This window comes from Dioscorea cayenensis, chromosome 17 (assembly GCF_009730915.1).
Source record: "Dioscorea cayenensis subsp. rotundata cultivar TDr96_F1 chromosome 17, TDr96_F1_v2_PseudoChromosome.rev07_lg8_w22 25.fasta, whole genome shotgun sequence".
NCBI lineage: Eukaryota > Viridiplantae > Streptophyta > Magnoliopsida > Dioscoreales > Dioscoreaceae > Dioscorea > Dioscorea cayenensis.
The window spans coordinates 20,118,553-20,261,260 of record NC_052487.1 but is presented as its reverse complement, the minus strand read 5'-3'; the positions used below and the strand labels follow the sequence as shown (position 1 = coordinate 20,261,260).

At 32.0% G+C, this 142,708-nt stretch overlaps 16 protein-coding genes and 1 long non-coding RNA gene across 21 annotated transcripts; 8 read left to right on the top strand and 9 right to left on the bottom strand.

Annotated features, from left to right (window-relative positions):
• Positions 1–10,403: 10,403 nt before the first annotated feature.
• Positions 10,404–12,152, bottom strand: LOC120279990. 2 transcript variants are annotated; one of them, XM_039286677.1, is made up of 2 exons: positions 11,594–12,152; positions 10,404–10,631 (listed from the first exon to the last, which is right to left on the bottom strand). In XM_039286677.1, the coding sequence occupies exons 1-2, from the start codon at positions 12,053–12,055 to the stop codon at positions 10,524–10,526; spliced, it is 570 nt and encodes a 189-aa protein (XP_039142611.1). In that variant the 5' UTR covers positions 12,056–12,152; the 3' UTR covers positions 10,404–10,523. The 2 variants fall into 2 exon arrangements, with proteins under 2 accessions (XP_039142611.1, XP_039142613.1); XM_039286679.1 differs by having other exon boundaries at positions 10,532–10,668; positions 11,594–12,147.
• A 24,873-nt stretch (positions 12,153–37,025) lies between these two features.
• On the bottom strand, positions 37,026–38,165 carry LOC120279977. Its single transcript, XR_005542221.1, has 4 exons — positions 37,586–38,165; positions 37,440–37,511; positions 37,259–37,347; positions 37,026–37,147 (listed from the first exon to the last, which is right to left on the bottom strand). It is a non-coding gene; the product is annotated as an uncharacterized LOC120279977 (long non-coding RNA).
• A 5,946-nt stretch (positions 38,166–44,111) lies between these two features.
• LOC120280623 (serine/threonine-protein phosphatase PP2A-3 catalytic subunit) lies at positions 44,112–48,377 on the top strand. The gene is made up of 6 exons (XM_039287502.1): positions 44,112–44,480; positions 46,022–46,136; positions 46,500–46,608; positions 46,690–46,767; positions 47,529–47,720; positions 47,958–48,377. Exons 1-6 carry the CDS (start codon positions 44,225–44,227, stop codon positions 48,129–48,131), a joined length of 924 nt encoding a protein of 307 aa, XP_039143436.1. The 5' UTR covers positions 44,112–44,224; the 3' UTR covers positions 48,132–48,377.
• A 727-nt stretch (positions 48,378–49,104) lies between these two features.
• On the top strand, positions 49,105–50,791 carry LOC120280757 (protein Jade-1). Its single transcript, XM_039287702.1, has 2 exons — positions 49,105–49,920; positions 50,598–50,791. Exons 1-2 carry the CDS (start codon positions 49,138–49,140, stop codon positions 50,640–50,642), a joined length of 828 nt encoding a protein of 275 aa, XP_039143636.1. The 5' UTR covers positions 49,105–49,137; the 3' UTR covers positions 50,643–50,791.
• A 1,760-nt stretch (positions 50,792–52,551) lies between these two features.
• On the bottom strand, positions 52,552–54,406 carry LOC120281236 (NAC domain-containing protein 41-like). The gene is made up of 3 exons (XM_039288110.1): positions 54,225–54,406; positions 53,206–53,480; positions 52,552–53,058 (listed from the first exon to the last, which is right to left on the bottom strand). Exons 1-3 carry the CDS (start codon positions 54,394–54,396, stop codon positions 52,552–52,554), a joined length of 954 nt encoding a protein of 317 aa, XP_039144044.1. The 5' UTR covers positions 54,397–54,406.
• Positions 54,407–59,853: 5,447 nt separating this feature from the next.
• LOC120279965 (60S ribosomal protein L18a-like protein) lies at positions 59,854–63,860 on the top strand. The gene is made up of 5 exons (XM_039286651.1): positions 59,854–59,977; positions 61,910–61,983; positions 62,816–62,936; positions 63,010–63,127; positions 63,508–63,860. Exons 2-5 carry the CDS (start codon positions 61,974–61,976, stop codon positions 63,559–63,561), a joined length of 303 nt encoding a protein of 100 aa, XP_039142585.1. The 5' UTR covers positions 59,854–59,977; positions 61,910–61,973; the 3' UTR covers positions 63,562–63,860.
• Positions 63,861–64,798: 938 nt separating this feature from the next.
• Positions 64,799–73,584, top strand: LOC120280198 (transcriptional elongation regulator MINIYO). Its single transcript, XM_039286967.1, is given in 11 exon segments — positions 64,799–65,152; positions 65,231–66,038; positions 66,133–66,248; positions 66,700–66,887; positions 67,553–67,658; positions 67,744–68,007; positions 69,435–69,623; positions 70,193–70,684; positions 70,686–72,530; positions 72,938–73,150; positions 73,242–73,584. Coding segments are annotated over 11 exon segments (4,590 nt in total). The 5' UTR covers positions 64,799–64,939; the 3' UTR covers positions 73,398–73,584.
• Positions 73,585–75,053: 1,469 nt separating this feature from the next.
• Positions 75,054–82,998, bottom strand: LOC120281235 (serine/threonine-protein kinase 38-like). The gene is made up of 14 exons (XM_039288109.1): positions 82,969–82,998; positions 82,717–82,892; positions 81,283–81,457; positions 80,666–80,749; positions 79,882–80,123; positions 79,537–79,777; positions 79,294–79,373; positions 78,681–78,765; positions 78,326–78,457; positions 78,126–78,239; positions 76,344–76,391; positions 75,940–76,006; positions 75,762–75,812; positions 75,054–75,655 (listed from the first exon to the last, which is right to left on the bottom strand). Exons 1-14 carry the CDS (start codon positions 82,996–82,998, stop codon positions 75,573–75,575), a joined length of 1,608 nt encoding a protein of 535 aa, XP_039144043.1. The 3' UTR covers positions 75,054–75,572.
• A 386-nt stretch (positions 82,999–83,384) lies between these two features.
• On the bottom strand, positions 83,385–95,208 carry LOC120281234 (U-box domain-containing protein 35-like). The gene is made up of 11 exons (XM_039288108.1): positions 95,179–95,208; positions 94,969–95,000; positions 86,217–86,345; positions 85,999–86,080; positions 85,790–85,917; positions 85,522–85,722; positions 85,119–85,425; positions 84,936–85,043; positions 84,434–84,862; positions 83,551–84,339; positions 83,385–83,459 (listed from the first exon to the last, which is right to left on the bottom strand). Exons 1-11 carry the CDS (start codon positions 95,206–95,208, stop codon positions 83,385–83,387), a joined length of 2,310 nt encoding a protein of 769 aa, XP_039144042.1.
• LOC120280874 ((S)-coclaurine N-methyltransferase-like) lies at positions 88,194–93,623 on the bottom strand. 3 transcript variants are annotated; one of them, XM_039287837.1, is made up of 8 exons: positions 93,290–93,623; positions 93,003–93,242; positions 92,805–92,904; positions 92,608–92,718; positions 91,821–91,904; positions 90,708–90,766; positions 89,092–89,316; positions 88,194–88,869 (listed from the first exon to the last, which is right to left on the bottom strand). In XM_039287837.1, the coding sequence occupies exons 1-7, from the start codon at positions 93,583–93,585 to the stop codon at positions 89,115–89,117; spliced, it is 1,092 nt and encodes a 363-aa protein (XP_039143771.1). In that variant the 5' UTR covers positions 93,586–93,623; the 3' UTR covers positions 88,194–88,869; positions 89,092–89,114. The 3 variants fall into 3 exon arrangements, with proteins under 3 accessions (XP_039143771.1, XP_039143770.1, XP_039143772.1); XM_039287836.1 differs by lacking the exon at positions 88,194–88,869 and having other exon boundaries at positions 88,915–89,316; XM_039287838.1 differs by lacking the exon at positions 88,194–88,869 and having other exon boundaries at positions 88,915–89,316; positions 93,003–93,227.
• Positions 95,209–97,685: 2,477 nt separating the features above from the next.
• Positions 97,686–98,887, top strand: LOC120280946 (1-aminocyclopropane-1-carboxylate oxidase 1). Its single transcript, XM_039287914.1, is given in 4 exon segments — positions 97,686–97,828; positions 97,911–97,937; positions 97,939–98,138; positions 98,212–98,887. Coding segments are annotated over 4 exon segments (894 nt in total). The 5' UTR covers positions 97,686–97,726; the 3' UTR covers positions 98,777–98,887.
• A 624-nt stretch (positions 98,888–99,511) lies between these two features.
• On the bottom strand, positions 99,512–101,354 carry LOC120280771. Its single transcript, XM_039287715.1, has one exon. It carries the CDS (start codon positions 101,341–101,343, stop codon positions 99,910–99,912), a length of 1,434 nt encoding a protein of 477 aa, XP_039143649.1. The 5' UTR covers positions 101,344–101,354; the 3' UTR covers positions 99,512–99,909.
• A 649-nt stretch (positions 101,355–102,003) lies between these two features.
• On the bottom strand, positions 102,004–108,167 carry LOC120280554 (V-type proton ATPase subunit C). Its single transcript, XM_039287421.1, has 11 exons — positions 107,955–108,167; positions 107,794–107,862; positions 107,579–107,706; positions 107,395–107,494; positions 105,817–105,884; positions 105,531–105,672; positions 104,287–104,403; positions 103,977–104,102; positions 102,749–102,832; positions 102,584–102,663; positions 102,004–102,450 (listed from the first exon to the last, which is right to left on the bottom strand). The coding sequence occupies exons 1-11, from the start codon at positions 108,069–108,071 to the stop codon at positions 102,354–102,356; spliced, it is 1,128 nt and encodes a 375-aa protein (XP_039143355.1). The 5' UTR covers positions 108,072–108,167; the 3' UTR covers positions 102,004–102,353.
• Positions 108,168–112,799: 4,632 nt separating this feature from the next.
• Positions 112,800–113,531, top strand: LOC120279944 (putative uncharacterized protein DDB_G0288537). The gene is made up of 2 exons (XM_039286624.1): positions 112,800–112,856; positions 113,004–113,531. The coding sequence occupies exons 1-2, from the start codon at positions 112,812–112,814 to the stop codon at positions 113,517–113,519; spliced, it is 561 nt and encodes a 186-aa protein (XP_039142558.1). The 5' UTR covers positions 112,800–112,811; the 3' UTR covers positions 113,520–113,531.
• A 2,108-nt stretch (positions 113,532–115,639) lies between these two features.
• On the bottom strand, positions 115,640–120,406 carry LOC120280437 (beta-galactosidase-like). Of its 2 annotated transcripts, none has more exons than XM_039287282.1 (19): positions 119,997–120,406; positions 119,810–119,905; positions 119,610–119,722; positions 119,447–119,513; positions 119,255–119,347; positions 119,033–119,176; positions 118,856–118,944; positions 118,590–118,695; positions 118,408–118,495; positions 118,178–118,296; positions 117,937–118,098; positions 117,670–117,839; positions 117,479–117,573; positions 117,256–117,365; positions 117,055–117,165; positions 116,865–116,966; positions 116,591–116,796; positions 116,194–116,512; positions 115,640–116,103 (listed from the first exon to the last, which is right to left on the bottom strand). In XM_039287282.1, exons 1-19 carry the CDS (start codon positions 120,150–120,152, stop codon positions 115,993–115,995), a joined length of 2,457 nt encoding a protein of 818 aa, XP_039143216.1. In that variant the 5' UTR covers positions 120,153–120,406; the 3' UTR covers positions 115,640–115,992. The 2 variants fall into 2 exon arrangements, with proteins under 2 accessions (XP_039143216.1, XP_039143214.1); XM_039287280.1 differs by having other exon boundaries at positions 115,640–116,118; positions 119,997–120,405.
• A 13,762-nt stretch (positions 120,407–134,168) lies between these two features.
• Positions 134,169–135,977, top strand: LOC120280098 (tetraspanin-2). Its single transcript, XM_039286829.1, has 2 exons — positions 134,169–134,723; positions 135,391–135,977. The coding sequence occupies exons 1-2, from the start codon at positions 134,223–134,225 to the stop codon at positions 135,700–135,702; spliced, it is 813 nt and encodes a 270-aa protein (XP_039142763.1). The 5' UTR covers positions 134,169–134,222; the 3' UTR covers positions 135,703–135,977.
• A 1,565-nt stretch (positions 135,978–137,542) lies between these two features.
• Positions 137,543–139,538, top strand: LOC120280203. The gene is made up of 2 exons (XM_039286972.1): positions 137,543–137,945; positions 139,253–139,538. Exons 1-2 carry the CDS (start codon positions 137,618–137,620, stop codon positions 139,294–139,296), a joined length of 372 nt encoding a protein of 123 aa, XP_039142906.1. The 5' UTR covers positions 137,543–137,617; the 3' UTR covers positions 139,297–139,538.
• The last annotated feature ends 3,170 nt before the right edge of the window (positions 139,539–142,708 follow it).

Sequence of the window (142,708 nt, the reverse complement as noted above, 5' to 3'; positions counted from 1 at the left end):
TTGATAGCATGTTTGTTGATATATTCATAGCTCTTTGGTTTAATACTCTCTCATCTGCTGTTTCCCTTCAGATTTTTATAGCATGTTTGTTAATTGTTGTTGTCGTTTTAATGATGATGTTTGTTGTTCCCATTCATGTTTTTTTGCAATGTTTCTCCTTGAGCTTTTTTTGCTATTTTTATTTCAACTCTCTTGATATGTTAATGTGTCTGTCATTATGGTTTTACATGATCTTTGTTTCTTTCATTAATGTTTTTTTGTTCATATATATTTTTTTGTATTTCTTGTTGTTTAACTATCTGGTTAATAGCATGTTTATTATTATTCTTATTTTCTTTTGGGTGATGATTTGCATGCATCAGATTGTTTGTTAGATTTTCTATTTTTTCTTCCTTTGTTTCTCTTTGTCCGACCTTGCTATTTTTATGCCAATTCTTTTGACCTGGTTTTGCTTGTTATTCTTAGTTTCCTTTGTTATGTTTACCATATTTTAATGCCAATTCATACTTTTGCATTGTTTCTCCTTCTGTTGTTAATTGTTATGCTATTTTTTTTTTTTTTATTTCAACTCTCTTTCATTTCAACTCGGTTTGTGGTTTTATATGATGTTTGTTGTAGTCCCTTTCATTTTGCTTATTTTATTTTTTCTTCTAGTATTGATCAAGTTCAAAACTCAGTTGTTTTTATTCACATTTGTTTCTTTTGATTAACTCTTTTAAACTGATGTGTTCCTTTTGATTTTGGCATTAGATTTGCTATACTTGCATTATTTTTCCTTGGCCCACTTTGCTATGTTTATGCCACTTCTTTTTCATTGAGGCTTTATTGAATCTGTTGTAGTTGTTGCTTATGTTTTTGGAACTTGTTATTTAGCTTAAATAGTGGAATGCATGCTCCTCTTTCTGTTTTTTACTTTTTTTTCTTCTTTCCCTTTTAATGATGTGATTGATCTGTTATTATTATTATTATTATTATTTTATTAATAGCATGTATATTGTTATACATGGTTTTTCTTGCTTAATACTCTCCTAATTTGTCGTTTCCTTTATATTTTCATAACATGTTTGTTGGTCTGGATTTATTTATTTTTAAATAGATAAACCACATTGAAAAATTAACGGTAACAAAACATCCACTAATTATTAACAGCCATGTTTTTATACTGTTGGTCTGGTTTTATACTAGTAATAAATGTTTGCTTTTTTTGATGGCAGACGAGTGGGCGCTTGCAACAAACAAGCATTTTTTTTATTTTGAGTATCTCTTTTATTTTGGATTTTGTTCTGTTGACGATGAGCATGTTTAACTTGGGTTTGTAGCTATAGGTTGGTCTCGTGTGTTTTTGTTGGATTTGGTATTTAAGTTTTTTCTTCATTGTTTCTTTAAAACTGGTCTACTTTATTTTTAAGTGTGTATCTTCTTCATGGCCTGTTTATAGGCAGCCATAACTTCTTCTGTTTAAATTTTGGCTTGCTATATTATTTTTTTACTATCTATTTAATTGTGTTTTTTTACATTTATAAGTTGTGTTTGTTGGTTGCAATTTATTTTATTTTATTTTATTTTGTAATTTGTATATGATATAAAGATACATTGAAAGTTGTGTAATTTTGTAACTGTCTTCTCTTTTCAATAAAATAAATTTGTGATTAATCCATTTTATTTTATTATGTTTTTGTCTTTGTCGTGCAATTTTTTTATTGCTTACAAAATTTAATCATTTTTATTATAGTTATTAGTTTGCATTCAACATGTTGCGTATTAATAAATATAAATATTAACTACAAAGAAAGAGAGCATAGATTAGTCGAATTTGGTGGAGTGCCTAAAAGAGACGGCTGTAAGGGTCGGTGCCCTTACATGCGGTCTTCATCCAAGATGATGCTTATATCATGAAGGATGGCACTCGCCTTGAGTCGTGGGAGGCGGCCAGGCGGCCGGTATGGCGATCAGGTGGTGCCGAGTCGGTGGATGCTGTGGCCTGAGCCCGCGCCCTGGGCAGGCGGGCGGCGCGTAGGGCGCGTGGCCGGTGTTATGACTAGGGTGGGCGCGATGGCCCGCCGAACCTTATTCGACGAGACCATTAATGCATGCGCAGCAGTGGCCTTGAGCCTTGACGAGAGAAGGCGGCGTGGGTGCTGGCGTCAGTGGCGGATCGCGAGTCTCAGGGAGTGGATGCTTTCGGCCGTTCACGAGAAGCCTTGCTAGGGCATTCTGCGAGTGGATGTCGGTATGGCCAGATGTCTGTCATCTTGGCCTTCTAGAGGGTGGATGGGCGATGCCAGGTGGGGTTGATAGGAGAGGGTGGCTAGATGTGCGATGCCATCGGGTTGTGATGCTGTAAAGCGATCGGGTGCATACAAGTGAAGCAGTGTTGTGTTTCTTGCGCTTTCATGTAGCTATGTCTTTGTCTTGATGTGACGATGTGACTTATTCTAAGCCTCTCATTGCGATCCGGTTGATCTCAACCTCTTGTTGGTTTTCCCTATAAATATGGCTCTCATTCCCTTAGAAAGGGAGAGGTTGATGAACTCTTGGTTAGGTCTTGGCCCTGGTTGTATTCCTTCTCATTCAATAGAGTTTTCGGATTTCTCTCTTATACTTAGCTTCTCATGATGTCTTTGTGTGTGCTTGCATGTTTACTAGCCTTGTTTGCTTGATAGGGCATGGTTGCTTGCTAGTTCTTGGACTGCTTTTGGTTCCAGGTCTTGGAGGCTGGCTCGGTGCCTTGGTGGTGTGACGAGCGCCGCTCGGTGATCGTTGGGGCGATCAGGAAGGCCGTGACAACGACAACATTGAGAGCTTGGTTAAGTGGAAGAGTTTGGGAGGGAGATGAAGAGAAGGAACATAAGCCATTGGTGAAAGAGATGCATGAGGGGTTATGGTTAGGGTTTTTAAGGGTTGGGAGGGAAAGATGCTTGAGCTTTGATGGCCTTGTTATTCTTTTCTTGGAGGAATTGGAGCTTTGTAATTAGTGTTTGGTTTGGAGATGTATATATTATTATTAGAATTAATTGGCTATTGTTTATTTGTTTTTATGGAGTTGATTTCTTTGTTTAGTTACCATTTTGGTTGTTTGAATGAATTTATTGTATAAATAAATGTATTAATTTAATTCTTAATTGTTAATTTAATATTAAGATTAGTAAGGGGGTTAAAAATGTTAAACTGATTAACATTTTTTTAAATTTTTTTATTAATATTTTAATCAAAGTAAAACCACGTAGGTGCCATACGAAGGCAAATTGAGAAAAGTAGTAGGACTATCCAGGGCATTTAACAAAAAGAAAATTAACATGTTAAATAATCATAAATCCTACTAATAAATGCAAAACGGTACCCTTATATGATCCTGAAATGGTGAGTAGAACTTCACTTCTATGCTATCAAATTAGATTTGTCCAAAGACCGGGATCCTCCTTAAAAAATGGGATGATTTAGACAAAAAATATTAAGCCCATTGTTTGGTCTTTGGACAATGGAAAAAGCCCGTTTAAAAAATAGGCCGGGCTTCCATTATGTTGTTCTGGACTGAACCCATCTCATCCCGAATTATGCAAAAATAAATATGCTCTTTATAATAACATCAAACAATTTATTTGTATTCCTTAATTTAAACTTGTAAAATATTATTACAATTTAATTTTTCTATTAAAACTCATTTAAATTTAATTCCTTATTAATTTTTTAAGTGTAAACTTTATTTTTTTAATAAATTTTAATTTAATTTTAATTTAATTTAATTTTATTTGATAATTTAAATATGACGGGCATATGCTCGCTTTTGCATGTATTTAAAAAGTATTAATCAATCTCGGAAAAAATATATAGGTCGAATAACCAGATGAAATCTTTCTTAGGCAAGCATGATCACTTTTATTGTTGAACCTAGGCCTGGCTCAAACTAGACTCGAGCCGACCAGGTCCATAGACACATCCATGTCAAACACTAAAACTATTGAAATTACTTGTTTTTTCAAATTTCCACTTTTACCATCCAAACAAACAAATTGATTACAAATTGATTGAAAATTTATCCGTTTTTGGCTTCAACCAAACATATATGTCTGTATTTTTTCAAAGTCCAAGTATTATCTTTTTTTTTTAATATTAATTAATAGTTATGGTTATCTGAGTTAAAAATTAAATCTTTTTTTTTTTTAATCAATTTTAGTTTCCAGAATAAACACTACTAAGAATTAATTTATATTTTGTTAATTTAAATCACCACTAATCAAGGTTTAAAATTTTATATTATAACATCTTATTAATTAATATTAGTTGAGTTATTTTATAAAAAAAAAAATATATTTGTTGAGTTAATGTTTTTATCAATTCATTGCAAAAGCATTTTTTTAAAAAGATTTTAAAATTTAACTTAACAATTCAATTTATTAACTTTCAACTCAATTATTCAAATTATCCCCACCTTTGTTTGATTGGTGTTAAAGGTTAAATCATATCTTAGCAAAACAACCATATCGAACACTCAGTTTCGAGTAAAAAATGGAGTGAAAATTTCAACTCCGTTCTTGTAGATGTTGGTGAATTCAATTATTTAATATATATAAATTTTCTCCCTGTCATAGTAAAAAGATCTGAGCTTGTTATTTGTTTCTGACCTTTTTGTTACAACACGAATATTATTTTAATTTTTCAAAAACAAATATATAGACCTCGTATACATCTTGGCAAAAACTAATAATAACAATTGCGTATATTTCAAGGAAAATTTGTCATGAGAGCATTTTCAAATTGTGACTCGTTTGTAGTCACATTTCATTGTCAATGAATTTATTAGAGCTTATATTAACACAAAACTAAATATAGTTTAAACAACCCGTTTAGTGCTAGTGTGGTGGACATTTATTTGAATGGTAAGTAAGCCGACCTAATATTAAATTTTTGAGTCAGCACTAGAATTTTTATGGGAGGATGTCATTTCTCTCCCATCCAGAATTGCATAGAATGAAAAATTTATTAGCTCAATTTGATTTTTAAAAATTTTATGGATGTGCATATAGTATAACTCTAATTACATTATATGATATATGGTGAATTAATAGATCCTTAGAATGTCAATAAACCATAATAATTAATAGACCATTGTAACTATTTGTCTCTTAATAACCCTTTGTGAGCATCGCTTATCGCTTTTGTCATAAAAAAAATATAATTAAAAAAATAAGTTTTAATTTTTTTTAATATGTTCATGAAATTAATTTATAATAAAATAAAAATATTAGGACTAATAAAATGATATATATATATATATATATATATATATATATATATATATATATATATATATATATATATATATATATATATATGCATTAGGGCATTGGATAGGCCGCAACAAGCGGAGATCATTCCAGTGCTATTTCTAGTCAAGACATCTCTATCCAAGGTAAACCAAATTGGCCCGGGTCGCACTCATTTGGAAGTTGTTGGTGGCACCACGTGTGAAGACTTTTCCATAAGGAAATGCTGGGTGCTAGCTGCTGAATTTACGGGAATAAAACTTAATGAAATAACGTTGTGTTTGGATGACAGTTGTGTTTGGATGACAGTTGTGTTTGGATGAGAATGAGAATGAAAACTTTAGAGAGGGGGATAGAAATGAAAATTTTGTTTGGTTAGAAGAGAAATTTATTATGATTGGGAAAAGTAATGAAAAGAATATGTGATAAGATTACTTTTATACCCTTTAATTTATTTATTTATAAAATATTTTAAATATCAACCTTAATTTTAATGAGTACAATTAATTGATTATTTTAATTAAGTATATCATTAACAGTAAACATGTTATTTCACTCTAATTATCATGGTTAAACATCTAAATTAATTTATAATAACAATTAATTAATGTAATTATTATAATTTAATATTCCTAATTTGATTTAAAATAAAACTTTATTTAATATATAATTGTTTTTACAATTATTATACTTAAATATTAATATCTTTATTTGTAATACTAATATGTTAATATATATATATATATATAATTATATGGGGTAATAAGCTAACCCCATGGAGGGTATTGATTGCTCCCACATGCACACCCAAACATGGGTGTGCATTGGGATTAGCAATGATCCACCTCTAGAGAGGGATGATTGCTTCTATCCAAACAGAAGCTAAAAGTTTTTGCGGACGGTAATTGGTTCACAAAAAGATAGAACACTAGAGTGGGGAATTAGATGCTTAAAGGGTTTTGATACTTGATAGCTACTTGTGCACGGAGGATTTAGAAGAGCAGGTGTGACAAGTTATTAAAAAAAACTATCAACAACTAAGTGATTTATTGACTGTTGATTCTTCATTAAAATTTTTTATAACTAATGAGAGTTAGAATCATTATATAGTGATTATAGCGCTTATGTGTACCTAACTCGTCTCTACTTTCCTCCACAGAGATTTTATGCATTCATGTTTTTCTTAGCGGCTTAACAGCTTTATCATGAAAAAAAAAAAAATCAAAAGCCAAAAACCTACTGTTGAGAGTGAAATCTTCTAGTAGGCTATGGTGAATGCTAAGGATTATAATTGGAGATCAGGAAACAATTTTAGGGAGCTTCTCATAACTTCTTATAATAGTTATTCTATTTTCTGCTTTGTGTGATGAATCTTGGATTGATAACTGTTCTTCATGTAGCTTAGATTTTGCATGCTGACCAACCATACTTAGATCATTATGATTAAAGCTTTGTAGGCAACAAAGGAGTCAAGTTTGGAGGCCATTATCACTCATAATGCAGAGAGAAGGTCATACATGTTCTAAAATATAGGACCGAATATAGCATTACTATAGTAAAATAAATGAAAATAATGTTGAAAAACAAAGAACACAAATATGTTATATGGAAAACCACTAAATAATTAGGGTAAAAATTACGGGCAAAAATAGAAGAATTTATTAAGTGGGAAAATTCCAGTAGTTACAATTTCTCTAATAACAAGGAGAAAACCTGTACTCTCTTACACCAGGAGAATAAACTAACTCTCAAAATATTTTTTCCATACTTCCTCACTCTTCTTCTTTCTTTTTCTCTCTTATTTTTCTTACTCTCACTCTCACTTTGGTTCTTTACTCAAGTTGTGTGTGGAATGAGAATAAACTTCACATATTTGTAGGCCAACTAAAACCACCATTTTCCTTTAACATATGGGCACTAATCCATGGGTTAAGATCATGGTTTAGGTAGCTAATGGTTTAAGAAAGCCATTAGTTTCTTTTGATGTGCCATTGGTTTTGGGTTGATGGTTTAAGAGGAGTTAGTTTTGGGCCATTAGTTTGGGCTAATGGATTATGATCCATTGGTTTGTGCCAACAATACAACTGTGTAGAATCCTATGTGATTGCCCTGAAGTTAGACCAAATTTAGTTTTTTTTAAGATTGGAGTTGGATTGGATTGTCATAATACACATGACTCATTAAAATAAATTTGAATTTTGCATAAATATATATTTTTATGAAGTTGACAAACGACAAAATGAAAAATAAACAAGCACGGCTATGCACTAGTCATAAATATATACTCTAATGATCTCACCAAATATTTTTCTCTTGTCTTATAAAGTAGAGTTAGATTGTCATTATCTTACATAAAATATAATTTGTTAGGGGCAAATATGGATTGACATAAGTATTCTCTAGTTGTCGGTTGTCCCATTGAGATTTTTGATATGCTGATTTTGACTCAATGACTAACTTCAAGTATTAATAGTTGTTCCAAATCATTTGAGACTTAAGTGATAAAACCACAATTTAGTAAATCTTAGACAGTGGCAGTTATATTCTGCCGCTCATTGGTCCATATTCCTTAGTCAAGATTTGGGTCTTTTATTATTTTTCAGCCCAAATTTATACTTTCCCCTGGTTTATATAGAAAAATATTCAAGGAAGCTTTATTCATATTTAATATAAATATTATTTATTTACTTCAAACTAAAAGAATAATGCGGTGCGCAGCAACTAGGCGTTTCTAAAAAGTTATGCTGGATGATGTACTGGATGAAGTAGATGCCACCTCATTTTTTTCTCTCTCCTAATCAAACTTTAATAAAAATTATGGCCCTTTCATTTTCTCTCTTAAATGGGCTAAAGGAAAAGATCCACCGCTCACCGGTGGCAGTATTGTTGGATAGATGAGTGCCATGCAATAAAGGTGGTGAAATTGCGATGTCAGTCTGGTTGAATTTTGGAAACCCTAATTGGTTTATATAGCATTACTCATACTAAAATTTAGGATTTTTAATATATTCGTTTCATTCAAAATTTGAGATTAAATCTTAAAACTCGTGTAAAGTGAGAGTATAAATATTTGTTAAGCTTACTATATATCAGTGCACGGTCTTAACTTCTTTTAAAATGGAAAATTTTGTCATCTATTTGCTAAAAAAAAATTAGCATTCATATTGACATAAACATAAATTACCGAAAAATACCAATATAGGTCTTTTGATAAGTTCAAAAGGACCTTTAAACTGAAAAAAATATATATATATTAAAATTTGAGTTTTATCTCAAGATAGCGAAAAAATATCTATGTAGGTCTTTAATGAGTTTCAAAAAGAAATTTGGGTATTTTTCTACCAATTTTTAAAAACTGTTTCCATCATCTTTCTCACTTATGGGTAATGGTCAACTCACACCAAACTTGACAACAGACAAGCTCCTGCAAAGTCAGACAAACTTACGGAAAATATGACTCTAGGCAAAGCACATTAGGGGCAATTAGAACCAAAAGCGAGTCTGCTCTAGTCCTAACTAGACTTGTTAAAGAGTTGGTCTACCCGCCCAAATTGAAAGCCCATCCAAAAACATAGGAGGACTTGGACAAAAACTCATTTTTAAAAACAAGCCGAGTTTAGTTCTATAGTAAAAAAGCTCAGGCTGACCCAATCCCGACTAGAATTAAAAAATATTTATTAATTAGTTTTGTTGACACTTATATATATATATATATATGGTTTGAATTGCCATTAATTATTTATTAACTAGATTTTGTATATACTTATAATTTATATTTATTGTTGATTCCATTGATTATATTGGTTTGTATTTAAGTTTTTGTGATTGAATAAAGTTGTGTATTTGGTATTTTAATTTTAATGTGTTTTGTAAAATAATATTTTGTCATGTTCGCATATTAATATTATTATTAATTTTTTATAATTTATTTATTATTTGATAAAAAAAATCTAATTATGCAAGTTTTGGTTAAAGGTCATGTGGATTCTGGATAAAATTTAAAGCCTTTATTATTGGGTCAGGGCAGGGCCGGGCCGGATTTGAGCAAATTAAAATTTTAATAATTATAGACTCGGTCATACCAAACTTGGCCCGGACCGGCCCGGCTTAGCCTCTAAACATGCCTAGTCTTAACAAGCTTCCTCTAGGACCAACAAACTTGCACGGGCCAAGGTAAGCCCGTTTATATTGCCAGATCACCAATCTTGATTGTGCTCACATGTGGCCTCCTGAGATGAGCAAAGATTTTTGGTGGAACGGCACTGATCTCAATATGCAAAACTCAGTATTGAGATGCCAATTTTCCTCATTCAAAACCCAATAAAAATAATGGTGTCACGGTCAATTAATTGAGTGGTTGGCCAATTGCCACCTAAAGTTTGAATGTTTGAACTTTCTGGACGGAGCTTGTGATGACAATTTATCTTAAATGTCACGAGACGAATTTATCCTTTTGATTTTTATATTGATCTCGGTTTTTGGTCAATTTTGTGATAGATTTTTTTTTTTCTTGTGCGGCGGACTTGCACATATATTAAAGGCAAGCATATATACTAAAAATTAATTATTTAACTCATACACCAAATTATTTTTTAATTTTTTGACATTAGATCTTTTGTAAAAGATATTTATTTTTTAGTTGAATATTTGAGTTTAAATCTCAACTCACACAAAATAAGAACACATGTATATGAATTATTAACTCCATGTCTATGGACGCTCTCTCACATTACTTATCTACTTTATTATTACCCTCAAGGCTCAAGAATTTGAAACCGTCAGCCACAATTATTATATATAAAAAAAATTTGTTTGAAAAGGATTAAACAATTAAATATATCTTTTCTTCAATTAATAATCATCATATTAGCATACATATCATTTGCTCGGTTTCATTCTTTGGGTTAAATGCACTCAGGGGTAGACCCACATGGTTAAAAGCCCGGGCTGACCAGCTGAAAAACATTGGAAGAACTCCATCCGGTAAAATTTAAATCTGTGCTAAAAAAAAAATCCCCAGGTGGAGCCATGATTGGACTGAAGAGAGGTCATGGTTGGGCTGAGAAGCCGAGGCTAGACCAAATTCCTGGGTCCGACTGCCTATACTTATGATATTAATTAATGACAAGTTAATATGGCTTGTTATATTGCTTGCATTCCCTTACCTCATCACCTTCATGATCCAAGTGGACAGCCAACCAAGACCCTTTTTTTTGTTTTCTCGTATGACAATTTTCTTCTCTCTAACCCCTAATCTCCTCATGTGACAATTTTCTTCTCTTTAAACCCTAATCTCTGTTGTGCAATAAACTTCAATAACCTTAAAACCTTATTCTCTTGGATCTCATTTTGTACTTCAATCATGGCCTGAACAATAAAAGAAAGAACAGTCTCAACAGAGGTTCTGCAAAGGAAAAGAAATAAGGATTATAATAAAAAAATACTTATATACAAGAAATAATGAAGAAAAATTAGTATAAAAAAATGAAAACGAAAAATAGTAAAAAAAATTTAAAAGTAAAAAACTAAATAAATATATGAAAACCTAAATCCTTTACAACTTGTGGCCCAAGTCTTTTTTTTTTTTAATGCATTTAATTGTGCTTGCCGTCTTGTAAAAATGTAAAATAAAAGAACTTGTAAAAATGTAAAATAAAAGAAAGGTAAAAATTTCAAAACTCCTGCTTCAGGTAATATATTTATGTTATTATTGTTATTATTACTAATAATAAAAAAATATATAGATAAAATATGGATTCAAACTATCAAAAATTGAATTAGAGGCGAGGGAAATAATATACCGAACTTTAGTATTCAAAATATAGTTATAGAGTTATAGTTGTGTATAACATATTAAGTGATTATTTTACAACGTCCAAACCCATAATATTAGAAAATAAAGGGCACATCTAACAATATATAGCACAAGCTTTAAAATAAGTGAAAAAAAAAGCACCACATACAAAAAGAAAAAACAAAGAAGAAAATCATGAAAAAAAAAGAAAAAGAAAAATTAACTAAAAATAAATTGAAAATCACAAAATTTAAAATGAGATCTACATTTAATTTTTCTTATTTACTAAACAGAAAAAGTTAAACAAAAAAAGAAAATAAATAATTTTATTAACTAAACTTTAATAAAAGTACAAATATTACAAGCCACATATTTATTACATATAAATATTTTTTCTAACAAAACAGATAAATTACTGTTTTCATCATTCACCATCAGTAAGTCGGCTACAATTATATATATTTTATATAAAATATACGCAACATATATTAATAATTAATTTAAATTAATTATTAAATAGCTCAACAACGATGACCTTAGGTTCACCACTGAGCCCATTATCATCAGCTTTTGTCCGGTAGGGTAGATCCGGTTCTTCGCGGTAAACGACGAGCGCATAAAAGCCACCAAAAACAGTAACGGAAGCCATGAGCCATACGATCACCGCAAGAGCAAAAGGCATCATTTGAGCAACTCTATAAGAAAACATAACGGTAAGCGTAGAAGCGAGTGACCAGACCGTGGCCTTGATGCCATCTCGTTTGCCCTCCGGCGTTCTCTCCATGATACGGACAGAAGAGAGAAGAAGAACGACATTAACGTAAACTGAAACGATGAAGAGAACCGTCCATGGTTCGTTGATGGAACGATAAACGGCTGTGATTGAATTGAAAGTTAAGAAAACCATGCCTAGTGTTGGAAACCATGCTTGATGTTTATAGAGGAAGTTGTTGATGCTCATGCTATTGTTGTTGTTGTTGTTGTTGGGTGTTGCCATGGATTGCACGTCAACCAGAGAACGTCACCTGTTCCTCCTCCATGATAATTAGATATGAGTCTTATGGATGCCCTCTTATAGGAAGCACCCCTTCTCCTTTCCTCCGGTTTGCTATTTGTCAACGTGTCAACCAATATTAATTAGTATATATATATATATATATATATACTAATTTATAGAAAATCAAGCTGTCGAATAAGGTATTTTTACAAATGTTTACAAATTTTTTATTATTGTATAACCATTTAAATAAATATCACTAAAAAATAAAATTTTAAAAATATATTTTTTAAAAATTTAATATTTTTAGACTATATATATTAATTTGTAGAAAAACCAACTAGTCAAATAATTAACTTTTATTAAATATATATATTAGTTTATAAAATATTAAAAAACCAGACAATAAATTTTCACAAATATTTTTTTTAAAATATTATTTTTTTATATTAATCGTTATATTTAATGTACTTTTAAAATTTTCAATAAATTATATTCAATTATATATTTTTAAAATATATTTTAAATAAAAGTAATTTTAGAAAATTAATAGAATTTTTATCAATTTTAAACTACCGACTAATTCTAAATTATTTTTATAATTTATGTAATTTAGTTAAAATAAATAAATAAACCAAAGCGTGTATTTTTTTTTAATAAAAAATCCATAAAACTTCGTCTCTGGGTGTATATAAAGTTAAAACGAAACATAACTGGGAGGAAACAAAACATAACTCTTGAAAAAAAATAATAAAAAATAAAAAATAAAGCAAACAACAAGTCTGCATTGATTTATTTTGCATGACAAACTGGGAGGAAAAAAAAAAAATCTTAACAAAAACATTCTGACCATTTAGACTTTGTTTGGATTGATTTAGAAAATAATAAATTTTTTTTTTTTTAGTTTAGTAGAAAGGCTTTTAATAAAAATGCTATTTAGAATAAATGAAGTGTTTTTTTTTTTTGTATTTTATGTTTGTATAATTTAATAAAGAAATATTTTGATATGTGTGAAAGTTATTTGAATGTGTATTGTTAAAAGAATTTTTTATGAGCGTTCATTAAAATATTATAATATTTCAATTATTATGTATTCAAAATATAGTTATTGCTATTGATAATGATAATAACAATAATAGTAATAATAATAATTATTACTATTATTATTATTTTATTTTATAAGACTAATTTGGTAATTTCATAACCCTCAAAACAGCTTTTGTAAAAGTGTTTTTTTTCCCAAAAACGCCATATGACTAGTTTTTTTTAAAAAAAAAAGTATGTCAGCATTTTATCAGTTTCTGCTTTTACAGAAAACTCCATAAAAATAATTTTTTTTTGAACCCAGAAATACTTAGTTTATAAAAAACACTTCTGGGCCTTTCAGAAACTAATCTAAACAACCCCTTATAAGGGTTTTTCTCATGCTTCCACCAGGTGGGTCTCTCTCTGTTTTCACCCCCCCAATTAATATTTTAATAAAAATTATAAATTATTTTTTGTGAGGTTATATAAACAAGGGAAAATCACTTCTTACTCGTTAGAAATTTTTGTTTATTCTAATAACTCTTTCTGACAAAAAATTATCCTCTGCAATCTCTCTTTTTTATAACCACTTTCATTTCATCCTTTCCGTCACCTTTGAAAGTTCAAATTAAATTCGATAATATACAAATGTGAATAGATTCGCCAAATAATAAGCGGATACATCAAAAATCAAAGAGTAAAACTAAAACTTAAGATGATATAAGAATAGTAAATTTGAAGTACAAAAACCAAAAAGCAAAACTAAAAATTGAATGTGACGTAAGAATAGCAAATCTTAGGTTATATATCTGTTGGAATTAAAAATAATTATGAGAAAAAATGAGGGATTTTCAATAGATTTGAAAAAATAAAAAAAATTTTGATCTAATGGTAAAGTTATTTGGACCTATTGAGCAATTCCTCTATAAACAAATATTATTTATGATGATACATTAATAATTATTTATTTTAAATGGGTAGAACTATCATTGCATTATATTAACATCTCCATTAAAAAAGAAAAACACAGAAATTGGGTGTTAATTATGGATTTATAGGAGACTTTCATCAGAGTAAAATATAAATTTATAAAAAAAATTAATAAACCATAGTCATTTTTTATACAAAAGTAAATAGAGTAATTTATAGACGACAAACCCATTAAATTAGTAATAAGGATTAGCGTATAGAAATTTTGGTTGCTTAAATTGACGGTTATTATTATTATTATTATTATTTTGAAAAATAGCTGATTTCGAATTTTTATTTATTTTAAAAAATATTCCAATTTTATTATTTTATGTATATAATTAAAATATATTTTGGTGAACGTTGAAAGAAACGGGGAACATCGCTTTTATTAATGAAGCTTCCGGGAAACTTCCTAAAGTTTTCGTTGCATCATAATGGGACCCACTCTATTATTAAATAAAACGAGTACGTCTGTTCCTTCACGGAAATTGCATTGCAAATGGATTGCGTCAAGGAACCCACTAGTCTTTGCCATTGACTTGTGACATAAATAAATATTGAGAATATAAAATAAAAAAAATAAATAATAGACAGGCGTGGAAAAAAATCAAGAAAAAAAAAATTAAAAGCAGGATACAGGTTTTTTTCAAGGAAGGTTGGAGAAGACGACACATTAAATATTGAACAAAAATAAATAAATTCGTTCATTCAAATTTCAAACTTTTGATTTTTGAAAATCCGGGGAAGTTCCAAGCTCACATTAAATATTTTTGCGAGAATATTACTTTTTATCTATCACAAATATATGTTTTTTTATCGGTCATCTTCTAATATAAAGAAATATTTATTACCTGTTTTTTAAAATTATTTTAATATTAATATTTAACTCGAGTAATTTTAAAAAAATAACTAATTTTTTATAAAATTTTATGAAATAACCAAGTTTATTTGTATGTGAGATTCAGTTAATTATGACAGATAAAAAATAATAAACTGAGTAATTATGTACAAGTGATTTTTGTTTTTAACGACTAAGTGATTCATCTTAAAATATATATATATATATATTTAAAAAAAATATTTTTTAAAAGTACATAAAACAGTCCGAAGTACTAATTCGCCTGAATGGATTAATAGCATAGAAGTTTTTTTTTAAAATAATCATATCTTAAAAATTATATACAGCTTTAATTAAAAGAATCCGGTGAAGTCCGTTCTCAGCTTGAAGCTCGCCGTGTACCATATTATCTTCTGCAAGACAGTGATGATCTTCTCACATAAACCAAGTCAATCAAAGTTTTCAGTAAAACAAAGAAGAAGAAGAAAGAGAGAGAGAGAGAGTGTGTGTGTGTGTGTGTGTGTGTGTGTGAGGAAGAAGAGAAAAGTTAATTGCATTCAATTGTAAAGAACTTGTTCCAAAGTTAGAGCAATATAAATACTACTTCAATTAATCGGTAAAGATAATACTACTACTTATTTTTTTTTAGAAGAACAATCGCCGCCCATGTCTTTTGACTAATCAAGAGAAATTTATTTCTTTTGCAATAATAATAAATAAGAAGTTGGCTAAACTCAATGGCCATAAAATAGAGAGGCGTATGCTTAGAATATTGAACTAGTTGAAATAATTGGTGCCTGATTTTTATTTATATTTTTATTTTTTGTTGTTGAGGAGAAAGAGCTATAAAGTAGCTAAAAGACACCAAACAAACAACATTATGATACTAAAATTTAAAACCCAAAAAGTGAACAACTCCTATTAACCAGCTCGGCAATTGGTCCATGGTTGTACCCATCAAAGTGGAAAAAGATGAACTTAAAAAGAGGGGGAAGAGGCTTTTGGGACGGAACATGGATATATATGGGGGGAGTGAATTGGTATGTTAAATAGGAGAGTAATAGGGTGCCATGATGGTGTACATATATGTGACAACATGCAAATTATCATTCATGAGTTGCACATACAAAAACTTTTTCATAAGAGAAGGTTGCCTTTTGCAACGCTAGATGTTGATGTATATCACCTTTATTGATCTTAAACGTATTTTCAATGTTTCATACGGTATAATACCAGCACTGAATCCTATAAGTCACTTGGTGCAATATTTATATTATTTTTTAGAAGAAAGTCTTGATTCTCAATTTTTCAATTTCATAAATAGTTTTAACGTTTTTCATATTCCTAAATCATTGGTAGTTTTCAAATTTTTTATTTTTAATCGCAAATAAGATAAAATTAGAAATTTACTTCTAAAGCTTGCTCATAAATAATGGCAACTATAGCTGTGTGGGAGGTAATGATCAAGACTGCTAACCAAACTAATGGCGGACCTGGTGGTGTATTGCAAGTATATAGACCATCAAATAATATAAAAGTGAGTAGGGTTGTCGTATCCTACCAAAACTAGAAGTACTAGTATGACTATTCTCTTGTTATCTAGCTTGAAAGTAATGAGATTGTGTAAATCCTATCAGCTTGGGGAAAGAAGTAAGAAAATGAGGAGAAAGTATGCAAATTAAGGGTTACTTGGGACTATCACTTCGAATGAGTAGGTGCCCATATATCGTTTCACCTAAGGTTTTGACAAACATAATTGAAAATTAACACTAATTAAATGTTTGTAATGTTGGCAAAGGGAACTCAAAAATAAATTGAACGCTTTCTCGAGACAAATCCAATGCCTAATTCATACTTCGGTAGGTTGAAGTTGTAGTGCTTTGACTTTTGGATGTGTAGACTAAATGTCACACCCCGAACCCAGTTCTATGGACCTGGGATGCTGACAAACGGCTGTACACCTACAAGGCCAAAACCATGTATGCATACAAGGCCTCAAAACCTGATCCAAAACAGAACAAATAAATCAAATTCAGTGGATTGCAAAAAACAATATAAACTTATACAAATAAAACATAGTCACACAAAAAAGGGACTTAATACATGCTAATACTCGACGATTGCCTAACGATCCCCGTTAAGCTATCTGCCACCCAACTCTACTCTTGATCTGAAAAGATATTAAACAATAAATTATGAGCTTGACAGCCCAGTAAGCACCCACTAAAAAATTATAGGGATTATTTGCAAAAATAAAAAATTATCAAAATCAAAATCAGAAATCAAATTTATTTCAAATAAACATAGATGTCAAAACCAAGCATATAGGTCCCCCAAACAACTATTGCCAAAACAAAATAACAGAACTCATATATTTATCATCGGTGACCCGAGCCAGAATATCATAACTCATAAGTTTACCCTCGGTGACCCGAGCCAGATTTATCAGAGGCCGTTATTATTCACCGACGGAAAGCGGTGGGAAACTATAGTTTCTATATTAGAGTACATGTCGACACGGTCAATGTTTAACCCCCAGTGACAGGGTTATTGCAAAGTTAGTTTGGGGAGTACGAGTACTTTGTCAAAATATTTCATTTTCACAAAACAATAAACTATCAAAATTCATACTGAGCAAAATGCAAGTAATTTGCAGTCACATGATCCCATTTTTATCATATCAAAATAATCCAGTTAATTGAATCCAAACATGAACAGATAATAAAGAAAAACACAATAGTAATTAATCAGAAAGTAAATAAATATCTGGATTTCAAAAAGTAAGTAATTCAAATGTAAATAAATTATTTAAACCTTTCAGATAATTCTAATCCAAAATAATATATCATTAACTCCAACTTTAAAATAATTTAAAATAATTCCAAAAATAATAATACATAAATAATTTAAAATATAAATAAATAAATAATATCATTATTTTTCTCAAAATTTTCAGATGTTCAGAAAACTAAACTATATACATATAATATGATTTATATGTGGGATACTTACCTGATTAACAGCCAAATTTTTGAATTCTTACACCAATTGAGTATTTCTCAAGAAGTCCTAATTTGGGAATAACCCATCAGAAATACAAGTAAACAAATTTTAAAATTCACACGAATGCAAAAACAAATCAAACACTAACAAAATTACAAAGGTCCAAACCAATAACCAATTCACCTACAAACCTTAAGATTAAAATCAACGTAGCTTTGCAAATTCTAACCCAAATAAAAAATTTCAAACTTATAAGAAAACCAGGTATCTTCATCTAAAACAAATCCAAACCTTACAATGATTTGAGACCTATAGAATTTAAGCCACTAGTATTAAAAATCATACTTATGTAGACAAATAGTTTCAGACATGCCTATTGCAATAAAAAAATATCTCACAACATATAACTTCAAAAATAATACAATCTTACTGACAATAAGATAACTCAGAAATGAACAAATTTCCTATTTTTTACCTTATCCAATTCAATCTTCATGATCATAAAAAATGGTCATAATTCTTCAGCCTATGCACGGAAATATCATCCGAGACACTTATATCAATAGGGTCATGTCTCACAAACTACAGATGCATAAAATCTGAAATTTTGCAGGTATTTAGGTAACATCAAACTATATAACTTGGTTATATTACTCTTCTAAAAATTTCATATACAAGACCATCAAATTGTCTAATCAATCGTTATCTTCTCTGCAGAAATAGTATTGAGCACACCTATAAAAATCTGATCATATCTCACAATTTATATGGCTAAAAGTTCTGAAATTTTGTAGAGGCAAATATAAAATCGTCCTATATAACTTTCTTATATAAATATAAATCTAAAACAGAACTTAAAATTATGAAAATTATCAAAAACTGTTCAAGGGCTGAACAGAAATCCTGTCCGCGTCACCTGCGTCTAAAAATTTATAATTTGCAAGATACTACTCCGAAAATTCTGAAATTTGCTAGCATACTAAACAAGATCTTGATCTACAATTTTTCTATTTTGATCTCTTCCAAATTCCATCTCTAGATCTTTGAAATAAATTAGAGATCTCTATTGTGCTAACAGGGACTTTCTGAATTTTATCCTCAAATTAAAATCAAATAAATTCTCACCAAACCCTAACCCTAACTAGTAACATGTCACAAACAAGCATAAGAAAGAGTAATAACAAAATAACTCGGAACCTTACGTCAACAATAACAGTGAAACGAAATCCGTGACGATGAGACCCTTCAATTGTCCTCGTCGCCGACACCTCCCGCAAAAAGAAAGAGAAAGAGATGAGGCAAGTCTCTCTCTATGTCTCTCTCTCTCTCTCTCTCCCCCCCTATGATCTAAAACCGAAGAAGCTGAAGATACGGCTAGGGTTTTGAAACTATGCAAAAACAAAATCAATGGCTAAGATTAAAAGTAAAACCAACGGCTAGGATTAAAAGATAAAAGCAATGTCTAGGATTTGATTAAGGGTGGGGCTCACACTCAAACTATGGTTCGAGTCTGTTTGTTTTTGCCTTGGCAGGTTAGACAGAGTTGTTAGGTGTGTTCGAGTCATTATGAGTTTGAGTGGTTAAGCGTGCAGGTTCGCACTCGCTTTCCTAGATTGAGTCGTAGGTCGAGCCGTGTGCTCGTGGCCATTGGTGGCGATGGGGTCGTCTGCGCCAGCGAGTCAGGCACAGGGTGCACCAGGCAATCTAGGAGTGGCCCTGTGGTGTGTGGGTGGGAGCACCCAGGCGCAACCCTAGGGGTTGCGTGTGCCAGCAGGCACGTCCTGCCTTGTGGCGTGTGCCAGTGGGCACGCCCTGCCTTGCTTTTAATCCCTTTTTGGGGCGTTTTTTGGTTGTTTGGAATCGCTCTTTCCTTCTCCCTCTCTTTTTCTTTCTTCCTCCTCTCCCTTGTACTTCCTATCAAGCAAGAAGGAAGGTTGCTAACCCTTGTTTTTGAAAACTTATAGCTTTGGATTGATTCTTCTCCTTGAATTCTTGAGGTAAGCTTCGTTGTTCTTATTGTTGTTGTACTTGTTGTTGTTGTTTTTTTTAGATGGAGAACTAATGATCTAGGGTTGGTTTCATGGTTTAATCCATGTTCTACTTGTTGACTATTGCCTTGAGAAGTTGAGAGTTTGATATAGATGGTTATTGCTTCCTTGAATTGTTGTATCCATAATCCATTGCTTGGTAGGCTTCTTGGAATATTGTAGCTCGACACTGTATCACCGGTTAAATTTAGTTGTTTCTTGAAATTCTTTGGTTTTAAGTGAAGCTCAAACCCATTGGAATTCATTGGGTATCTTGAAACTAGTCTTGAGTCACCCCTAGGATCGTCGTAGGGTAGCATGTCTTTGAGACCTACTGTTTCATTCTTGAGTTGCTTTGTTTAATTCTTTTTGTGGTTTTTGTGAATATATGTGTGTTGGTTGGTTATCTACTGAGAGTTCGGCTCAAGGCTTAATTTGAGCCGACAGAGGAGTAGCATGGGCGAGGTTTTTCTTGCCTAAGTTGTGAGTGGCATTCGTGATTTGCACAATTCTTATAGAATATGACCTGATTATCTATATTGCTTAACTAAAAATGATTTTTGAGTTTTATCGTATTGTATCGATCTTTCATCCTTTTAAAAAAAGAATTTCTATGTTATTAAACTGTCTATGAAACTCTTGATTTTAGAGTGATTGTGTTTACATTTTGATTATATTTTGAGTTAGAAATTATTTACAAGTCTTTAGTCATGATTGAAAAGTAATACTTGAGTTTCCCATATTAACTAATGATTTAATCGGTTTAGAAAGAGTTTCTATGGTTTTTGTTTTATAAATGAGACTCTTGAGTTTGATGAAAAGGCTTATGGTTACATTGGTATATTGGGTTTCAAATCGCATGTGAAACTTACATACATATTATATTTGTGAAATTGATTTTATACAGAAATGATGCTCATTACCGGATGTGATTTTTGTCTTGTACAAGGACCATGTGTTATGGGTTATGTAGATGGTATTGATTGTTTTGATGGTGACGTGGTTGTAACCTGATAGTTGCAGCAGTAGGTTGATAGGGACGCAAGTGTACGTGCCAATCTTGTAATAATAGTGGTAGAAAGTAGAATATCGGTCCACAGAAAAAAATGAGATTACAAATAGTAACCCCAGTTCCAAAAATTAGCCTGATCAACTGAGTGATGTGTGTGAACAAAAGAATGTGAAACAAAGGAATACAGACTAAAAGAGTAGAGAAATCAGAGGAATAAATGATGTCCGGGATATACTTATATTTATTAATTAGTTTTGTATACACTTATATATATATATATATGATGGTTTGAATTTTAGTTTTTGTGATTGAATAAAGTTATGCATTTGGTGTTTTAATTTTAATGTCATTAGTAAAATAATATTTGGTCATGTTCACATATTAATATTATTATTATTATTATAACTTATTTATTATTTGACGAAAAACCTAATTGGGCGGGCTTGGGTTGGTTTTGGTTAAAGATTATCAAATACGGGCGGGTTCTAATAAAACTTAAGACCCGTATTATTTGGAAGGGGTAGGCCAAGCTTGAGCAAGCTAGAATTTTAGTAATTATAGATCACTCCAGCTCGAACCCTGCCTGGTCTGGCCTGACCCATGGACATGTCTAGTCTTAACAAGCTTCCTCTAGGCCCAACAAGCTTACTTGACTCCTGACAAGTGGGTGTGCTCACATGTGGCCTCCTGAGATGAGCAAAGATTTTTGGTGCAAGGTCAATTAATTGAGTAGTTGGCCATCGCCACCTAAAGTTTGAATATTTGTACTTCCAGACGGAGCTTATGATGACAATTTATCTTAAATGTCACGATACAAATTTATCCTTTTGAATTTTTTTTTATTTCGGTTTTTTGGTAAATTTTGTGATAGATTTTATTTTTTGGTGGGTGGCAAGTGGCAACCAGCGTAAAAACTGAAAATTAAACATCCAACTTGCATACCAAATTATTTTTTAATTTGTTGGCATTAAGTTTTTTTTAAAGGGTATTTTTGTCAATTTGAGAATTTAGGTTTGAATCTTAATTCACACTAAGGGCTTGTTTGGATTAAGGCCTTGTTTGGGTTGGCTTATCAAAAAAGCACTTTTTTAAGTTTAATAGAAGTGCTTCTGGAAAAATTGCTTTTCCAGAGTAAGTTAAGCACTTTTTTATAATTTGTGTTTCTATTAGCTTTTCTATAAAAGCAAAAGCTGTAAAAATAAGCTAAAAAACAGCTTTTTTTCAGAAGCTGCTCATGACTAGCTTATGAAAAAAGTTGTTTTTCAGCTTTTTTTACAGTTTCTGCTTTTGCAGAAAAGCCAATACAAACAACTTTTTTTGAACCCAGAAGTGCTTAACTTATAAAAAAGCACTTCTGGGTTTTCCAAAAGCTCATCCAAACAAGTCCTAACTTTTGAAAACCAAGAAATGTTTTTTTATAAGTTAAGCACTTCTGCATTAAAAAAAAAACTTGTTTATATTGAATTTTCTACAAAAGCAGAAGCTTAAAAAAATTAAAAACAGCTTGTATGACTAGCTTATGAAAAAAGCTGTTTTTTAGGTTATTTTTACAGCTTCTGCTTTTACAGAAAAGCTAATCCAAACACAAAATACAAAAAATACTTAACTTACTCTAAAGAAGCAGTTTTTTTTTTTCAAAAGCATTTCTACTAAACTAAAAAAAACACTTTTTCGATAATCCAATCCAAACAAGGCCAAAATAAGAATAATGTATATAAATTATTAACTCCATATTTATGCACGTTTTCTCACGTAACTTATCTACTTTCTCATAAAAAAAAACTTAAAAATCAAGAGTTTGAAACCCTCACATAGTCTATCCACAATTGGTATAAAAAATAAATTGTTTGAAAAACTCTAAATAGTTAAAAAAAAATTGTTTGAATACATATCATAATGCTACTTAGATATTATAGAAAAATTTAACTTAAAATATAATAATTAAGTTAATTAATTTGGTGAATGGGATGGTGGAATTTGTTTTTATTGCTTCTCTCATCAATTTGAGTAATAACATGAAAAAAGAATAATATAAGAAAAAATAAAATAAAGTAGATGAAGTACTTCACTACAATAAAGATAAATAAAAATAACTAAAAAAAAAAAAACATATAAGTATATGAAGTAAATAATAAGGATAAATAACATAAATACTCAATTGACTATTTGTGAGTTTCTATTCTGGTCACACCCATAAAGATCGATTATTAAGTTTAAATTTTTGATTCTTTGGGTTACCTGCACTTATGATATTAATGACAAGTTAATACGGTTTGTCATATTGCATGCATTCCCTCACATCATCACTTTCCATGATCCAAGTGGACAACCAAACAAACTCTTTTTTTCTTCTCTCGTGTGATCATTTTCTTCTCTCTAAACCCTAATCTTTGTTGCCCAGCAAACCTCAATAATATTAAAATCTTGTCCTCTAAGGTAGTATTTATTTCAAGGGATTTGGAGTTAGGTTTTTAAAATCCGATGTTTGTTTTGGAGTATTTCATTTTTCATGTGTTTTCAAAATCCCATCATTGAGGGATTTTTGTCTACGGTCAAAATGACCGTAAAACAAAATCCCGGGACTTCAAAACCAATATATATGCATATGTATACATACATACATATGCATAAATCTATACATATACACATATACATAGGCATATATACATATATACACATATACATATACTTATGCAAATATATATACATACATATATTTATATAAAGATACATAGGTATTTTTACATATATATATATATATGTATGTATATACATTTCTAGATATACCAATACATAATATTTTTACATATATAAATACACATATACAAGTATATATATAAATATATATGCATATATACACAAATACACACATATACATATACTTATATAGATATATATACTCATATACAGATATGTATATATATGCACACATATACATATATTTATACAGATATATATATATAGTCATATACATATATGTATAAATATGCATATATGCATATACACAGACATATACATATATTTATACACATGTTTTCCAATTATAGATTTACAAATCCTCCAAATAAACATAAAATCTTATAATACAGTAATTCCAGTTACATCTAACCAAACATAAGATTTGGCTGCACTGTATTTTGAAAGCCAAGTATTTTCAGTTAAATTGTAACTAGAAATCCACTGAATTTAGAATTACATCCAATCAAACACTACCTAAGATCTTATTGTGCTTTAACCATGGCCTGAACAAGAGGTTTTTTAAAGAAAAAACAAAAACAAAAGTTATGTGAGCATTATATAGAAGACTGATGGAGCGGCCACTGCTTATATATATATATATATTAATGCAAAGGGAGAAGTTCTCTTTGCACTGCCTTAGGGGCTATTTTCTCATGGTCATGGAGGAATAGGTCATGTTCCCCCGTTGCCACGTCATCATAGCCAAGGGTGGAGCCATAATGTTTTTTTCAAGGTTGTCAGACCCGGACCGACCAGGCCGGTTCAACCGGAAAAACCGGGAACTGGCCATGTGGCCGGCCCGGGTATACCCCATTGACCCGGGTATTAAAAAACCCGGTGTTAACCTGGTAACCCGGGCGGTTCAGCCGGGAACCGGTTGACCTGGCCGGGTCAACCGGGTCACAATGTTTAATTTTTTTTTACAATATTTAATAATTTATTATTTTTTTCTCATTAGAAACCACAAAATCGTGTATATTTATTAATATTAATTTATAATTTATAATCAATAAATAGAATTACAATATATATATATATATATATATCATAAAAATACCAACAAAAATTAACATTTAAAAATAAAATATATTAATGTGTTATGTAAATACTTTCTAAAAATTTAATTTATTAAGAAAATAAAAAAATAAATGAGTGTAATTTTATTATAAAAATATAAAATTAAAGTATTCTAATTAAATAAAAAATATAAGAAAATTTAAAACAAAATAAAAATTCAATTGAGATATAAGAATTAGTGAATTAATTTTTTATTTATTTTAACAAAATCAACCAATAAACAAATAAATAAATAAATAACACCGAGAGAAGTTCGATAGTTATACATTAATATATTAAATTTGTAAATATTTAAAAAATGTAAAAATAAATGATATAATTAGAAAACTCTACTGTATATAATGTCATTTATCAATTTAAATATCAAATTTGAGTAGATTTTATAATATAATTATGGGTTTAATATTATATTTGCTCATTATTAATTATTATAATATTTTTTATATTTAATTATTGACCCCGGTTCAACCCCGGTTCGACCCGATCGAACCCATTGACCCCTGACCCCTGGACTTAGCCGGGTCATTGACCGGGCCGGGTCTGACAACCTTGGACCATGTTTTGAAAACCGGACCGGACCGGCTGGTCGGACCGGGAAAAAAAGCGAGAGCAAGCCCCATAGCTGAGTCGGTTTTAGAATTAATGTTGACCGAATTTTTGAGCCGGTCGAAACCCGCTAAACCCGGTGAACCGGACGGTCGGACCAAAACCGGATGGAACCCGGTTTTCAATATTTTTTTTATTATTTATTTATTTTATTTTTTTGTTTTTGTTTTTGTTTTTTTGTTTTTTTGTTTTTGTTTTTGTTTTTAAGAAAAAGACTTAGGGGCATGAATTGACTCTTTTTTTCTTGATTTCATGATACTCTTTGAGTCTTGATTTGTCGAAAATATTATTTGGATTTTTTTGGAACTTTGGAGTTTAGAGGTATGAGAAAAAGAAACTTGTAAATTGTTTAAGAGGTATAGATCATTTAGGACTTATTTTATTTTATACTTTTATTTTAATAGTAATGATGATCAAATATGAGAATTAAATTAATCATACTTAGTTGTAGTTTTGTTTTGAATTTTTTTTGTTCATGCCTTTTCTCATCCTCACATAATTAGTAGTTTAATTAGTTGTTTAATTTATGTAGTTATCATTATCTATTTATGATTAATAGATTAAGAAATAAAAGTTTAGGGAATTGTATTTGTTGCTTTATCTAGATTAATTATTTGAATTTTCAACCATTTTGATAAAATCATAATTATATTAAAATAAATATTTAAGATAATTATGAATAAAAATATAATAAAGTTTGTTATTATATGTATATATATATTATATATATATATATATAATATTAGAATAATATTTAAGATAATTATTTATTTATAACGTCATCCGGTTCGACCAAAACAGGTCATCCTGTCGAACCGACTGACCCGTGACCCAAATATGAGATCGGTTCGCTATCCGGTCCGGTTTTAAAAACATTGGTCGTTTACAGCGAAGAACCGGATCTACCCTTCCGGACAATAGTTGATGACAATGGGCTCAGTGGTGAACCTAAGGTCATCGTTGTTGAGCTATTTAATAACTAATTTAAATTAATATATAATATTTATTAAATATATTATATATAAAATATATATAATTGACAATACATCTTCTATGGACGTACATAAATAATAAATCTATGGATGTCCAATTATCAGCCGTTAGATCATGATCGACGATATTGATAAACAGTCATTATTGTATATATTACTGTAGTGACTACTATTCAACAATGTTTGTCATTGAATCGAAATCCAATGTTTTATAATGAACGAACATATATAGATTTTTTATCTATGAACGTCGATGGAGGAATGGTCCTCTATATAATTTATCTGTTTTGTCGTAAAAAAATGTTTAGATGTAATAAATATGTGGCTGGTAATATTTGTACTTTTATTAATGTTTAGTTGATAAAATTATTTATTTATTTTTTGTTTAAATTTTTCTGTTAAGTAAATAAGAAAAATTAACTGTAGATCAAGTTTTTAAATTTTTATGATATTGAATTTACTTTAGTCTTAATTTTTCATGTTTTTTTCTTCTTTGTTTTTTTGTTTTTTTGGTGTTTTTGTTTTTTTGTTTTTTTCTTATTTTAAAGCTTGTGTTATATAATGTTGGATGTGCCATTTGTTTTCTATATATTATTACGGGTTTGGGCATTGTAAAATAATATCACTTAATATGTTATACACTTAACACAACTATAACAAAGAATACTTAAGTTTGGTATATTATTTTACTGGCCTCTAACTCAATTTTTGATAGTTTGAATTCATAGTTTATTTATATAAGTTTTCATTATTAGTAATAACAATAAAAATAACATAAATATATAACGTGAAGCAGGAGTTTTGAAATTTTTATTTTTCATTTCTACAAAGTCGACAAACACAATTAAATTCATTCAAAAAAACTTGGCCCACAAGTCGTAAAGGATAAATAAGGGCATTAGGTTTTCATAAATTAATTTAGTTTTTCCTTTTTATTTTTTTTACAATTTTTTCTTTTTAATTTTCTTATAATAATCTTCTTTATTTCTTGTATATACTTTTTTTTATTATAATTTTTACAGAACCTCTGCCCACCATTATTTTTTAACTTTTTCAGGCCATGGTTAAAGCACAACGAGATCCAAGAGGATAGGGTTTTAAAGTTATTGAAATTTACTGGGTAACAGAGGTTAGGGTTTTAAGAAAATGATCACACAAAAGAAGAAAAATTTTTTTTGGTTGGCTGCCCACTTGGATCATGAAGGTGATGATGTGAGGGAATGCATGCAATATAGCAAACCGTACGTATTAACTTGTCGTTAATATCATAAGTGCAGGTAACCCAAAGAATCAAAAATTTAAACTTAATGATCGATCTTTATATGTGTGTGACAAAAATAGAAACGATCACAAATAGCTACAATAAAAATAAGATAAAATAACTAAAAATAAAAAATACTCAGTTAACTATTTGTGAGTTTCTGTTTTGGTCACACACTATAAAGATCGATCATTAAATTTAAAATTTTGATTCTTTGGGTTACCTGCACTTATGATATTAACAACAAGTTAATACTGTTTGCTTTATTGCATGCACTCCCTCACGTTATCACTTTCATGATCTAAGTGGGCAGCCAACCAAAACTTTTTTTTCTTCTCTCATGGATCATTTTCTTCTCTATAAACCCTAATTTCTGCTTCCCAGTAAACCTCAAAAATTTTAAAAGTCTATTATCTTGGATCTCGTTGTTCTTTAACCATGGCCTGAACAAGTAAAGAAATAACGGTCTCGGCAGAGGTTCTGCAAAGGAAAAAAAACAAATATTATAATTAAAAAAAAAGTTGTATACAAGAATAAAGAGGAATTATTATAAAAAAATTAAAAAGAAAAAAATTGTAAAAAAAATAAAAAGGAATAAACTAAATAAATATATGAAAACCTAAAGCCCTTATTTATCCTTTAGAATTTGTTGCCCAAGTCTTTTTTTTTAATGCATTTAATTGTGTTTGTCGACTTTGTAAAAATAAAAAATAAATAATAGATATATGAAAAAATTTAAAACAAAATCCAACATAGTTAAACAAAAAAAAAGTAGAATTATCATTGAGTCTTATATAGACGCCAATGAAAATCAACAAACTTGTTATTTTGTATAAATTAATTTGTTATGTATAACTTTTATATGATTATATAATTTAAGATAAATAAATATATATCAAGTTATAATTTTGAATTTATGGACATTGGTTTAAACATTGTATTATTATTATTATTATTATTATTTAAATTTATATTTATATTTAAATTTAATTTGATAATTTGAATAATGAGTAAACTGGTATTCTGTGGGTATACCCGTTGTCTGCAGGTAAGGGTAAGGGTAAAGATCTAATTTTTTATACCCTGAAAGATATGACTATAAAATAGGGGTTACGGGTACAAGTAAAAATTTTAACATACCCTATTCATGTCCTATATGTTACCAACCCTACGGAGGAGATTAGTCTACGGAGGCACTATTAATGGATAGGTGAATTTTTACTTATTTAAAAATATATATAAATTATTATTATATAGATAATTAAAATATATTTTGCTGACTACCAAGGACGGGAACGTTGATTGAAAAGGAGGACCATTCCTTTCAATGAACCTTCCGCGAAACTTCCTTAAAGTCTGGTCACATTATTAATGGGACCCACTTTATTAAATAAAACAAGGGCATATTGTTCGTTCCTAGAAATTGTATTACAAATCTTGAATAAAGAAACCTCTAGTCTTTTCCATTGACGTTGTTCGAAAGTGAAGAGGAGACTAATTAAAAAAGAAATATATAAATATTGATTTAATATTATAAAACGATCATTATTTTAGAATAGAATTTTTTTTTAACAAATTTTATGTTTTCTTATTTAATTTTTTCAAAAAGTGTGTCGTTTGTGTACCATTCGTGGTAGAAGAATCACTAGCTAATTCTTTTTAAAAAAATTTTAAAAAAACCACAGTAAAAATTTAAAAAAAATGAGAAAAATTAAGTATATTTTACTTTATAATATTGAATTATTTATATAAAGTGTTTGTTTTCAAGAATATTCTTGATGAGAATCTCAAAATTTATATAAAGTTAACGTATTTGATAACCTTACTCCATTTTTATAAACATTTCTGATTTTTTAAAAATAAAATATTTATCACTTATTTATAATAAATAAATAAACAAAGTGAGAATATAAAAGGCAAAAAAGAGAGTAGAAAAGAGATGCGTGTTGGGAAAAAAATAAAAAAAAATTCAAAGAAGAATAGAGTTTTTTTCTAGGAAAGATCAGAAGAGTAGTAAAAAAACAATATTAATTAAAATATCAAATTTTTGAATTTTGTTTTTGAGAAAAACAAAAGCTGCCGGAGAAGGTGCGAGATATCCAACTTTTAGCCTTGAACTCTCGGAAGTTCATTTTTAATATTTTAAAAAAAAATTATTGTGATCGAAAAAAAAGAGATTAAAATAGAAAAAAAATATTTTTAAAAATATTATTTAAAAATACATAAAATAGTCCGAAGCACTAATATGTCTTAATTAAAGGAGCTTATCTATTTTTTTCAAAAACTAATTAGTCGGAATGGATTCATAGCATAGAAGCTTTGTTATAAATTATATACAGTTTTAATAAAAAAAAAATAAATCAATTAAATTTATAAAAAAAACATCCGGTGAGGTCCCTTCTCAGCTGAAGCTCACCGTGCAATTATATTCGGCAAGACCGTGATGATCTTCCCACAAAAACAAAGCTAGAAGGAGAAGGAGAAGAAGAAGAAGAAGAAGAAAAAAGAGAAAGAGAGTGGTGGGAAATTGATTGAACTCATTTGCCAAAACCACCAATTTTAAAGAGTCAGGGGTGTTAGTTTCGGTAGAATAGGTGTGCATAGAGTAAGCCTTTAATTTTATAAGAAATTAAAACGCATAAATATAATCATGCAAAAGAAAGAACACACATAAGTTGGTTACCCAATTTGGTACAATTTTACTTATATCTGGGAGGCTAAATCCGGAGAAATAATCCACTAAAAATGGTGATAGAATAAGGTATACAATTCTCTCTTACTCACTTAATACAAAGAATGTTCTCTTGAGATTGCCTGATGCTTACTCTCCTCAACCCTCACTAAAGGGTCTCTTACTCATGGCTCAGCCTAAATCTTCAAAAAGATATCTTATATAAACGCACATACGTCCAATAAATCTTTCTCTTTTAAACTTTTCCGCGGCTTCCTAATTTGGACACCTTCCAAAGTTAGATGTTGCAACATCCAATTGCAACATTTCCCACCTTACTGAACATGATTTAGTTCTAGCCAGTTGCAACCAAACTTGTGACACCTTCTACCCTCCCGGTTCCTTCAGTTCATATCGTAGCAGTTGATTCATCTCGAACACCTCCTGCCTACAGCCACTTCCTTCCTCATGTCATTTCAGCAAGCCCCTCTCCCAAGGGTCGCTCCTATCAAGGGCACACGCAACCATCTCATCAAATATGGTCACCGAAGATCTCCCGATTTTCTTTCCAAACTTGGTCGTCTTCCCATATGATCTTAGTTTGAATCATGGATAAATTATTACTAAACTTAATCACCTCTAATCCAAGTTTAGTTTTCAATATCTTCAAGCATGATCTCCAATCATCCATGCTTGGATCTTTAAATTTTCAATCAAATCTCAATTAATGTTCAACCACTCTCCCATATATAATTAGTCTTCTAGAATAGTTTTTCACATAAGTAGCCTTCTGATGATATTTTCTCAACAAAGAATAATTCCTTTTTTAAAATAGATCTTCCACAAAAGGAGTCTACCAAAGATATGATTTATTATCCCGGATCTTACTAAAGATAGATAAAATCTACCCAATATAAAACTTACCTTTTTTTATGAGATCCTTTAACCGTGATCTTTCTTCCAAAAATAATTCTTTTCAAATGAACTTATGAGAGATAATTCTCCAATTATAATCTCCATTATGATCCTCTATCCCACTTTTTTCTTAAGTGCTTTATCATTATCCTAGTCACTTCGTCTTTTGCCAAGTCATCATTGATTTGTCATATAATGACAATTCAAATCTTCAGACCTAACAAGCGGCATTATTAAATACTTCTCCATTTTTTTTAATTAATATTTTTTTTTTAAGAAAAAGAAATTTGAGTTAGGTTTTTATTTCACAAATTTTTAGTTTTGAAATATTTTGCAATTTTTTTGTTTTTTTTCTTTTAGGTGGTATTTTTAACTAAACATATTTTTAAAATTTTAAAAATAAAAACCTTGGGTTCGACAATAAAATTTTTAAAATCAGCATATTTTTAACTAAACATATTTTTAAAATTTTTAAAATTTTAAATTTTATTTTAATTTAAAATCAGCACCCCTTTATTTAAGGTTTGAGTTGTCTATTGCATTTGTCGCATTTATCGATAATAAATAAATAATAAAATATAAAAACCAAAAAGAATAAACTCAGCACATGTGGTCGCGTGAAACTTATAGTCTTTTCTTTTGAGAAGGACTTTTGCTGGTCCTCAACGGAATTGTTGGCCAAGCTCCACCTAAAGTTTGAATGTTTGAACTCCAAAATTCAGACTTATTTACTTGAATGCCAAGAGACGAATTTATCATTTTGAATTTTATTGATCTCAGTTTTAATTTTTTATTTTTCAATTTTGTTATAAATCAAATAATTTAAATCATTAACTAAGTCTTAAAAAATACTCAAATATAGAGAGTTTGTATCTTTCTTATGGTATATCCACAATTATTACAGAAAAAAAATTATTTGAAAAAAAACTAAGTAATAACAATACAATTTTTTTTTATTTAATAATCATCAAATTAGCTGACATATCATAATGCTACTGAGATGCTCTTTTACATGGATTAAGAAAGTTTGTTAAATTTAGTTGGTTATTTAAATTTATAAAGAAATATATTAATATTTTTTTATTTTTTTTTATTTATTAATAACATGTATAGTTGAATATAATTCATTAAAAGTTGTAAAAATTTATTAAATGTAAAGGATAAATTTGAAAAAACAATATTAATCATTTATAAACTTTGTAAATGAACAAGTAAAAAGAACCTAATGAAACAATACAAAAATTTAAGTTCAAATATAATAATTAAGTTAATTTGGTGAATTGGATGTTTGGAATTTGTTCTTATTCTTTTTCCAATCAATTTGGTTAGATTTATACAACCATATTTAGAATGAGTAATAAAAAAATAACATGAAAAATAAGAATATAAACAAAAAGAAAATAAATAAATGAAATAATTTGACAATAAAGATAAAATAATATATATATATATATATATATATATATATATAGAGAGAGAGAGAGAGAGAGAGAGAGAAATGGTAATGTAGGGGCATCCCAAGATTACTGTTCTCTGAGGGAGACCCTCTTACAACCGTTGGACAAGTTGTTTATTTATATAAGCACTATACAGTTTTTGTACTGTTCACAATTACCATAGAATACTGTAGAACACGTTTTGAATTGTTTATTATGATGATAGCCATCGAATTACCGTCCGATGACTACTATGAACGTACTTAGATTTGAAATCTAAGGACGTCCCTAGAATACATGCCCCATTATATAAGTACATGAAGTAAATAATAATAAGGGGAAACAACATGAATAGTAACTTAATTGTTTATGAATTTTTATTTTAGTCGCATACTTACAAGAAATTGCAATTCAATCATTTAGGTTTAGAGTTTTGGTTTTTTAGGATCAACCGCACTTAACTGTGTAGGTGAGCTGACATGGTTTGCATGTTGCATACCTTCTCCAATGTTATCAACTTCATAATCTTTGTAAAAAACCAACCAAAGCCTTTTTTTTTTTCGTGTGACCGGTCACTCCTCTCTAAATCATAACACTTTTTTCTTTCATGCCTCAGTGATCTTGGAACCCTAACTCCAAGATTCAGCATGCTTCGACCATGGCGTGAGGCAAGAAAAAGGACCATGGCCAAAGTGAAGGAACAAAGAGAAAAAAGAAAGATTAAAAAAAAAAATACCAATATGCAAGAAATAAAGAATGTTTTTTTTTAACATGTGGACAAGCCACATCAATATTGAGCTACCCTACATGGTGTACGGACATTGTGATGCCATGAGTTCTCACCCTCAGCGGTAGGAACTTATGTCTTTGTTTAGAGGGGCACACGGGCTGAAATTTAGCCTGATTTGGCCCGGAATTGGCCCAGTCAAATCCGACGTGTTAGCTGACCTGACGGGCTGGGCCGCCATCCAGTAACGGGCCCGCCATAAAGCTGGCCCGTTACAGGTTGGGCTTTTCCCAACTTGTGACCTGGGGGATTGACCAGTTGGGTTAACCGGGTTCTTTGCCTGCCGGTTGGACCTGATCAACCTGACGGGTTAGGTTTTTTTTTTTTAATAAAAAAAACAAAACAAGAACCCATGACCTCTTAGTCATGGTTGCGAAAGTTTAACCATGATCTATGAATAATTGATGCTTTGGTAGACTACCAAATATTATTATCTTTTACTTTTACAATACATTGTTTTTTAAAAAATATTATTCATCTTCATTATTAATATTATTTAAAATGGATGAAATATTTATACCAAATTATTCATATAGAAAATTATTGTTATACAAAACAACATAATTCAATTTCAATGATGTGTACTAGTATAAATATATCATTAATTTACAACCATAATCATTCTAACAATAATTTATATATATATATATATATATTTATGGAATCTCTAAACTATTGTGTATTTTTACACAGTTATGGACTTAAAATCATAATATTATTTGAGATCATAATTAGTAAATAATTAACTTATTTTTTTGTTAAATTAATAATATAGTTTTCACGTAATTTACAAAAAAAATAATTATAAATTTGTAGCCTTTTTAACCTTAACAGTTAACAACATATTTCCATAGAAAGAAATCTAAATTAGGATAAATACATTCACTATGAGATAATGTTAACGACTATCTTGTTAAAAAAAATCACTATTAATTATTAATATATAAATTTATTATTTCTATATTTGAATGTTTTTTATAAAAGAATAAAATTTTCATTTAATAAGTTCTCTTCAATTACTAATTTCTAATGATGCATTTGAATCAAATAATTTTTAAATAGATTTACATTTAACCTTTTGTCAACTAAAATAAAAATATTATTAAAAATATTCCATAATAAGTATTTAAAAAAATGAATTAATAACTATAAATTTTTAATTATGACAATTTATATGAAATTATCTTAAATATATTTGAATTTTGAACATTATATTTGTGTTTTGATAAAAAAAAATAAAAAACGTAGTTAATGAGATTAGAACACAAAAGAGCCATCAATATAACATTAAAATACTCTACCCAACCACCAACAATTTTTTTTATTGTTAGTATTTGTTTACTAAACTATATAAACAATAAGTAAGGCTTACATTATTCAAATTTAGTCCCACATTGGGTAATCTAAAACAAAAGACATGAAAACTGTCTATAAAAACAGTTTTAGTTACAACCTTAGTTTAGAACTGTATTTTATGTTTATATTATCTTTTAAAATTAAATTTTATGATTTCATTTTTTAAAAAAATTGAAATCGGCGGGGCGGCCCTTGAAATGGTGGGTTTCAGCCCGGCCCACAGATTTCGGGGGGAGCCTTGGCCCAGGTGCTAGTCACCCGTAGGGTGACCAGTGACCCGCCTGGTCGAACGGGCCAACTCGGCCAGCGGGCTGGCATTATTGACCGAACTGGTTATGGGTCGGCCATTAATCAACCTAGACCAACCGGTCGGGCCCACTGGACCTAGTTAATCGGCCCGTGCCCCTCTCTATAGACTTGGTTATGTACAAAACTCTTTGACACAACTTTGCCGGGCAAGTTTTGATGTGGGACATGATCACTTCCCATGTGTGATACTTTTTCTCACGGTGGTGGTTGACCAAATGAAAAAAAAAAAAGTAAAACCATGAAAATAAATAAATAAATATATATATATATATGTGAAAACCTAAAGCCCTTATTTGTCCTTACAACTTGCCCAAAGGCCTATTCCATTTGGAGTGCATTTGACTTTGTTAAGCTAAACAGAAAAGGCAAACATATTACAAACGTCATCACAATTCACACCTAGGAAAACCATGAAGGCAGCACAAAAGTCAACCAGAAGTGATATGCTGGTATAAAATGAGTAATGCTATATACAACTAACTGGTTACACGAACCAGCCACACGAACCACGTGGTTGGTGACGTGTAATACAGTTAGTTTTAATTAGTTTTAACTATAATGATAATATCTTTTTGTTAATCACTTTTATCTCTCCGTCTTTTAAAACATATTTTTTCATCTCTCCCGTGCCCTCACTCTCTCTCTCTCTCTCTTTCTTTCTCCCGTGCCCTAGCCGCCGCTTTCCCATGCCGCTGCCGCCGCCGGAGAGCTCTCCCGTGCCTTAGCCGCCAGAGTTTCTTTGATCTCGGATGTCACTCTTCCACGTCTCTCTCCCGTGGCCTCACTCTCTCTCTCTCTCCCTCCCGTGCCCTAGCCGCCGTTCTCCCATGTCGTAGCTGCCACCGCCGGAGAGCTCTCCCGTGCCCTAGCCGCCAGAGTTACTTTGATCTTGGATGCCACTCTCCCATACCTCTCTCCCGTGCCCTCACTCACTCTCTCTCTCCCGTGCCCTAACCGCCGCTCTCCCATGTCGTAGTTGCCGCCGCCGGAGAGCTCTCCCGTGCCCTAGCCGCCAGAGTTTCTCCGATCTCGAATGCCACTGTCCCACTCACCAAGCTTTCCTGTGCCTTAGCCACCGGAGTTTCTCCGACCGCAGATGGCGCTCTCCGACTACTGATGCCACCGGGAAGGTTACTTCCATCATGAATGATAAGGATGAGGAGTCGAAGATGGTGATGCCCGGTTAGGAGTCGAAGATGAATGAATTTGCGGTCCTTAGTCCTAGCTTTTGATTTTGATTGTTCATAGGGAAATTTGTAGGTTGTCCACCAAAGATTAGTCAGTTAAATTTGATTGTCAGGAAGATTACTGAACTGCCATTGTAATATAATTTTTTCCAGTTTTGTTTCCTTTCCTCTCTTGGAGTGATGCTCTATTCATGTTTAGGTAGTTGTTTGTTTTTATGAAATTCCTCCTATAGTGCAGGCTTATTACCATGTTTACTCACTGAAATTCTTTATGTTGCAAGGGAAGATGTATCTTTTGCTTCTGGGAACAATAATTCTTAGTTTTGGCTAAATTTTTGTTTGTTCTAGAGAAGTTGTCTTAGTGGCTATTGAAAATATTCTTTGTAAAATCTTATTTTTGTAATTAATTGAAGGTTTCTTTTTTTTCTTGTATTTGGGTGACATCCCTGTAATCAGTTTCAGAAATTCTCTTAACTATGCAAAAAATGGTACAAAGGAAGATTATTGAACAGAAGTCTCAAAGCTCATGCACTTTCTGCAGTTTCTGTGTTTTTTCAGGAATCTATCTTTCAAGTTCCTGAAGATCACCCAATCAATATATATACCAAGACTATATTAAAGAACAAAACCAACTCATGAACAAATTACTAACCATAATCAGAATTCATTCAAAGCATCAACAACATGCACCTTCCAAGAAATTTAATTATAAGCCATCAACAATTTCACAATCAAAAGGAGTTCCAATTCACAACAGCCAAACATAAATAAAAGCATATATGCATATGCAACTTCAATTGTTTTGACACTAATACCTTCATCACCAAATGAAATGTCTGAAAGTACAGGAACATCACCAAACAAAAATCCACCCTATTCTGTACAACAAACAAAATACATTAGAAACATGTAATGCAAGAAACTTAATAATTTGTTAATCAAGTAGGTTTCATATATACACAAAACCAACTCATGAACAAATTACTCACCATAATCAGAATTCATTGACTTCATTTGTAATACCCATGGAAGAACTAGGTTGCATATCCCGCTTGATCGAAAGAGAGTTTGAATTCACCTAATAAGTAAGTATATAGTCCAACATATCAAGAAAAAAAAATATATTGAAATGACCAATTGAACATGAATTCTTAAATAATATAGCATTACCACACTCTCTTGTGTGCAGTGTTCAGGTGGTGTATCTTTTTGAGTTGCTTCGTTTCTCTTAGTTTGGGCCTTCTGAAATTAACAACATGAATGTCACACAAAATCATAATCATAGAAATAATAAATTTCATATTATTTATAAATACCTTTTTTTTATTTCTAACAATTATTTCTTCAACCTTTGACTTCTTCCTCTTTGATGGCGGTCGGCCCTTGCTCCGCACCTTCAAAGGCGTCAACAATTTTTGATGTTGCTCACTACTCTCATCCATAAACATAAGTGGCTAAAATTCACTATAGTTTGCATTGCCCATCAACTTCTCAATTGCTCCATCCACAAACTTCATCAAGAAATTATATTTCTCAATGGATACTGCTCCAAGTTCAGCAGCTTTGGAAAAATAAGAATACAATCTATTGTAGCGCAATTTCTCCTCGCTAGTTTGTGGGTCATCATAACAGTTAAGCACATAAGTATGCCTACGCTTGATGTCCTTCCTCCATTGTGCCAAAATATAATCACATGGAACCGCCTTGACACTTTTCTCAATAAGCACTTTGCAAATGTGTCTACAAATAATCCCTTTGAACTCGAACAACCGACATGAGCATTTAATGTCAAATTCTTCCTCGTTATAGTAAACATTGAATACCACTTGCTTTCTAAATGGGTCTTCTTTACCTTTGAGAATGTCTGATACTTGAAATGAGGAGATCGCCCCGTTTGAACCAATGAGTGTAAGATTGCAATATATCATCCCTCGCAACTCATTTTGAAACAATTTAAAAATTTCATTTGTATAGGCTTCTTGTAGTTGCTTTTAAAAATGACAATCAGTGATTAGTGGAAAACTTGAGTTAAATGAAGCAAAATCAGCTTTATTCTCTTTCTCGATTTTATTTTTCAAGGCATTATCATATTGCTCGACAAACTGCTTCAATGAAGTCGTTGGTCCAACATAACCATCAAAAAATGCATTTATGCTTTCATTTCTTTGAGTGGTAAACATGCCGGCCCAGAATATCCCTTTAACATATACGGGAGCCCACCGATGGCGATTTCTATATAGAGAATTCAGCCATTCATTGTTTTCAATATTATAGTCCGTCATCATCTTCAAGTATGTGTCTTGAAACTCATGATATCCACTGCTTCATAAGTGATACTTTTCAAAATTTTCTTAACAGCTTTGTATTCATTTAAACCTCCAAGCTTTTCAGGAACATTCTTCATTATATGCCAAAGACAAAGTCGATGATGGGAATATGAGAAAACCACTCTAACAGCGCCTTGAATAGCCATACATTGGTCTGTAATAATTGCTTTAGGAGCTTTGTCTGACATACACTGCAACCAAGTTTTAAATAGCCAAACATAAGTTTCAGTATCTTCCTTCGACAATAACCCACAACCAAATAATAATGTTTGTCCATGGTGGTTTACACCAACAAATGGAGCAAATGGCATGTCATACTTATTCGTTAAGTATGTTGTATCAAAAGAAATCACATCACCAAATGCTTCATAAGCGGCAATAGACCTTGCATCTGCCCAAAAAAATATTTCTCAAACGGCCTTCCCCATCCATGTCAATCAAATGAAAAAAATTTGCGTTTCTTTGTTGCATGCGAGAGAAATATTTTCCAAGTGCCTCTGCATCGCCAACTCCAAGCCTAAATTCACTTGCTTTGCCAATGTAATTCCTACAGTCTTTCTCAGTGTATGTTAAATTTTCATATCCCCCACTTTCAACCGCTAGGGAGTGAAATTTTTTGCTAAGGCTAATTCCCGCTTGGTCATTTAATTCAAGTCTTCTTTTCACATATGCATCAATTTTCTTATTGCACTTCTGAAAACGAGATTTTTGTGGGCTAAGAGCATGATTATGCTCTAAATGAGCACCCGAAATAGTAAACCGCCCATCATTGCTAACAATAATGTTAATTTTGGCCGGACAATTTACTTTAGTTGATAGTCTTGGATTGAAGGAATTTTTTGATGTAGATATCCGTTTGCCACCTCTTGCACATGCTAGCGTATAATACTTCAATTTTCCATCATCTCCCAATCTTGTGCTTTTTTTTTGTGATGCCAAACCCTTCTCCTATAGAATACTGAAGATAGAAATTGTAAACTTCTTCCTCAGAACCATATATCATACCGGCCTTTGGCACAATTTTTTCAGATGGTTCTAATTGAACCAAATTTTCTCTATGAGGTATTTCTAAGCTTGAAGATCCATCTCCCATCTCATTTTTTTCTTGCTCAGAAAAACTAACTACCAATTCTTCTATGTTCTTGTTGCTTTAGGTCTATATTGAAGGACAAATGATAAATACAACAAATTAATATATTGAAAGACAAATGTTAAATACAACAAATGATAAAGACAAATGAATTAATGAACAATTAAGTCACCCAACCTTATGTCTATATTGAAGGACAAATGATAAATACAGCAAATTAATATATTGAAAGACAAATGTTAACTACAACAAATGATAAAGACAAATGAATTAATGGACAACTAAGTCACCCAACCTTGCATCACTTAGGTGAATATTCTTACAATCCTATTTTTAGGATTTCTATTTTTTCAAACAAATCATTTTTTCAAAAATAAATAAATTTGACCAAAACCCTTGCAATGTTTTATTTAAGTATTTACTGTTTTAGATATATAAACAAATGGTGAATTAATCGCCAATGAAGTAACCCAGTTTTGCATCATCTTACAAACCTATGTTAAGAATTCAATTTTTGTAAAACAAAATCAATTATAAAAGCAAGGTTTCATCTAGATTATGGATTTAAGTTACAAAGAAATCTACCACCATGATTATGCATTGAAAGTAAATTTCCAGTCTCATGATTCATACAAGCTTCTTTATACCTGATTCAAGTGACAATGAAGGGGAGCAAAGCGACGATGAGGTCAATAAGTGACGAGTAACAGACCAAGCTTGATTTGAGAAGAGACGTAGGAGTGAGGAGACCGGCATCCGCGGTCGGAGAATCTCTAGCGGCTAGGGCACAGAAGAGCTTGGGATCGGGAGAGCGGCATCTGAGACGGGAGAGCTCTCCGGCGGCGGCAGCTATGGCATGGGAGAGCGGGAGAGAGAAAGAGAGAGAGAGAGAGAGAGAGAGAGTAAGGGCACGGGAGAGAGAAAGAGGGAGAGAGAGAGAGAGAGTGAGGGCACGGGAGAAAGAAAGAGAGAGAGAGAGGGCATGGAGAGATAAAAGTGATTAACAAAAAGATATTATCATTATAGTTAAAACTAATTAAAACTAATTGGATTACACGTCACCAGCCATGTGGTTCGTGTGGCTGGTTCGTGTAGCCAGTTAGTTGTATATAGCATTACTCGTATAAAATACCTACAATCTATGGCTGAAGCAGCAAAAATAGACAGCTAAGTAGCTAATCAGTACAGAACTTTAAAAAAAAAAAATGTTTCTTTCATACAATGCCTTTTATGTGAGAAACAAAATTGAACTCTTTATTTTTCCAATATCTCACATATATGCAAAGAAATTGGCGAGATTGTTGATTTTCAAACATTTGAAGGAATTATTTATAAATTTTGAGAAATCCCTTTAGATAGACACATCCCCACGGCTATAAAGTAACATAACGTGAAAACATTAAAAAACAACTATATAATATTTTATTATTTTTTATTATTTAATTTTTAATATTTTAAAAATTTAACAAAATAATCTCTCTGATATGTCTGAAAACCACTTCAACACTGTAACACTGTTGTTGAAAACTCAAAGCACTTCTTGTACTCTAGATTATGTATACACTTGGGGGGAGGGTCTTCCATCTTTTCAAACCTCAATTGGCGGATTATGGATCCAAACTTTAAGTTAACAGAGAAATAAAAATACCAGTTTTAGTATTCTAAATGCCCAGTCTGGTGGAAAGAATAAAAATATCATACTTTTAATTTTTATTTAGTATACCAATAGAATATGTGGTTTTAATCTATTAAACTATTTTATCATACCGAGGACTAATAACTAATCCTATGAAGAAGGTTAGAATAAAAATCAACAAGTTATGATAATTTTGATGTTTTACTTGATTTTGCACAAACAGACGAGTTTTCATATCTTGAAGGCATATAGAACAGGATTGTACACTTGCCTGTGTATCACTTTAGATATTTCCATTTTGCTTCATTCTCACTCCGATTTGTTCCAACCTCACTTTTGTTTTTTGTGGCTCTAACTTAATATATTTTAGCTTGAACACATAAAAGAGCCATTTTATGCACCAAATTAACACTAGATATGCCTAAAGACAAATTAGATGCTATTTATTTCTAACAAGAGAAATAAATATAATCAAGAATTTATCAGTTATTGTTGGACAAGTGGGTTTGGGTGTGAGGGTTATCCCTGCATATATATATGCACACACACACACATGAAAGTTTGCCCTTGTAGTACCAAGGTGGAGCTCACATTAAGGGCAGAGCAAAGATTTGAATATTGGTTCATCTATTTTTTTCAAGAATAAAAGCAAACAGGTTGAGTTGCTCCCACTTTAATCTCCGTGATTTGTTAATGATGTGGAATTTAAACAATGACCCTAATACAATTATTTATTCTGAAACACACATTTAAATATATTCAAACTAATAATTATTGTATGACAATCATGAGTATGTTTAAATAAAACGGCATATCAAATTTATAATAATTAAATAAACTATAAAAGTTTTAATTCATAGCGTGTTATAAAAATTTAACAAAGCATCCAGCTTAAAACGAAACACAGTATTGTTCCTTTGAGAAAAAGGCCCATCAGGCCTTGTGATGCAAGTGCCGCCCTCAAACATCCTTCAACTTTTTCCACAACATATTTCCATATTCCAAATAAATTTACCATTTTATGATTTTATTTTTATTTAAATTTAATTATATATTATTTAAAAAAAATAATAGTTTTCTTTTACCAATTCTCCAACTTCACTCTAACAAACTGGTCATAGTGAATTTGCTCTGGGCTGAAATTAAGATTAGGCCAACAGAACTTGTTTTACCCCAAGCGAGTTTAACTAGACCTGCTCATGGGCCGGTTTGGATCGGGCCGAGTTCATAATTATTAAAATTCAAACTTGTCCAATTATGGCCCGTCCTAATAATGCGAGCCTTAACTTTTGCTAAAACACGTCCGAATTTGATAATCTTTAAGCAAGACCTACTCATGCCTGCCAAAATAGATTTTCATCAAATAATAAATAAATTATACAAAATATTAACAATAAATAATATTAATTTGTGAATATAACTAAATATTATTTAAAAAATACATAAAATTAAAACACAATATGCACATATTTATTCAATCACAAAACCTAAATTCAAAGCGCATGAATTCTCATTTTACTTCTGCACTCAATCTCCAGCTTTGGGTTTAATCAATGATAATCAACAATAAATATATATTATATAAATATAAACAAAACTAATTAATAAATAATCAGCTATTCAAACCATTGTATATAAGTATATACAAAACTAATTAATAAATATATTTTATAAGTTAGGTCGGACCGACCCGGTCAAGGGCTTTTATTAATAGAACTAAATCCCGGCCCCTTTTTAAAATGAGTTTTTTTTTTTGTCCGAGTCTCTGATTATCATACGTGCTTATATATTTATCCAAACTCTCCCAATTTTCTTGCGGGTCTTAGGGTGTGGATAAATAACCCGGCACTTAGACAAGTCTAAGTTAAACCATCTTGCATATATTTTACCATAAATTGCTATAAAATATTCACTCATCTGTCCCTTTGTATCACAAACAATTTTCAATGCACATTATAATTTCAAGTTAAAAAGCAGACATTGCCAAATCAAGCCCAAACTCCCCCAAGCACCCAAACAAAACCCAATAATATTTAAATTTCCATGCAACTCAACAAACCAATCAAGAATGTTTGTTTACTTTAAAGAGGTAAAAAAGTTAATGAAATTGACTGATTTTCTCTTACTTCATAAGCTCATTAATTTACTAAAAAAATGAAACTATTATTCTTTCACTTGTTGTAAAACAACAAAACTATTAAAAATAATGTTATTTTTACCAAGTTGGAGAATTATCACTGTCTTTTTCACCACGTCATGCCATGTTAATATCAGGATGAAACAAACCACATCAATTGAAATTTAGTCAATATATATTATCATGATGATTAAATAATAATTATGTTTACATTTAAATTATATAAATTTGTTCATATTGATATCACCTCCTTCCCAGATGTGACAAGTGTATGTTGAATAACCGCATCAAAATAAGTATTTTTTATTTTAAGTATATTAAAAAAAAAATTATCAGTGCATAGTATAATAAATCTAAAAACAGCACTACTAACGGCACTTCAAATACGACGCGTGCTTACGTGTATTATTCCCATTGGTTGATCAAGTGTTGTCATTTTTTATAGATTTATCTCCGGTGCACGTAGCCCAACACTTCTTTTTATACATGAACTTGTTTGAGACTAGAAAACTCACCATACACGTATTAAACGTCGACGTGGCGAATGTCCATTGGTGAGTCGGGTTAACGGTGTCTATAATTTTAGTCTATTTACTTAAAAATAAATTGATAAAATAAATGAATTAAAAAAATAGAAAGGAAGCACATTCAAGGCCGTCTCTTGGAAACAAGATCAAAACCAAAAGCTCATCCAAATCGAGATCATTCCCAATTGCTTCTCGGAAACCCTAGCCGGTCGGAGATCGGGACGGCGACGAGCGAACGATGCCGGCGTCGCATGGGGATCTCGACCGGCAGATCGAGCGGCTGCGGGAATGCAAATTCCTCCCGGAAGCGGAGGTGAAGGCGCTATGTGAGCAGGCGCGGGCGATCCTTGTGGAGGAGTGGAACGTCCAGCCCGTTCGCTGCCCTGTCACTGTATGCGGCGATATCCATGGCCAGTTCCATGACCTTATCGAGCTCTTCCGCATCGGCGGTGATGCCCCGGATACCAATTATCTCTTCATGGGCGACTATGTTGGTTAGTGTGGATGCTTGATTCTGGTTTTGTTTCCTTTGATTAGATCTGTGTATTTTTCCCCGCATATGTGGTTTTATTATTGTTAGGTTTCATTTTGGTAAGAAATCAAAGATTTTTGGCGAAATTGTTTTTTTTCCATGGCAGTGAATTACAGTCTTGGGTGCATTGACAATTGAATGATGTTTGTTGTTGCGCAGCTTGCGCTATGTTTGTTCTGATTAGCTTTTCTGTTCTATCTATGAGTTGTGATTGAGATCGAGACCTCATTAAAAAATGAAAACTTTAATGAAATGAGAGCAGAGAGGAATTTGAAATATTGAATAATTAAGTTTAATCAGATTGGTTGATCTTAATTCTTATCAATTTCAGGCAAATGATAGTTTTGGGCAGCTGTACCTGCTCCGATGGCTAGAGCCATGGATGGTATTCTGTTTATTACTTCTTAGTCGTTGTAGTGAAAGTTGGATCAAATCAATTTGTCAGGAAAGGAGCTATTGAACTTAAATTTTAGAGATGTGATTTATTCCCGCCACTATTCTTAACTTCTAAGTCTGCTGTTATGCTGCAATATAGGTCTTTCTGTGTAGGACTAATGGCTTTGTTTGTTGCTTAGTCTGAGGCAAATTCTGAGTTATTGCCGCCACTACTCTTAACTTCTAAGTCCGTTGTTGCATGGCAATACAAAATATAGGTCTTTCCATGTGGGACTAGTATCTTTGTTTGTCGCTTAGTCTGAGGCAAATTCTGATTTATTACCGCCACTACTCTTAACTTCTAAGTCTGTTGGTACACGACAATATAAAATATAGGCCTTTCCATGTGGGACTAACGTCTTTGCTTGTCGCTTAGTCTCGGGCAAAGTCTGATTTTCTCTTGTCTACATTCTTACCTTCTAAGTCTGTTGTCGCTTGGCAATATACAATATAGCTCTTTCCACATAGGACTAACGTCTTTGTTTATCGCTTTTTTCTGAGCCAAAGTCAGATGGGTGTATATATTATGACTGCAAGTTTATATAGTGAAAGTTTTGATGAAATCAAGATTTTAGGAACGAAGTAAGAGAACTCAAATTTAGAAATATGATTTGTTCACATCACTACCCATAACTTCTAAGTTCATTGGTACACAATGGTATAGATCTTTTTGTGTAGGGCTGATTTTTTTTTTTTTCTTTTCGACGCTTAGATTGAGGCAAGTAACTGATATTTTTTGTCTTGCCCCTTGGATATTGGTTAATGAATGCTCAGGATAAATTGCAGCTTCTTGTCTTGCTGTTTTTTCTTGCACACCTTCAGCTATTATGTTCATTGAAGATCATGAAAGGTTAATTTCTTTGTTATCTGTATGTTTTATTTGTTATGCTGTAATATGAATGTTTATGCATTTTCTTTTTTTTTCTTCTCAATGTACATGTTTTTTTATGGTTGGATTTATTTGCACTGTATGCTTATCGTTCCTGCGAAATGTAAGTTCTAATATGCCATTGTTACTTTTTGAGGCTGCATTCTTGTTTACCTCAATGCTTATTCTCTTGGATGCAGATCGTGGTTATTATTCAGTGGAAACTGTGACTCTTTTGGTTGCCCTTAAAGTTCGTTATAGAGACAGAATCACAATTCTCAGAGGAAATCATGAAAGCAGGCAAATAACTCAAGTGTATGTGTCCTGTTCCATTTATATTATCAATGCACTGCTGTAGAATCTTTTTTGCGGTATAGAGTTGTAAAATGTGTTATTAATGACACCACACTTATGATTGGGTAAATTTGTTACATGGTTCCTGATTCCTTTCTGTTGTTCTAAAACTTTACAGTAGAAATGTTTGTATTTTTCTTTTGTCACAACCTTTTAACTACTCTTTTCACAGTTAAAAAGCATGGGCAGTATGCTAAATCAATGATTGACGGAAATAGAACTGATCCATCCTTAAGAGAGGATCAAGGGGCATTTTCTTATGATTCTAGGCATCGTCTACTGAATACATTATGTATTTCTACTGAATTCAGGCGTTTATTTCAGGTATGGTTTCTATGATGAGTGCTTGAGAAAATATGGTAATGCCAATGTCTGGAAGTATTTCACAGACCTCTTTGATTACTTACCCCTTACAGCACTTATCGAGAGTCAGGTTGGTACTTATAATATATACTAAACTTTGTCTTGAATATTTTTGTGATTTGTCTTTGACAGAATTTGCTACTGCTTGCAGATATTTTGCTTGCACGGCGGTCTCTCCCCATCCTTGGATACATTAGATAATATTCGTGCTCTTGACCGCATACAGGAGGTATTTACTGTTTATAATTATTAGTAATATTCTCCATCTATGTGTGAGTAGGAGTTGTGAGCACTAAATGAGTCATTAATCATTATTGTTGCAACCTGAATATTTTTGGATACCAGTATGTAACAGTCACTATAAGTGGTGGTTGTTGTTGTGATGAATTTTCCTTTACCTAATTTAAGTTTGAAATTTTTTCATTTTGACTTTGGTTGTAAAGAGAGAATTTATGTGGTTTTGGCATAACCCAATTTGCATGATTATGTCTCTTGCAGTCAACCAAGTATTAAAGCACAACTAAATCACTTAAGGGTATTCCACTTGCGTCGACTCACTGCTTACCTGACAAATCCAAGTGTATTCTTGCATATGTGCTTTGTTTGAAGTATTTGCTTTCAAAAATATTGATATGTGATTTATTGTAAGAGTTCATGCACTTGTTAGATTTGTGTTATGAATGTTAAGTTTCTTGACCCTGAGCCTAGAGTTGTACCTTATAAAGATTCATTGTTTGGGTTGGTAAGACTTGGAATCTTTCACATATCTGTTTAACTGTTTTACTGTTATGTTTGCATTTAGTTGATTAAGAATAATATCCCTTTACCATTATTTTCAAGGGAAATAATTCCTGGCTGCTATTTGTTCAAGATAATATGTCTTTTGCTTATGATTGAAGCAGTGGACAATTATTGTGGATCTCTTGTTAGATTTGTGTTATGAATGTTAAGTTTCTTGGCTTTATCTAATTGTGTTCATTTTGGTTGTAGGTCCCTCATGAAGGGCCTATGTGTGATCTTTTATGGTCTGATCCGGATGACCGTTGTGGTTGGGGAATATCTCCAAGGGGAGCCGGCTACACATTTGGACAAGATATAGCTCAACACTTTAATCACACTAATGGTCTCAGTCTTGTAGCTCGAGCCCACCAACTTGTGATGGAAGGTTTTAACTGGTGTCAGGTAAGTACTTGGCTTCACTTTCCTGCATGTTCCAGTAGATATAGTAATGGTAGAATCTCACTAATGGTATGCATGCAATTGTTCCCACTTCTCTCTGCAACTTTTGACCTAATCTTGCATGAAGACGCATTGATTCGACATCTACACACTGAATGCTGAATTACAACTTTACTCGGTGGCCAAATAACCTGATGATATCTTTTTACATTACTATTTTTGTTTCTTTCCATGATTCAGGACAAGAATGTTGTTACTGTATTCAGCGCACCAAACTATTGTTACCGTTGTGGTAACATGGCTGCTATTATGGAGATCGGAGAGAATATGGATCAAAACTTCCTCCAGTTTGATCCTGCGCCAAGGCAAATCGAGCCAGACACCACCAGGAAGACTCCTGATTATTTCTTATAATCGTCTCATTTTTCAGTTCCGTTTGATTCTGTAGATTTGTGTTCGATGGACATATGGTGGTTGTGTGTCGCCGGGGGGATCTCGTCGTTCTTCTTCTGCCTGGAGGTTTTTTGGATATTGACGAAGATCTGTTTTCGTTTTCTATTCTTCTTTATGTGGATTCTCAGAGGGTTCTGTTGTTCTTCTTTTCCTTTGTATTGTAAAAGAAATTTAGAAAGCAGCAATGACAATTGATATTTCTCTTAATTTTCTTACAATGTTTCCGGGCAGGTCTTCTAAATAATTTTGTTGGATGTTTTGCAATCTCTTGTTGAATGGAATAAGCTTTAAAAGGTAAAAGGATATGAAAGTTGGAATCATGAGTTATTATGCAATAACATTAGTTTTGTAAATATTTTAATAATATTATTTTCAAAATTATTCCAACTTTTTAATATATATTATGTCATGATATCGTAAGTTATCATGACACGAATTTTTCTAATTAGTGATAAAAAATTTAAGAGACTTTTAATTCATATTTATTTTTGGTTGATTTTATATATAATTAATATATAAACTATTTCTGTTAGAACTTTTTTTTTATGGAAACCATATATATCTATTTCAGGTTTTGATGCTTTAAATTAAATTGTAGATAAAAATACCAAATTGAGTTGATAAAAATAAAAACAAATTGTGAATATATATAATCATACTTTTTTATCATTTATATATAAATTTTTAACCTTTTATTTTAATATCTCACATGCAATTTCCCCACGAAAATTTAAAAAAAAAAAAATGAAAAAGTTTCAACGGGCCTGGGCCCGCGCAATCAATTTTGCAAAACAGAAAACAAAAACAGAAAACAAAAAATTTCCCGCGTTCTCATATGAAACCAACTAGAATTGAAAACTCCCGCCCTTTTTTTCATCTCCCTCAAAACCTCAAATCCCCGCCATTAGACTCTTCTCTTCATCAAGACCTTGTCTTTCTCCCCTTTCTCCTCTCAAAGCTCCAATCCATGGATTCCTCCTTCCATGCTCTCCCACCTTCCAAAAGATTCAAGCTTCTCAACTCCCAACAACCCTCCTCTGACTCTCTCCCTTCTAAACAACCCATTGAATCCCCACTTCCTTTCAATACCTTCTCCTCTTCTTGTTGTCTTCCTGCTAAGAAGCGTGTTTGGGCTCCTCTTCCTCTCTCTCCAATCAAGCATCAAGATGAAGTACATGCTAATGGTGAAGCTGATGATGAAGAAGATGATGATGATGATGATGGAATTGTATGCTCTGTTTGTCAGAGCACTGATGGTGAGCCATTAAATCCCATTGTAATTTGTGATGGTTGTGAACTAATGGTGCATGCTTCTTGCTATGGAAATCCACTTCTAAAGTCAATCCCAGAAGGTGATTGGTTTTGCATGCAATGTGAGGAAAAGAACAAATCTTGTAGCACTCCATCTTGTTGTCTTTGTCCTGTAAAACAGGGAGCTTTAAAGCCTACAGTGGATGGTAATTGGGCTCACATAGTGTGTGCATTGTTAGTCCCTGAGGTTTTCTTCAAGGATTCTGAAGGCAGGGATGGGATTGACTGTTCTTTAGTGCCACTGGGAAGGAAAGAATTGGGTTGCTATGTTTGTGAGAGTGTGGATGGTTGTGCAGTGGAGTGTTCTGAGCCAAAGTGTGGATTGGGATTCCATGTTTCTTGTGGGTTGGAGAAAGGTCTTTGTTTTGAGTTTAAGGAAGCCAAATGTGGTGCTGTTGTTGCTGCCTTTTGTCAAGATCATACTCAACTTTGGGAGAAGGTAATGTGTGTGTGTATATATATAGGTAATTTAGGGATGCTCTACAATAGTTATTAGATCATTATATAATGGTCGTTGTTTTATTAAAAATATTAACTCCACCTCCGAGGTTAACAGCAGTGGTTAGATGAGTGATTTATGAGTATCTGTAATTTAGGGATGCTTTACAATAACTATTAGATCATTATATAGCGGTTGTTGTTTTATTGAAATTATTAACTTCACTTCCGGGGTTAACAGTAGTGGTTAGATGAGTGATCTATGAGGATAGGTAATTTAGGGATGCTTAACAATAATTATTAGATCATTATATAATGGTTGTTATTTTATTAAAAATATTAACTCCACCTCTGGGGTTAACAGCAGTGGTTAGATGAGTGATTTATGAGGACCGGTAATTTAGGGATGTTTTACAATGACTATTAGATCATTATATAATGGTTGTTGTTTTATTAAAAATATCAACCTCATCACCGGGGTTAACAGCAGTGGTTAGATGAATGATTTAACGGTTGTTGTGAGTACATCTTTAGATTTATTTTTTAGAGGCGTTTTTAGAAAATATATTGTCTATATATATATATATATATATATATAGAAATTATGAAAAGTTTGATGGGTTTGATTGTTGATGATGGTTTGTTTGATGTGTTTGTTTGTTTTGATTGTTTTTGCAGCAACAATTGACTGGAAAATTCAGGATTGTGCCAAGGAAGATTTGAAACTGTAGTGTTTTTGGTTGTGGATGTTATTAGCTAATTACTATTTATGCTTGTTTGAATTTAGTTCTTATTTAGTTTGGTTATTGTTTTCTTTTTCCTAATATGTAATTTTGGATTATTTGATGATTAATGCATGGTCTTTATCTTAATTGTATTGCTGTTTAATGTTTTATGTATTATTGGATGCATAAGAGATAAGTAGTAAAACCATTAGAGCTATCAACCACTGGCAAATTGAGGGTTCAAGTGATGGTGGCTTATTCACATTGTACCCAAAAAAAATTAAAAATAAAAAATAATCACAGTCAAGTGATCATGTGTGAACTTGTTAGTTATTATACTATAATTTGTTTCATTCTAAATGTTTTTTTTTCCCTATTTTTGTTTTTCATCTTGTGAAAATAATCTTCACTTTAAAGTGAAGTTAATACATATTACCATCATTATATATAAACACTTCTATTGTAAGTAATTGGTCTACAACTACTGATTAGTCTAGTGCTAGTCATTTGTAGTGGGTGGGTAAAGATATTAGATTGAAACTTTTATTCTGACTATTGCCACATTAATATAGCGGTATTGCAGAGATATTGTTTATAATATTTTAATAATGTTATTTACATATTATTTCTTGTTTATGTATTATTAATGGTACCTGTTTAAATAGGTTTAGTGAATCATCTGTGGGAGATATTGTATTATTTTTTTTATGGTTGTATAACAAAGATAATTTATAATTAGTTTGACTTGGTTTTTGAAAATCTTCCAAACATGTATGTGCTAAAGACATACATTGCTGTATATGCTGTCCTGTTGTATTTATAGAGTTCCTAGTGATTGATAAATTATCATAATTAGTATACCATTTTACATGCATATCTATTGATAATGTTTTACTAGGATAGTATTTGTTATTTTTGTCAAAAAATAATAATAATAAATAATAAATAATTAGTTAACTTTGTCACATTTTACCAATAATTTTGGTTTATTGGTATCAAGTACATTATGTAATGTATTCGTTTCGTTATATAAGAAAAGAGTTTAAAGTAAATATACATATATAGGACCATGGGCTGGTTACAAAACCAGTAGCCAGAAAAGGGAATTTTCCTCGGCAATCCATATATAATAATATACGGATATAATGACCCCAATGAGCTCTTTTTGCATGACTGAACTTTAAATATTTTTTACCACCTTTCAATATTATCATTGAATATAAGGGCATTGCTGTAAAATGGCACAGCCACATTTCAAAAAAAAAAAAAAAATCCCTGTATTTATTATTAATAATATTGGTGGTGCGTTTTTTCAAAATTCGAAAATTTTATATTGACTCAAATACATAAAATAATAAATAAATTTAAGAAGTCCTTTTATGCCAGAATTTGGAGCACAATGAATATTACAAATGCATACATATATATGTATATTATAAAGAGCACAAGTAACAAGGGAACAAATGCCTTTCCCTGTTTATAAAATTTAACTAAGCAAGATGGTAATTAAACAAGTTTTTGGAGATCATTCAAATGCAAATCAAAACAAGGAAGACATATTCATGTATTTGAACATATAAAGAAACATCATTATTTCCATGCCTATAAATTCTGAAATTGGACCTGTTGAACCAAACCTGAGCCAGTGGCATACTCTGTCAAATAAATTAAAGATGGAGATATGTATAATATTCAAGCTGAATTTAATTTATCAGATAATTAGAGACTATTAGGAGCTTCTAACAAATGTAACATACTAATAATTCCTCCTTCATAATTTCTGCAATTAGGAAGAGGAACAGAAATAAGAACATCAAATAATCAAATGAATCAAACAATAACATTAATATATATGTTTATTTACTCTTCACAACTATAGAGCAGTATTAATTCTATGAATTACAAATTCAGGTGAATTTTTTGAATTGGTTTATCGTTCTCAAAAATTCATTATTATCATCATCTTCATTGTCTTCAGGTCTCATTGAACTTGATGGCGGTGCAACAAGTGCACAGGCATTGGAAAGGTCATGTTGTTGTTGTTGTTGCTGCTGATGTTGTTGCTCCTGCTGCTGATGATTATAATGATCAGGCACACCTGTGGAGTTGTTGTAACATTGTTGATACTGATACTGTTGGTAACCAGGAGTTGCTGCTGCTGGTGGTGCCATTCCTGCAGTGCTTGTGCTGCAATATTGAGTGCCATTATAAGTACTGTTGTCCCTCCTCAACCTCTTTGATTCTGGCTTCTCAAAAGCTTCAAAAGGAACTGATGAAACTGGAACTTGAGGCATTTCTTCTTGATGATGAGCATTAGTAATAAGAGATGAGTGATTTTTATCAACATAAATTTCCCCTTCTACTTCATTCCCTGTCTTTGTCTTCTGAATACGGCACAGCACCATCTCTTCTTCCTGCATTTCCATGCATGCATGCACCACAAGTCAAATTACATCATCATGTTCATCAACAAATAATTAATCATCAACAAAATAAGTCTCTAACTTAATTTCTTTATAATTAAGCACTTAATTTGTTCAATATAATTAGTAATTGCATACCATATCGTAACTTTCAACGAATAATTTGATTCGGTACTCATTCATAATCCACTTGGTTTGCACTCCTCTTTTATTTTCATCGTAATGATAATACTTCAACGCTGTCTTTTGACCAATAACTGCATTCATGAATTTTATTGGAATATTTTGGCCATTCATGTGCCAATAACCATTGCCGGCACTTCTTTCCAATATACTGTTTTTCTTCCCTCGACTTTTGCGCTTCGCCATAGTGAAATAATACATTTCATTCTCGAGTTTATATGAAATATCCCCTGCAAAACAATATAATTAATTTATAATTATTAAAAATAAACATGGAAATCCTTCATACATACATAATCATTATTTATTTTAATTCTAAATTCATAAATTATCCACCAACAATATTTACTCAACAAATTAATCAATTTATTGTCCTATGAACAAGTACGGAGAGATATATTTAATTTAAAATATATTTATTAAAATTGTGTCACACATACAAAAAAAATAAAAATAAATAAATAAAGTAAAATAATTTTAAAATAATCTCTTGTCACCACTATAATAACTAGTTAGACAACAATTAAAACTTTTATTACAAATTAATTTGATAACGATTAAAAAATAACAATATATATATATATATAAACGATGGATTACTACATATCATCATAAATTAATAAAAAAAATTTGTAAGAAAATAATCTTGGATATCTCTTTCTCTCACATGCACACACAACGCAAACATGATTCTAATATAATTTTTTTAGACAGTAATCACAATCATGGGTTTTATGAGAACATAGATATATACAATTTTAGATATCTATTTAACTTGTTTGATATTTGAATGACTAATTTTTTTTGTACTACAAATCATAATCGGAATTAATTAAAGAAAATTTTAAGAAAAAAATAGAAAATATGTAACACATTATTAAATTAATAAAGGTTTTGAAACATACTTAATATATAAAAAGCAATCAAATTAATTTTTAAAAAATAATAAAAAGGAAGTGAAAAGAGTTAATTACTTTTAAGCTTCCACGGTTCAGTACTATAAACACTTTCGTCAATGATAACACCATTAAGTTTATGTGGAATTACGTAACCCTGGTTATATCTTTCCTCCAAGAGCAAGATAAGTTCGTAATCTCTTGGCACAAACCGCATCCCAATAATAAGATTGGGAAAAGGCTCCGCCATTGATTTTGACAACAAGCTTCTACTCTTCTTCCTTTCTTTTCTTCCTCCTTCTACTTCTAATAATATTTGTTTTGATGCTATAACTTTTATAGCAAGTCAAAACTTTAGAATATTTATTAATTTATAAGAAAGAGGCAATTGCTAAAAACAATCTTAAACAATCCTATAGATAAAAGGATTAATAGGATAAAGTAGTTACATTAAATCTCTATTATCTTATAATGATTTATACTTAACTAATTTTTAAATTTTTTAGATTCAAATTTAAAATTTGATTTTAATAATTTAAAATAGATAGCTTTTCTAAAAAGTCAATTTCAAGTTGCAACATTAACGTTTTTTCACTCTTTTTTTTTTCAACTTCTGGCAATATTTGTTTTGATGTAAGAACTTTTTAGCAAATCAAAGGTTTAGTGGAGTATTTAATTTATAAGAAAAGATAATTGCTAAAAAAATTTTAAACAATTTTATGGATATAAAGATAAATAGGATAAAGTGTTTAATATATATTGTCTTACAATAATTTAAACATAACTTCTTTTAATTTTTTAAAATTAAAATTAAAATTTTGATTTTAATAATTTAAAACGGATACTGCTTCCAGAAAGTTGACTGCAACATTACAATTACTTATTTATTGATTTATTTATCTATTATTTTATTTATTTATTTTTTTTTTTTTGGTTCAGGTTTTCTTCTTTTCTCTGTACCTGGTTTTTTTTTTATAGGAAACTTTGATTTTTTGGTTTTTGTGATTGAGTTTTATATATATATATATATATGGTAAATTTTTTATGTGAGTATCTAAGTTTGGCCTTATATCAGTTTGAGCATTAACTTTCAATTTATATCAAAATGATCACCAAATTTTAATGTCATTTCTCCAGTTGGGTAATTGAGGATTTCTGGTGGATTTTTGGTGATGTGGACGCTGGAAAGCTTGCGTGGATTCTCTGGGTTCACGTCACCGACTCACCAACTATGCCACTTAATCAATGTGGCTTTTTTTTTGTCCACGTAAGACATACACGTCAGCTTCTCTCTCATCATCCTTTTTCCTTTCCTCTCTCTCTAGAATACTGTAGCCCTGGTGATGTGGACCCAGGTCATCAACGAAAGCTTTTCGGCGTCCACATCACTAAAAATCGACCGAAAATCCCCAATTATTCAGCTTAAAAAATAAAATTAAAACTTGATACTCATTTTGATACAAATTAGAAGTTAGTGTTCAAACTAATATAAGATCAAACTTACATACTCACTGGAAAAATTTACTCTAAATATATATATATATATATATATTGAAGATTGCAAAATGACTCAAATGATAGAGTCCAATTCTCAATTTTCTTTCATTGTGATGCTTAAGCTTGAGAAGTGATAATTTTTTGTTTTTTGAGAAGTGATAATACTTCTTAATCAGGCAGTTTTTTTTATATATATATAATTTAAATATATGGTTCTTGTGTTTAAGTAGAAAGGTTTTTACCAATTTATTTATATTTATTTATTTTTAAAGTTTGTTGAATTGGAGATTGCGAAGTGAATTACACGATCCAATCCAATGTTTAATTTCATTTCATTGTAAAAACATCTATTTTATAATAAAAATAAATAATTAATCAACCTAACCATAGAACACATTCAAATTATTATATAGCATTTGAGTTTAAAATTTTAAATTTTTAATAAAAAAAAAACCTGGATACGAACATCCATAAGAAGTAATTTCGGGAATGTTATTCAATTTGATTAGCAATACTTTAACAGGTGACATACTATTAATTTTGGAAATACGAACATCCATAAAATGAACATGCTGTTAAATAATTCTATTTTTATTATTAAAAAATAAATATTTATATAATCTAGAATATATTTTAATAATGTGCATGGGATAAAAAAAAGGTGCATACATACATACAAGTTTTGTTTTAAGGGGTTCACATTGCAATTAAAATTATATTACTTCAAACTTAAAATTATAATAATTAATATTTCAAAAAATATACCACGATTATATCACCATGAGATAAGAGTTTAATTATTCGGTCAAATCCAATCTAGTTTCAATTTAAATATGAAAATTTTTTATATTAATTCAAACTAAATAATAATAATAATAAATATTTTAAAAAATATAAAATATATATACAACTAGTAACTATCATTACTAAGTAAAAGTTGAATCATTCGACCAAATACAATCTAGTTTTAACTAGTTCAATAATAAGACTCATAAGATTATGGCATTCAACAAAATCAAAACTGATTATAAAGTTGTTTTTTAAAATTTGAAAATTTTATATAGAAAAATCATTAGAGTAAATTTTTAATTGGGTGAAGTATAATGTTTTAATAACCGGACCGGTTATCGAACCGGTTAGCCAACCGGTTCCGGTCCAACCGGTTGACCGGCCGGTTCAACCGGAATTAATTTTTCAAATAAATAAATACTTAAAAATTAAAAAAATAAAAAATAAGTAAAAAAATAACTTCAAAAATAAAGAAAAAATAATAAAAAAAATACAAAATTAGATATGACAAAGTTAAATTACCTTTATAAGATCACAAAGTCTCAACTTTAATGTTTAATATACAAACATACAAATATATAACTATACAACAAATATTAAAAAATAAATAATTAAATAAAATATAAGTATACAAGTATACAACAACAATAATAATTAAAAAATAAAAACCAAACCATTGAAATGTTTAGTTTAATACTTTAATACTTTAACTTTAATGATTTAATTATTGATTAGCATAAAATTATAAGTTAATTATAATAAATTAATGATAATAAATCATAATATATTAATATGTTACGGCATTTTGTTTTTTATTTTTACTTTTTTGCCTTTTTGAAATTTGGACCAATTTAATAAGTTTATTAACTTTATTTAAGTTTTTAATTATAAAATAAATAAACCAATTAAATAATTTAAATTAATAAATTAGCCGGTCCGGTTCATTACTATTTTATGTGAGTAATCGGATCGGTTTACCGGCCGGTTCCCGATTCAATCCGGTTCAACCGGCCAGTCCGGTCCGGTTTTTAAATCACTGGTGAAGTAGCTTGTTACTATAGAATCTAAAAAATAAGTCCACATGATATCTAAGATTATATTAAATATAAACATATAAATACATTCATATTAATTAAAAATATAAATATAATATATATAAGTATATATGTCATATATATATATATATATATTATATAAGATGGGGCCAATATATATTTATAAGATTTAATGGTTTAAAATAAGGTTTGGGGTTTCATGGTTTAGAATGTATATTTGTATATTTGTATATGTGTAAATAACTTTAAATGACAGTTTATGTAAGATAAAAGTATAGGTGTGTGAAAAATAAATAAGCGGACTTAGCCCGGTGATAACTGGTTTATTTTTAGCCATAAATTTATAAATTTTAATGTTTATATATTATATAATATAATAATAATAAGTGTATAACGTAATACGTATGTACTCTTTTAGCATTATTTATCTATTTTGTAAAAATAAATAAATTTCTGCCATTGCAATATACTAATAGTGAAAAAAATAATATTTTACTGTAAAAATGGTTGTTTTTTTCCATAAAATATTTATATTTTATGAGAGGAGGTATATAAAAAACATTCAAATTATGGCGCTTAATTTAATTAAAAATATTAATAAAAGAAAAGTTTAGTTTTCATTATTGAATCATTGATGAAAGGTTCATGCGCCACGTTGGACGTGGACGTCGTGTTTCTTTGTGAATTACCCAACAATGATGTGCGGTCCACGTCACGCTCTTTTTCTCTAATAATCCATCTCATCCGTTCATTAGATCCGACAATCCAAACCGTCCAAATTTTTCATGACAATGACTTTTTCATTTATAACCCCTTCAAATTTCAAAATTATATATTGTTTATTTATTCCTACCTTCTTTGACATAACAAATCCATATTTATATCATTAATTAATAAAATAAAAACTAAGTCTCTTATTCAACAGATAAGTTGATAATAACACATAAATAAAAAAATATTAACTTCATTTTAAACTCTATCCAAACAATGATATAAAACCAAACATATTAAAAAAATAAAATTATTTTTAATTTCAATAAAGACATCACATGTTCTTGTTTTACTTGAAGCTATTTAAATAACCAAAAAAGTAGCACAATGCTTGTTATAAGAATCTTTGCATTCAATCTTAATCTAATCTCATTTGATCTCATCCTAATTTAATATAATTTTATTACCTTTTGTTTTGATGTTTATCTAATTAATTAATTAATTAATTAATTAATTATTATCATTATTTAATTCGCAGAGATCTTGTCTGCACTATATGGAAATTAAAAAGATTATTAAAAGTTGGTAAAAATAGTCGGTGATCCTCCAACCTCAAAATTATATGGTAATTTTATTGATTTATTTATTTTTTTAATTTATGTCAAAGTTCTGTTTCCCATGGCAGCATATTTAAAAATATTTTTTTATTTTTTTAATCTATATACCCTGAAAATTCATCTATTAGATGCGTCTCAATAAAACTAAATATTATATATATATCTTTTAAAATTTGGTTTATTTACATTTATACATCCATTTATCTCACATACATTATTAAAATGGTTTAATTACGGGTCCTTATAATTGTGTACTTTTGGCATTTTTAGTCATTCTAATATTTTTAGATACAATCAAGTCCTAATATTTGGTATAGTTGGATCATTCTAGTCCACTGCAATATTTTTAGATACAATTAAATCTTTATAATTTACGCTTACCCATCTACACAGTGGACTAGAATGACCCAACTCAACTAAATATGAGAATTTAATTATACCTAAAAATATTGCAAGGACTAAAAGGGCAGAAAGTACATAATTACAAGGATCTATACAACAATTAAACCTATTAAAATATATATTTCTAAATTATATAATATCAATTTTTTATAACAACATAAATAGATTTTATTTAAATTCTTAATTTTTTATGACAATAGTAAATTTTAACTATATGTAATGAATATATTTTTTTAATTTTTTTAGGGATATGTATGAAAAAAAGTCTTAATCACTGTTAGAAATTTTTTAAATTTAGATGTAGTAAATAAAATAAGTTTAGTTTTTTAAAGTGTATACATACCAATTATTTTTGAGGATATATATGCACAATTTTTTATTATTTAACATGTAATAATAAGTTTAAATGTCAGGCAAACAAATCAAATTTTATACTAAAATATATATAATATTTAGTTCTATTCAAAGTATATATGTAATTAAATAAATTAAATTTTAATGTTAAAATTTCCCGGTAAATTCGAAAAATAATCCATTTGTTTTGACTTGAAATTGAAAAATTCTTTCATTTTTTCGAAAACCCCCCTGAAAAACCAAATAATTATAAATACAAACTTAGCCCTCACTCCAGGACAAGTATTCAATCGTTTTCGCTTTCCTATTCCACTCCTCTTCACCTCTTCTTCTCCTTCACAGCTCGATCCATCTCGGATTCTCAGGCAAAGCTCTCTCAATCTCTTCTTCTTGTTCTTCTCGACATGTGAGATTCCATCTTCTTGATGTTTTTGAGCTCCTTTTTGTGTTCTTTGTTTGACTAATTTGTGTTTTATGGATTGAAATCAAGGAGAATCTTGTTCTTGAGTTCTGTTTGATTTGAAGTTCAGATTGATGTTAATCTTCTTGGTTGAGTTCTTCTTTATTGTGGTTGTATTGGTTTCTTTAATTTCAAGATTTTGTTTTTGTTTTCTTTGGAATTTGAAATGTTGGTTCTCATTTTGAGCTGTAATTTGGTTTATCTTTGTTTGGGAATTTTGAGAGTTTCTTTGGTTTTGGTCAGCACTGTGATGCTTGCAAGTACGAATGTTGGATTGAATTGATTGGGGACTTAGGTTTAGCATATCTGAGAATTGTGTAGTACTGTAGAATTTATTGCCATTTGGAGTGAATTAGTGTGGAAAGGAGAAGATTTTGTTCTTTTAGTGGGAACTTGTTGTTTGGGTGGTGTGCCTCTAGTTGGACAAAATAGAAAGAATAAAAAAAAACACACTTTTAGAGGAATTGTATGAATGTCAATGGTCGGGTGGACTTTGAGATCATTCTATGGTCATGGTTTTGACATATTTGTGGGCAGAAGTTGTAAGCTCATGGCATGTGTTTGCTAAAACTTATATGTGGGAATCATAAGTGGTAATTTTTTTTTAAGCTAGCTGCTTCTCTAAAGTGATGAGCGGTGTAAAGATCAATATAAGTAGGTTTGGTTGATTGCTTTGTTTTTGGGATTGTGTACTTTCAGAATATTTGCTCCTTCTTGAATGAAGTTTATCAAGTACATGGGTCCCTAACTATCATGTCTTGCATCTGGATGTTTTTGTGGGACTTTAAATTGTAAATGAATGTGACCCTGCTTTGCAATTTATATAGTCATCTTTCTAAGATTCAGGTGCTGTTTTAATTAGTGCTTGATTTTTTGCATCGACAACCTTTATTCAAGGACAATACAAAATTGAAAAGCATGCGAGGATTTAGGATCACTTATTACTCTGATCTTTAGATGTGATGCAAAATACTCCACGGAGTACTTCAGACAGTGTGAGGCAAAGCATCATTCATTGAACTTTTCTCAGTGTGCCATTTTGTTGTTTATCTTTATACTTCATTGGTGTAGTTTTTATTTTGAATTTATTATCTAACTCTACTTGATTCTATAATAAGCGACCACCATCTTTACAAGCACCATGAAACAACTACTAGTTTTTTTTATGTTGATCTTTGATAGCGAGCTCATCCAGTTATGACATGTGGCAATTATCCTTGCTCTGTCATTTACATCTAGTACCTAAAAATCCTAGAAAAGACAAATCTGTTCTCAGCTTTCCCTTTTATGAATCGGGTTGGTGTTTAGTACTAAAATCACCAATGCGATCACTGATGAAAATGACAGAGAATTAAAAGTCTGTTAGTTGCTAACAGTTCTCTTTATTGAATTTCTCATTCCTCAATTGCCATCTGTTTGGTATACTTGCTTATAGAAAGACAAATTGTGTTTCTGTCTAACTGATGGATTTTAATATTGGGAAGCTAGGTTTCTTTGTCTTTTTTCTGTAGTTGTTATTGGAAGAATGAAATATTGGTTAGATTGATGTCCATATATGGCAGCAAAGTTTTTAAGTTTGTCAGTTGGATGCTCTTTGTTTGTCTGGATTGTTAAATTTGTGATCATATCATCACTTCTTCATGTGAAATGGAGATTAATTTTTTGGTTGATTTTTTACTTGAATTTGCCAAATTTTTTATCATGAATTATTATCTTTAGCTGACCTGTGGAACTATCAACCTGAGTTGCGAGCTCAACAAAATGACTGATTTTTTCCCCTTGAAGAACCTTCTATATTCCTTTTTATTCTGATCAGTTGCACTCAGTCCAATATCAAATGTGCTGATTTTAAATCTGATCTGACAATGATGTGTGCAGGTTTCAAAGACTAGTGGAAAAGCTGAGGATCAACATAATCCTGTGAAAGAACAACTTTAGTTCAATGGCACATGGTAACTAACTGTTGTTTACCTAGAGAGATTATGGGCTAATGAACGCATAACCCTTTCAAAGTTATGTGATACCTGCAGTATAGGATGATGAACACATAATCTTTCTTTAGCAAATAAATTTGGCATTCTGAATTTGTGATTTATGCTACTAGCTAAGTTAGGAACTTTGGCAAACTTAAAGAGCAGCATGGAGGTTATACACTTATCCTCAAACTTCAATAAGATTTTAGAATGATTCCATTACCAAGTTTTTGCCATCTTTCCCCAAGAAAGTAGAATATTCAACATGATCTCAGTGAGTTGTGCTCATTAGATAATATTCTTTCATTATTTCTTGGATTGTTTCTTTTTTCAAACTATAATTGATGATATATAGCAACCCTGACATTGTATAGAAGGGCAAATTAATGAAGTTGCCAATTGTCCCGATGTATTTTGGATGTTTGTGGCTGGTCAGGTACACACACAAGCACGCCAATCATCTCAATAAGCACCTAAATGTGTATCTTGTACAACAGAAAAATGTGATATGGCATGGTACACGTCACCTCTGCAGTAACAACTTCTTTTTGCGCATTTTTCGTGTTTTTTTCAGTTTGACCACTTGCTTCTTTAAATGCCAGTTGTAAATACTTGTATAAATATAGATTCATCATATGAAAAATCACTGCTGTCCAAACACCATATTGGGCACCATATCTTTAACCTGGAGTTATCTATTGGACTGCCTAATTATGGTACCTTGAAACTGCCTAATATACAGTTCATACACCAAAAACTTTTCTTCAATTTACTCAATTCTGTGTTTGATTATCAACTTTGCTTAATTTAGGAAAATCTGTTGACGAGGAGAGTGCTGGAAAGTATGTTCCTTTAAGAGACGAAGATGATCCACGTCTGGAGATGTTCAACAGGCCACTTCCTTGTTTTGGTTGTGGAATTGGATGGTTTTCGTGAGTATACTATCATTACATTGCGTTCTATTCTTTTATCTTTACTCATGGTAACACTATTATTCGCTTGCAGTTTACTCTTAGGATTTCTGTGTCCATTGACATGGTACTATGCTGCAATCCTGTACTTCTGCAAGTACTACAACAAGGATCCAAGAGAACGCGGTGGTCTCGCTGCTTCAGCAATTGCTGTGAGTGTCTTTACTAAAATGCCATTCTTTTCACAATAGATTGCTGAGCTAAAAAATCAAGTAGAAATACAAATAAAAATAACCTGCTAGCTTAGAAACATTGTGGATACATTCAAGTTTATTTCCTATTGAATTTAAGATGGAGAATTCTCCAATGTGCAATGGAAGTATGTTTAAAAACAGACAGCAAATTTCTGTTTCAATTTTCGCATTTCAGAAAGCAGAAAATCTACTGTGTAATCAAGCATTGCTTCGGCAACACAATAGAGGATTACAATTTCCATACAATTTTTCTGTCATCAACTTCCAAAATACAATATTCTTCCAACAATGTGCTGATGATGATTATTATTTTTCATAATTTTCTTGTTCTGTGGCAGGCCTTACTATGCACAGTGGCGATCATCATAGCTGTAATTATCATCTACGCCTAGTTTCAAACGATACGTATTCATCTCCAAAGCTAGTTTCTCCGTCGCAAAATGAACTCAGCCTCAAAGAAATTAATTCTTCATCCTTGTGGGTCTACGATGATTGGATAGATTGAAGACGATGAACGGTGGAATAAGAAAATTCTGTGCATGATGTAAGATAAAACTAGACTGTATATTGTAACATGCATTTTTTGCCTTAACGTTTTGCCTGAATATGAGTAGCAGCATCATAGTTCTGTCTAAAGTTCACCTTTGTATGTTCTATGTGAATCTATAACAAACATGCCTTATTTTCCTTTTTCCCTTTCTTAAATTCGTGGTTCTCTCGATATTATATATATATATATATATTTATTTATTTATTTACTTTTGTCAAATGTGGACAAGTCGCGTGTTAAAGACGGGCACACATGAGGAGTTAAGTTTTATAATATTTGTACTTTTTTATCTGTGGATTGGGATTTGAACATGTTTCATATTAGTACTTTTTGAGTTTTGATCATGTTTTTTTTTTATCTATTTTTTCTATTATTTTATCAAAAATAGAAATAAAAAATATATATTTAACATCTTATGTAAAATTCTCCTTTCAGATATGGTAGCTTTGACAATGTGCACTTGTTAGCGTAGCTTAGGTTATATATTTTATCATATGATTTTTTTCATCTTAAATTATTTTTATTCATGTAATTATTGTGCTTTTATCTCTAATAAATATATCTGAAGAAAAAATCGAAAATTAAAAGATGAAAAGAGCATCATCTTTAAAAGAGCTATAAAAATAAGTTATATTATATGATTTATTGGAAATATATGGTCATATATAAATATATATGTGACCTAATAAAAAAAATTAATTTTTTAATACATAAAATTAGGAAATAATTTGAAATAAGATAAAGTTCATTGTCGAAAATAAAATAAAATAAAATAAAGGTCAAAATATCAAAATGGTCCCTCTATTTTACGTTTTCCGTCCCTTTCAGTCCCTCTAGTATAAAATACGTCTTTTTGATCCTCAGATTTTACATTGCATCTTTTTGGTCCCTCTAATCGACTTTAATCGCCTTTTTGAGTCCTTTTTAAATGTAATGAATCGGAGGAAAAAGAATGAAAACGCTAGAATACGGTAACCAAAAAGCAGATTATCAATTGTAGAGAGTAAAAAGACAAAAATATACAAATACGAGGACTAAAAGAGCAGATTTTATATTAGAGGGACTAAAAAGACGAAAAACGCAAAACAGAGTGACCATTTTGATATTTATAATAAGAGAGTATAAAAGGGCGGCGCGCGTCTAGGGTTCATTTGAACATTTTGTCGAACAGGTCGTACTTCTTGATTGTTTTCCAAGCCAAAAAAGCTCCAAAGATCGCCATGGATGGAGCTCCAGCCAAGAAGCGCAGTCATGCAAGCTTCTCAGCTACCAAGAAGAAGGTCGAGGAAATCCACCATGCTTCGTCCCTTGTCGGCAGCATCATCGAGAAGGGTTTCTCCTCCTCTTCCCCTTCTTCAGCGCCTCGGAATGTCTCCTTGCCTAAACCCTCGGTTGTTCCTTTTCCTGTCGCTCGTCACCGATCACACGGTCCGGTACTTCCCGATCTCTTCCTTCTTCGTCTCTCGTTTTCTTGGGTGTTTTTTTGGTGGCTTTGATGGTTGGTCTCGCAGCATTGGGCTCCGGCGAGAACGGAGATGGATGTTGATGGGAAGGATGATGAGGGGGAGGATGTGGATAACACGGATTATGAGCCTGTAGCTTCGATGGCCACTCGGATCCAGAGGAAGGAGAAGAAGGGCTTGGATTTCAGTATGTGGAGAGAATTGGTGGCTGAGGAATCCTCCGCGAAGTCGGTGGTGATGAAGAAGAGCATGAAGTTATCTGATAGAAGGGAACAAATTGAGAATAAGGGTTCGCGCGCTGATGCATCCTCACCGCGTGTAATCTCTGTTGTGGAAGCTAGTAGTGTGAGGGAGCAAATGGATGGTGCGAGGAAGAAGGATTTGCCTTCTGGTATGGAAGTGGATGCTTTAGCGGAGGTTAGAAGTGTTGAAAGGGAAGTGTCCGGAGCTGGGCTTATTGGCAGCTTGACTCCGTCTCTCATGGATGGCATTGATGCGGAGAACATTGCCCGGTTGAAGGAGATGTCGTCAGATGAGATTGGAGAGGCACAGGCAGAAATAATGGAGAAGATGGATCCTAGATTAGTGGATATGTTGAGGAAGCGAGGGAAAGCCAAGTTGGAGAAGAAGAAGGATAATGGTGCTGTGCTTGAGAAGGGGCTGCCGGAGATAGGGTGTTGTTCTGTTGATGAAGGCCAGAAGAGTTCTGCAATGGTGAGATTGCCTGGTCAGGATGGAGCTGCCAGTAGTAACTTGTGGAAGGGTTGGAGTGGGAGAGTTGAGAAGGTCAGGGAGTTGAGGTTTTCTCTGGAAGGGAATGCTTTGGGGATTGGTTCAAGTCTAGAACAGTCTAACAGTAAGCACCATTTTTTTTTTTTGTGTTTGCATGCCATATCAATAAAAACCTAAATTTTTTTTTGTCTATTTGTTGGCTTCCTTGGTATGTGCAGGTCAGAATCCTTTACGCCAGTATAACGTAGCTGAACGAGACTTCTTGCGAACTGAGGGGGATCCTGCTTCTGTAGGATACACCATTAAAGAAGCAACAGAACTCATTCGTAGTATGGTATGTCACTATGCATCTAACTTATCACGCATCATGATATGTATCAAGCTATCATCTGTGTTATGGTATTTTGTTAAAAGCAGAGGTCATTGGTGAAGAAAAAGGTTGGTTGATGGATTAATAGTCATCATATGCAAACAGTTATATTGTAATACAGAAGTTCTGTGACTGATTTATTATGATACTTGTTACTGCTAATTTGTGTTATTTAAGAAATGTAAAGCACAAGCAATATTGTGAGTGTTCACCATTATTTCCTACAAGCTATACATTATGCAGAGAGATAGGTTTGTTTATTTAAATTTAATGTGTTCTCTATGCTATTTACATTTGCAAGGCATAACAATACTAGTGTGGAAAACTACTCTGCTATTTCATATAGTACTAAGAAACAAAAGTGATGGGTTACTTCTCCTTGTGCTCATTGCTTTGAATTCAATGATTATTTCAGGTACCTGGACAACGGGCCCTTGCTTTGCAGCTACTTGGTGCTGTCTTAAATCGAGCTTTACACAGCTTGCAAAGGGAGGAGACTGGGTTTCATGATGGAAAAACTAATCATATGAACAAATTTGTTGATTGGCAGGCAGTCTGGGGCTTTGCCCTTGGGCCTGAACCCCAGATAGTCTTGTCATTAAGGTGCATATATAATGTTTTCTTATGTCTTGATATGTATTTCTTGTGTAGTGCTTTATATATATCTTCGCTTTTCTTATCCTGGGTGCATAAATTCCCTTTATATGCTAGATCTCTTTCAAAATGATGGGAAAGCAATTAGTTGAGTTTTCCCCATATTGCTCGTGCTGTCAATTGGTTTGAGAAGCATTTGCCAGTTTTTAATGTGTCTCTCAAGGTTTTTACTACATAAAATTTATTACGCTTTAGTTATAGAGAATTCAAAGCAGACTTTGTGGTAATATTGTTTTGTTTTTGTTTTTTCCAAAGATTGGAAACCAGTAAGTATTCTCTTTAAGATAGGCTATTTATTTGTTATTATGTTTTATTTTGATCATGGAAAGTTTTGGAGTAGAACTTTGTCATACTACAATCTTAAGTAGTCAAAAGTGGAATAAATTTATTGTCGTTTTCTTAATCTTTTGGATTCTGCTTTCTTAAACACAATTAAGGGGGCTCTTACATCACAGTCGAATCATGCATCTTGTGTAGTTAATATATCCTTTCGTCAAACATCAAAGTGAATTCAGAGTTGTGCTTATCAGTTTGATGTGCAAGTTTTTACTTATATATATATATATATTATGGAGTTGTCTTATTGCTGACAATTGTGTTAAACTCCTGACCAGGATTGCGTTGGATGATAATCATGATTCTGTTGTTTTAGCTTGTGCTAAGGTGCTTGAATGCATACTGAGCTGTGACATAAATGAGAAATTTTTTGACATTTTAGAGGTATGGCCAACATGTGGTAGTAATCTACCCTAATTTTGTTGATTTTCTTGATTTAAATAATACGTTCTTTAATTTTTTTCCCCAGAAATCGCCAACTCATTTGGGAGATATTTGCATTGCTCCTGTATTTCGGAGTAGACCTGAGATTAGTGATGGTTTCCTTCGTGGTGGTTTTTGGAAGTACAATGCAAAACCTTCCAACATACTTCCATTCTCTGGCAATGATGATGATGAGGATGATGGCGAGGAAAAACATACAATTCAAGATGACATTGTTGTGGCCGAACAAGATGTTGCTGCTGGTCTTATTAGAATGGGAATACTACCTAGAATTTGCTATCTTTTGGAGGTTAGAAATGATGATTATCTGCGAATTTTTCTGTTTCCATATCAGAATGGTGTGTTTATTTTCTTGATCTTTTACTTTTACGTAATTTTTATCATTCTGTCTATCAGGATTTAAAATCAGCTTGTTATCTTATACTTGTCTAGAACTGACCCTTTGGTTTAGGATTTTTATCTTTATCTACTTGCCATGCTTATAAATGTATGTCTTGGATCAATACAGTTTTCGAAGTTACATAAGAGGTTAGCATTTAATTTTTCCAAACAAAGTGCTCAGTTTGTAGGCAATGATATGTTACTAAAGATGTGCATAAGTAATTCTTGATTAGAGCTATACCTTCTTTGCGCTTCAAACTTAAAATAGTTGAAGGAAAGATGATTGATAAACTTGAATACTTGCTACGCAGTCTGGGGACTTTCAACAACAACAACAACAAGCCATTAGTCCCAACTATTTGAGGTTGGTTACATGAATCTTTCTTTTCTATGTTGCTCTGTTAAGGCCAAAAGACTAGATAAACCAAGGTCTATTATATCATTACACAAAGTTCCTGCTAAACACTTTTTTATGTCTGTCTTTCTCTCTTCTACAACCTCCCACCTTTCTTATGGGGGCATTTATGAGTCACCTAAAGACATGCCTATCGCTATCTTAATCGATTCTCTTTTAACTCGTAAGTGATAAGTCTGTGAGCTTTGTATTATCTAAATTTTCTCTTTGACCTTTTCTGTATTTCTCCATCTCAGGATATCACATGACCTTAACTAGCAATTTTTTTTTTTGAGATTGATAGCCAAGGTTTATGACATCACGTAGTTTTCACATAATGTTATATCTGTTCTGAGAACTCAGTGGCCATAGCATTGGCAAGAGAGTTGGCAATTGTGGCATCTGACAGGGTGGAGACTTGGTGACAATGACCTTTTTTAGGTTATTCAATCTCTGACAACTTTCTTATTTAACATGAGTAGGATATTTTACATGTAATCGACATGAATTTTGTTAAAACCTTTTTGTGGGTTAAGATTTAAGCTTTTGTCTGAAGTAAAAATGGGCCAGCATGAAGGAATGCTATTTACTATATCCTATGGAATAGGATCAGATTGAATAAATTGATTAAAGATCCATGTTATATTTGAAATACTCCATTCTTTGATAAATTAGTTTTTGAAATACCGCAAAATGAACTGCCGTACTGATTCTAGTAATGATTTATGGGAATGAATTTCACTGTTGATTTTATGAGCTTGCAACTCTGGTGCAAAATGTTTCTTTTTATCCTTTCCCTGATTTATACTTACTCCATATCCTTTCTCTGATTTATTTTCAATTAGGGCCCAAATTATATGCCACATGCTTTGATTTCTGTACATATTTGAAGTAGTAGTCGTCCAAGATACACTATTGTTTCTCTCATTTTGTTGATACAGATGGAACCTCTGCCAACTCTGGAAGAATGTCTGGTTTCAATACTTGTTGCATTAGCTAGACATTCTCCGACATCTGTGAATGCCATCTTGAAATGTCCAAGGTTGGTTCAATCCGTGATTAAGGTTTTCACTAAGCAAGGTGCCATGGAGCTTTATCCATCCCAAATAAAAGCAACCACTTTTCTAAAGGTGAGCTTCTGTCATCAATCTCTGGTTATGAGATTCTCCCTGTTTTACTAAGCTGAAAATGATGTTATTATTCCTTCTATTTTACATATGGACCTTTTTTTTTTGTTTTAGGATCTCAATTTTTTTCTTGATATGAGTACCTGCAATACTAAAATTCCTTTGCTCTATTATAATTATTTCTATTTCTATCTTCATGTATTAAATACTAATATTATATTTTGGCGTGACTTTTTTTTCTTGCTTTCATGTGTGAACCTTCTTGTTGTATTTGTCTAATGCTTCCATGTGAAATTCATTGCTCTTTAGCTTCAATTTCTCCATAATGAAATGTCTTTGCAAGAGTTTGGTCTATGGCTGCTTATAGTTGCACACTTACATTTTTCTTTTTGCGAGTAGCTTTTGTTTCATTTGCATGAGCTGTTGAACTGTTTAATAATTTACAGGTTTTCTTTCTTGTTGCAGGAATTAATTTTTGTAAATGGTTTTTTTCAATCTCTTCTTTCTCTCCTTGTCCTGCAGTTAGTAAATTCTAGTAAGTTTGCACTCAACCATTTCACTTTTGAATGCAGGTTTTGGCTAAATGTAGCAAAGAGATCTGCACAGACATTGTAAAGAGCGGGGCATTTCAGAAGGCAATGTGGCTTTGGTATAAAAATTCTTTCACTCTTGATCACTGGGTAAAATCTGGAAAGGAATATTGTAGGTTAGCTTCTGCTCTGATGGTTGAACAATTATGCCTTTGGAAGGTTTGCATTACGTACGGATATTGCTTAGGTTACTTTCCAGATTTCTTCCCTGCAATGTGCTTGTGGTTGAGCATCCCTGCATTAGACAAACTAATTGAGAACAATATCCTAGATGAATATGCTTCTGTCACAAGGGAAGCGTATCTTGTGCTTGGAGCCCTTGCTCAGACACTACCAAATCTCCATGCAATGGAGCAATTAAATAAGCAACACATTGCCTTCTCTGGTGATAACATGGAGATCTGGTGTTGGAGTTATGTAACACCAATGGTTGACCTAGCTGTAAACTGGTTATCATTAAAAGCCATTCCAGTTGTATCTGTGTTAATGGGTCCCAGATAAGAAGTTAATTAATGATGTTGAAGATCGGTATGCAAGCTGCATACTTTGGGTGATCTCTTCAGTTTTACACATGCTATGTACTGTACTCACTCGAATAGCTACAGAGGAAATGGATGGTTCGCAAAATAACACCTCCTTGCCATGGTTGCCTAAATTTGTTCCCAAGATTGGCCTTGCGATTGTAAACAACTGCTTTATGAATTTCCTTTGTTCAGGAGACCTGGACTCAGAAGGGTTCCACTCAGAAGGGGGATCTTTAACTGATGTTCTGTGCTATTTTAGACGCCATGCTAATCATGATGTATCATTGTCTTCTGTAAGTTGTCTTCTTGGGGTAGTACGGATTTCTTCCTCAGTTGACAGATGTATTCAGAGAGCTAGGAAAGCATATTGCAGTGAGCGCCAAGAAGGATGTAACCTAAAAGTAGCTGAAAGGATACTAGAAGAAGGTGTTGTTAAGTGGGCTCAAAATGATTTGAAGGCGGTTCTGGAATTGTTTATGACTTTCTTGTCATCAGAATGCCATATTGTGCAGTCTATTGAAATGTTTGGTAGAGGAGGACCTGCTCCTGGTATTGGAGTAGGTTGGGGCTCATCTGGTGGAGGATATTGGTCTCCTTATGTTTTGCTTGCACAAGAAGATTCAAAGCTGATTCTAGACTTAATTAAGATTTTCCGGGCAGAACTCATAGATAATCTTGTTGTGGCCAACATTAGAGAGCTGGAAAAAGAGAGATCTGGAAATATGTCTTTGGTTTTGCAAGTAATTTGTTCCATTTTGAGAGTATGTTTGATTGTAGGACCTGGTGATGGAGTGACCTTTGCTCAGGCATTAGATTTGTTGCTTCAAGCTCCTATACTGAAGTATCTAACCTTTTGTGTGAATAACCTATGCCATGTCATGGGAATTAAATCATTTAACTTGCAATATAAAGAAGAAGAGTGTATATTTTTCAGTGAGGTTTTAAATTCTCACTTTCGGAACAGGTGGTTAGATGTTAAGAAAAAAATGCTTCATAAAGTAGACTCAAGAAATCAGAATCATAAAATTTCTGGAGCAATTGGTGCTTTGGAAACTATTCATGAGGATCTAGAAACAGCAGAAGGATCTGAAAGATATCATGATGGCAACTCTTTGCTTATACAGTTGGCACACCAGAGATTGCCACTCCCCCCACATTGGTTTCTGAGTGCAATATCAAGCATTGGTGTTGATAAAGGCAACAACATGTATTCATCCACCAATGAACTTGATGTGGCTAAAGGTGGACTTTTTCTTCTCTTAGGCCTGGAAGCATCATTTTTCTTTCACTCTGATCAGGAGGAATCTCCAGTTTCAGGCGTGCCTTTGGTTTGGAAATTACATGCTTTATCTGTGTCTTTGCATGGTGGTATGGATGTGCTTTTGGATGAGAGGAGTAGGAATATTTATGAGACTTTACAAGAATTCTATGGAAAACAGCTTGATCTGTTGAGATCCAGACCTGTAAAAGATTTGCAGATGAAGAATGAGAAAGCTTCAGTTTCTTCAGCCACATTGGTTAAGGATCAAACCAGTAGCCTGGAATTTCTTAATTTCCAAACACAGGTTCATGAAAGCTACACTACTTTTATTGAGAATCTTATTGAACAGTTTGGTGCTATATCTTATGGTGACCGAATTTATGGTCGGCAAGTTGCACTTTACTTGCATCGGTCCGTTGAAGTTGCTGTCAGACTTGCTGCCTGGAATGCACTCTCTAATGCTCATTTACTTGAACTCTTGCCTCCTTTAACAGAGTGCTTTGCTGATGCTGAAGGGTACCTGGAGCCCCTTGAGGTAATGCTGATTACTCACCTTTTTCTTTTACAATAGACTACTGGATATTGATACTTAACAGCAATTTTTTCATTGAAATAATTTAGCAGATATGCAGTACTAAGTATATCCTCATTTTTTTTTATTTAAATTTCGTCCTAATAATAAGATATAAATCATCTTCATGCCTAATTGCCAGAATCGATCTCATGAAGTTCTTGAATGTGCATAAGTATCACATCATTTTCATTGAGAACATGATTTGTTTGCTTCCATTTTATCAAATGAATGATATTTGTGAGGAGGAAGCCCAGGAGCTCAGGATGTTGCCCTTTGTCTCTTGGTTGTCTTCCATTTAAGGCTGTATTTCTGTTGCCAACTGAAAGAATAAACACTTCCAATTAATGATAACCAAACTTCATGCACAGGGCAATGAAAAAATTCTAGAGGCATATGTTCGATCATGGACTTCTGGTGGTCTTGATAGAGCTGCAACTCGAGGATCCATCAGTTTCTCACTGGCTCTTCATAACCTTTCATGTTTCATATTCAATACGGTCAGTCCTTCTGATAAGCTACCGCTAAGAAATAAGTTAGCCAAGTCTCTTCTTCGCAGTTACTCACAGAAGCAACATCAAGAGGTAAAACAAAAACCTCTTGTATTATTTATAACTTTGTTCAAACACAAAGATTGTTGTGTAACCTCTCCGTTTGGCATTCCATTTTTCACAGGGTATGTTTTTGAGTTTTCTCAAATACAGACTGGTTGAGTCTGAAGAGTCACCTAGTAAAGTTGAACTTGAAAGGAGGTTTCAGCTGTTGAAAGAAGCTTGTGATGATAATTCTGTCCTTTTGGCTCAAGTGGAGAAGCTCAAAACTCTTGTATAGGCAAGCTAATCATATTGGTTGGTGTTGGTAATCATCTTTTTCTTATTTAGTTTTGTAAATCTAGATCGTATATACTCTGCTAATATGTATTATGCTTCTACATAGGGCTAATTAAAGTTTATTGCCCTAGTTGAGTTACTCGAGTAATATAACAAAATTATGGCAAGTCAAGAAAACTTATCTCTAATCCTAGAAACTTGTAGGGGTGTATGTGCAAGCATTAATTAGATTTCATGCAATATGTGTGAAGAACATAGATACGGGAAATTTGCATATAGATGATATAATATATCCCTGCAATTGTTTTTCCAATGAGAGAATATACAAACAAATTTTGATGTTTTGTGATGGTGTGTGTATATATATACATATAACCATGAAAACTATGATTTTTCTAGGCTATATGCAAATTATGATTTTGAAGGACTTTGAATCAAACTCAACCCATACACAATACTGCATTTCCTCATCGACCAATCAATCACTCTATCGGATCTTCAAAAGGCTGGCTTGTTACTGTCTCTACGTAAACTCTAGCAATGCAACTACTCAAACTAATCACCTTGGTTCACATTCCCCTGCCTTCTATTACTGCTCCTTACCCGAATAAATCCTTTTGGAACAAAATGAAAGCAGTGCTCTTCTTCGGAACTGCCAGTGATTTTATGGTCATGTTAATCAAAGGCATGGAACGCAGAACTGCCTCAGGTTGCTAGGTATGGAGATAAGACTTGGGTTCAATTGTTGTGATTGATGAGGTGTGTGTGTGATCGATCTTATACGCCATAATAATCTGTTTTACAGTGACTGAGTTAGGTTATTTTCAGGGTTGGGATTTTGATGGCTGCTGCTTGATGGAAAAGTAGTGTTTTTATCATAAATTTCAATTGGTTTTGTGGGAATTGATAGTATGTAGTGCAATGGAAAACTTGAGATATGTTTATGATTGTAGAACTAGGTCTTGAAGTGGTTCCAAGTTTTAGGACACGCAGGTTTAATGTGTTGAAATTGGATGAGAATAGTAGGATTTGGACTTGGGCTGGAGACATTGGAGAGCAAGCATTGTTTATTGGTAATGGTGCATTGGCTATTTGTCTACAGAAGAGTATTCAGAGTTTTTTTCCCCCTTTTCTTTCAGTGGATTGTGAAGTGTGAAAGTAATATACATATATATATATATATATATGTATGTTTTAAACATATGATGAAGGAATTTGTTGGAGTTTTTAATTTGCATCTGAGTGAATCTTTGAACTTCGTGCTAATTTTGATTAGTATTTATTTTTTGATTTATTCTTCATCATTGTCTTGCTTTAAATATTTTTACAATTTTTTCATAAATACATTTTGTATTTGGGTTTGCTTATGACAATAAATAAATAAATAAATAACAACGGGGAAAAGCCTGTTAAAATCAACAAAAATAACGGGGGTTCTTTTTCTCTGGGTAAAAATATTTTTCATATATAAATACTAAAGTACTTATATAATAACTCATCCAAATAAACAATTACACACTTATTAAAAAAAATACAAAATGTTAAATAATAATTATGCAGACTCTCAAACAAACTTGAACCTCAACTTCTCATTCCTACATCAACACTCCATGTCTACACAAAGAACACACATACTGAACGATATAAATGAAGAAGATAAATAAGCATTGATTTTATTCCAAAACAGCTCAGCATGTTTATCCAAAAATAAACACCCTTGATTTGGTAAGACACCTGCAATCCTCATAAGTCCATTAATCACTACAATTTGCATTCTCTTTAACATATATGGCAAAATCATTCTGTTTAAAAGCAGAATGAAAGGAGATGAAAATAAAGACAGGCCATAACTGCCACAAGAGAAGGCAATGTTTTGTTCTTGCTTGCCAACCTGGGCAGCCAGGATAGAGATTACATCATAAAAACTACAGAGACAAATGGTACAACTCATCATCAGTAAAACATATCACAGAATGGTCTTCCTGTCAGAGTTCTTGATGCACTTCTGTACAGCTTTCGGTCTTTTTTGTTCTGCTAAACAGTATCTCAATAGCTCACCGGATTCACATGTTTGGGTACGAAACCTGACTAAAAACAAGCAGGCGGCACCGACAGCCACATTAAACGGGCGGTGTTCATCTGGGGAGCTAGGAGAGTACTGTTGAGTGGTTTGATTTTATGGAGTCATTGGATTAGAGGTGCCCATGGGGCTATCTATTTCCTCCATTGAAGATTTCTTTCCTGTTGAGACTGAATCACCTGGTCACAGACTCACAGTTAATAAAATATACCAAAACATGTAAAAGAATCATCGAGAAAGTTTGAGCAATGAAATTGTTGTTCTGAGTTATGCCAAGAATGTTACCGAAGATTGAATTGATTGATAGCCGCTTAAGTGAAGTGCTTCTCCTCATCTCTGGTAAAAAAATTGTTGAACATATGAAGGTGACTCAGTGTTATGAAGAGAATCACATTACTGACTCGTTTTTATTATCTATTTAGAGTATTTGAAAAAAAGATATGAAATGTAAATTGAGGCTAACCTTTAACAGCATCAAAGTTTTTGTATGTATACCCCACAAAGCTTAAATCTTTAGGAGTTAGCGACATCTGCGCAAAATATCATTAAGCTACATTTTAGAACTTTAAAATCTTCAATGAAATTCACTAAATTTGCCAACATAATAGTATAGACAATGGCTGAGGGGCACAAAGTACTCTAAGAAAGATATGATACACTAAATGGGTTGCAAATTGCTTCGAGATTAGTGCACTAGAAAAGAATTTATAATTTCCTAATTTTAAGAGAATAAGCATCTTAATTTTTTATAAGAGGAGCTCCTTTTTAAATTTTTGCCTAGTGTTGAGGGTGTGGGAATAAAAAATAAGCAAAAGGAAAAAAGCATGAAATAACATAGACATTATACACAGGAGAGAAATTTGATACCTTCCGGGATGTTCCAGAACTGGTTTTTGCTGGAGCAGGAGTATCCACCTGTTCCAGGAGGGAAAAAATTCATGAAAGAAGTAAAAATAATAAAATGGCTGCCATGCGATTGATAATAAAGCAAAACCTAAAGAACAGCCTTTGTGTTTCTTCCATCTGTTTGTAACACTTGCATGTGAGAATGAAAAATCTAAGAAGAACTAATAAGGCACAGAAATTGAGCCATAGTAAACAAGGTATTTAAAGAAAAATAAAATTCTTACAATCATGAAATTTCACACATAAAATTAAATAGATTAGAAAGATAATGAAGCATATGATGTAAAACCATGAGGAAAAAATAAAAAAAGGGTGGACTTCAAAAAGAAAAGGAAAAGGAAAATATAAATTTAAAAAAAAAAAGAGGAAAAATTGAGAGTGAAAATTTTCCAAGAAACAAGAAACCTAAACCCTTGAGAAAAACATAACAAGTGATTGTGCTCATTATCATGTTTTAATATAGCAATAATTCAAAGTGCTAACATGTGCTTATATGCAAAACACCATTCAATTATTAAGAAATCAGTACATTGTACTGAAGCTTTAAGATATATTTGCTTCCTGGGCATTTTGGTCTTTTTGCTCTTGTTCACATAATTGGTTGATTCCTTGCTCTTGTTACTTAAAGGAAGATTTTGATGCCACTTTTCTAATGGGATTATGATGCTCTTAAGTTTAGTTAATATCCTATTTAAAATGTAAGACTCACCAAAGAATTGTTTTGTTTTTGCCTTTATGAGTATATTTAGTCTAGTGTTAAATTATTTTTGTTTTTCCCTTATGACTTCTAAGTAATTAGATCTCAAAGTTGTGAGAGTGACAAAAACCCTTGACTATTGAGTCATACCCAAACAAACCTCTTCTGATTTGTAATTATGTTTATATGGACATTTCAAATTCCTGAACATGAGAATCTTTTAAAATCCCACAAACCACCCTAAGATCTTGAAGTTCGGCAAAACCTTTCCCATGAAGTCCTATCTTCATGCCATGTGTGCATGCTTCCATCTATTAGAATAACTAATAGTCCCACATCAAAATAGTCCCACGTCAGCAAATTTAGTAAATATGAATTTGAATATGTAAGTCTCACTCTCTCATTGCCTAAGCTTTCAGGTTGTTTGGATCTACCATGGTATCTTGGTTTGCATCTAACACCATCAATGCCTACCTGCTAGGCACTCTTTAAGAAGATTATCTCCACATGTGTGATTTTACCTTTTCTTTTGGTTTCAGTATGTTTTAAATCTGTGACTCAGTTATTCCATTTCTCTAAAAATAGAAAATAAAAGATGTACATATACTGCTCTATTATCCAAGATGGGCATTATAGAGCTGCATGTTTAGTTTAGCTTGATTTCACTTAATCCATATCAATATCTAATTGTAGTTAACTTTGATCCTTTATCTTATTAATTAGTCTGTTTCTTATTGATATCCTGTTAATTTGATCAATGGTTTTATGTCTATCCATATCTTATGAAAAATTTCTAATTTATAAGAAATCAGGTTTCCTACGTCATCTATTATAAACATGTCTATCAAAAGTGAAAAATCCACAAGGCAAATAATTCTGTTTGAAAGTTGCAGAAGCACAAGTCAAAAATGTTACAACAAGCACACAGATAATTAAGCATTCTTGAAGGCACTCACAACCAGTGAGGTCACCCACACACACTCTTAAGTTCAAGGTTGCTATTTCTACAAACTAGGAAGGTAAACAAGGATAGAAGAATATCATACTTCATCAAACTTTAGGAAGTTCTGTGTATCTAGTTCATCATTGACTGCTGGTTTGAATGCTGCCTCCATGTCATATAATTTATCCCACACAATATCCTTAAACCAAGGATGAGCCTGAAAACAACAATAGAATGAACAAAATAAATTAGCAGACATCAGAGAAAGTAAAATGAATTGACTTCACATGGTAAATCATATACTTTTATTTGTTGTGCCCCTGCACTTCCTAGTCTGTGATCTACATCACAGAGTAATCTGCAAATAAGATCTTTTGCCTCGAATGTCAATGGAGTCTCCTCAGGAAACTTCAAATGGTTTCTCCAATGGACAATCTTGAGCCAAAAAATAAAAGAATCAGCGAACACATGCTGGATGAGATAATAAGATAATTCATTTACAAAAGGAGGATGGCAGACAAACTGATTTAAACTGTACATGTTCAACCATGACCTAAAAGAACAAAATAGCCACTTGAGCAGGACAGTGTATCCTTTCTCAAATTCTACATACTTTATTGAAATATAATGGCTGATTTAGTTGAGGTATAAGACTAACCTTCCGACATGTGGTCATTGGTTCATCAGAATAAAAGGGAGGACAACCAACCAGCATCTCGTACATTATTGCACCCAATGACCACCTGTAACTTAGCAAAATAGTGGCAAGAGAAGAGTATCAAGAAAAAGATGTAAGAAAATTCAAACACAAAAGGAGTCAATCTAAACTTCCAAATCATTTTATCACTCCAACAACAAGATATGGAATTTCCAGTAACCCTTATAACAAGACTATAGCCTAGCATACTACATATATAAGTTTATAACCACAGGGCAAGTAGTAAACTCATTGCTAAATCAGTTACACTACACATGAAAGATTCTCATCTTCATATCTAAAAGAGACATAATCAGTGAAGATTCTAAAAAAGAGTAGCTTGACTGAAAAATGGCAGAAAACATACAATTTAGTGACATGGAAGGACCTCTGTGATCAGTCTGTTATCTTAAAAAACATAAACATCACCAAATTCAACTTTCTAGAAGAAGCAATAACCAAAACCTCAACATAAGCTACACAGATGGTAACACCTGTAGCATTCACTCAAGAACCTCGAACTTTAACCAGCAATCTACCATGAAATTAAAAAAATAAGCTTATAACTACAAACCAATCGCATTCCATGCCATATCCTTTCTTCAGTAGTACTTCTGGAGCAATGTAATCTGGTGTGCCCACTGTGGAGAAAGCCTGAAATTTGCATATTAATAGCCTATTAATTTCTGTTGAACTCATGGTTGCAATTGTAAGCTTGTAACCAAGAACGAAAATTAACAAGAAATATACCCTCCAAAGTAACTCTAGGTAGCAGATAGAAGGCACAAATCATGCAAAATTTTTTTTAAAAAAATACCAGTTTTCTCCTGTTCATTTGCCAGTGCTGAAGTTGTTCATGGGGACTTTTCCACCTGTTATTTCCATGAGTATCTGGGAAGCCTCCATCAATATCCATTGACTCAAGGTTTTCATCATTCAAGGGCTCATTTTCATTAAGAGTCATAAGAGTTGCACAGTCAATCGGCTTGCAAAGACCAAAATCAGACAGCTTCATATGACCATTTTTGTCCAACAGAAGATTGTCAGGTTTAATATCCCTGCATATAGTTTTAAACTAGATTGGTGATGCATATCAGCGATATAAAGATAATCGTATTCACAACTGAAATGCAACAATCACTGAGAGAAACCAAACACTAACCTATGAATATAGTTATGTTTATGAATAGACTCAATGGCCAACACACTCTGCGCAATGTAAAATTTAGCCACACTTTCAGTCAAGGTTTCTTCTCTTATTAGAAGGGTCATCATGTCCCCTCCAGGAAGATACTCCATAATCAGGTATAAATATTCAGCATCTTGAAATGAATAGTAGAGCTTCACAATACAATGGCTAGCAACTTCAGCAAGAAGGTTTCTTTCAGCTCTTACATGCTCAACCTGTAATCAGAAGATAATGCAAATGATAACTACAAGAAGACAACTTGCAAAAATCATCAAGAATAGATGAAGTACAACTAATGAACACGATGTAAACTCTAGAGAAATGGAAATATTGCAAGCCTCTCAGTGATGATAAAATAGCTGATATATTCAAATTCGGAAGTTCTTAACCTAGACATATTTAAGTTTCCCAGATTCATCTTCCAAAGCTTTATTTTACCACAGAATCAGATGATCAACAAAGATGTCAAGTTCAAAAAGGCAAGTTTGGCGATTAGTGTAGCTATACTTCAGGGAAACCGGTGTTTCAGTTATAGTGTAATAGTTGTACATGAACACCTATAGCCATGATGCAAGGAATTAAGTTTGTTAAAGGTCACACAATGCAGGAGTATTCGCAGGCATAGTAATTGATGATGTGAAAATGGCAAAAGAGCTCACATATAGGGTCCTAACAAGTAACGGTAATGACTTGCTAAAGGAAACATTATATTGTATTTATAATAATAATAATAATAACAACAACACTAGTATCATACCTGCCCCCTGCTAAGCATTTCAGACTTTTTGAGTTTCTTCATCGCATAGATATTTCCAGAAGACTTTTCCCGGCAGAGCCTGACCTGTAATTGAAAATTTGAAGTCCACAAAAGACACCCATTTGAATATGATCTCTTACATGAGACAATTCTCATAAGAAAAATAAATAAACAAAAGCATAATGAAATTTCTCAGGGGATTTAGAACATAATCAGCACTTCAAACTTATCATGAAAATAGCATTAAACTTCCGTTGCTTTTTATATTCCTAGATTGAGGAAAGAGCATGTTGCCTTTATGTAGTAGGAAGCGATTATCTCAAACAATTTGTTAATTTAATTAATTAGCTACAAAAATCACATGTAGAATTTTTTGATGAGGTGCATCATCCAAGTAACTACCATGTTTATATCAAAATCATTAAGACAGCAGATAAATATTACCTTCTAAAGTCACCATTTGAGAACTATAATATAAAGGTGGCTAGTTCTGAGCAAATACTAAAGAACTTTTCTCAGGTATGAGAAGAAATACATAAGGTAAATACAAAAGAGAAAGCAACTAAACATATACACAGAAGAAACCCAAAATATGGTATGGATATGTATATCTATACTTCTCCAAAAGCTCCCCTCCCAATAATTGTTAGCAGCTCAAAATCATCCACACAAATCTTATGTCTTTTAAGCCGCATAAACTCGGTCTCCTTCCTTTCTAAATCCTTGATCAAATTAGTTTGTTCTTCCTTTGAAACACATGAAGAAGCTAATCTTCTCTCTAGAACCCATCGTCTGCAATTGCATCAAGTATCAACAGTGTCATCAACAAAGCCCATCAAGAACAAAGAAGCATATCAATATGCATCCACAAGATGAGCTGTGAGCATGAAAAGAAATTAAATCAAGATGTGAAGAGAAAAATATACAGAAAAATGAACATTAGAACCATCACAGTAAGAGTTTTTTTTTTATTCATTCTCTTTTCAACTAGCATTAAAGATGTATTATCCTACGTTCCGCAACAAGATGTTAAGAATTGCTTTAGTGAACCTGTGAAACAGAAATACTCCTCAAATCTGGACTATTAGACAATCAATATAAATTAAAATGCACATGAACCTGTTTTCAATTTAAAAAAAAGGAAATTTAAATCAATATGGCCTCGTTCAGTTTCAAACCAATTCAGAGTTTGGCAAATTCATGAAACAAGACCAAACATTACCTTTAAAAAAAGCTGATAATGTAAAGACAAGTATTAAGCATATCAAATTCAAGACTGGTAAAAGTTCCGCTGTGTTTCTGGGGAAAATATCAGATCCACATGAAGAAGAGATGCCACATTGAAAACTAGCACAGATCAATGTCCGATAATTTGTTAAGGAAATGCAATTCAATCACCACCTAGTTCAGCTCAACAAGCTAAACACAAGCCAGAGTAGTCAGTAGCTTCAGTGTAAAAGTTCATCATTCATCAAACAAGAACAAATGGATACTCCTATCACAAAGCCAACACAACCTAATATGATAGGGCAGCATGCAACAACCATCAATATAGAAAAGTCCACACTTTTGCATAAATCCAGGACAAAAAGAACAAACAATGACAAAACAAAGGTATTGATCCAAGCTCAGCATTTTAAAAATGTTTTGCTTTTCTCATCAAAATCAATCATTTGGGGATAAACATGATCAATTTATCACCAAATTCAGTTCATAAAAATACAGAACTCTTCTCCCAAGATTCAACCATCAGAAGACTGACAATATAAACCAACAATACTACAGAACAATATCTAGCAATGCCCAAAGTTTCTGGATGTCTTTAATGCAATATAATCATAATCAAAACACTTCTCAACCACTCAAAAAAAAAACCCAAGCATCTAAAATCCCAAATCCCAAACCCTAACCACAAATTCTCAAAACACCAGATTCAAATCCTGCTTCTCCAATCAACAACCTCAGAAAAACCAATCACAAATGCAAAATCTAATATCACCAAAACAAAACAGCAATCAAACAAAGATCAGATCAAACAAAAAAAAAAAAACCTCTCCTTGCGCTCCTGAAGATTCTTCGTCTGTGCTCGATAATGGTTCTCGATGAACTGCTTGGCAGCCGCAACACGCTTCATGGTGAGACTAGATCCTTGCGGCTCCTCCTCCTCCCCCCATCTCCATCTCCATTTCCTCTCCTCTCTCTTCTCCTTCTTCTCCACTCCCCATCTCTATCGCTTCCTTTTTTTTTTCTCCCCTTTTTTAAGGAATTATTTTAATATTAAACAAATAGAAGACGTAATTAACCTCATGGAGAATTATGAACCGTAGGATCATAATCAGACGGATAGAATCACGATTGGTTTTTATTTTCATAAAAAATTAAATATAAGGAAAAATAGCTGGTTTTCTTTTAATAATCTTGGACTGTTACCATTGGCATGCATCTCTTTTGATCTATTCATTAGTTTTTAATATTATAATTATATGTTTAATCACTTATACAACAAGAGAGTTCTTTTTGAGTTAAAAATGAAGTAGAGGATTGACATGAAAAATTATAGTGTTACTTTTTATTCAATAAATGTCACTGGTAAATTCATTGCCTAAACATGACAGTAAACATTTCTTTAATTGATCATCAAGACATGTAATTAATAAAAAAAAAATCCAAATCTCTCAATCATACACTTCCAATTTTTTATTTCTATCTCACTTTGATTCTAAGTAAATGTTTTATATTCTTCTGAAGATCCTGCCCATGGTGCGCTTGCATTTTGTGTGCTTAATACTTGAGCCTGAATCACAGTAAATAAAAAATGCGTAATTTTAATATGGTATCAGAGCAAATATAATAATAGGACTAACAAAATGAATGCAAAGATTAACCTGTTGTTGTTGTTGTGAAACTGATTGTGGTGATTTTTGAGTGGTGCTAATTGGATTACATGGTACCATATTGAAACACATGTTGCCATTTCGAGCTTCATATTCATGGCCTAACTCCCTCAGTCTATTGAGCTCCGGCAACACGACCGAGCCGAGATCAGGCCTATCTTTTCTGCGGAGCTCGGCACACTTGAGTGAAAGCTTTGCGAATATAAGTGCATCTTCTTCCGGCCAATCCTTTATTGCAGGATCAAGCATTTGAAGAAAAGTTCCTTTTTCAATTGCACGCTCAACATGGTGAGTCAATCCCATTGGAGGCTTTCCGGTTATGATTTGCAGTAACATTATGCCTAATGAGTATATGTCGGACTTAATTCCGAGCATTCCTGTTTGTTGATATTCAGGGTCGATATAACAGAATGTTCCGGCCGTTGATGTCATTCGGTATTGTGTAACATTGTTTGCTACCGAAGGAGGGACTAATCTTGCGAGACCGACATCACTAATTTTGCTCACATAATTCCTGTCTAAGAGTATGTTTGCGGGTTTTAGATCACGATGAACAAGTGGTTCTGGTTTTGCTTGATGCAAGAATAGCAATCCAGTGGCGATCTCCGCCGCTATTTTGAAACGTACACTCCATGGAATTACTGGAGTGTTGCCTTGCCGGAAAAGCCTGTCTTCTAAGCTGCCGTTGTCTAAGTATTCGTATACTAAGCAACCATACTCCGGGCATGCTCCAAGCAACAGAACCATGTTTGGATGTCTAATGCAACTGAGTACTTCAACCTGAGGGTGAAACAAGGAGCATTTGTTTAATTAGACGACACGAGACTGATCGAATTATAAAAAATAGAGAAAATAACAGTTACTCTTTGTGTACCTCTTGCTGGAATTGCTTCCTTCCTTGCGCTGCATCTGGTCTTAGGACTTTGATCGCGACCGGTGTATGATCCAGGGTGGCTTTGTAAACAGGTCCATAACCACCTTCACCAATCTTGAGATTCTCGGAGAACTTTTGTGTGGCGGTTTCGATCTCATCAATGGTGTACTTGCGGTAGCGAACATCGTTCTGAGCCAATGCATCCAATGCTTTCTTCTTCTCCTCCTCTTCATGTGTTGCCTTCAGCTCTGCATCGAGCCGCTTCTTCGCCTCGAGTTCAGCTATCCTCTGTGATTCTTCTGCTGCTTCCATGGCAGCCTTGCATTTGGCCTTCTCCATTTCTGCAAGTTCTAGTGCTGCCCCTTCTGCTTGTTTTAGTGCCTCAACCTTCCTGGACTCCTCCGTCTTCCATTGGTGCAACTCTCTTGCCTGAAACTTAAATCTGTCAACCATTTTTGTATAAATGAGATCTCTCTTAACACAAGCACTTTCTTGAATTAACCTTTTGTTTAGCTGAAATTGCTTCTTTGCAAGCAGAGCTATACATATCCATAGTTTGCTTAAGTTCAAGTCTAAGCCTCTTAATTTCAGCTTCAATCTCTTTTTGTGCCTAAAATGACAGCAAGTAGATAATTAAACATGGATTTGTTATTCATACAAAGAAAAATAGCCAAAATATACTCACACTACCAATAGGAGAAGGCTGAGAATCAAGAGGGTTAACATTTGAGCCACGAATGAACTCCGAAGTCTCAGCAAAGTCCATTGATTGGAAGCGCATGCTCTTCGAGAAATCAGCATCATCGGAGAAAGAGTTACGAGATTGTTGCGCAGAATCAATGGCTTCAAGCAACATATTTGGTGGCACTGTCTTAGCAGAAGAGAGCGGTCTTTCACGTGTCGGTGTCTTCATAAAATCCGATCCCCTATCTATAGACCTTCTATCTGGTGCAGGGAACAAAACTCTTATTCCATTCTTCCCATATTGTCCTCTGATTTCCGAATTGATAAAAAGAAACTTTTTATGTTAAGCATTACTACTACCTTCAAAGTGTAGTTTTTCATGTTTATTAATTGAGCTGATGTACCTCACTCGTTCTTCATTGTGGAATCCACCTTCAGCTATTTGTTGCGGAGAATGTATTTGTCTAGGCGGCATGGTGCTGATCAGTACAGGACTCTTTGCTGATCGAATTGTCATCGGTTTTCCTTTCGCTATAACATATACAGTGCAATATTCAGGTGCCGATTTCAGTATGCGTTCGGAAATATCAGGGTTCCTAAATTTTCTGCATACAAAAGAAGTGTGGCTCAGGTGGAGTTAGTAATTCCAAAGTAATTGAGATAAAGATATACCTTGCAAAGGTGAACACCAATTTATTCGGAGCTCCGACGGCTATGTTACTGATATGGTTCAAATTTACATATTCAATTATGGCCTTCGAGACATCGTTTTCTTCCAAAACCACCTCTTTAAGTTGTATCTGCAGATTTACAAACATTTACAACAGCTAAACAAGAAACAAATTAATCGGTTTTATAAAAACAATACATCAAAAACACACCCCTCGACGAGCGCAAAATCCTCTGTAAGGTAAAAAGAATTCTGTCATTCCACTATTTTGATGTTCTCGTCCCAATTCAGAGCTTGTTTCGGTCATAGCTGCAAAATAACATTTGGAATCACAATGATTTTTTTGTCGAACTAATTGATTCCTTTATGATAAAGGATTGAAGCAAGACACATACATAACATTGATGATGGAGGAAAGAGGAAGGGTACCTACGGTGAGAGGTCGATCCCCGGCTTCGGACATGAATAAGAATGACAGCAGGGTTACTGATGAGGAGATGATCTGCGGCCCATTTCACCGCATGCATACTATTCTTATCCCTATCCACGGCCACCACCGTCTGCGTGTAAGCTCGAAAAGGACCGTGTTCCTCCATGGCTAGTAGTAAAAGCCGGAAATGGTGATAGTAATAGTAATATTAGATCAATAAATAATGATTTCGAGTTCAAGTTCGAGTTCGAGTTCAAGTTGAAAGAGAGAAATGCTGAGGAGAAAAGAGAAGAAGAGATTTCTTCTTTCTCTCCTCTCTCTTTCTCTCTCTCAATCTGTATTTTTGTTTTTGCTTTTCTTTTTTCTCCTGGTTTTTCTTTGTTCAATGGAAATGGACACCAATTGTTAACTAACTTTTTAAAAAACAGTTAAGTTGGTCATTCTCTTTCATTTGATTGGATGGTTTGGGGCCCCACTTTCCCGACTTAATTTTAAGGATCCTAATTTATTTTTCCACTTGTTTGACTCGCCTCAAGAAGTGGACTTTTCATTTCCGAGTGCAATGCTCCTCCTCTTATATATATATATATATATATATATAATTAATTATTTTATTTAATTATTTGTTTTTGGTATTTATATATATATATATATATATATATATTTGGACACTAAAAATTATTGCACATGGATCTTGTATATGTGCTCACATAAAAAGGTAAGCGTTTTTATATTATGTTAAAAATCTATATATCTTCATAAATTATTGGTTTTTTCATCTATTTTTCTATGTTGAAGTGAACTATGAGAGTCAATTTTAGCTATAAACATGTAAATTTGTAATATTTTAAGTATATTTTTTTAATCGATAAAGATGTGTCAATTTATTAATAACATATAGTGTTACCCTTTATCATAACCTAGCCTTAGAGTAAGTTATTGCCTTGACAGTTTTGACAGGCCTGTATTACCAAACGGTGGTCTTTGCAAGCCTAGCTGTTCTTTTCGTCATTTGTTTTTTTAGCTGTTCAATACTCCTCTTTTCTTTTGAGTGCCTCACCTCTGGTGAGAGACTCCTATATGTTTCTTATTATTTTACCTTGTTTTGTCCATCGTGTTTGTCTTTTTTTTTCAATAAAATTGCGGTTTATCCATGTTTTTTCAAAAAATATTCGAAGTCAAAAATTTTATTAAATAAATATCTTTTTTATTAAAAATTTCAAATTTATGATAAAAGAATAACTATGGTTACACACATGCACGTTCTTGAATTACCCTTAAATGGGGGCACTTGTCGTCTATGTGTCAAAAATAACTATGGTTAAGTTTCCGTATAATTGGAGGTGATGAAGGGGTAAATTTATTATTATTATTATTATTATTATTATTATTATTATATAGGAAAAACTTAAAAAGGAAGTTTGAGTCAGAGAACATTGAGGTAATTGTTTTAATTTCAACTTATTTATACACAAGTAAATCTTTTTTTTTTTTTTTAATATCCTTGAAAAAGTAACATGTTTGTATTAGATGCAATTTACATAGAAGTGTTGATAAATGATAATCAATTAATAGTTTGACCATCATAACCTAATATGAAAAGTATATATATGCAAGTTTAGAAACAAACCCAAATGTTAAAGAAATCAAAGATTATGTTAGACAATTATTTTCTAATTTAACTTTATATTGTATTCAAAGAAAACAAAATATTAGGAACAACAACCATGTAGTGGATGTAAGTTGAGGAGTTTTTGTTGCTTAACAACTTTAAATTCTTTTTAATTAAATATTTTAAAAAATAGTTAATTAAGCATTACAAGTTTTGCATACTATATATATATATATATAGGTGATAAAATAAAAATATTGAAAATAACTCTATTTCAAAAATAATTATCAAAAATACAGCTCACAATTTAATTTTGTTATAGCAAATAGCAAATCAAAATTTAGCTACTAACTATTAAGTTATAAGAAATTTAAACTCTCAACCTTTAACATTAAATTTGACAGGACAAAAAAATCAATTTTAAACTATTTAATTGGGAAGGATTCAAACTCTCAATCTTTGACTTTGGACTTGACAAGAATGAAGAAATATCACTCTTCTGTTGTTAGAGTCAAAGTCAAAGTCCAACAACAATTGGCCCCACCACCGCCACGTTGGCAGCAAAATAGCCATTTCGCTCTCGTTGGTTGAGTGAGAGCAAGTGCAGGGCCTTGTCAAGCTGGAGGAGTCCGACATGTGGGACAACATAACGGTGTTGTTTGACATCAAGCCCTTCTTTCCAAAACACTAGGACTCTCTTCAAGAACAGCATGGCCTCTGAGACCTCTAAAGTTCATCACAATGACCACTGAACAGCACCAAAGTGTTAGCATGCTGTTAGATGTTAAACTCTACTCAAGATCCTTTGTATCTATGCCGGAGCTCGTTGCGTTGAAATGACGGTTTTGTTGAGATTGATGCTGATGATGCTGCTGCTGATGAAGAAAAATGACGGCAATGACAATATCGAAGATGGAGACAGGAGGAGGAGATCTCATCCCGTGCCGAAGAAGCCACCAGCCAACTAGAGCTCTCAGTTAATTAAACGGTCAGGGTGAAGGAATTCGACCGTTAGAAGTTGCTGACGGGAGTTAGTTATTCTGTTATGCCACATCAGTGTTTGTTAGAATTTTAACACGTCAGCATAACAACCAGGAGTCGTATAGAATTTTTTAACACATGAATATCTCAGTGTGCATACATGGAGTAGAATTCTCAGGTAGAATAACAAGGAGGAATTTTTGCATAATCTGATAAAACAGTAGTGTGCTTGCAAAGACTAGGAAAAAAAAGGGACCAGCATTACTTGTAAAATGAATTACCGGTAGTCGGAGAAGTTATTTGATCATGAAATTGATCTTTTGTTAAAGAGGTAGTGTGCAACCATCCACTCTTCTCCATTGTTGTAGCCGAACAATTCTGCGACAGATATGAAGAATGTTCGCCAGTATGCTGTCCATTTGGTCGCGGATTCTTTTCCATATGTAGACTCCATTATAGGTCTTATAGAAGCCATGTTCTGGTCCATTCTTTTAAGCCATTCTTCACTGCAAGATATGTTTTACCATGGATCATGAGCAACAATGCAACATAAATCTGACGTACTTAAAGCATCTACAGATAATGTATGCTTATTACAGTGCTTCTGCAATAAGCACCAATTTAAATTGAATGTCAAAATAATCTGCTTGGAAATATAAGGCCATATGACAATGGGAACAGCAATTGCATGTTTGTCATTTTAATTTTTTTTTTTTTCTTGGTTTTATTACAAGAACATGAACACAACAGACTATAATGAGAGTATTTGATCAGCATTTGATCCATGAATAAAGAACTGTTTTCTTCCATCACTATTTAATCCATTCATGCACATTTCTGAGCTAGTAAGTACTTATTCATATGGAAAATATAAATGATTCGGATATCTTACATATTCTTTTAGATAATTCCAAAATGAGAATGGTAAAACTAATTCTACAGTACCCACAAATATTATACATCCATATGTTGTGAGATGAGTTGAAATGAAAGAGTAGTTAGGATTGATGATATTGAGATTGGTAGAAGTAGATATTTTCGGTATCTAAGCTCTATCATCTAAGATGACAGGGAATTTGTAGAAGACATCACATATAGGATTAAAGTAGGATGGGTAAAATGAAATGGAGGCTATAGAGTTTTATATGAGTACAGAAATAACTTTTAGATTGAAAGACAAGTTTTATAAAATGTTTATTAGGATATCTATGATGTATGGGTCAGAATGTTGGATTATTAAGAAACAACATACTAGCATACTAGCATGGTGACATGAGAATGTTGAGATGGATGTTGTGAATTTCTTTTAAATAGATTAGAAGTAGCGCTTACTAGTGACAAATTAAAAGAGAATCATTTAAAATAATATGGACATCTCTTGAGATAACCAGTAGATGCAACTATAAGGATGGTGGAAGTGCTTCAAGTAGACGAGATGTTAAAGAGAAAAAATGTTTAATAGAAACTTCACATATTGTTCTTAATTTATTTAATCCTTTGGCTTGTGATAGAATAAGGAAAAAATTCATATAACCGATCGTAAATAGTTGGGACTAATTATTTTTGTTGTTGTTGTAATTGTACTATATCCATGTGTTGTCCACAGATCTCACAATGGTCAGTTTAATATAGTCATTAGTTGTCAAGCCATGAAAGATCCTAAGTCATACTACAAGCAAGAATATTGTAGCGTGCCAAAAATGCAAAAATAGAGATGAGCTGCAGTTTTCAAAGCATAGCTCAAACTAAAGTGTCTGATGAATAGATAGAGAAGCTTTTGCCAGGTTTGAAGATAGGAATATGGTAAGAATATTTCTATCTATAATTTTTCTGTTTTTAACTAGCACACAACACAACTGACTCTACATTTATTTCAATTTTCAGTTTGACGTCAAACCTTGTCCTTGAATAATGTGTCCCACTAACCAGCCAATGATCAACTACACAAACATCGTCCTGCATGTGAACCAAACATATAATGAACTTTGTTATCGAGACTTGAAAAAAGTATATTAAAGAGTTGTGCAAAAAAACATAGTATGTAAATATGTAAATATGTAAATACTGAAGTTACAGGATACAACAACAGCTTTTATACGGATAGGATAATCGAGGATTTAGAAAATAATCTTAGTTATATAAAACTGTTTTTAATAAAATTGTGGTTTATTCTCTTCAATATATATAGAGAGAGGGCGTCATCTATGTACACGCATAGATTCAAAATCTACATACCTTTGTTCTTAACCTTTGATCATGTTTTTCATTTATTACAATGCTTATAAAACAGTTTTTCATTTATGCTACTGTACTTATAAACAATATAATGAAAAATAAAATGTACAATATTTTAATTTGAACACCCCACCCATCCATTCTTTGGTGGTACAATATATGTGTATTGTTTATATTACTGCTACAAGCACTTCTTCCTATCTCTGCTCATCTTATTTCTTTCACTTCCTTTTTAAAAACTGGGGATGTTCATAGAACGTCCCCATCTACATTTTCTCATATATATATATATATATAATTATGGTTGAAAACACAAGCAATCTTATCCCATAAAACACGTGAGAAAAAAAATGTAGCTAATGCTCCTAAAGATAAGCATTAGTAATGGGAGGCTCCAAAGGAGACCTTAACAGTTAACACACATTTCATTTACATGCAAATACAGGTTACCACAGGGATTTTCAGGTAATTACCATCTTATATAAAATATATACATATAGAGAGAGTATAAATGAAACATTTTCACTAATAAATAAAGGTAACTTTTCTGGCAGAAAAATGTAAGGAGCCAATGTCTCAACTTGCACGGACATTCTCAACTATAAAGCATGCCAAATTGAATCATTTAAAAGTGCAGACAGAATAAGTAATGAAAAGCTAAAAGCCTAGATGAATAGGTGTCTTGACCAGACAAACAAACATCCAAACACGTATAATAATGTACCTTTGAGACAATGACACATGAGAAAATAAAGCATATTATTAGCCAAGCTACCTGAAAATACAGTAACAAGTTTGCAGAAGGCATTGTGCCACCAGTGAAGAAGTACCTCGTAATCCAGTCATCTTCATTGTTGTCCTGAATTAATGAGAAGGATAATGCTCAATGAACTTTTTTTCATCAAACATGCTCTACTGCTCTTGCTAAAAATGGCAACATTACAGTGTTTTGCATAACACAAAGAACAGTTAACAATTAATCATCTTTTTAATTCAACAAACAGTGATATTATTTGAAAAATTTCATTTATATACCCCATTACTATATGTAGGCTAACCCAAATGACTTTATGCCATTATTACTAATTAGGGTCTAAAGGTGAAATGACAAAATTTGTCTTCATGGGTCAAAAGTCAAAATATAATAAGGTCCAAGAGTTTATGTGCAAACTGGACAAATGGCTCCGTTTGAGTGATGGTATTTAGTGATTTTTCCAATTTTAGTTGGGTTTTTTTGCCATCTGAAAATTTAAACCAAGGGAATTGGGTACTCAACATATTTTATGAGCATAAATGACAACTTGCAGAGATACAATTAAACTTATTTGAAATTGAAGGTACTAATCAAGAAAATTTTCTTTTTTTCTTTTTTATTTTTGGACTTTCACCCACTAGTTTTCTTGTAAAAGCAAAGTACTGAGAGCTCAACAACAGTGGTGTTTTCTATATATATATATATATATAAATTTAAACTCAAATACTATTTATTTATATAACCCGCTCTTTTGGACCAACCCATTAATAAGCTTTCTAGTTTACTTCATAAATTAGAAGCAAGGTACCTCAAAATGGTAAGCAAATGTTTTGTGGCAAAAATATTGTACAAACAGTAAGCCATCCGGTTTCATCCATAAAGATATCTTTTTGAGAAGTTCCTTATAATTCTTCATGTGCTGCACAATGATAAATGAACTTAATTAAAGCCACCAAATCAACAAACACACACACCAAAAAAAAAAAAAGCATCACAGTCACAAACCTCAAACATCTCTATAGAAATCACTCTATCAAATTGATCCTCCATCACAAAATTACTGATATCTGCAACAATTATCTTCACATTTGTCAACTGACGCTCCCTGCACAGAAAAGTTAAAGTCAACATCTTTTGGAGACCGCAAGTCAATATCTACAAAATTCAAGCAATTCACTGAAATCAATCAAACAATCAACATACCGGCATTGTTCATCTATAAACTCTTTTTGGGTAATCGAATTGCAAATCCCAGTAACATGAGAATCAGGGAATTTGCAAGCTACGAACAAGGAAAGTGAACCCCAGCCACATCCAACATCAAGAACGCTCTGCCCATCCATCAGTTGCGCTCTCTCACAATAGAGATCCAACATTGCAAGCTCGGCATCATCCAAACTGCTTGATTTCTCAAGAAAGTAGCAGCCGCTGCAAAGGTAGTGCCTTTGAGGGAATAACCTAGGGCAAAGTCTAGAGCTTGGATTTCGTACCTGTACTTGAGATGTTTGCCGAGGACGAGCTTGAAGAAGGAGGTAGGGAGCTCGTAATGCTGAGATTTAGGTTTTTCAGTGAGGATGGCGATGGGGAGGTCGAGGAGAGAGCGTTTGAAGAGGAGGAGGTGAGAGAGCTGGAGCTCCGCGGTGGGCTGGTAGCCGAGGCGGAGGCGGGCTGCGAGGAGGAGGCGGGTGAGGCGGCGCACGATGGTGTCGGGGAGGAGGTTGCGTTCCAGCGACGAGAGGGCAGCACGCACGGCGGCGTCGTACGGGAGCCGGAGAACGGAATCCATGGCGTACTTCCTTCGCTAGCTTGCTGTCCTTTTGAACTATCGTGGTCATTTGAGGTTCAATGAAAAAGAAATATATATATATATATAGATATTATTTATTTTAAAAAATTAATTTTATTATTATTATTTTTATTTACATTTTGTTGTTGGTTTGATTGTGTTTGTTTGTGATTTGGATTTGATTTTTTTTTTTATTTAATGGTTTTATTATTAGAATGTAGTTGTTTATATTAATTGAGGGCAGAATTGTTTAAATTTTAAATGTATTAAATACTACATATAATTATATAATGTATGGAGTTTGGACGGTTTTTTTTAAATATTGTATTTTCTTAAATTATTTACCAAAATAAGTATTTTTTAAATTGATTATCAAAATACGTAAAAAAAAATCCTGGTAAATTTTAAACTTAACCAATCGGAAATATTATATTAAAAAACCATTGTAAATTTTAAATAGGGTTGTGAAAAAAAATTTTAATTAAAAAAATAGAATGACTAAATCGTAAAATATTATATTAAAAAAATTGCACCAGGTATTTTTTGTGCATTTTGGTAATTAATTTAAAAAATACTTATTTTGGTAAATTATGTAAAAAAAAATACAATATTTTTTTTTAAAAAAAGCGAGTTTGGACAGTAAGCTCACACTTACAACTGTGAACTTACTACCACCATTGCGTAGGGACTAATATCGTTAAATTATAAACCTTTTGATTATTATATTAATTTTAATATATATGTACTATGTTAAGAAGAGATGGATTATTAAAAAATTGAATGTAATTAAAAACATGATATTCAAATGAAGTATATATATATATATATATATTTCCTTTAAGTAAATTTTATAAAATAAAAAATTTGAGAAAAATAGAAAAAAAAAAATCATATTGTAAGTATTTTAGTGAAGATGATGGAATGGGAAGGCAAATTTATAGCTAGCCAAAAAAAAAGCAACAATTTTATGATGTGTGAATAATAAGCCATATAAATATAATATTGTTATTATTATTATTTTTTTTGGATTATACCATAGAATGAAGAGTTTTAAGTAATGTTGATGTGTTTAAGCGTTTGATTGATGTTATATTACTTTTTCATAAAAATAATTTTTATGCAAAAAGGGAAATTGAAATGTAGTATATAATGATGATGTAACAGTATGTGTATTGGAGCCATCTGCTTAATCATATAAAACTTGGTTATAAAAATTGTTAGTTTTTATAAAGATATTTAATCTTAGAGGTGAGTTTGAAACTGAAATTTGGAATGTATGTTTTAATTTAGTTAACTTTCTAATAATATGGTGAGTATATATGTATGTATATATAAATCATAGATTTTTGACGGTTTAATTGCCGTACATATCTATATAATTATGTACTTTTTTGTCTTTTTTGTCCTTCTAATATCTTTAGGTACAATTAAATCCTTGCAATTTACACTTGCTCATCTACACGACGGACTAGAATGATCCAACTCGACTAAATATGAGAACTTAATTGTATCTAAAAATATTATAAAGACTAAAAGGGCAGAAAGTACACAATTACATGGATCTGTATAGTAATTAAACCATTTTTGACCTACCAGTAGAAAGAGTGAGGTACTAAAAGCCATATAAAAAAACAAATCTCTTTTATGAATTTTTTTTACATACATAAAAAATTTAACTCAAGAACTTGTTTAAGCAACTCAACTCTTATTGGTGTACGCACTGTACGGTGAGTATGGAGTATAATTTTTTTAATTAATTATGTAAATATAAATATTTTAGAAGATTAAAAAAAAAATAGTACTTTCGTAAAAAAAAATTTTGAGGAAAAAAAAGTTATATATTTGTTTTTTTGTTTTTTTTTGGGTTTTTGACCCACTATTTAACTAAGGGGCCGTTTGGATTACGGAATATGAATGAAAATATGGGGAATAGAAAAAGGGGAGGAATGTGAATAAGAATAAGGGGAATGTGAATAATATGTTTGGATTGAGGGAATAAGGATTGGGAATAGGAAAAATAAAAAGGTGAGATGTAGTAAAATTACATCAATACCCTTGTAGGTAAATACTAAAATATTATATAAAATAACGGATTATGTTTAATGATAAATATTTAACATTATTTATTATTAAATATTTATAATATAAATATATATATTTCAATATATTATAATTATATAATTAATCTTAACTATTTATTTAACTATTATATATTTATTAAATTAGTTAATATCATTAAATATGTTTAATTAAGTTAATTTCATTTATTGATTATAATTTTAATTTCCCAAATAATTTAAGTAGTATATCTATTTTAAATTATTATAATTTAATATATTTAATTAATAGATGAATTAATTAATAGAATTGTTTTACTTAACAAATTATTTCAATCAATGAAAAGCATGTATATTGTTTAATTTCAAATACTATGGAAACTTTCTACACTAGATCCAGCCATCAAAGCAAACCGTGTGAACTTTATCTTCAATAAACAAACAGATTTCAAAAGAATTTTTTTAATTATAATACACAATCACAAGATCCCTCACAGTACATACGCATAGATAAATAATAAAAAATTTGATATAATACTAGATCTATACCTTGTGCCTGGAAAAGAGATTGTACGACAATAGGACCGACGAGATCCAGTCGATTGGCAATGCCCCAAGCCTCCGTGATCTGCTATGCCGGCCATTATCAATCACAAAAATCCATTGACTATGATAAAATGAAATCAAAGAAGCTTGAAATAAAGGAAGGAAAAGTACCTCGTGGACGCGCAGGAGGGTGCGAGATAGCAAAACCAGGATTAGACAGGGGTTCGCCTGGAGTAGGGTTCGGCTGCCGGAGAATGGGAAAGAAAAAAGCGTGAAAGTGAGAAAAGAGGCTTTATATATGCTAAGGGTAAATTAGTACTTTCATAACTAAGGCATACTTCTCCTCTCATTTTTGGGTGGAATAGGATGTCTCTCCTGGGAGTAATCTTCTTCCCATGCATGGAGGCAACCTATGCCTCTCCTGGTTACTAAATAAGGGCTTGGGAATAACCCAAGCCCTCAATCCATGATCCAAACGCCCCCTAAGAGTCTAGGCCTCTAAATCAGTCAGATACTGAAAGTTCTCTATAAAAACAAAAAGTTCTCCTGCCTACATAAGCATTCCAACTCAAAATAAAAATTTTAAAATGACCCCAAGTTTTTACTGTAGTAATTACCAAAATTTTACATAATTCAGGATTCAGCTAAGAAATTCCTGTGGGTGTTTCAGCCCACAGGTTAAGTCCACACAGAATTCCGAACGTCTAAAAGCAACAATGATTGATAAAAGTAGTGAATGATTAATAACTTGAATTTCCAAAAAGTAAAACCAAACCGAATGAACAAAACAACGACAGAAAACAAATCGGAAAAAAATACTAAGAATAAACTATATGAACTAGATTAATGTTACAAAAAGATCGCTATGTAAGATAACATTATAGTATATCCAACAAATACGAATCCCAATCGGTAAATTTCTTGAATAAGAGATAACCTATAACCGAAGAAACGACATATTCAATGTATTCAAAGCAAATAAAAAATGAATGACAGGGCAAGAATTACTTAAAATCAGGACAATGTCAGATGCATGTCAAGGTCAAACAAGGTAGAGCTAGATCCTCCTCGTAGATTTTTCGGCTTTGACTATGAATTCTAAGTCAGATAGATGTAGTGCAGATAAGTAAAATTCAAAGTATCTTGTCTTTGATTACCAGAGCATGATCAAGCACATGGGCATAGTTGATAATATATATGAAGCAGGCACACAGAATGAGGGAGATGGATGAATTTTGCTCCCTGTTTTGATAAAAGTAAAAATTGGTAAGATTCCATGAATTTAGAAGGAAAGCAAAAGATTAGCAACCCACATGAAAGGAATAAGCAAAAGGATGGTTTTGATTGCCTATGAAGGAACTCAAAAATAATTATGATCACATGAGCAAGATAAACTGTACCTGGATATATAAGACTTTTTCCCATACTCTAAACCTGTGTGCAGATTTCCCGGCTCTTATGTTACTATAAATATACACTTGAGGTGCTTCTAAAATGCACAACCATTGAGTTCAATATCTAGTGTGGTGCTACGAGTTATGGCAATTCCAGTGATTAATCTTGGGGAGCTTGATGGAGGGAGGAGGGAAGAAACAATGGAAGTTCTTCATGAAGCATGCAAGAAATGGGGTTTCTTTTGGGCAAGCAAAAGAAGATGATCTTTACTTGGTTTCAGTCAAGTATATCTTAAGTAATGACTACTTACTATTGATATTGTTGCAGGTAGAGAACCATGGAGTTGACAATAGCTTTGATGGAGGAGGTGAAGAAGCATGTCAACCTTCACTATGAGGAATACATGATAAAAAGTTTCTACAATTCAGACATGGTTAAAGAATTAGAAACTCATACCGGTGCAATGGTTGATGGAGACTGGGAGAGCAGCTTCTTCATTTGGCATCAGCCGAACTCCAACCTGGATGGCATTCCAAATCTAAAACAAGAATTTCGGTGAGTTAGAGACAAGTTCACTAATTATATATTGAAACTTATTTGATAACATTAAGTTCAATTAATAATGCAGTGAAGCAATGAAGGGTTATATTCAGCAAGTGGTCAAGCTGGCTGAGAAGCTTGCAGAACTCATGAGTGAGAACCTTGGACTGGACAAAGATTACTTGAAGAAGGCGTTTTCAGAGCCCAGCATTGGGACAAAGGTTGCAAAATATCCACAGTGTCCTAAGCCTGAGCTGGTGATGGGGCTCCGAGCACACACAGATGCAGGTGGTATCATCTTGTTGCTCCAGGATGATGAAGTCTCAGGTCTCGAGTTTTTTAAGGATGGGGAGTGGGTGCCAGTAACACCTTCAAAAGATGGAAGGATTTTTGTGAACCTTGGTGATCAGTTGGAGGTAGTGAGCAATGGAACTTACAAAAGCATTTTGCATCGAGTTGTTGCTGATAAGAATGGAAGCAGACTCTCTATTGCAACATTCTATAATCCCGGTAGTGATGCCATCATTTCCCCAGCACAAAAACTCTTGTATCCTTCCCACTACCGCTTCCAAGACTACCTCAATTACTATGTCACTACCAAGTTCTCAGATAAGGTGTCCCGGTTCCAGACAATCAATGAGATGTCTATGTGACAGAAAGAGTAGATTGCCTGCTTTGCAATAGCAGAAAAATAAATAGTTCTTTTCTCTAAATTCCATGTAACCACTGATAGCGAACGTGAATTCTTCAATGGTCGCGAGACTTGTCACCCCTTTCAATTAAAATGATTCAGGCGGCCATGTTATCAGTTACAACCATGGCTGTGTGTGAAGTTTGCTATCAATGCTTTGTACTTTACAGGAGTGAGTTGATAATGTATATTGCTGGATTTTCAGCACAAACTGTCTTGTGTACTCAATTGAGATACTAATTATGCAGGAACTGATTGATATGATTATAACATGAGCATGTGCTGTTCTGAGGGTGATAAGATCATGCTACCCAATATAAAGCACAAGGCACTTACCAACCAAAAGGAAGACTTAACTTGCCAAGATTTTAAGTCTTGAAAGTAGTAAGCTAATTCATAGAGACCTTCATTTCTGATAATGCCATCATTGCAGTCTATCATACTACTCGAATGTTTCATTGAAAACACAAAATTATAAATTTAAATAATCTATCTTTTGGCATAATAAAAGTAAAATATGTATGGCATTTCAAAACAGTAGATGATTATCACATGATCAGAATAGGAGAGTCAATTATAATAGGTAGTATTTATGTAGCTGCAAGTGAATTAAGATTCAAGAAAAAACAAAGAAACAGTTATGGAATAACTGTTGAAATATGAAATTCAATACAAAACCATTACTGTTGAAATACATAGGGAGTCCACTTTCTCGGTGACTTACCCATCCTATTACTACTGTACCAATATATATATTCATTCTCGTATAGCAAATCCACAAGTAATTCATATCCACCAGCACTAAACCAACAGTCCCACAATGCTCTTGTGCCAAAGTTTAACCTGCTACTGCCATACATTTAGCAAGAAACTTCCCTCATTGTTTTCGAGAAATTGAAAGTGGCACAGACCACTATCTAAACACATTCTCATTCTTCTAAAATTTAGTTTGTGCATTTATGCAGGATGGGTTGGATCACATCAAGCAAACAAAATCATAAGAGGCAAGGTAAGCAACAAATTCAACATTCATCTATAAATAGAAAAGATAACAAAATGACACCTCAGAAAAAAGATGTCAAATAACTTCGCAACTTACAGATCCCTCAATTTTGACAATATAGACTTTGTCACAAAAGTATCAGTATGATTAACTGCCTTCTCCAGTGAATCCTTATGCATTTTTGAAATATTCCCACATTTCATCACGAAGCATAACAAAAAGTTTCCAAACTTGAGCGAGTTAGAAAATTTATCAGCCTTCTCAGAAATAACAGAGACAAGCTTATCCACAGTGTCCGGTGTCAGCCATACATCGAAGTTCAGAATGTGCTGAAACAGCACAAACAGAGACTCTGTCCAGACCAATTCATTCGACATACAATCTCGATGGCAAGGCAAGCAAATGCATTCCTTATCATCATCTTCTTCTGCACATACCAACCTTTGGCAGAACGCTGAGACATGAGATGGGTGCAAGCATTCTCTGATGATCCTTGAAAGCACATCACAGAGGACAACATTTATCCCTTCCTTTCGAAGAGTTAAAGGGAAAAGGAATGCGTCAACTGCAGCAGTGGGATGGAGTTTACAGAATCCTATTGTCACCGACAAGAGCACCCGTGAAGCCGGGGAATTCAAAACTAGATATTTGGGAAGCACAAAAGAACATAGCAAATGGGCAGACCAGCTGGTTGCGCTAGTGTCATTCTCATTTGATAGACTGAATAAGAGAACAGATAAAGTCTCATCATCTGCCTTCCAAGGCTCAATCAAACTAAGGATAGCAGACCTGTTATTGGTTCCATAATCCACGCAAAGTTTCCTGATTTCTCCAGCAATGTGCATTGCTTTGGCCGTGGAATCAAGAGCTAAAATTCCCCCTTTTAAAGCTGCCGCCTTTTCTCGACCCAGAACATCGAGAGAAGGAGATGATATCTCTATCTCGTCATCTTGGTTGTTTCCCACTGATTCAGGCCAGAAATCCATGTTCCTAGGAGCATTATTCCGAAAGGTTCGACCTTTGACCTGAAGGCTACTGTGATAATGCTCACGAGAGAGAGGAAGCCATGGGAGAAGTGGAGTGGTGGATGCCGCATGATCACAGAGCCAATGCGGCAGAGAATAAAACACATCACCACATTCTTCGGCTTCTACCTCTCGTGATGGCTCTAAACTCTGGCAATCATCAAGAGGCAAAACATCGAGCAGGTTGCGGGCAGAGCGGAGGACCCAAAAGTCAGAGCCAGAAGAGCGAACAACGTTTCCAGCGAGAATGCGGAGGATACTAGGAGAGAAGCGGCGGCGGTCGTAGGCGAAGAAGGACAGAATGCGAGCTTGGACGAACGAGGGAAGGGTGAGGAAGAAGATGGAATTGGGAGAGCGAGAAGGAGGAGACAGGAGAAGAGAGAGGAAGGAGGAAGGAGAGGGATGGAGTTGAAGGCCTTGTTGGAACCAGAGAGAGGCTTCGTTCTCTGGAGACGGGGAGTTGAGGAAGATGGTGAACAGTGGTAGCCATTGCTGCTCCATTGATCCTTTCTCCTAACGTTGTCTATTTTGGTATTATTTAGGGAGTTTTCTGTAAATGTGAAATTATTTAGGGATTAATTTTAGTATCATATTATCTGATTTATATTTATTTTTATTTTTTTGGAAAATTTATAAATATTGAAATTGGTTGTATGCACCACAAAACTTGTATAAATGCGAACCTTGTTTGTTTATTTGTTTATTATTTAAAAAAAAAAAACACTTCTACTTCCTTGTGTTTTTATGGTTGAAAATTAACTTAATACTTTTGTATTATATTTTATTTTATTTTTATATTTTTAAGGGGATAAAACACAGTTTGATATTTTTTTTAAAGTAATTCTTATCATAAAAATATAAAAAAAATATATATTTGCTTTGTAAACATGTATACATATATATACATATATAAATAATTTGCGAGATGTCTATAAATTTGAAATCTAATAAGTTCATAATGACCATTGGATCAACATCTAATAATCATCTAATAATCCAATAGTAGACATCCTAAGATGATGTTTAGTAATATACAAATATCAAAATATTACATGTAATTGTATATTTGTGTGTACATGTGCCAATTTCCTTATATTTACATATAATTTTTTTCCCCCAAATAAATATCCTGCAAGAAAAACATCATTACAAACTGTGTACTGAAAGAATTAATAAACTGTACGGTAATCAATTTATTCTTGCATTCAGCATCACAATGACAGTCCTCCAAGTACAAAGCAAAAATACAAGAATCCCGGGTTCATAAGACTAGAGACAGCTTCATAAAAAGCTCTAGTCACAGTAATCAATGAAGTCCAGGATCAAAATCCTCGCAATATATAAAATACACTGGAAAAGAATTTGGGCAAGGCAACTTATGCTTAATATACAAGATAAATAAATTATGTCTCTTTGCCCATTTCATTGTTACCGCTGGCAAACAAAAAATAGATGATCAAACTCAGAAATGAACTGATGAATGACAATTCATTCCGTTTGGATGAAGTATATCATATGATATTTATTGTGAACGAGACGTAAGGGTAAGCGTCGGCTTCACCTCCCAGCCCAGCTAAACTCGCATCTTCTTCAGATGCCCAAAGGGAGCTGCATCGATGCAACGGAGTTAAACAGGAATAGTCAAGAGTGTCGTGTTTGTTCATTTGTTTTTTTTTACTTTTTTTTTTTTTGCCATGCCAATCAATCAAAAATAAAGAAGTTGCTAGTGGCAGATCATTACTTGCTGGCATCTCCGCAAAGCTCTGACAAGATTGAGCGAACCTTCTTCTCAGCTTTGAGAGATGGAGCTAAAACTGCAGACTGTTGATGATTTAACAATAATTAGCCAGTAAATATTACTGACTCTGTATCTAACAAAGGAAGTTACTATGTGTTTTTTATATACCAAGAATGACGGTGGCAAACCGTATCTGAGAATGCTCTCTGCAAAAATGCGCACAGCACAAAAGTGCATCCAGGAGCTAAATACCTGCAAGGATAATCACAAAACAGAAGTACGTGAAAAATTAGTAAATGAGAGAGAATTTTATCCTCAAATAATGACTGAATGGGGAAACAAAAGGGGTATCCAAGAAGCTTTTTCAGAAATATACTAGGTGACTAATAATCAGCGGTAAGTTTTGAGTATGATTTAACATTTCAAACTTCCCCCAAGCTTACCCAACAAAGTGACAGAGTTGCTGCCAAATGCACACATCCTTTCTTGTTGGCCAAGAAGCCAATACAAAAAAATAATGTTTCTGCTGAATTATGAAAGATTGTACCAACATTTTGGGTCAGATTATCCTCAGGATCCATCTAATCCAATGCAAGCACAAAAATTCCAGGGGTTTGAGCATGCATGGTTTGACCTATATAGGAGCAAGAAATTATCTGTCTCATTTACCCCTCCAATGGCAATCCAACTTGTTCAGGCAGCCAATACCACATCTCATTAATCACCAGAATCAAATTCTGGTTCTCACTGGAAATGAAGTTACTTCAGAATTGGACAAGTGAGACCTGATTTGTATCAGGCTCATATAAAACCTACTTGAATCAAGTAAAGATCCACCATGTGTCCTCGCTGCCAATGTTAAAGTATTCATCATTTATACTGATTAAACTGCTAATCATCACTCTGAATTCTTTCATGCATTTGTATTCATTCCTGCATCTATGTTACTGAGCCTAGCACCTGATTACCTCAAGGTTCATCTTGTACTTCTTATCTTTGAATATCAAAGAAAATTTCCATTAATCTTTGGCTTGATTCAATCAACTATTCTTTTCATCCTTGAGTGGAAACCATCCTCCCGGCATCTACATTCCACCATCTTAAAAACTTGAACGGGAAAACAGTAATTAATTATAACCCTCCAGTATGTCCCAGTGACTTGTTGTCACTGATTGCAATGCTGTTAAAATAATCTTAAAAACTTGGGAAACTGTAATCAATTACAACCTCTAGTACGTTCCCGTATTTATCGTCACTGACAACACTGTTGCTAGAACAACTGGTATCTTACACCTAGATCTGCAGAACCTCCCACCTCCAGCAACATACATAAGTGATGAACATAACATTCGACATCACAATATTTTATTTTGCCATAAATAGCAAAAATATTTACCTCCCCATAACTTGCATAACACCACTGCAGAAGAGAACTCCTCATGTTTTCCAGATCTTGCATCAATTTCTGTAGTTCTTTCTTCCGATCGTCATGTGCTTCAGGACTGTATTCAAAATCACGAATCTGGACACGGAGCAAATTGAAACAGAACCAGTTACACAAGACAAGGCAAATGCTAGAATAGTTCAAGTGAAGTGTTTCCTGCAAATCTCTTTTACTTTCAGTTAATCACAAAAGCATTGATAGCATTCAGCATATATCTGGTCATTATCGTTCCTTAATGTAAAGTACCAAAAGAAATGCTTGCCTGAAATCCTTTCTCACGAGCACTTGTTTTAAAATTGTCAGCAATCCTTCGAAACAGTGTTACAGTGTATAGTGCATATTCATTGTCCTCATGCAACTTCTTTGATGACCTAGGCACCTAAACAAGTTTGACGTTATAATAATATCAACAAGACATGGAACAAAATACAAAGAATTCACAGACATCCATTGTGTCACAAATCAGTAAAGAATTGCTCCTTGCCAGCTACAGTGTTTCAATGAGGTAACATAATTTCATGGATAATTGGATTCAATAATAACATTTAAGCATTGAAAAAGAACATTCCTATTTGTATTCATAAAAACTGTTCTAATACATGAAAGTTATAGCATCTCTAGTTAAAAAATGAAAATGTAGGAAACAAAATGAACCAAGATATTTATTTATTCAAAAAGACACCAAATAGTCACCGCAAAATATCCTCCAAGGAGATTAAATAATTGATCTGAAACAATTTCTTCAAGTAAAATCACATGTAATCTATGTGGAGACAGCCCATGCATGTCTTATGCATTGTGTCAGGGTTAAACAACGCTTTCAGTGCATCTTGGAATAATGAGTAGCACATGATGTACATCATACACTTCCCACCATAAAATCTCATTCCCACTCTTAACTTCTGATTTGTTTTAAAGAGGTATAATAACATATGACAGGCTTGGCAATACCCATATAAACAATTTCAGTGTTTTGATAAATATGCCGAAGTCTCTTTAGGCACAGAGGCCTTAAGAATTATATATCTTGGCACAAAAGGTTTGGTATAAAAGTCAGCTAGATGTGCATGTATGATAAATGAGTGAGAGATTATGATGACAAAGTACAATCTAAGCAGGTAGACAAATATTATGTGAGCCATATAAAATCAACAGACCGAGCCCGGAGCTTGAGCCTGACTTAATATCAACAGCTGAAAACAGCATATATTTATTTCAACAAATAGTTCAGACATACACACACACGAATATACATTTTAGCATGTTGTTTAGCGACAAACCTCTGAGTCTGCATATGATGATCCAAGGCCATCGCAATGCCTCAAAATACCAAGTCTAAAGACTCTAAACCCAAGTTTTCAGGCCAGGCTCAGGAGAAAAATGATCACCTATTTATTACTAGCCTCAAGAAAGGCACTGCTTCCAATGATAATTATAAAATGTAACATGATCATCACCAAGTTAATTTAAAGTCTCTAAACATACATGGAGGCAAAGAAATTTTACCACATAAGTAGCCAGTGTTTCATAGCTTGATAACCAGTCCTTTTGAGAGTATTTGGGAACAACTGCAAGAAGAGTCACTAAATGCTCCGAGGTGATGATATCCTCAGGCTTCACTAAATCAGAGAGTTCACGAACAGCTAAGCTGGAATGACAATGAAAAGCTCAGGATCTAATGTTAAGCACTTTGTTTGATGTAATATGACATAAAGTGCCCATAACAGGATTAATCACATTTCTGGATAAATATTTCACAGAGTTTTAAATACTAATCTTCATATTTCACTACCTTCCAGTTTGCTTTCTATTTATCGCGTTAAGCTGACTGCGAACAGTGTTATACTCTGCAGCTCGAACCTGCCACATGCACAAATAAAAAAATCTTATGCGAGAAAAATTAAAAAGGGAAAACAACTGAGTCTAATATTTGTTCAATTTTAAATCTTCATTCCTCATAATTTTATACTTTTATCAGGAAAGGGAAAAAATTACAACGGATCACAACCTGCTTGAGTTTTATAATGGAAGCCAGCAATAATTAAAAAGTAATTTGCTCAAAGAAATGTTGGTAACAAAGGGACGAAAAAATTGAATGAAGTGTAAAAGATGAGAAAGTTTCAAATGTTCTTATTATGCAAAAGAATGGAGCAATAAAAAAATTTTGAAAATTCAAATCTAACCTTTCTTATGATAGTATCAAAAAATCGCCCTTTTAGAATTCAGACCTTAAAAGGGAAATATTTTAAATGTTTCACTAAATCTTTAGCTCTTATATTAGCATCTCTCTTTGATGAAAATTGGTGTAAGCAACCAAGGAGAATAGCTCTTTACCTTCAAGTAGAAAAACTTTAAATTCATTAACTTCCATGTTATAAAGAATTGAAAATGTAAGAATATCTAGAGGCATAAGACATAAGAAATAATCAACTAGAATATTATTGGTCAATATCTAAGCTCCGAAAGGCGCAAACAAAAAAATTTCCAACAACTCAAGGACCTTGGAAAGAAAGGGATTTACAAATGCTTACCAGGCCTTTTTTCTTCTGTTTATTTTAAGACAGTGGCAATGTTCTCAAAACGAAGCTAAAACTTGGTACCAATATAGATACTACTGCTATTCCTGGGGTACCAAACAAACGCAGGGGGTGCTATAACTTTGTTAGTAATCTTCAGCAGGATAATACTAACATAATTAGCTTCTAGTTTTGCTTTTCCTTATACATAAACAGCAAGTCACGGGTGATAGAAGAATATTCTATAACATCATGCACAACATAGCACAAAGGATCTATATAATTGATCATGGTAGATCTCCATAAATCTTACTCTTACACCTAAAATCTAATGTAGGTGATATAATTTCAAAAATTGTTCATTTACATGAAAAACAAAAGAAGAATACTGAATTTAAATGGAACCTCAGAATTCATGAAAATAATATCTTCAAGGAAAAGTAATGAAGCAATATAAAATCCCAATTCTGAATGGAGACAAAGTATATTGTTAATTGATGTCTTTGCCCCAATAGAATTCAGGGATTAGTAATGCCATAATTATAAGATGTACATGGATTATTGATTTAGTGAATTCAGCTTAAAAGAGCAACTGAGATTATTTAAATGATAAATCCAAAAATAAGTGAGCACATAAGTTAGCATCCTATTATATCGAACACCTCAGTTCCCAATTTAACCCCTTCTTTTAACTAAACTAGAGAATTCATAATTCAAACACAACAAGACAAATGAAAATTGCAAATTAAACAATATAGAAACAAACAAAATTTTGAAGAAGATCCAAAATTGAATATGACACAAGAGCACAGCCTGACAGCCAAAGAACAAGAGAAATGGGATCACAAACCAACCTTCAAATCATCCTCTATTTTGGCTATTTGAACATGAATATTATCAACAGTCTCTCTAAGAGGAGACATAGTGGGGTACTTCGCTTCATCCCAAACAAACCTAGCATTCCAGATAACAACACATTCTCAAATCAAAGAATCACTACATTAAAGCTAATATAATTCCTCAAAATTCTAAGATCACCTCGTGAGATACGTTTCCACAGGCACCCCATCCACAGTGAGAGCGCCGCCTTCAACGCCCGAAGCCTTCTCCAGCTCCTCGATTTGCCTCCGGATCTTATGCGAAACTCCCTCGATAAAACTATTCGACTGCCAAATCCCAAAATCCAAAACCAAACACAAAGTTTACTCAAAATATAAACCCCAATTAAAAACAAAAACAAAAACAAAGAGCACCTTCAAGAGATCGTCACTGAGAGAGAGGAGCGAATCCAGCGTTCCAACACGAAGATTAGGCACATTGAACTGCAACAAACGCATCAAAAAAACTCTGAATCAGACCAAAACTACCCAAAAATGCTACAAAAAAACCTAGAGAAAAAGATAGATCGGATCACTCGATAGAGAGGGGTATCAAACGATCGCTTGGAGATGGATTCCTGGAGGCGACTCCACAGGGACGAAGCGGAGTTCTGGACGGGGAGAGACACCATCCAATACCTCGACGCCGCCATTACAGAGCTCCGATCTCCTCCGATCCGCGGCTTCTCTCCGAAGAAGGAGCGATCGAGAAAAAAAATCAAATTTTTAAGGGTTTTTCCTTATCTTTTTCTTTTCGTGTGAAGAGCGCTGGCGTAATAATGGAAGGAACAAGGAAAGAGAGTTTCTGGGCTTATTTTTGGCCCTAATATTAGCGTGGCCTTTTATATGGGCTTGGGCCCAAGAAAAGTCCGGCCTTATTGATGTCATACAATGCTAGAGGGGTAGTTTAGGAAAATGCCATCATCCTCAACGGCAAATTCCCGCCAGAAGTGAAGGGTTATTTTGGTAATTTCAAATAAATCATCATCAGGTGATTTATTTTTCCTTTTGTTTTTTTATGTTGTTGTTTTCTTGTTTTATTGTTAGTTCTTTATATTTTGAACATCTAGATTTGATTTTGCTGTGTGATTTAAGTTAACATGTTGTTCTTTGCTGGATAATCTAGAGATTTTCTTGTCTATATCTTGATTTGTAATTGGTTTCTGATTTTGATTTTGATTTGAGATTCAGGTATGGAAAGCTTTGATTTTTGTTGATTGAAATTGTTTTTCAAGATACTAGGTTTGGGGTTTTGGTTACTGATTCTTTGAATTTGTTTGCTTGACTAAGGGTTCTAGTGTACTCTGTCTGTTTTCACTAGTAATATTAACTTGTGGGCAAGGCTATGGTTCTTGGGAGCTCATGTTGCCCTTGTTTTCTGCACTTGATACAGGTTGCAGGTATAAAACTTATTTTTGACTAGACTTTTTCTTGATTCATTTAGTGATTTCTTCAATTGGGCCACCACTGGATTCATTTAGTGGTTGGTTGTTTGTGCTTCATTTCATACTGTTTTTCTTGACCTGCACCCATGTGTCAGTTTGAGAATTGAAGTGAGATGAGTTATTTTCTTGTTAGTTTCAGGAATGGTTACTTTTTTTTTTTAGATGATGGGAAAATATTCAATGTTGAAATGGAGAGGCTCTATGTGTAATTTGAATTTTGCTACTGATAGTTTTGTGAATATCTGTGGATAGAATGTGTAGAGTAGCTTTCTTGAATTTAGTTTTTTGTATTGCTGCAAGGGGTCAGTGTTGTTAAACTTGTTTATACTTGATATGAAATGGACTTCTTAGTAAAAATCTTGATTTTTTGTTTCATTCAACCTTCGTACTTGCGTAAAGTGACTTTTCTTGCAAATAATCCTATACTTGCAGTCCTTTCTTACTACAATGTTCAAACTTGAAAGACCAGTGTAGATGTTGATTCAGAATGTCATGATAACTGGGCTTAGTTTGTGATTATTTAATATCTAATTGCAGCTTTGAGTTTGAGACTAGTCATGTCATTAAAGTGATTAAAATGATCTCCTTGCTTCAAGTGGAATGACCTTATGTCAATTAATGAATGCTATCCTTGTGTGTTTTGTATTTTGAGGGTGTGTGTGTGTGTGTGACAATATGTTTTTGCTGCATATTTAATGTATGTGTTTCATATATTAATCAAGATATTGCATTCTATGGTTAGGAGGAAATAGTTACGCATGGTTATAGTTAAATTTTAATCCTAACTTGTTGTAATGAATATTTATCCCTTTCACGAAAATGACATGCACTTTAATCTGTGTCATGGAGAATTTATGCATTCAAGTAACTCCCAAAGATGTTACCACAAAGGAAACTAGTTGATTTCCTTTGAAAAAGCTGGGAAGCAATGATGAAGAAGTGACCTATTATTATTAAACTAAATAAAGATGAAGCTGGTAGAAACACAATTCACACATTAGCTTAGCTTCCATTTCTTAGAAAAATAATGTTGTAATGTGATTAGATTACCATGCTTTAATTGATATCAACTTCTTATTTTTATGTGGATATGGCATTATTTAATTTCTTTACATTTTATTCTAACCCTATTGCCATAGAGACACAGGTTCATGGTCTTGCTCAATTACTAAAATTGTAAGCTTAACTTGTGAGTTGTAGGTTCTAGTTCATAGAATTTCAGGCTCTTGTATGAGAAAGCTAAACTCTGAATCAATCTTTATTTATGAAAATTTTGTTGTTATTGATATTCCAATTTTCATCCAAAACTTCTTTGAACATTGGCTTACCATATAAATTGTTAGTGAAAATTGTTGCCTGCTTCATAGGGTTGTGGAGTTCTTAAATGATAAGGCATGAGGTTTTTGGTAATTCCATGAGGATCTTCATCTATTCACCTGCAGAAAATGAGCTCCAACAGGATTAAAGTAATGAAGTAATATGATTTTTCCGATTTATCACGACATATCTATTCAAAAAACAGCTGCAATGATCAGGTAATGAGTTAATTAATTTGTTAAAAACAGAGTGGATTGAAACTGGAAATAATATTGATATCACGACGCACACCCGAATCATTTTCTTTTTCGATTTACAGCAATTTGCAGCAAAAATGAATCTAGCGGTGATTTCTTAGCCCCTTCCTGAAGTAATGTACATAAAGTAAACAATCATTTGACTAGCTTGATTAAAGATGAACATATCACAAGGTGCAGTCCAAGACAATACATACATGATCAGTCAATCCATTTAATCTTTTTGCATCAGGATCTTGAGCCAATTGTAGTTAAAAATAAAAATAATAATAATAATAATAAAATTATGCTATCATCAATCTACATCAAGTGTAAGTTCCTAAGCTTCTTTAAAAAGCTTTTAAAAAAATGTCTCTGATCATAACACAACTGCATAAGCACCAACATGTCACTTAACAGGTTAACACAGGGTATCCATAAAATCAAAATGAAAATAATGTGGTTCAAATTATCATGAGAGAGAGAGAGAGAAAGTACAGTTTCAAACTATTAATTTATATAGAACACTCTGATCTCTAATTGATTGAATATTTCCATTGCTACGTTAACAGATTATTCATTTATAACTTTAAAAAGAACAATCTCAGTGTAGATCTTTTTCACAATGAAATCAAATTGAGCTTTGGATTTGTATCATGTAATTCACATTTCAATCTCTAATCTGAGAAGTTTGGAAAAAAAAATAAATAACAAAAAATAACCACCCTTCAACTCAAACTAAGAAAAAATATGGCCATCTTCTCCTTCAAAACTTGGGGAATGGAGAGAAAAATAACGGACACAACATCATCATCATCATCATCATCATAATAATAATAATAATAATAAATAAATAAATAAATAGTTGTAATGTTGAAACTCGAAATCGACTTTCTAGAAACGCTATCTATTTTAAATTATTAAAATTAAATTTTAAATTTTAATTTAAAAAAAATAAATAAAAAAATATAAAAAAAAAAGTAGTTATGTCTAAATCATTTTAAGATAAAAGATATTCAATGTAACTACTTTATCCTATTAATCCTTTTATCTATAGGATTGTTTAAGATTGTTTTTAGCAATTGCCTCTTTCTTATAAATTAATAAATATTCTAAAGTTTTGACTTGCTATAAAAGTTATAGCATCAAAACAAATATTATTAGAAGTAGAAGGAGGAAGAAAAGAAAGGAAGAAGAGTAGAAGCTTGTTTTCTAAATCAATGGCGGAGCCTTTTCCGAATTTTATTATTGGGATGCGGTTTGTGCCAAGAGATTATGAACTTATCTTGCTTTTGGAGGAAAGATATAGCCAGGGTTACGTAATTCCACATAAACTTAATGGTATTATCATTGACGAAAATGTTTATAGTACTGAACCGTGGAAGCTTAAAAGTAATTGACTCTTTTCACTTCCTTTTTATTATTTTTTTAAAATTAATTTGATTGTTTTTATATATTAAGTATGTTTCAAAACCTTTATTAATTTATTCAAAAAAAAAACCTTTATTAATTTAATAATGTGTTACATATTTTCTATTTTTTTTCTTAAAATTTTCTTTAATTAATTCCGATTATGATTTGTAGTACGAAAAATTAGTCATTCAAATATCAAACTAGTTAAATAGATATCTAAAATTGTATATATCTATGTTCTCATAAAACCCATGATTGTGATTACTGTTATTTTTTTTTTTTCTAAAAATTATATTAGAATCATGTTTGCGTTGTGTGTGCATGTGAGAGAAAGAGATATCCAAGATTATTTTCTTACAATTTTTTTTATTAATTTATGATGATATGTAGGAATCCATCGTTTATATATATTGTTATTTTTTAATCGTTATCAAATTAATTTGTAATAAAAGTTTTAATTGTTGTCTAACTAGTTATTATAGTGGTGACAAGAGATTATTTTAAAATTATTTTACTTTTTTTTATTTTTTTTTATTTTTTTGTATGTGTGACACAAATTTTAATAAATATATTTTAAATTAAATATATCTCTCCGTACTTGTCCATAGGACAATAAATTGATTAATTTGTTGAGTAAATATTGTTGGTGGATAATTTATGAATTTAGAATTAAAATAAATAATGATTATGTATGTATGAAGGATTTCCATGTTTATTTTTAATAATTATAAATTAATTATATTGTTTTGCAGGAGATATTGCATATAAACTTGAGAATGAAATGTATTATTTCACTATAGCGAAGCGCAAAAGTCGAGGGAAGAAAAACAGTATATTGGAAAGAAGTGCCGGCAATGGTTATTGGCACATGAATAGCCAAAATATTCCTATAAAATTCATGAATGCAATTATTGGTCAAAAGACCGCATTGAAGTATTATCATTACGATGAAAATAAAATAGGAGTGCAAACCAAGTGGATTATGAATGAGTACCGAATCAAATTATTCGTTGAAAGTTACGATATGGTATGCAATTACTAATTATATTGAATAAATTAAGTGCTTAATTATAAAGAAATTAAGTTAGAGACTTATTTTTGTTGATGATTAATTATTTGTTGATGAACATGATGATGTAATTTGACTTGTGGTGCATGCATGCATGAAATGCAGGAAGAAGAGATGGTGTTGTGCCGTATTCAGAAGACAAAGACAGGGAATGAAGTAGAAGGGGAAATTTATGTTGATAAAAATCACTCATCTCTTATTACTAATGCTCATCATCAAGAAGAAATGCCTCAAGTTCCAGTTTCATCAGTTCCTTTTGAAGCTTTTGAGAAGCCAGAATCAAAGAGGTTGAGGAGGGACAACAGTACTTATAATGGCACTCAATATTGCAGCACAAGCACTGCAGGAATGGCACCACCAGCAGCAGCAACTCCTGGTTACCAACAGTATCAGTATCAACAGTGTTACAACAACTCCACAGGTGTGCCTGATCATTATAATCATCAGCAGCAGGAGCAACAACATCAACAGCAGCAGCAACAACAACAACAACAACATGACCTTTCAAATGCCTGTGCACCTGTTGCACCGCCATCAAGTTCAATGAGACCTGAAGAAAATGAAGATGATGATAATAATGAATTTTTGAGAACGATAAACCAATTCAAGAAATTCACCTGAATTTGTAATTCATAGAATTAATACTGCTCTATAGTTGTGAAGAGTAAATAAACATATATATTAATGTTATTGTTTGATTCATTTGATTATTTGATGTTCTTATTTCTGTTCCTCTTCCTAATTGCAGAAATTATGAAGGAGGAATTATTAGTTTGTTAGAAGCTCCTAATAGTCTCTAATTATCTAATAAATTAAATTTCAGTTTGAATATTATACATATCTCCATCTTTAATTTATTTGACAGAGTATGCCACTGGCTCAGGTTTGGTTCAACAGGTCCAATTTCAGAATTTATAGGCATGGAAATAATGATGTTTCTTTATATGTTCAAATACAAGAATATGTCTTCCTTGTTTTGATTTGCATTTGAATGATCTCCAAAAACTTGTTTAATTACCATCTTAAAAATAGAATTTTATTCAAATGTCTTAGTTATTCTTGATAATTTTCTTTTTTTTTTTAAATATAAGATTATAATTAGCTGAAGTTTTTTAAGGTATATCTGCAGGAATGTTTCAAACCTTTGAGTTCAGTTCATAAGACAATAAAATATCAATTCTGTTGTTGTAAGAATGGTAAAAATATATATATATATTAAGTAAGTCAATTTAAAATTGTGTAGGATTTAGGTGTAGTAAATGAAAGAAGGTTAATTTTTTTAGGAATATATATATATATATATATATATATATGCAAAGAATATTAATTTAATATCCATTCAATATTTACATATTATATGCATAAAAATTTTTACTATTTAATATGCAACTCAATAATATATTCTAATAATGTATGTGGCCTTGTGGGTGTTAGAAAGGCATATATGAAAACAAATAGAATCTAAATGGGAATATATGGCATTTGGTTTTATTAAAAGGTATGCATATAAGTAGGCAACTCTTCAAGGACACATTGGTGAAAACACCATAAGTTGTAATATGCCTCTCAGACTAAATATTTCTTTGATGAATAGCTAATCCATTTTATCTCAATTCACTAAATTCCCTTTAAACTATGTTATGAGATTATATTTTCTTTTTTTATATATATAAAGTGAATAAATTACGTGTCATGACATACACAATCGGGGAGTTACCACCTCAATGCATTTATACTCTTATTTTATGTAAATTTAAAATTTGAAAATATCTCCTCTCTGGTACATAAACACTTACTGTTAATAAACATGGTTGTCATATGTTTCAAGTAAAATGAAACACTAAATTAAATTTTCAGAAAAAATAACTATGTCCAAACAAAACCCACAAGACACCACTTTTGCATTGCATGTTGAATAATACAAAGCCACAAAGGAACAAACACTACACAATCAATGTGGGGAAGATGATCATGCCCCTCAAACTACCCCAAAAAAAAAGTCCAATGTCCGGTAGAGCCTTTCATATTAAGATAAGTAGATTGGCCAAAAACTTATAATTGAACTCTTTATGTGCTACATTGGCCCTCCATTGGCACATAATGGATGTTTTCCAGAGTAGTACTTTTTATGTGTTTTGATTGTTTTTGTATTTTATTCATGGGAGGCTTTTTCAGGGCCTATGGGATTCTATTTTATAATTTTGTTCACTATTCTTTTTCAGCTTTGATAGTAATTTTTTTAAAATTAATTAAAAAAATTATTATTATTATTTTATGCCAATAATCTGTTGATCCATTGATAGTGGAGAAACGAATTCAAATCTCAACTCACATTAGATGAAAACATAAGTGTATTAAGATATTAATTTTGTTGTACACTTTTGAGACGATTTTTGTCTATTTTTGTTGAAAAATTAAATTCTCGACTTGACAAATATGGATTATAAACTATAAAGTACATTTTTAAAAAAATTAAAAAAAGATTTCATAGAGATTTAAAAGCAGAGAGAATAACTATTTGAAATAAGAATATTCAAATGCCAATAAAAAAATTGAATTTGATTAAATATAGTTCAGCCTTTTCTCTCTTTAAAGAATAAGCAGTACAAATAACAGAGTGTCCTGCTTGCACTGAAGCCTCATGAAGGTTGAAGACCAGATAATAAGTGAGTACAGAGTACTTTATCTTTCTCTTAATGCATTTTCAGAACATAGAACAGTAAGAAATACAAAAAGCAGTGAAACAAATGGGTAAGGCAAAATAGCCATAAAACATATCATAACATTTATGTATAAACATGATACTTTTCATTTCTTACAACTTGCAAGTATACCAATCCAACCAATTCTCATTAACTTTCTTTCTTCAACCTTTCTATAAAATCTTATGCACAAAGCATTTTCAATCAACCAATATATACTGGCACAGAATCAAATTGGTCAGTCTGCAGTTTCTGCTTGACATGCCCCCTGTGCCGAAGATTTCATAAACCAGCTGAGATTTAACTTAAAGAATCTACTTTGGAGGTGTATACATAGCAAGGAAGAAAATGAGCTGATCTTCTTCTTTGATTGTATATGGTTTTAATAACTATTAGTCGCATATTGCCTCGACAGAGAGCTTCTTCATTGTCCCCGGACACGGGTCTCCGCCGAAAATTTGAGGAGCAACAGCTACTGCACAGTATTGTTGTCCAATGCAGTTCTGCAACAGACCCTCCTGTGTTAAGTTCTTGAAGGCATCAGAAAACATACATGACTATAAGACACAAAGTATCGGTATTAATTGAATTACCTTCTCAAACGCATCGTAGGATTTGTGAGCATGACAAGCACCCTCTGAGTAGCTTCCGCATACTCCTTGTGGAGTTCCAAAGCTAGCGAATTTTATCTGAGACATTTTCTGTCCAGCAGGACACAATAGATGTGCTTTCGGTATCTGATATGTTTTAGTGTGCCAATTGTTTATCGATGGTTGCATTTCGGAAATATCAGCACAGACACTTCCGACAGTCCTCTTCACCATGGCAATTCCGCTCGGATCCCCTCCCCATTCTTCAAGAACCACCAACAAATTCCCGGTTGGATTTAGCCAAGATCGGGGGACGTGATACCTAAAGATTCATAAATAATTCAAGGCTTTAGTTCTCTCATACAACAATGCCAGATATTGTTCGATCTGAATTATTTACCATCTTTGAGAGGACTCCCCGCAATTGCTTTGACATTTTTTCTCATTATATGTTCCGCGATAATCACAGCTTCCACAAGAACCAGAAGCTTTGTATGAAGGCCAATATCTACCGATGCTTCGGCCATTTATCCATATTTGACCTTTTCCCATGCTACCCATATCCAATGCCAGTGGATCATTGCCAGCCGGTGCATTGAAGAATGTCTGCAAGTGACTTCCATCAACAACTGAAACTCAAGATCATAAAGCCAAAGTTTCAATGATCGTCTCACCTTAAACCATGTTAAGGGCCGTTTAGGATAAGCACTCCCCCACTCAACAGATGAACTTCCACTGACAGTGTGAAGACCCAAAGCTTCACCTTTCAGACCAACCTAAAATGTAAACATGAAATGTCACAGAGAAGCAATTGATATATATGACTAAGAACGAAAGGGATACAAGGCAGCAAGGATTGTTAACCTGGTAAGTCCATTTCTGACGAGAAAGGTCTCTTGTTCCTTCGTTGAGGCCGCTCAATGTGACTGGACCAAGAACACCAGTATTCCAAGTCTCAAAATGGTTACCTACATTCTTTAGGAAAGCGAAAAATAGAAGCATAAGCATCGGTTATAATGTCTAATGATAGTTTATACTGAGAATCACATAAGACAATGAACATACAGGAAGCCCGACGGCGATGCTGAGAAGAGATATCTTGTTGCTCCCTGCCCACATCTTTACTTTCCCACTATACCTCAGTTTGGGACTCTCTAAACCTCCATAAACGGTGCCTAACCAAATCAAAACAGTTTTAGTTACAAAAACAAGCATCAAGAATCCTCTGCAACAATTAGATAGTTCTGTTTAGGAAAAATAAAAATAAAAAAAATAAAAGAACACCCACCGGTTAATACACCATTGACGAAGACAATCAGCGCATGACCAGCAGAGTTCACAGACAGTGTGGGATAGAATTGTTCATTTTTCCCTAAATCGACACTGGAAATAGAATACAACTAAAGTTAAACACAAGAAGGCAAAAAAATGAACACAAAGATATCGGAGATGATTGTAGTGTATTGATCGTTCACTCACTATGTTGTGTACCAGAGATAGTCTGACTTGTCCCATGTCATACTTATCTGTTCATACAACCCATCCTTTGTGAATGAACTGTCATCTAAGGAGTTGGTGTCTTCATTGTAAGACTGCCAAGAAAACTTTCCCACCCATGACATTTTCATCTGAGAAGTCTGAGCTCCCACCTGAATTTGTCAGTGTACACACAGCTTTTAAGTATATGAACAATCAGAGGAAAATAGGACGAGAAACAAGTTCGAGAAAAAGATAAGTTTTTATCACCTTTGCAGTATTGAAAACTGTGGTTTTACAGTCAGGTAGAATGCTGACAGACCAGGGAGGAAGGTCATAGTGAAGTCCATTGAAGGTAACTTTCGCATAAGAACCAGAGTCAAAGTTGGATAGAAAAGCAGCACAACCTGACTTTGATCTGTAAACATATGCCTGAAAACATAAAACAAGGAGTGCAATCAGAACACATCATGATTAAAACTCCGGGACGGACTCAGAGTGAGAAATTAACCTGTTGAGCTCGTCCAATAGAAGTTACCACAGGATCGGTTGCAACAAGGGCAGGTTCACACATCTTAATTGCCTTGTGCAGGTCCCTCAAATGGCCCCATTTTGGCTGCCTCAGTAAACCTGAAAAACAAAGCAAAAAAAAAAAGATGAATCTTTTGACATTTCCCTCCAACAGAATTATTGTTAAACATATGGCATGTTGTGCATGACAAATGAGCATGATATATATACCGTATTCATCAATGGGAGCATCATAGTCATAGCTAGTGGCAATAAATGGACCACCAGCAGTTCTTCCAAAATTCGTTCCTCCATGGTACTGTGACACAAAAGAAATAATTCAGTTATCATCATCATCATCTAAGTCTAAAAGTGATATACATGGTGTAAAAACATAGCGGGACTTTTCTTACCATGTAGTAGTTAATGAAAGCTCCACCTTTCTGGATGAACCTTGCAACAGCAAAGGCAAGATCTTCAACAGGTCGGTGTGGGACTGCACCACCAAATCCAGTGTACCTGCCATAAAACAACATATTGAATTCGACTTTTGAGAAGAAAAGTCCAAATTTCTGACTAAAAGGCAAAGATTTATAGTTGAAAGTTGAAATATTAAGTAGCAAGACATATAATCAATATCATTCACAAAGAAAAAAAATTGGTTAGAACAAGAAAATACCAGCCTGTCCATGCTTCAGTCCACATCTTTGGTTTGTAAGCTTTGTTTGGAGTGAAGTAATCACAGTAGAAACCATTGCAGGTATCAATCTGTATTGTCACACAACAGAGTTAGAAGATGTTAGAAAATGAACAGTCAAACTTTAAACCAAAGAAAAAGTGGAAAATAAAAACGTACAACAGGATCAGGAGCATCTTGTTGCTTGCACATCACCCATGGCACTCCAGTTTCAAGACCGACTGCCATTTTTGCAGCCCAATTCGCATAAGACTTGGCGGCGGCACCACCGTTATATTCCATCGGACCAAACTCATTCTCAATCTGTCAAATATACATACATTAAAATGCATACAAGAGAATCAAAACACCTCATTTTTTCTAAGAGATGTGCATATATACCTGAGAGAGGATTATAGGACCTCCTTGTGACTCAAATAATCCTTCAGCTTTCATCATGGAAACTATTTTTACAGTAAATTTCTGCATCGCTGCCTACTCATGATCAGAATGATCAAACAAAGATCAGTCATTGAGTTGTGATGAATTGAAGAAAAAACTAGAATGAATATTTTCTTCAAATCAAGTTTCCACCTTAAAAGGTCCATTGTCTGTTCTGAAACTAATTCCAGGAACATACTTTAGCCAAACTGGAAATCCCCTGCAAACAATCCAAAAAAAAAAATTTAATTAATTAATTAAAAAAAAGAAACATGAAGGATAAAAGTTATATTCTTTTCAAAAGATCAAAATTTACCCAAAATTCCACTCAGCACAAACATAAGGTCCAATGCGGAGATGAACATAGAGCCCAGCCTGCTTCACCAGCTTCACAAATCTAACCAAATCGTACCTATCCTCAAAGTAATACTGCAATAAATTAAGAAAAACCTCAACTTTTCATTAAATCCCTCCAAAGAAAAAAACAAAAAAATCCAAGATTCCTATTTTACACACCTGACCAGGAGAAGGCTCATGGCCATTCCAAAAGACATAGGTCTGGATAACATCCAACCCACCATCTTTAGCCTTCTGAATGAGATCCGGCCACATCTACACCACCAAAACCACCAAAAATCAACACCAAGAACATCAAAGAACCCACATTTCCCAACAAACAAAAAACCAACAAAAAAAAGCAAACCTCCGGCGTGCTCCTCGGGTAATGAATCGACCCAGAAATCAAAATCCTCCGCTGCCCATTCACAATAACAGCTCTATGATCATAAGAAACAGAAGCAAGTGAGACAGCGAACAACAACACTGTCACAACCACTCGCATTACTTCACCCACAGCCATGGGAGATCAGCAGAGCAATCTCCTCTCCTTCTCCTTCAAAAACTCAAAAAGGTATGAACTTTGCCACTTTTGTTCTAATTCTCTTTGGATTATCTCTTTTGTCTTCAGAGAATGAATAGGCAATGGCGGTAGAGATAGAAAGTAGATGGTCTTTGAGAGAGAAAGACAGTGTCTTGAAAGAGAGAAAGAGAGAAAGAGAGAAAGAGAGAAAGAGAAAGAAAGAGAAGAGAGGAGAGAAAAGGGAGGGAATTGGGAAATGTGAAGAGAGAGAGCTGAGTTTTTAAGTACTAAAAGAAGGGGGCTTTTAATAGAGTGAAATAAATATTTAATTAAATTAATTTAATATGAAAAATAAATAAATATTTATTAATATAGTGAAATAATAAATATTAGGGGTGGGACCCTTGCATTGGTGGGACCTTTGGTGCTTGCTGACGTGGGATCCTCATCTATCCACTCAGTCAGAGTTTTTTATATATATATATATATATAATTTTGATTTTTTTAAAATTTAATAAATAAGATTTTTAATGGTGATTTTAGTCTATTTTTAGAAAAAAAAATTTTATTATTATGTTTTCATGGTAAGTTTGGTGGTACCTGTTTTTGTGAGCAGTTTTTCATTGCATTAATGGCATGTGGTCCCCAAAGAAGTATTTTGTTATTTTTCATGGTGTGTTAATAATTAATTAATTAATTAATTATTGGTTTCAAATTAATCTGATTATTTGGAAATTAAATTAAGCCAAATTAGTGTTTAGCTAACAAGAACAAAATGTCTTGTTTTATTATATTTTAAAATATAAAAATGTGCATTATTTTGGAAATCATACTTACAGTTATTTTTCATAGGTTCTGTTTTTCAAACTAGTTGACAATACTTAGCATGAAAAATGAAAATTCAAAATCATTGGTACTTTTAATAATTATTTAATTATCAACAATAATATTAAAAGCAAAAAATCCAAAAATTTTTTTGCATATTAGAGGTCAAATTAATTCAATTTAATGCAAGATTTAATTTTGATTATTGAACACCACAAAAAAATAATAATCAAACTACTAATTAAAAGAACAACCTTATTATTCCCTATTGATATTAAATTTCAATTAAAGTAATTTAATTTAATACGAAATTTAGAGAAATCGGAAAAAAAAAAAGACATTAGAGAGAATTTAGACAATATAAGACCCCCACCCTAATTTGTTATTGAAGAGATGCTCTAACAACTCCATGAACAGTGATGAGTGATGGAGGTGGCGTCTCCATCCATTCAATTAGTCATTTTACCTAAAATTTTATGAGTGGCACCTTCTTGTCTATATATCAACCAAATCTCTACTATTATAATAATAATAACATTAAGCTAAAACCCAAACTAAGAATTCACATGATATATTATCTCTTCCCACTTGTTCTAGACTTGCTTCACAAGTACTCAAAAATAATAAATGGGAATCTCTTGGTGACAACTAATTTATTATGGAACATATTATCATCTAACCTTTTGTTTTGTTTTGAGAAGAAGAATATGGAGTTATGATTTTCGCTTAATCTTGAAAAAGCAAAGTGATGATCATACAATTGTTTTGCTTTCATTACATATTCCATATAATATATTATAATATATATATATATAATTTTTTATTAAATTTCAGGTTTAAAAATTTTCTGCTAATTTTTGTGGGTTTGTATTCTTCTTATGTTGTTTATCAATTATTTTACTATTCTAGTTTCTCTTTTTAATAAATATGATTTATCTATTTTTTAAAAAAATCCCGCTCATTTTGAACTAAGGTTATTATCTTTTTTATAAAAAAAAATTCACAATCATCATATAATTTATTTAATAATAAATCCATAAAATTTGAAGGAAAAAAATATATATTTTTTTAAGATCATTGATTGGTTTGGTAATGGAGAGATAGGAGCATTGTTTACGCAATTGCATGGCAGGTAGGATAACTAACATGTTTGAATTGAGGATATATATGAAAGGGATTGATATGCTTATATATGCTTATGCCTTGAGTGTAAGAAATAAAAGTATGAAAAACTAAAGGCCAAGAAGGTTCATAGAGTGCAAAAGATGATGATGAGGTTGTTAGTTTAATCCACAAGGAAAGTGAGCTTTCTCTTCTCTCTTTTTCATGTATGAAACAAATTAACCCTGCCATTTGGCAATTTAGCATGCACATTGATTTAGGGTGCTTGATGATAAAAGAAGTTGCTTGGAAGCAATGCCCATCTATGATTTATTTAAGCTAAACAGTACAATGTTATAATTATTAGTTAAAATCATACATTGATGGTTGTTATTACTGGTAAAATTATATGATTTGTATTTGGATGCATCATTTTTATTTTTAATTAATTACTTTGGTACGTGGTTTAGCTGTAATTTTTTCTTTTTTTTACAAAATGGACAAACTCCTGATTAATCAAAGGAAGTGCGGGAGTCAATGCCTCACACCCCTCATTTTGGGTTATTAGAGTCAACAAAAAAAAGTTCAAACTCCCACAAAATTGATAAGTCTACATAATTTTCAAATCTTTGACCGTCTTTATTGTATATGTAAAATTTAGAACAAAATATTAGTGACATACATTTATTATTTTCTCTTATATAAAATTGTATATATAAAAATCATATAATGCCCTTAAGACAGTGAAATTTTAGAAAATGGGTTATTTCCCCTGCTGCAAAGGAATTGGTAAACCACCACTTTGCTCAACATTTCTTTTGTCCCCCAATCTAAAAGCACACTTGTATCAAATTTTCAGCATCCCCTGTCCTCCCTTGATTAAGGAGGTGTGTATCTTCTAAGGCAAAACCTTTGCATGCAACATTAGAGATATTAATCTTCTTTCTTATCAAGGCCACTTGCCAGAGAGTCTAGCTTAAGCACAAAAACTGTATTTTTACCTTCATTTTTAACTTCATAGCTATTTCTCCCCGCTATCAAGAGGAGTGTCAACTTTCTAAGCTATTTCGTGGGTTAATTTTTTTTTTCATAGGTCACTTAATTATAGTTTTGTTTTATTTTTAAAATCAAATTTCAATTTGTATCAAAATGATCTTTATCTTAAATTTTATTTTACCGGACAATCACTCCAATTGATTTGGGAACAAATAACTTATGTGGCAGTGGGAAAATCTGTGTCAGCTTCCCTATGACACATCTGTCGTTCTACTTGGATTGTACATGTCACCAAACTTGAATATTTTTTGACTACCACATCAGTCATTTGGTTTGCAAATCAATTGAGTGATTGCCTGATGAAATAAAATTAAATATGAGTAATCATTTTAATGCAAATTGAAGTCCAGTTACCGAAATAAAACAAGACCATAGTTAAGTGACCTATAAAAAAATTAACCTGCTCTTTCGCTGACCAAGTGACCAACCATCAAACATTAATGCGAGCTAGCGATTTTTTATTTTACTGAGCTTTACTTAATTTCTACATACCACCAATTATGCTCCACACCCTTTTATTCTTTATCACACCACTTCAACCCCTCTAGGGGATTATGTGATTACTCTCTTCCGCTTTAATTTATATTTCTCTATTTTCGTGTCTTTTCTTTTAGGGATTTTGTGTACTCTTCTCGTAGTTTATGTATTAATTTTCTATTTTAATTATGATAGTTTACCCATTAAAAAAATTTAAAAAATATATTTTTAAAAACTAAGCACCACGTAACTTATTAGTTTATAACATTTACTTTTAAAAAATAATGAAACCTTATAAAACAGAATCTTAAGTATAAATCCCTAGTTACAAGAGAAAGAGGTAATTTTAGAAATCATAAAATTGCTTAACATAGTGAAATTTGATCATCTTCCATTGTTTTCTCATGCTTATCAGAATAAAAAATTAATCTAAAAATGGGTCATACATTCTAACAATAACTTTAAAAATTTAGAAACCTAAACTATGAAAGAATGGGATCAAGGGAGAACATGTGAATAAGTTAAATATAAGAATCACAAAATAATACCTTAATATAGTGAAATTTAACATATATATATATATATATATGTTTTCCTTTTTTTTAAAATAAATGTTAGTCAATATATGTTACAGAAAAACCAATGAAGTCCAATAATCTATCCTTCTATTTTCATCACTTTTAAAAGTACTTAATCATCAAAACACAAACTTTTATTATAGAAAAAGAATAGACAACTAAACTAGATAAGCAAAAAATAAAAAAGAGATAATAAAGTTTAAAAATTTACTATTTTTTTTTCTATTCATTGTTCCTTAAATAAACTTTCATGGGAATATGCATGACTAACTCAATGCATTATTTATTTAAATAAATGAAAAAAAAAACAAAAACCCTTAAAACCCATAGTATCAAAAACAAACTCAAGAACCTAGATATAATCTAGTGGTTTTCAGTTTGAAACCTCTTAAGCATAATGAAAAAAATTAAAAAAAAAAATTATCACCAATTTATCAAAAAAATAAAAAATAAAAAAATTGAAGAACAAACCTTAACCACACTTAGAAAGATGAAACAAGAGTTATTATTAAGATCCCACTAAAGGAACAATCTATATATTCTCCCTTTGCATGGACTAGTTACTAGTGATTGAAATTTGAAGGGGCATAGAACATAAGAGACATGTTTTGAAGATGGTGTGTACTTTGGAGCCACTAAGATTGCAGAAGAGGCAGCTACAAAAAGACATCTTTAACTATAGATACACATGTTGGATTGATTGTTCATATTAATATTATCTTGCAAGTCTAGTCAAAAAAGGTCCACATATTAAGGGTTTCTTTCTTTTTTGTGTGGGCCAACCTCTCACTTGATTCAATGTGTACCACTTGTACATTTTTGAATCACAAAGCTCACATTTTCAAGAATTTTGAACTTCCTTCCCTCATTTTTATTGTTCCCTAAAGTAACTTTGTTTAAAGGTTTTTTAACTCTAAAATTTAATTAATAGTCAAAATAATATGTTTATAAGAAGGTACAAGATTTTGAAGCTCTTCCCTTCTTAATAAATTTTGTTTAGTTTGGTTTTGTTTGGTTTGATCTTGTCATCACTCTAAAACTTAGGTTGTACAATAAATTATATAATTATATTTTTTTTAATAGCACAATTATTGTGTATATATATAAGAGACAAAAAAGGAGTGAATTTTCTGGAGTAAATGAACTCAAATTGAGCACATGGTCTAAAACACTTAAGATAAATAAATTTTTTTATAAAGTTAATAAATTATGAATTTATTAAGAAGTCAATCAATTTGAATAAAAAAAATCCAATTAAATAGTTAACTAATATATTAAAATATCATTATATAAACATATAAATAATAATGAAAACTACTATAACAAAATAGTTTGTATTTTATCTCTCTCCCAATTTAAAAATTTAAAAATTAAATTTTCTTTCGAGTTTGTCTGGATTTCAAAAATAAATAAATGAATGACAATGATATGTTTTTTTTTTCACGATGTGGATTTAAAAAAAAAACATACATTATCGAGGATGTTAGTCTTTTAATTTTTTTTTTCTCTCAATTTGTGTAACATGATTATTGTGTGATTATTATTTTTAAATTTTAATAAATAATTATTAACTCATATTTTTCTTAATTAATTATATGTTTGAGTACTTCTTAACCCAAAAACAACAGCTGTTTTCCATAACCCAAAGAGTACACATCTCTATTCCCAAAGAGCCTGTCACACAATGACAAATTGTTGCAGTGTTTGCATGCACTCTGAAACCACTTTCATGTGACCCAATTTTATTCATTTTTATTAATTATCAAACCATGCATTGCAATACCACTTCTTTAATGTATTTTTTTATTTATGAACCATTAATTATTCATCCACATCTCAATCTCTCTCAATAAAATACATAATAATAAAAAAATTAAAATTATTAAACATTAGGTGACACACATCCATCTTCAAAGTTAGGTCTCTCAATTAATGTATAGTAGAAGCGATTCGGTCATCAATTTCAACAAAATATTCTTCTTTTATCAGTGCATTCTCTTCTTAGCTAATTACTCATCAAAAGAGGATTAGATTTAATTAATCCTCATTTAATGACATGTTTATTATGATAATCAGTTTACTAGAAGACATGGTGACAATGACCATTATCCACTCCAATCTTATTGACCATGCTTTCCATTTTTTTTTCAAAATAATAATAATAAGAAATAATAGATCCAATCAAGTTTCAGCTACAAATGTTTTTCTTACGAGTAGACGACAAATACTAATATTTAAGAAAAATTAAAGAAATATAGTTATAGAGCATAATTGTAAATTTAACAAGCACTTGTGATGTTACTTTATGTATATTTTAGGATTCGATTTCGGATTTTCTCTTGATTGAATATTTTAAGTAAAAAATTTAATTTTAATGGACCAAAAACGTTATTAGTTTCTCTATATCTCTTTGACAACCACTTTTTTTTATTTCTGTTATTTTTATTTTTTTTTTTCTACCATTTAAAGTGGTTGCATCTGAACAAAAATGTAGCACATCTAAGTTTCCCTTCTTATCTCCACCGAAATTTGACTTTCATATATATATCTCCACCAAACTTAGCTCCATTTCTTTTGGTTCTTTCATGAAGTTTTTAAGTTTTTAGGTACTTCAATGTGTTGCCCCTTCCTAATGAAAGTGTGTATGCAAAGCTATTAAAAAAAGTGCAAGTATAAATGCCCCACATTATGTCATCTTCTCATCTACAAACTCCAATTTACTTTTCTCCATCCCTTCTTCCTCTTTAATTTCATTGTCTCCATCCATACACTATATATCCACAATATATATATATATATATATATATTCTTATTATTATTCTTCTTTTCATCTCATCACAATCAAAACATAAGGTCACCTATGTTAATTATGAATAACAAAGAACAAAATAGAATTAAAAAAAAAATTAAACATTGTTTCATTGATTCTTTGAAGTTTTAAGAAGTGAAAAGGGAAAGTGTATGGTGAAATGAATTATGAGGAGTTGGGACCATTGAAAGCCAACCACCAAATGTATATTGTTTCCATTGAATAAGTAGGCACAACAACCACTTCACAAAGATTAGCTAATATCCAATGCTTTTGCATTCATCCTTATAATGATTTGAGTCTACTCTTTACTTGGAATCCAACTCATGAATCCTATAAATTTTCATCCATATTCCACCGACAATTAATGAAGTTCAACAACATCAATAACAATAACAATAACAATAACAATAACAAAAAAAGAAGAAGAAGAAGAAGAAGAATAGAAGAAAGAGTACTACTCTTCAACCTCCACTTTATATCCTTTTGATTTATTAGATTAATTAAAGATCTCAAATGGCATCACTGGCATGGGGCCTTCATGCAAAAGCAAAAGAACATGCCTAATTGTCTCCCCTTTAATGCAAGTCATTGTTAATCATGCCTTAAAATAACAGCTTAGAAATTGTTCCTAGATAAACACATTATTTGCATTTTTTACTTTTGTAGTAAATTCATAAGAAGAGAAACCCAGACTTATATATTCAAATTAATATTTATTTAACCATGACTATTATCGACACAACATAAACACGCACTTGAAGTTATTGATACTAGTGTAAGTGCTTGATTCAATACAGAGTGGATGAGGATGACACTTGAGCGAAGCGACCGGTCCCCGGCCGGAGGGCCCTCGACGAAGACCGGTCTCATACTACAATGTAAATATATCCATATCACAGCCTTAGATTTCATGAAAACTCATAAGAAAGCAACCTTAGAAATTTATTCTTTGTTGCTTATCTTCATGTATGTGTAGCAAGAGGTTGCTAGACTTTCTCATTTCTCCCTTATCTTCAAATGTTAAGCCACACAAGCAACTTGGCCATTGATTATAACCATGCATATATCCATTCTTCATCTTTATCTTTATTAAGATAACAAGCAAATTCAAGAACGTATGCTTGATATAATCATCAAATTTAATTGGGGAATAGAAACAAAGAGTCAATTTCATTCATGATCCTTATCCCATTTGTGACTCACATTTGCATGGGAAGATTGAATCATTTTAATGTTGTGATTTGATGTCGTTGTTTGATCAAGTGAAGCATATATAGACTTCTTGTTGAGTGTTGTTCAATGGATTTCATGGGTCAAGATAAGGTGTAGAATCATTGACTTTAATGTTCAAAGGTTGCTTGTACAAAACTAACTCTATCACCTTTTTTTTTAAAAAAAAAAAAAAAAATTATTTGTGGGGGACGTTTAGCTCTTCTTGCTATTTTTGGATGATTTTTTTAAAAAAATTTGAAAATATCAATTTGTTTTTATTAAGGACAAAATAGAGTTCCCAGGCTCCCACTAACATCAAGAATTTTGGAAATAATTGTGATTGACATCCTATGTAATTCTTTAATTCTTTTTCCTATAAAAGTCTGATCTTGAACAGCTTTGAAGTTTGTTTCTAAGAAAATTAATTAGGAATTCTGACTTTCACATAAAAATTTTTGCATATTTTTTTTAGTATATTTATAAAAAATTGTTTAATTAAAAAACACTTTTCTTGATTAAATTAAAAATTTTATATTATCATAATTTTTAAAATTAATATAGGTTCACAATTCTTATATAACAAATGTCGACCATATCTCAATTTTTGCTAAGGTTTGATTATTTGAAATGTTACACAAGTATCAAAGTATCACAATGACAATTTTCATAAAGGTGACAAGAATTAACCACCAAATTGCTCAATTGGGTTGATTTGGATAAAAAAAAAAATTTAATTAAAATTTATTCATTCATAGTTAAAATCAATAGAATAGTATTATTTTGATTAAACAATTTAATTTTAATTCTAACATTAATTCATACAACAAAGAAATTTTTTACTTTTTGGTTTCAACAATAACAACACTTCAGTGAATCATATGACAAAATGTTAGAAAATGCTTTATTTCCAGCATCTGGGCTTAGATCAGTATATGGGCTTTGAACAAAACTAGGCCCAAGTTGCTTCATTGTCGGCTTGATTGGGTTTTGCTAGTAAATCAAATGATTGGCTGGATCAAGCCCAAATCAGTAGGATCTCTGCTGGGCTTAGTACTGTATATGGGCTTAGAACAAAAGTAGGTTCAATGTGATCCAATTGATTGGGTTTTGCAATTAATGGACTGGATCAAGCCCAAATCAATGTTATTGGATCTCCACCTGGGTTCTCACTTATTAAAATTTAAAATAAATATATAAATTTTAAAAATAAAAATTTTTAGAGGCGTTTTTTTAAAAATAAATTATAAATTAACATCATAAAATTTAATTAAATAAATATATAAACCAACTAATGTGGAGCCAGCTTTGAGATCCATACTGATGTTTCATAACATGGCTTTATTTGTTTCACCTTATCTCATTGTATCTCACCCTGATTATTTTGACTCTAATCTCACACACATTGAACTCGGTTAATGAGCTTTGAACATACCTTAATTAAAACTTATACTCGTTATTCAAAAACCTCACTTCCTCCAACTTGTTGGAATTCCAAACAACCCTTGGTTTTAATGTAGTGTTTTTCATAATTATATCCCCAAATAAGAACAACACCACCCACATATCAGCGTAAAATTGGAAAAAAAAAAATTTTAACCAGATTTATTAATTTTTTATAAAATTACACGTATTTAGGGACCAAAGGAGTATAGTATAATTGACTGGTAAATATTAGTGTAGTTTAGTGGTAAGACACCTTAGCAGTGAATGAATAGGTGTAGATTTGAAATCTCATCCCACTGTATTATAAAATTACTACTCCCTCTGTTCAGAATTAGATGTCATTTTAATGCCATCTCCAACCCAAAACTCTATATTTGGCGCTTCAATACACAAAAATATAGCTGCTACAGTAAAAAAATTCTCCAACCATCATCTCTATTTTTAACTCTAAAATAGAATATTCTTCTTACTTCATAATTTTATATTCATATTAGTAATTTGTGTGTTGTGGTGATAACATGCCAGATTATTAGACCCATCTACTTCAGCTTTCATTAGTTGTATTTTGTGTGTTGTGGTTTTTTTGTTATTGCTATCGATGATAATCTATGTTATGACTATTTTCTGTGTTTTTATTTTATTGTTCGTGTAATTTTCGTTAATTTTAATGAAGTTATATTTCGTGTATTATTTTCGTTAATTTTTTATTTTTTATTAATTAAAAAATACAAACTTAAATTATAAATTATTTAATTAAATTAAAATATAAATTATAAATATAAATTTATAAAAAATAAAAAATAAATAAATAAAGATAAAAAATAAACTGAAAATTAAAACTAAAAAATAATAAAATAATAAAATAATAAATAATAAACTGAAAAATTAAAAAAATAAACTGAAAAATGAAAAACAAAAAAATCAAAAAGGATAAAAAAAGATAAATAAGAATCTAAAAAAATAAAAAATAATTAACAAAAAATTAAAACTGAAAAACCAAAAAAAAATAATAAATGAAAAAAACAAAAAATAAAACTGAAAAATAAAAAAACAAAAAATAAAACTGAAAAAAAAGAAAAATCAAAATGAAAACAGAAATAATAAAAAAAATAATAAAATAGAAATAGGTTGCACTAGCAGTGGGCGCTACATGTTAGCGACCATCAGAAGCATTATGAAATCTGGGCAGCACTTTGGCACGGATTGGACCAAATTCTGCGCCAATTTTAACAATTCTGCGCCAAATTAAGAGTGGGTTGGAGTTGCTCTAAGAAGCAAAAAAATTTCAAAATAATTATCGTTTTATGTTATCAAGATAATATTTATTTATTTTTTTCCCAATTTTACCCATATTTATTAAGTAATTTTAATTTGAGTATTTTGAAAAGAGAAAAAAAACCAATGATATAATGGGTGGAAAGATTAATAAGGAGAATCATGTAAAAATATAATTGTAGTCTCAAAAAATGGGTAATTTGGTCATTTAACTTAGTTTTAATTGAAATTATATATATCCCAAAAAAATTATTGTTGTTCTTAATTATTGTGTAAAAGTTAAAACGACATTTAATTCAGAACGGATGGAGTATTTATTCACTATTTATCATAACATGATACTATAAAATACTGTTTAATCATTTTTACTGGGTCCTAGCATGGGTCTCCTATGGTAGAAGGCTCATTTTTTCATTTTTTTTTTTTTGTTGCAAAACAAAAAAGATTTATCAAAATTATAATTCTTGATGTAATATCTTGGATGATAAGTTCTCAATATGGGTGCATATTAATTTACCCATATAATAGATTTATAAAAAATTATTAAGTCATCATAAATGATACATATATTAATGTACATGCTTGTTCTTTTGACATATGTCAAAGTGAAGGACATTTGCAGATTGTAGTGGAAGAATCTCAACAAAGTTTCTCATTTCCGCCTTTAAATATTAAAAAAGAATCTGATTTTTTTTTACCAACAAGACTTAAAATAATAAAGCATCTGAATTCACCTACAAAAATAATTAAATCAACCACTTTTTTTATCATGCTCATCACACCAGTTTAATGCCATCCTTCCATCACATACAATACAACCCGCTAAATATGCATTTCCAAGTATACATTAAAAGGGTAGATTAAGTTTACTTTTTTAAAATAGGTAGGTTTTTTTACTGAGATTATATTTTTATTCTTTTACTTTTACAAAGGTTATTGCGTTGCTGTTGGTTTATTTTTTGTTATTATTATTATTATTATTATTATTATTATTATTTTTGCATTTATATGCAGATTTTGTAATGTAATAAAAAAATTTTGGAATATAATAAAAAATCCGTGACAAAAATAATAACTCCCTTCTTGCCGACAAAGAGCTCAAGAATTTTCAACTCTTTCTTTGTCAAGAGTTCAACTCATTTATTTTTCTACAGTTAATAAAATAAATGACTTGTTCACTGTATATAATATAATCGGGAAACATTAAACACCCAGTACTAACTCTGACACTATAGAGTGGGCACGGGCCGACTTTTGACCTGGCCCAGCTCGGAACCAGTCCGTCCAAACCCATCGGTTTTGCTGAACCGGCGGGTCGGGCTGGTAACCCGTAACCAACCGGTATTATAACGAATCCGGTTACAGATTAAAGAATTTCGGGATTTGAACTATAACCTTTTATTGGAGGTACAAAACACCAACCACTTGAGTTATAATTTAATTTAGTGTTTTAAAGTGAAAAAGTATATAGATAGAGAGAGAGATGTAGAATGTTCACTTTATTTGCACACTTCCTTTCATTTGTTTAAGAGCATCAATTTAAATATCAATTTCAATGTTTTAAATGGTAGTACTTAATGAAACCTACACTATATTTATTTTAATTAATTATAAAATATATTTTGGTGTTTTATGTTAAAAAAACCTTCAATCCAATAATTTTTTTATTTAATAACAACATGATGAATACAATGATAAAAAATTTAGAGTTCAAAACTAAATTTAAGGACAAAAGTCAATCTCCATTGTAAAGGATAGATAAATAGATGACAATTTTGATCTAAAGAAAAAAAGAAAAAAATTTATAAATAAACTCCATTTAACTTTAACTTTTGCAACAAGCTAACCACCAGACCCTTTTAATCTTTCTTGAAAAGTAATAAAACTATAAATCTCTAATAATTTTTTTTTTTAATTTTCCTTACAATCTATGTGTATGCTCCTCTCCATCCGATTATTTTGTATTTGATATTATTTTATTTACTTTAAATTGTTATTAGCATTGAGAAAATATTCATCATTCAATATTAAAATCTATTATTTTTATATTTATTAATCATCTTCATTATTAAAATTATTTAAAAAAAATATAATTTATATCAAATTATTTATAAAAAAATAATTATATAAAACAACATAATTTCATTGATATTTGATGTGATGTACTATAAAATGAACATTGCCAACAACATTAATATTCCATATCAAATTAAAATTTAATTCCATATCAAATAATATTGGTTTTGAAAACATTGCCAACAACATCTAATAATCAACATTTAACAAAATAAATTAGCAACTTCAAAATTTTTTTTTAATATTGCAATTTTTTTTGAAATTATCTTAAATATTTTTTTAATAATATATGATTTTTGTTAAAAAAATAAACCTTGGTTGGCATGGATTGAACTTGAGACATAAGCATTGTCATGAATTTTAAAACCACTATTTTCACTAACCCACCTATAAATAATTTGTAAGAATTGTTTCTTTAAAAAAAATATATAATTAATACATAAATCTTATGCTATTAATATTTAGTCCCAGTCGACTATTTTATGGAAAACAATCTAATAATTGCATATAAAAAGAGTGATAGTCATTGGACTCATCCCAACCTTTCTATTTGAGTTTTATTTAATTTAAATTATTTTTAAATTATATTTCAAAATTTAATTTATAAAAATAAAAATTAAAACAAAATCTGGAAGGCCGACTAGGAACCGGCGGATTCCGGCCCGACCGGCTGGTTTGGGGGAGTGGTCCGGGCCGGGTCCGGATCATATTAGGAGTGGCCTGAAACTACCGGGTTCACCGAGTCAACCTGTCTCATCGGCCCAGTACTGTTGGTTAGGCCGGTTTTGGGTTAGCCTTTGGCCGACCCAAATCCGCCAGGTCAGGTCTAATGGGTCCGGTTAACTGGTCCGCACACCCATCTACCCGACAGTGAAGAAATTATTTTAAAAAAAATTGTAAGATTTCAATTTACATTTTTTTGTTAAAGTCAAATCACTTGTGTGAAAAGAACATGACAGAACTTTTGACCCAATTACAAAGCCAGTTTACATTTAAAAAAAAACACATAAACAAAGTTCACTTTTTAAAAACCTTTCCTAAATAAATAAACAAAATAAAATAAAAATATCTTAACTTTTTTGGATTTCCCTATAAAAAAAAATTACAATAAATAATAATAATAATTATTATTATAATTTAAAAAGAAGAAAAGTTTACTTCCCGGTTTGGCCCAGGTCTCTGATTTCTCACTTGTTGGTCACACACTTGACGTCAATGGGGGTGAGCAACAACATCGTCGCAGTGGTGAACTTCATCGCGATGCTGTGCTCGATTCCGATCATCGGCGCCGGGATCTGGCTAGCCTCCAAGCAAGACAACGCCTGCGTCCACCTCTTCCGATGGCCCGTCATCATCATCGGCGTTCTCCTCCTCCTCGTCTCCCTCTTCGGCTTCGTCGGCGCCGTTTGGGACCGCCCTTGTCTCCTCGCCACTCACCTTTTCTGTATGGCCGCTCTTGTTCTCCTTCTCCTCACCCTCCTCGTCTTCGCCTTCGTCGTCACTCGCCCTGATGGTTCCTACCCGGCCCCTGCCCGCGCCTACAGTGAGTACCGCCTTGAGGGTTACTCCGGCTGGCTCAAGACCTACATCCTTGACCACTGGCCTCAGATCCGCGCTTGTCTTAGCGCCAACGACGTTTGTGGGAAGCTCGCCAGGAGGGATGCCTTCTTCACCGCCGATCAGTTCTTCCGGTCCGGTGATCTCTCGCCCATTCAGGCAAGCTTCTCCCTTTTTGGTTTTACCCTTCGATTTCTATTTATTTTCAGTAATGCCACTCTTGGGGCCTTGCTTGTGGCTGGATATTTTTTTTTTTGGGGATTGTTTATCTAGTACAAGAGTTTATGGTAGAGAATTTATTGCATAAAGAATAGGATTATATTTTTTAAAAAAAAATTTAGAAATTTAAAGAAAAAATGAATTATTGGATGAATGGTTGATCTTTGAATTTGCATTAGAGATTATTCTATTTATTATATGTTGAGCATTATTGATGTGCTTTTAATTAAGATTATTGTCAAGGATACTGAGTAAATTTCTCAGTTTTTCAAACTGTCATAAATTAATTTATTTTTATTTTTATTTTACTATAATTGAGTAATTGTCATGCATTGCTTAAATTCATGTTCTGTGGAATGGAATTTTATAGTTTTGATATTTTTTTTTTCACTATAAAGTATGGTAAATAATATGTTGAAGGTCTACCATTGATGGTTGTTTAACATTGGTTTAAGTTAGAACAGCAAACCAAACTGCTTATTATTGTGTTTTCAAGTCTGTTATATCTCTAACTGCATTACAATTTGTTCTCCAAAGTTGTCTTCTAAATGTTCTCATATCTATTCAAGAACTTAACCACATTGTTTGATCTTTGTTTGGTATGCAGTCTGGATGCTGCAAGCCACCAACTTTATGTGGTTACAACTATGTAAACCCTACACTGTGGATAAACCCCACAAATCCAATGGCAGACCCAGATTGCTATACATGGAACACTGATCAGTCCCTGCTTTGCTATGGTTGCAACTCTTGCAAGGCCGGGATACTCGGTAGTCTCCGCCATGAATGGCGAAAGGCGAACATTGCCCTCATTGTCGCCACCGTTGCCCTAATCTGGGTCTATATCATCGGCTGCAGTGCTTTCAAGAATGCTCAGACGGAGGAGCTTTTCCGTCGATATAAACGGGGCTGGGTATAAGGTATAATTTTTAATATTAATCTTTACTTGTTTATTATCTCTATATATATATATAAATGTGCCAATAAGATGTTCTTGTACCATATTTATGTAACAATTGTTTTGCTAGTGTTTTAGTTATAACATGTATGTGAAGTTTGCTTTCTTGTCACATTAGTTGTTGTTGTTGTTGTTGAAGAGTGGATGCTGGAATTTGGTTCTCTTTAGAGATGCTGTTTTTCAGTGTTTTAGTTGTGCTTTCTTTTCTTAAGCATGGAAGAGAATCTTATCTGTTTTGCTTTTGAGGTGTTTGGATGCTGAATTAGCTGGTGCTAATGCAATCATGTTGGAACTGTTAGACTGGCTTAAGCAAACTGCTAGAGCTGGGGCCGGAAAAATAATCCGGCATGCCAACGATCTCTTAATCTATTATTATTAGATTTTATGTCTACAGTGTTCTTGTTTTGTCAAGAAAGTGAATTCAGATTTCATCCCGGACAAATACTTATATCTCAGCTCACATAAGATGATGAAAGTATCACACAAGATAAAGGTATTAATGTACGAAATATTTATACTTTGTGCATGATAAAAAAATAAAATAAAATAAAATAATTTTACATCTGAAAGATTTGCACACTTATATATGTCCTCTATCTTAGCCTTTCAAATAAATTTTATGGATTGATGCTAAGTTGTGTTTTCTATATGGTGCATACTTGAGTTTCCTTATCTCTTATACGGACACTTGCATTCCAATAAGAATTGACAAGGATTCTGTATTAGATTTTTATATATGCATGATTAGTAAGATATTACAAATAAGCCAAACTATGTAAACATTTAAACTAGGAAAATATTATTCTCAATGTTTTAATGTGTTTTTCAGGTTTTTTTTTTTAATTGTCATTATTTTGGTGTCTGAGATTTCTATTGCTTGACTTATGTTAATTTGCTTTTATATAATTTTTTTCTCTCTCAAAAATTATCCACGCAAAATTTCAAGGGATTTGGTAAAAAATAAAATAAAAACAAAAATAAAAACAAAAAAAAACAAAAGAACTGTAAAATTATAAATAAAAAAAAATCAGTTTGTGTTATTTTTATTTATTTTTTATAATTATCTGAAAATTTAACAAATTAATCTGATGATTAATAAATACGTACGACATCAAGTTATTTTTTTAAAAAAGTACAAGGCAAGATTATGACATGTTAATACATTCAATGTGCTAATAATGTAGTTCATGATAGCATCTAAATAAATTTATTAAGTGGATGAGGTTACAACTTATCCATGTCAAAATCATTTAAAAACCTGACAATGACTCCCAAACCCAGAATTTTCCTTATGAAATAATTTGAATAAATAATTATTCCAAATCCCTCCAAATAATATCTCCCATAATAAATTTTTTAATAAAATAAATAAATCATGAATTTATTAAAAGAAGTCAAACAAAAACAAACAAACATAAATAAATTTAAAATAATAACATAAAAAAAACAAATAAAACAGAAAACTAAGAAAACATCACCAGAATGAACCACCCCTAAATCAAACATAAAAATAGATAGAACAACGCAAGACTATTAAGACGATGAGGTCCATCTATAGGCAACAGAGATCCCATAATAACTTAATAAATGCTTTATTACAAAATTTAATTAATATTTATTTTAATTAGAGTAAAAAATTCTCCATTGCTGTTAATCACTCTTGGAATAAGCCTTTCAAAAAAAAAAAAACTTCGAGGGGCAAAACAGTCTTTTCATAAGCTTATTTACATGTTTTATTACACCAAACGTAAATAATTCAAATATTAAAGGATCTTTTTGTATATTTGCAAGGATTAGGGTTTATGTTTGAACATTTTGCCCCTGATGAGAAAGCTCTGGTTTTGCGAGTGAGAGAGAGATTGGGATTGGGAGAGAAATGGAGGCGGTGAGAAGCATGGCGACGAGCGTGATTGGGAACAAGGATAGGGTTGTGAGCTTGTTCTTGGTGGGTGCTTTCGCAGTGCTAGGGTTCCGATCGGCGGCGCAGCAGCGCCAGATTGAGACCTTGGAGGATGAGAAGGAGTCACTGAGGAGTGGGAACAAGGCCATGTCCACGACCATGTGGGAGTGGCGCCAGAGCCTCTTTGCCCTCGCTGAGTCGGACCCTTTGTCCTTCCCTATTCCCCTCGCCCGCCTCCGATCCATCTACTCTGAGGAAGACCGCCGCCAAGCCTTCTCCAGCCCTCCGTCTGATATTGATTCTGGTAAACCCTAGTTTTTTTTATTTTAAATTTGATTTTGAGTTCTTTACAAAAATTCATTTTTTTTTTTAATTCTTAATGTTAAAAATCCAGTCTTTAGCTCCTGCGATTATCATCGTTTGGTTATTTGTTTTCTGATGAAAAGAGGAGGTGGCATAGACTTGAAAGTGACCATCTTTGATGTAGGAGATCACTCACATTCTCCCTTTGAGATGCATTATGATATTGTTCGTATTCAGTGGTTGCCTCATTGCAGCTTTTAATTATTGTGTGATTGTTGCATAATAGTTTGTAAATTGTGCAAAGATTGTGTGGCATGGACTTGAAAGTTGCCATCTTTGATTTAAGAGAGCACATTCACCTTTGAAGATGCATTATTCACTGAATCTTTTAGTGATAATGAATTGTTGCATGATAGGTTGTAAATATGCATGCAAAAGATTGTGTGGCATTGATTTGAAAGTTGTTATATTTGATGTTGGAGATCATATTCGCTTCTGAATATTGCATTACTTTGCAACTTTTGCTGTTAGTGGACTGTTACTTGAAAGGTTCAGAGTATGCAAAAATTTATGTGGCATGGACTTGGAAGTTGTCATCTTTGATGTAGGAGATCACATTTATCTTTAGAGATACATTACTATGTTGCTTGTATCTGGTTTGTTTCATTGCAATTTTTAAGGATAGTGGTTTTTCCATTTTATTCTCTCTGACTTGTTTGATCAGAGGCATAAACATATGTGGGTGTGCATTTTCACGATGCTGCTATATTATGTTGTCAATAACCATATTAAATTCTTGGAAGACATGTTACTTGGATTTGCACTGGTCTTTAGTATGCATATTATTGTTTTAAAAATATATCAACAACTTACCAGTAATACTTAAAATTTTCCCTTAAACCTTAGAGATAAGATGTTCGGTTTTTCCTTTGAAGCAGTAGAATAGCCAAAAGTGCTCATGTGGATGTGCCTGAGATTGTATTAAGCATTGGCTTTCCTTTATAAATGTAGTGTGGCACAGGGTGATATAAAAATCACGCCTAGATGTTTCATTATAACTCCCTTCATGCAAGTCATTGTTATCATTACTTGCAAGAGCATTTGTATATTAGATCACCTTACAGTTAGAACAATCCCAGAGTTACCGGCTATGTTTTTTCTTGAATCTTCATTGAATGTGGATACATAATCTTTTTGTCTCTCTTAATATAAGGATCAAGCATGCAATTTCTTTCTATCAGTCTTATATACACATATACACGCATATTCCAGTTCATGAATCTTGTTTTCCTTGTGTACTACTTGCAGGTACAGGAGAAGTCACAGCACAAAGTTCAGTTAGACTTGAATGATTCGAACATGCAACTTTTGTTTCTATCATGTTCTAAGATCTATGAGAAGGATTTTTTTGAATTTAATTGAATTAAGAGATTTGACAAGTTTACCATATGTTCAGAATATCAACCAGACCTTTCATGGTAGTTGGTTTATACTGGTAATACAGTTAGTTGTCCACCCAAATAGCTTGGTGATGTTGAAACATGGTTATATCAAACTGTAGATAGACATTATGTCAAAGAGATAAGTTCTTTAATGGATGAGTATCTTGCTTTCTTCTCCCAAAATAATGAATATCATCTGTTTTTTTTCATTTACTCCATGAATTATAAATGATGTTTGGAATATAATGTTAAGAGTTGATGAGGTATATATATATATACATACAAGATATCATGCTGCAAACTGACTTAAAGCTAAGAATGATAGTTATGTAATACCTCTTTTGCCCTCCTTGATTTGTTGCTTAAAATCTTTACCAAGGTGTCCTGCTGTCCCTCTTTCTAAATTAACTTTTTTCTATAATCATCTTTATAAAATTATATACAACAGACAGGGATAGAGATAAGTAAAAGTTTAAATGACCAACATGGGCAAATTGACCAAAGCTACCCACCTTTTTATTATGTCCAAGAATAGCACAAATGTTAAGCTAAATACATAATTACAGCACACAAGTCATCTGCCTCCTTTTGGTAGTTACCATACTAGAATACACCATATTTTTCATTGGAAATGCAAACTCACTATGTTAGTTTAACCAGATTGATTTATATCAGAAATACTGCTAGTGATTTGCATTGGCAGTAAAATATAGTTATTTTGAAAACACAACTATCTACCCACCACCATTGAACAGAATCATGAAAGTCAGAAATCTAATGGAGAAGAACTAGCTTAATATAGTTATTTTGAGTAAAATTTCTTTGTTTGGGAGAAAGAGCCTATATTTGACATTTAAAAGCTTCAATTTGAAGGTTAAAAAAATAAAAATAAACTTTTTGACATGTTTCACCATGACCAAATGGTAATTTTGGCCCTAAACCCAAAAAACGTGAATCACCTCATACCATCAACTAAGATAATAGTTAGCCAAATGCTTGTTACGTACGGTTAGCGTTAACATTTAGTTAAATATTATTTTATTATGTTTTTGCGACAAGGAGACATACACGTATAAGTGGATAAATATCAACTACATATGGCTGTAAAATTATTGTTCTAATTTGAGGATGTAAAAAAATTATGCAAACTTTGTTTATTACTGTGCACAATTATTGACACTGTATAACAGTATTTATTATTGTGCCTATAATAATGTAGCCGTTAAATACAAATCCAACGACACTGTAGGATGTACCGGGATGATGTGTCCTATATATATCACATGCATCAATATAGAAATCAAGTTCGCATTAGCATAAAAATATGATTTAACTACACATTAATAAATAATTTTAATCCTCTTCTTACCATGATATATAGAAACAATCCATTATACATTCAATGACCAAAAAAACATAGTTTTGGAATATTAATACAATCTAAATTTATGAATTTGAGTTGCGGTTGTTCTAAAAAGTTGTACTTGTGAATTTTCATTATCAATTTAATTAATATTTGCATTAAAAGTATTTTTCAAATTTGATCATATATCTACATTGATTGAATGCAAGTTAATTTGGCATCAAATATTGGGAATCACTAGGTGACGTATATAAATGTCAATTTAATAGATTTGATGCCAATTAACCAAGTTGGATGCATGCCAAAGTGTTGATCAATAAGAATCCATGGCTTATGACTTATTAATAGTCTAATCAATCAAATTTATTAACTCACAAAATTGTAATTTAGTAACATACACATGCAGGACTCTGTTTCCTTGTTTTTCTTGTTAATTAGTGTATCAATGTCCAAATCTCATAGATATAGATATGGATATGGATATCTTCAATGAACAATGTCTATAAATCTCTCATAGATCGCTAGCTAATTATGTTTAAAACTAGTGGAGGAATTATATGTGGTCTATAGCAAGTATAATAATATTTGCATTAATGCGCTAATCATTGTCACCTGAAAACTAATAATTCTGAAGATAAGAATAGCATATATATGACAAAGATTTGTATATATATATATATATTTTGATTATCTCACATATATTTAATTTGAGTAACATAAAGAGATGCAGGTGCAAAATGCATCCCAATCACAATTGAAAGACAAATAAGTGAGGCCAGGCCACCTTCTCATGTTGTTGAAGTCATAGCTTCCTCATGCTTTTCTCTATACAACTTAATGAAGTTAATGGACCACTACAATCAATTAATATTGTTGTCAGTTAGTCCTTAAAATACAAACTACCAAAAACCCTAAACCCTAGCTAACCCTCATTCTACTCAAAGATAGAATCATAGAAGCCATGCATGAAAACAAAAGACATGATAACACTCCTTATTAAGTTTTAAAGCTCCACTTTGGCATGTGCATGTTTAGAGAACTTTATGATAACTTTTATGCATGGGCATAGCATGCACTTCTTTTGAGTCACATCAATTCATTGGTTAATAGTCTTTATATGACACCAATTAAGTAAACAACCCTAATCATCAACAATTAAGTTTATATATCTTCAAATCATATTTCATCATATGTAAGACAGACAACACTCCTTATTAAGTTTTAAAGCTCCACTTTAGCATGTGCATGTGTTAGAGAACCTCATGAAAGGTTTGTCCATGGGCATAGCATGCATGCACTTCTTTTGAGTCACATCATTTCATTTGTTAATGGTCTTAGATATATATGACACTAATTAAGTGAACAACAACCCAAATCACCAACAATTAAGTTTTTATATCTTTAAATCATATTTCATCATAAGGCATTTGCAATTGTTTTTGAAGCTTCAATAATCTACTTTGGCTAATAATTAATTGAAATAGAAGAAAATGGACAACCAAGCAAAAATAAGACGACAAAACAAGTTCTTTTCATGTGTATAAAAACTCGGTGTAATGTCTTAGTCAAAATATCTTCAACTTCTCCATCTTGTACAGATGATAAACTTCATTTTTTTGTTTTTGGTCTACTTTGAATGTTCTAATCACAATAATGTATTATTGTGCTGAATTTTCCAAGATCGAATGGAATTTAACATGACAATGTATAAATTTACTTTTTTTTTTAATTTTTGAAAAATGTGGATAAATCACTTCAATTAAAAAATACTTATAAATTTACTTCTTCTTTTTGAGCTACTCCAACATATATGCTTATCATGAAGTTTTTTTTTATCAACCAACATGTGGTAGTGTCTTAATTTGTTGTTAGAGTAAAATTATATAATTTTTAAATAAATAAGTGTGTTTTTAGAATTGATTTTTCTAACTAGACATTTTTTTTATATCTTTTTCACAC

Excerpts from the sequence above, each read along its gene's own strand:
- LOC120279990 (XM_039286677.1), bottom strand. The coding sequence starts at position 12,055 with ATGGCAACACCCAACAACAACAACAACAACAATAGCATGAGCATCAAC. Across the intron at positions 10,632-11,593 it reads GGCTCAGTGGTGAACCTAAG|GCCATGATTGAAGTACAAAA; the intron begins GTCATCGTTGTT and ends TTTATTGTTCAG.
- LOC120280098 (XM_039286829.1), top strand. The coding sequence starts at position 134,223 with ATGGGGGTGAGCAACAACATCGTCGCAGTGGTGAACTTCATCGCGATG. Across the intron at positions 134,724-135,390 it reads GTGATCTCTCGCCCATTCAG|TCTGGATGCTGCAAGCCACC; the intron begins GCAAGCTTCTCC and ends TTTGGTATGCAG.
- LOC120279965 (XM_039286651.1), top strand. Across the intron at positions 62,937-63,009 it reads TGTGGAATTGGATGGTTTTC|TTTACTCTTAGGATTTCTGT; the intron begins GTGAGTATACTA and ends ATTCGCTTGCAG. Across the intron at positions 63,128-63,507 it reads TCGCTGCTTCAGCAATTGCT|GCCTTACTATGCACAGTGGC; the intron begins GTGAGTGTCTTT and ends GTTCTGTGGCAG.
- LOC120281236 (XM_039288110.1), bottom strand. The coding sequence starts at position 54,396 with ATGGCGGAGCCTTTTCCCAATCTTATTATTGGGATGCGGTTTGTGCCA. Across the intron at positions 53,481-54,224 it reads TGAACCGTGGAAGCTTAAAA|GGGATATTTCATATAAACTC; the intron begins GTAATTAACTCT and ends ATTGTTTTGCAG. Across the intron at positions 53,059-53,205 it reads TCGTTGAAAGTTACGATATG|GAAGAAGAGATGGTGCTGTG; the intron begins GTATGCAATTAC and ends ATGGAAATGCAG.
- LOC120281235 (XM_039288109.1), bottom strand. The coding sequence starts at position 82,998 with ATGATCCTACGGTTCATAATTCTCCATGAG. Across the intron at positions 82,893-82,968 it reads GGTTCATAATTCTCCATGAG|AGATGGGGAGTGGAGAAGAA; the intron begins GTTAATTACGTC and ends AGGAAGCGATAG. Across the intron at positions 79,778-79,881 it reads AAACATAACTATATTCATAG|GGATATTAAACCTGACAATC; the intron begins GTTAGTGTTTGG and ends AACTATATGCAG.
- LOC120280874 (XM_039287837.1), bottom strand. The coding sequence starts at position 93,585 with ATGGATTCCGTTCTCCGGCTCCCGTACGACGCCGCCGTGCGTGCTGCC. Across the intron at positions 92,905-93,002 it reads TTTATAGATGAACAATGCCG|GGAGCGTCAGTTGACAAATG; the intron begins GTATGTTGATTG and ends TTTTCTGTGCAG. Across the intron at positions 92,719-92,804 it reads TTTCTATAGAGATGTTTGAG|CACATGAAGAATTATAAGGA; the intron begins GTTTGTGACTGT and ends ATCATTGTGCAG.
- LOC120281234 (XM_039288108.1), bottom strand. The coding sequence starts at position 95,208 with ATGGCTTTTAGTACCTCACTCTTTCTACTG. Across the intron at positions 95,001-95,178 it reads GTACCTCACTCTTTCTACTG|ATATTAGAAGGACAAAAAAG; the intron begins GTAGGTCAAAAA and ends TTGTACCTAAAG. Across the intron at positions 85,723-85,789 it reads TTGGTGTTCACCTTTGCAAG|AAAATTTAGGAACCCTGATA; the intron begins GTATATCTTTAT and ends TTTTGTATGCAG.
- LOC120280623 (XM_039287502.1), top strand. The coding sequence starts at position 44,225 with ATGCCGGCGTCGCATGGGGATCTCGACCGGCAGATCGAGCGGCTGCGG. Across the intron at positions 46,137-46,499 it reads AGCAGGCAAATAACTCAAGT|GTATGGTTTCTATGATGAGT; the intron begins GTATGTGTCCTG and ends CGTTTATTTCAG. Across the intron at positions 47,721-47,957 it reads AAGGTTTTAACTGGTGTCAG|GACAAGAATGTTGTTACTGT; the intron begins GTAAGTACTTGG and ends TCCATGATTCAG.
- LOC120280203 (XM_039286972.1), top strand. The coding sequence starts at position 137,618 with ATGGAGGCGGTGAGAAGCATGGCGACGAGCGTGATTGGGAACAAGGAT. Across the intron at positions 137,946-139,252 it reads TCCGTCTGATATTGATTCTG|GTACAGGAGAAGTCACAGCA; the intron begins GTAAACCCTAGT and ends TACTACTTGCAG.
- LOC120280771 (XM_039287715.1), bottom strand. The coding sequence starts at position 101,343 with ATGGAGCAGCAATGGCTACCACTGTTCACCATCTTCCTCAACTCCCCG.
- LOC120280757 (XM_039287702.1), top strand. The coding sequence starts at position 49,138 with ATGGATTCCTCCTTCCATGCTCTCCCACCTTCCAAAAGATTCAAGCTT. Across the intron at positions 49,921-50,597 it reads ATACTCAACTTTGGGAGAAG|CAACAATTGACTGGAAAATT; the intron begins GTAATGTGTGTG and ends TTGTTTTTGCAG.
- LOC120280437 (XM_039287280.1), bottom strand. The coding sequence starts at position 120,152 with ATGGCTGTGGGTGAAGTAATGCGAGTGGTTGTGACAGTGTTGTTGTTC. Across the intron at positions 119,723-119,809 it reads ATGAGCCTTCTCCTGGTCAG|TATTACTTTGAGGATAGGTA; the intron begins GTGTGTAAAATA and ends AATTTATTGCAG. Across the intron at positions 118,945-119,032 it reads AAGATGCTCCTGATCCTGTT|ATTGATACCTGCAATGGTTT; the intron begins GTACGTTTTTAT and ends GTGACAATACAG.
- LOC120280554 (XM_039287421.1), bottom strand. The coding sequence starts at position 108,071 with ATGGCGGCGTCGAGGTATTGGATGGTGTCTCTCCCCGTCCAGAACTCC. Across the intron at positions 107,707-107,793 it reads TCAGTGACGATCTCTTGAAG|TCGAATAGTTTTATCGAGGG; the intron begins GTGCTCTTTGTT and ends GGGATTTGGCAG. Across the intron at positions 105,885-107,394 it reads AAATAGAGGATGATTTGAAG|GTTCGAGCTGCAGAGTATAA; the intron begins GTTGGTTTGTGA and ends TGCATGTGGCAG.
- LOC120279944 (XM_039286624.1), top strand. The coding sequence starts at position 112,812 with ATGAATGAGTACCGAATCAAATTATTCGTTGAAAGTTACGATATG. Across the intron at positions 112,857-113,003 it reads TCGTTGAAAGTTACGATATG|GAAGAAGAGATGGTGTTGTG; the intron begins GTATGCAATTAC and ends CATGAAATGCAG.